Source organism: Alexandromys fortis, unplaced genomic scaffold, assembly GCF_014885135.2.
Source record: "Alexandromys fortis isolate MF-2015 unplaced genomic scaffold, M_Fortis_MF-2015_v1.1 scaffold_31, whole genome shotgun sequence".
In the NCBI taxonomy this organism is placed as follows: Eukaryota; Metazoa; Chordata; class Mammalia; order Rodentia; family Cricetidae; genus Alexandromys; species Alexandromys fortis.
The window spans coordinates 9014541-9126305 of NW_026067974.1; the positions used below are offsets into that span (position 1 = coordinate 9014541).

The following is a 111765-nucleotide window of genomic DNA, read 5'->3' on the forward strand; positions in this document are numbered from 1 at the left end:
CCCTCCTCCGTCGCCCCCCTCCCCCCCCCCCCCCCCCCGCCCGCCCCGCCCGCCGCTCTGGGTCCCTCTGCAGCCCGGCTCCTCATTACCGCCTTCTGCTTAGAGTAGTTTGTGGGAGGCAGCACCGGGAACTAGCCTGCGTTCTACCATCCTCTACCCACACCTACTGGTGCTTTTCCCCCAGGCGGCAGACAGACAGCAGCGGCAAGGAGTGGTGGGTGACCAACCATACATACTGGAGGCTGCGTGCTGAGCCAGGCTATGGGAACCTGGATGGGGCCGTGCTCTGGTAGCCCTGGCCTCGGGGCAGGAGACTCTGGGCCCTTACTCCTGCCCCCTCTTCCTACCATGGACATATGGGTGAGGTCAGGTTCGCTCTCACTGCCCTTGAGGGCAGAGGGGCAGCCAAGCCTCCAGCCCTTTCCCCCTCTGCTGGCCAGAGGGGCTGCATCTCAGCGCTCTCCCACTCCACCATCGGAGTGGAAGTGGAACCTGGGCTTCCCAGGCTTGTTACCCCAGCAGCTGGCATGTCAAACCCTTCTCGCTCAGCCATCCTCCTCTTCTGGGCGTGTTTTGGGGAGATGCCAGGTTCCCCAGATTTGCTCCCCATTTCAGTGCCTTCCTAGGACACAGGGGGCCCCCTTGATGCTACCCAGACTTTTCTGTGCCCAGGGCGCTGGCCGTGCTGCGAGGTTGGAATGGGTGGAGGAGAGGAGATGCCCTTTTCCCATCTGTCGTCTTTGCAGCCTCTTCGCTCTGCCCCGACCCATCCCTTGTCCTGCATCCCCTTCTCCCAAACTGCAAGGCACCTGCGGCTTCCAGCTCCTCCACCCCAGGGGCCACCAGTGGTCCCTTCAGGCTTTGCTTAGCAGATGCCCCAAGAGGTGGATGAGCCTTCTCCAAGAGGTGTGGAGCAGGCTGAGTTGCCTGGCCTCAGACTCACCCAGGAGGGAGTGAGCCAGTGTGAGTGTAAATTTGTGTAGGAGTGTGTGTGTGTGTGTGTGTGTGTGTGTGTGTGTGCGCGCGCGCGCGCGCCGTGTCCTGCTTGCCGGCGAGCAGGATTCCTAATGTAGCCAGGACACCCCCGCTGCTGGTGTCTGTCACCGCTGCTGCTCATTCTCAGTTTGCCTGAGTCAGGTGAATTGCTATAACATTCCAAGCTCCAATAAAGATTGTCCTAGACTTTGGCCTGTGACCGCTCATTGACAACTATAGGCTCTGGAGTTCTGGGGGGAAGGCTCGTAACCACTGCTGTGTGTTGACTCACGTCGCTCCAAAAGGTCTGTTTCCAGAGGAGTAGGGATGTAGATGGGGGGGGGGCGGTGCTTCCCTGGCATGCAGAAGGCCAGTCCTGGGTTCACTCCTCAGCACTGGCCAAGGAATGGGGGAAGAGCCTGACGAAAGTTAACTTACTTGGGCTAGCAAGATGGCCCAGGGAGTAAAGACGCTTTGCCTTGCAAATCTGCTGCCCTGAGTCAGATCCCTGGAGCTCCTGTAAAGGTGGAGAGAGCTGATTTAAAGTTGTCTGCTATCATACATGTGCCGTAGCATACACACACACACACACACACACAATATTCCTAGTTTCTGGAACTGTGGTCTTATTCTGAAGCAGGGACTTGGCAGATTCAACTGGTTCCTTGTGAGAACAACAAAAGTTGGACACAGGGAAGAGGAAAGAGCTTTGTGGCAAATGGGTTATCCGGGAGTGTGCCCCGTGGGAGGTGGGCGTACTGACTCCGGGCCTCCACAGCCAGGCAAGTCCAGAGTGAGGTAAGGCAGCAGAGCAGAGCGTGCTCTGAGCCCTGAGAAGGAGATGTCCTCCTGGCACACTGGCTGTCAGACCTCTGGCCTCAGCAGCTGTGGGCTTTTGCTTACCTGGTTGTTGTATGTGCACGTTTGTGTGCAGGAGTGTATCTATGTGGGCGTGGGGTGTGCATGTGTGTGTTTTCATGTGGAGATCAGAGGACAACCTCAAGTGTCCTTCCTCAGGCACCTTTTCCTTTGAGGTAGGGTCTCTCATGGACCTGGGATGTCACTAAGAAGGGTATGGGCTAGCTGACCAGGGATGTCTGTGACACTCCCTGTATCTCCCATCCCGTTGTCAGGGAGATGACAGCATGAACTTTCAGAGGGGTTCTGGGAATCCGAACTTGGGTTCTTGGCACTTGTGAGGTAATCAACTTAATTACTGAGCTCTCTCTGTCTCTGTCTGTCTGCCTGTCTGTCTCTGTAACTCTCTCTGTGGGTTTGGGTGTCTCCAGCTTGCTCTTTTGAGACAGTGTTTATACACTGTACCCAGGCTCCCTGGAACATCCTATGTAGTCCAGGCTGGCCTGAAACATTTAGAGTTCAGCAAGCCTTTTGTCTCAGCCCCCTGAGCACTGACGTTACCTGAGCCACCACACCCAGCTTCAGGGTGATATTTCAAAAATACTTTCCTGTTTTTAAAATGCCCCCATTGCCTCCTGGTGCCCAGAAGCAGGCATTTGGCCAAAGCAGAGGGTCTCAGTCCACGTTCAGACCCTTCCTTCTCTCACGGGGCTTCCTTGGTGTCTCAGAGGAAAATGCTGGAAAAGCAGATTGAGCTCTCATTTGATTTTTCCTCTCCTCCACCCCACTCCACTGTAACAACAGCCCCCAAGTCCCTGCTCTGTGTTGGTCAGCATCCCAAGAGGATCCTGGGGTCAAGCTCTGGAGACCCCGAAGTGGGCAGCTGAACCCAGGTCTCTCCTCCAGTCTCAGGAAGAGTGGGCTCCTCATTTCCACAAGCTTTTGTTGGAGCTGTTTAAAGAGATGTTGCCAAGGCTGGCCTGGAACTCATTGTGCAGCCCAGGCTAGCCCTCCTGCCTCAGCCTACCAAACACTGGCATCACAGGCAGAGCCGTTATGCCTGGCTTTGACCATGGTGGCCATTATCCACTCGGTTCTGTTTCGCTGTTGTCAGATTAGACAGTCCCGCTACGTGGCCTGGCCTTGAACTTGTGATCCTCCTGCCTCACGTCTCCAGTTTATTTATGGAGACTATTAACATGAGCACACTTGATATAGCACCACGTGCCAGAAATAACGTCAGCCCATCCCCCAAGCCGGCTGAAGCCTACATACATCAGGACCTTTTTATAACAGTGCGCACACCCTCCCCCTGCAGCAGACACCAGCAGACACCAGCCTGAGTTCACCCCCCACATCCTCAAAGAGCTGGAGTTTGAGATAGACCCAGTTCCAATGTTAAATTCCCCCCAGACCCAGGGACCAGGCGCTCTGTGACTTGTGCGCTCCCCATTCTGTGTCCACTCTCAGCCTGGCAGCTGGGCAGGTGCAGGTGGGGGCAGGGCAAGGAGGTGAGACTATGGTCATTTTTGCTGCTTCCACAAGGCCATTCCCTCCTCAAAGTCTCTTTCCTTTCTTTTCTATTTATTTATTTTTTTATCCAGAAGAGGGCGCCAGACCTCTTTACAGATGGTTGTGAGCCACCATATGGTTGCTGGGAATTGAACTTAGGACCTTTGGAAGAGCAGGCAATGCTCTTAACCACTGAGCCATCTCTCCAGCCCCCTCTTTCCTTTCTTTTCCAATCGCCTTTGGAGACTGTCGCTGTGTACCTCGGACTGAACTTCGGCTTTGGTCCCCTGGCCTTGGCACTGCTGCCCCGGGATTTACCTAGAGTGGGGCTTCCCCGCCCTTTTCTTTGAGACATAGCCCAGGCTGGCCTCATCTCACGCTCCCAAGTGCCAGGATAATAGGTGTGTGGAAATACACTGCCACGTCAAGCCAGGGTCTGCTGGGTTTGTGCTAGCGTGAGGAAACTTGACGGCTTGACTCTTGGAAAGCATCTGTGGACAGTGTCAAGGGCCGAGGGCAGCCATTCCCATGGAGGGTGTCGGTTCTTTACTCAAACAGAAAGGAACGATGGACTCCACACTCAGGCCCCCGTCAGTCTGGTCCTGGCAGTGCTCTTCACTGCTGGGCCTCGGCAGACCTAGAGATCTGACTGGCTGGAAGACAGGGCCAGCTGGGGCAAAGAGAAGCAATCTGGACTCAATGATCTACACTCTTGACTCAGCTTGAAGGAAAGTGGTGAGTGAAGCCAGGTCCCTCCCATGGATGGAGGAAGGAGGATGGGGCCTGACACAGGGAAGTGCCTGGGCAGTCCTAGGAGAGAGGGAGGAAGATGCGCATGGGGGGGGGTGTTACAGCCCTCACCCCAGCCACACAGCTCTAGCTGGAGATGTTTATCATTTTAGATTTTGTTACTGAAAAGATGTTGGAGGCACCTAAATCGCATTTAGGAAAAAAAAAAAAAGGCCAAAAATATCCTAAGTGGAAATGATGTTTTGCATAGGCAATTCCAAATCAGTGCCACCAAAGCCTTTTGGTGCCAGGGCAGGATCTGGTGCATGCTGGATTCTTAGTAAAAAGAGGTACCTCATACTGAAGACTGTCTCCAGGAAGAAAGGTGGGGGGAAGGGTATGGGTGGGAGAACAAACTGGAAGGGCCGGGACAGTAAAGGAAGGAGAAAAAACCCGAGAGGATAGCGTGTGCGTGTATACACACGCGGGCGCGCAAGCACACACACACACACACACACACACACACACACACACACACACACACACGTACTGCAATTCTCCAAGAATCCTCAAGAGGGCGCCTGGCACACACCCTCAAAGCACTCCGAGCTGAGACCAGCACGGCTAAGTGACAGAAACTACATATAGTCCATATCCCTATGAATGCCCAGTCAGCCCGGGCACAGCTCAGAGCACTCAAGTTCTTGAAGGCAGGGGTGACCTCAACCACATCTGGAAGTGGCTGGAGGGTAGTTAGGGCTTCTCACTGCCAAGAAACAGGACTCTGGCATGGCTGAGCCAGGACCCTCCACCCATGGAGCCCTCAGAAGAGGACATCTCTCCTGAGCCACAGAACCCATCACATACTGGGATTGAGACCCTAAATTTAACCTTATATCTTAATTTTGAACTTGCTTTTGGTAAGGCAGATAAAGCTGGACACGCTTCCACTCCAAGAGTGAGTGCTCCAAGTTAACTTTTAGGTCCCAGACTCTTGGCCCAGCAACCTCAACAGGCTGTGCTTGGCCCCTCATCCCAAAATACCAATGAAAGGGTGAACTTGGGGAAAAGAGAGAGATTTAATCAGTGAACACACTGAGAAAGGGAACAGACAATGCGATTCGGCGATCCTCACTCTCAACTTCACAAACTGACTGAGTTTTGGGTTAAAGCAGGAGAACTGGAGCATGAGCAAGACATGTGCACAGCTAAGGCTTCCTGGCCAAGGTGGCCTAGCTGGCCAGTTTCTGCTGTGTTTGTTTGTTTTTGGCTTTGGTATTTTTTTGAGACAGGGTTTCTCTGTGTAACAGCCCTGGCTGTCCTGAAACCACACTGTAGGCCAGGCTGGTCCCGAACTCACAGAGAACCATCTGCCTCTGCCTCCGGAGTACCACCACCACCCAGCTTCTGCTGTGTTTTTACAACCTGGTGAAGTCCTCATTGCCTGAGGGGACAATCAGATCTTCTAGAGCTAATTACTCTGAGTCCAGGTGCAGTGTCCCTGGGGTGTATATAATTGCTCTTCCTGGGGACCTCATGGGGTGGTAGTCTGTCCTTCAGGGCTCTACTGTTCCCAGAATCCCAGCTGCACTGCAGGTTTGGGAGGTGGTTGGAGACTTTTTGGCGCCTTTTGGGGTCTGGAACTAGAGTGTGAGATTCCTGGCCACCCTTATCTTTGTGCCTACAGCCTTAAGGAAGAACTAGGTTAGGTACCACCTGTTTCTAAGGGACAATTCCTGAGCGATAAAGAGGTCCCAAGGTGACCAGGTGAGCCTGAGTAAAGGTGAGGAGCAGACTCCAGCTCCCTTCCTTCCCCTCGCTGTCTGTGGACCCAAAGGAAGAGTCAGGCTCTTTTTTTTTTTCTTTCCAAAAGTGTTTTGAAGGTATCTGTACAAGGAGATAGAAAATTCCAGATGGCAAATATGGTAGTTGAAGCCGGACAGAAGTGGACCCCTGCACCACCAGCCTTCAGCCATCACACTCTGAGTTGGCTGTAACTGGAATTTGTGTGCCAGGTGTGTGCAAGTGTGCAAGCGCTGGGTGGAGACACCCCCTCTGGGAGCAGCCACCGCTTTGCCCTCTGTGAGGCTCAGCGGGGGGACCGCACCTCTATGGCTATGGTCTTTGTTTCTGGCTCAGTGCCTGCGTATGCAGCATTGACCCCCGAGTCCCCGGAGGTTACCGGTCTCTGGACATACAGGTATGTCCAGATGTAGAATGGAATCCACATGCATTAGCTCAGTTACCTGCTGGAAGGGACACTTCCTGGGATCCCAGAGGAAGGGCACCACAGGTCTGGGCTAGGACCATGGGAAAGCCGCTCCAGTAGGCCCTGGGCCCTGACCTATTTCCTTGCAGAGAGTAGGGGCACCCCAATCCCATGGGGATTTCTTCCAACCCTCAGAGGGAGTGGGGACTGGGGACTGAGAATGGCCATTTGGTAGAATGCGGCTCTCTTCTGAGGAAGCTTGTCATGTGGGAAGTTGAGTTCTTTTCTTTTCTCCTCTTCTTCTTCTCCTTCTTCTTCTAGACGAGGTCTCACTATGTAACCTTGGCTGACCTCAAACTCACAGAAGTCAGCATCTGCCTCCAGAGTGCTGGGATTAAAGGTGGGTACCACTGTGCCCAGCATCCTTTCTCCTTTTGAGACAAGACTGGCTTCACTATTTAGTGTGTGAGGGTGGCCTTGAACTCGTGATCCTCTGGTCTCAACCACCTCCTAAATACTGGGATTACAAGCCTGTGCCACGGTGGTGCCTTTCCCCATCTCTCCTCCCTGTTCTCTCTTAGTGCTAGAGCTCAGACCCAGGGCCTGCTGTATCGGGAGAGCCGGCCACCGCTGAGCTATATCCCCCCAGCCTCCTCTTTTGTTTATCTTGCCTTACTGACTGACTGGAGCCTCCAGCATTCGAATATGACTAAAAACACCATTCATCTTTTTTTTTGAGACAGGGTCTTGCTGTGTCACACCCTCCCCAACCTTGAGCTCACTATCTTCCTGTCTCCCCAGTACTGGGATACCAGGAGATATTTTTTTTTTTTACAAGATTTGAAATAAAAGCTACCTATTATGATTATCACTGGATGGCACTAGAGTGAGCCAAAAGCATACAAACATTTTATCCCAAACAAGCAAGAGATGTTGGTTAATCCCTTCATTTTCTGAGGGCATTTCCCTGTGTTGTTTTTTCTGGAATAGGTAGATGGGAGCTTTATGCCGTAAGCCCGGGAGTGGGTTTCTAGTTCTCAAACAGACATCGAGTTAGGAGCTGATGATCAGGCTTAGGGAGTGGAACGCTTACCTAGCACAGGCAAAACCCCGGGTTTGCTCCTCAGCACCGAATTGATCAGGAGTGGTGGCACAGGCTGGCAATCTCAGCATTAGAGAAGTAGAGGCAGGAGCATCAGAAGCGCAAGGTCAACTCCAGCAGTGGGTCTGAGGACATCCTATGCTACACAAGACCCTGTCTTGGACAAACAAAATAGCAACAAAAACAACAAAAGCTGCCAAATTAACTGAATTCACTGGCTCACGGCCTCCTCTAGCCCACAAATTCCTTGGGCTAAGAGGATGACAATATTTCTCTCATCTAAAATGACCTAGAATGGAGTGGAGAGATGCCTCAACCATTGAGAGCAGTGGCTGCTCTTCCAGAGGACCTGGGTTCGATTCTCAGCACCCACATGGCAGCTTGTAACCATCTATAACTCCAGTTCCAGGGGAATTCAACACCTTTATACAGACACACATGCAGGCAAAACAACAATGCACATAAATAAGAAAATTTTTAATGGCATCTAATACAGAATTTTTAATAGACATATTTTCTCAGGTTAGAATGTTCTTGGGACTGATAGCTGCTTAGAAGCTAAGAGCAGTTAAGAGTTCCATCCTCAGCAGCCACACCAGACAGCTCACAGCCAGCTGTACTCTGGCTCCAGGGATCCAGCATCCTCCCCTAGCTTCCATGGACACCCGTATGCATGTGCGCATAAGCACACACACATACATATAAATAGAAATGAAACAAATCTTTTTTAAAAAATGGAAGTTTTTTTATATACTCCACCAAGATGTTGTTCCTTTCCCCATTGTCTTTGCCACCTTTTGTCGTGCTGGATATCAAAGCAATCATGTCTATCAGAGTCATGGCCTACCCCATGGCAGTAAGACTAGGTAGGCACTTCCTCTTCCATTAAGGCTGGACAGGGCAACCCAGTAGGAGGCAAGGATCCCAAGAGCAGGCAACAGAGTCAGAGACACGGCCCCTGCTCCCTCTCTCAGGAGTTCTACAAGAAGACCAAGCTACACAACTACAACATTACATGCAGAGGACCTAGTTCTGTCTCACGCAAGTTCTCTGGTTGGTGGTTCAGTTTCCATGAGCCCCTGTGAGCCGAGGTTAGTTGATTCTGTGGGTTTTCCTTTTTGTTTGTTTTTGTTTGTTTTTTCGAGACAGGGTTTCTCTGTGTAACAGCCCTAGCTGTCCTGGAACTAGCTCTTGTAGACCAGGCTGGCCTTGATTCTGTGGGTTTTCTTGCGGTGTCCTCGATCTCTCTGGCTCCCATAATCCTTTCTCCCCATCTTCCGCAGGATACTCAGAGCTCTGGCTAATGTTTGTCTGTGGGTCTCTGCATCTGTGTCCATCAGTTGCTGGGTGAAGCCTCTCTGATGACAACTGGGCTGGGCAACAGTCTGTGAGGACAGCAGACTATCATTAGGAATTAGAACTCATTTCATTGACATTTTTTCCCTTTTTGCCCGTTTTCCAGTCATGTTTGGTTCTACCCTAGGTCTCGGGCTGTCCAGCTCTGGGCCCTGGTCCTCCGGGCAGTGTCAAGGGGGGTGCCCTCTCACTGTATGGGTCTCAAGCTGGACCGGTTGGCCACTCCCATAATTTCTGCGTCACCTTTGTCCCAGCGTGTCTTGTAGGCGGGAAAAGTATTGTTTCTTAAAAACACAACTTAACATTGAATTGAAAAATAGTCTTCTGCATCTATGGAGCTGGTCGTGATTTTACTCTGTTGGTCTGTTATTAGGAAGATGGATATTTGTAGCATTTTACCATTTCAAGTTCAATACTAAGTTTTTCAAAACTTCCACTCTGCTTCCTTCTTTGACCCATGGATGATTCAGAGGTGTTCTCATTTTCATATACATGGTGATTAATGTTTGTCTTCATTATTAAATTTTTAATATAATTGGATGGCGGTCAGAAAGAGAGATGAGTAGGATTCCTTCTCTTTGACGTCGCTGGCACCTTCTTCTTTGGCCTTCTGTGTAGTTGACTCACCTCCCCATTGAGCTCAGCCCAGTGTGTGACTCTCAGGATGCTGCGTCTTGGGGAGATGAAGTTTGTGTGGCGGGCTAGAAGATGAGTGTGTCCCCCCCCCCCTTGATGGTCGAGTCTCAGGGCATAGCCCTTGACTGGCCAGAACCATGGACAGCGGACCCGTCCCTCAACTCCGCAGTTCCTGCTCAGGTGTTCTCTTTGTTCCAGGCCCAGCATCTTTGCCAGTGACTTGGGACTTCCCAGGGATGGCCTGAGTAAAAGCCTCAGTGATGGCCCGACTTCTCTTTTCCTGGTGGCCCTCCATCTTTGTTTTTCCCCAAATAGATTCCAGGTTCTCAGACCCAGAATTCTCCAGAGCACGTGACGTGGGAAGCAGACGATTGGTGTTTAGAGGTGGGTGTGACGCCTTCTGGAAACAGCAGAGATAGCAGGAGTCTCTCCCTGCTGGACACCGATGTTCCTGGACAATCAGATCATGTGGGCTGTCCACCAGCCTCCACTTCTTGAGGGCAAGTGGAGTGTGTACCGTTAGGAGCTTTGAAAGCATAGTTTTGGGCCAGGAGGTCTACAAAGCAAGTTCCAAGACAGACAGGACTGTTACACAAAGAAACCCTTTCTCGAAACTACCCCACCCCAAAAAGAAAGAAAGAGTTTTGCTTAGGTTTTGCTGTGTTCCAGTAGGGACTGGGGCTTGAACCTAGGGCCTTGTGCTGGAGTTAAAAGCATGCACCACTATGCCTGGCAGGGTCTTAACACACGTGGATTCTCCTGTCTCAGCTTCTGTGTGCCAGAATTAGAATGGTGCATAGGTACACCTGGTCTGTCTGTCTGTCTGTCCGTCTGTCTGTCTGTCTGTGTTTAGATAGGGTCTTACTATTTAGCCCAAGCTGGCTGAAACTCTCCATGTGACCCTGGCTGGCTTGACTTGTGGCAATCCTCCTGCCTCAGTGTCAAATTTGGGGTTTATAGGTCTGCACCAATCCTGGATGAAGTTTTCTGTATTTTTTTTTTATTTGTGGGGGATCAGAACTTCAAAGTCATCCCAGCTACATAGTAAGTTTTGAAGCCACCCTGGGATACATGGCACTCTGTCTCAAAGGAAACTAACTAACAAACAGATGGCTTGATGGTTAAGAGCACTTGCTACTTTTTCAGAGGACCTGAGTTCTGTTGCTTGTACCCGTATCAGGTGGCTCACAACATTTGTGGCTCCAAGGGGTTGGCGCCTTCTGGCCTCTGATGGCACTTGTACCCACTTGCACATGCCTACATATGCACCTTTGTGTGCACACGCACACACCCCCTCCCAAACATTTGAGTGGAACAAAACATATGAACCCAAGTCTACATAGCCTACTAACAGATGAATATTTATTTATTTATCGGCACTAACTGATTCCTTGCTTGGTCGAGTTAGTGAAGTTTATTCAAGCCTCGCATTTCTTTTCTGTAAAGGGACCATATTCATCTGGAAAAGAAGTAATAAGAGCAGGGAATGGGTTCCTGGAGTATCGCAGGTCGCAGGTCATAGCTTCTGAGACAATGACAAACCAACCCCTCAAGCTCTGATTATACTCTAACTCCAGGGACCTAAGATGTGATAGCTGACCACTGAATTAGGAGTTGCACTGATGTCTGAGGCCGCTTGCCTTGACTGAGGGATTCCCTCTCCCTGGGGTTTCTGCTAACCCTGTGCCAGACTTCCTGTTATAGACGGTCATCTCTTTTTAGCAAAAAGTAGACACCAAGAGCCCTGCTGCCCAGGCCAATGCTCGTCCCAGCCCAGGATTCTGTGTGAGTGTGTACTCCAGGGAACACACAGGCTGAGTCCGGAGGGGTCTCTATAGGAGTTATTGATCATCATGCAGAAGAACGTTCAGCCATGGTCAAGCACTTGGGACCCGCATTGTTCCAGCTTTGGTGAAGACGCCCATGTAGAGCAAAGGAGATGGTATTCCATGAGTTCCATCATGCAGTGGGAGCGGTGGGGGGGGGGGGGGGGAGTAGAGTGCCCTCTTGTGGAAATATGAGGAATTTCACCATATTCTTTTGCCTCCCAAGTGGTTCCATAACTGTACTACACTTCCACGCCGTTGACAAACCCATAGTGGAGTCTTTTATTAAAAGGCCTACTTATTGAGCTTCAGCACGCAGAGCCCTACTGTTATATAGACAAGCAATTACAAAGCAGTTGCTGCGTGCTGTGTAAGTCTTGCATTTATTCCTCATAACCACCCCGGCAGGTAAGTGCCACTTTCAATCTGATTTTACAGATTGTGTCAGTGAAGGTGCATCAGAGACCGAGAGAAAACTAGCTGCCTAGGGCTACACAGCTACTGTAGAGTCCAGATGCTCTGCTGGTGAGCCCTCCTCTGCCCTGCCTGTCACTGGTGTGAGGAACCCTCATGCGGGCAGAATCATGCCATGTTTGCATGCGTGCAGCACAGTCTCCTTGGGCCTCTTCTCTGGCTGGCCGCTCTGACGCTCATCCTGCACCCCCAGCCCCTAGGACTTATCACGTGGATGAAAGACAGAGCCCTCCAATGGCTTTCTTTCTCATATAGTCTCTAGATCGCTTCTTGTGGGAAACCAGAGAAGTTTGAGACCCTCGGGGGTGTCCAGAGGGACATGTCACTAAGGACCCAGGAGCCAGTGTGCACAGTGACCACACTCCATTCCTCAAGAGTGTCCTGGCAAGTGTCACAAAGCTGGCCTCTTTTCTGAAACCTGAAACCTCGGGGTGTGAGGGGCCAAGAGGAGGAAATGAAGCCTCTTCCGGAGAGAGCTCCCTCTCATCACGTGCTTGCTGACAGGGTGCTGTGGGTGTACGGAGCCCCCGCTGCTAAGGTGGCTACGGAGCGGAGCTCGGCCTCATGGGACCCTGCCAGAAGAGGAAGGAGGATGAGTCAACGTGGCTGTGATTCAGCGCGGCTGTCTTAGGAGCAACGATAACGGCAGAAGAGATGGCCGGGCTCCTCCGGAGTGGGCGAGAAGGCTTTGTAAGGAGATGGGATCAGTCAGAGTGGGTGGGGATGAGCCCTTGGAGAGAAGGACGATGCAGGTGAGGTATATGCAGAGACCTGCAGACTGAACATAGGGAGATTTGGAGACGGTGCATCGCAGGCTGCTTGGGATCCGTGGTAACAGTAGGGTTTGGACGAGAACCATAGTGCAAGCAGAAGATGGACTCCCTTCTAAGCATGCAGAAATGCTTCCCCACACTCCGAGAGAACAGGACAGGCAGAAGGCCCAGGAGACGGCCCACCTCGTTTCTGAGCATCTTTGTTAAGCTTTTATGGCGTTCCCGCTCAGTCGGGGCTCTTGTAGCTGTAAGTGGCAGGGACCCAATGGGCCCAACTCACATTGAAAGAGAATGGGTTAGTTCCCATACCTGGGAGATGCTGTGAGAGTCCAACTGATGGGCTAGAAAGCACGGTTGCTGAGGATGTGGGTGGCTATAATCAACCCAGCTGGTCACGTGCCCAGTTTTGTAGAGGAAGCATTAGCAGGAGACCACCCAGTAGCTCTTTAAGACCATGTGAATAGCTCGGTATGCCTGTAATCCCAGCACCCAGAAGGCCGAGGCAGGAGGGTCGTGTTTCTGGAGGCTAAATCGGTGGAGAACAAGACCTTGCCTTGAAAAAAATAAAAACAGGCAAATAAAAAACCCCTCATGGAGCGCGAGGGGTCGCTAGAGAAAACGGGACATAATTATCGGGACGACTTAGAAATGGACTGGCCAGCGAGCAACGGAAGTTGCCTCAGATGGCGTCCAGTCCAGACAAGGCCGGAGTGTTGAAAGGGTCAGTGATGGTGAGGTACAGGGGCTGGGCAGGCACATGGAAACCCCAAGAGAAAGCCACCCAATCTAGGAGCCCAAAAGAAACCCGAATAGACTTTGTCTGAAATGTTCCACCGAGTTATGGGAAATTAGGGGGGATTTAGCTAAATAAAGAGATGGAGTTTAGAGACAGGTGATCACACACAGAAGCCATAGGCGTCTGGTTTGGGAAAGCGGGAAACGGTTGTATGGTTCTCAGAGAGGACTGCGGGGAGATGGGGAGAGGGAGCTGTAGAGTCCAGCAGGGCTGGGAGGTGGCTGGGAGTCCTTCAGGTTGAGACACCAGCAGGACTAGATTATGTTGGATCTTGAGGTTCAGGAAGAGACATTAGTCATGGGGATGAATTGGATGCACCCCAGTGATGGTAGCTAACAATGCGGGAGGAGGCCGGCACGGGGGAGGGGGCGGGGGGGGGGCAGAACTGCAGCACAGCCATGGTGTGCAGAGCAGGCGAACACGGCTGAGGCAGGGAGAGAGGATGGCACAGGTGAACGGTGACTCGCGCTGCCTGTGATTCTCACTGGAAAGCTTCTGAGCAAAGCAAAAGACTTCCTGCCACGGAATGAGAATCGATTGTGGGCGGCACGCGTTTCAGCTGCAGCACCGATGCAAGAAGTCAGAACAGAATGTGCACAGGGTGCGTCCAGATTACCGTTCGCAAAGTCCGTCTTCTGGTTCTTCAAGCAAAAGACTTTGAATTGGTAGTTGGGTGCAATGGCCATCAGGAAGCAAGCTCACCTTCTGCTTCTTTGCACCTACGCTTGTCATGTGACTCGGTCCCCACTGTCCCTCCCTTCTTTGCACCCCATCACATTGGTTTTGGTTGTTTGGTTGTTGTTCTTTTCGTTTTCTGTTTTTTGAGACAGGGTTTCTTTGTCTAGCCCTGACTGTCCTAGAAATAGCTCTATAAACCAGCCTGGCCTTGAATTCACAGAGATCTGCCTGCCTCTGCCTCCTGAGTACTGGGATTAAAGGCCTGTACCACCAATGCCCAGCACAGATAGACTAGAAAGCCTATCATCCTGGATTACGAGAACAGCGTGTTTCGTCTTTGCTTAAGTAAGTATCGTGTATGCATGCTTAATTCTCAAGGAGGTCAGAGGAGGATACCACATCCTGTGAAACTGGAGCTACCGAGGCTTGTGACCACCAGTGGGTGCTAGAAATAGAACCCGGGTCCTCCGCAGACGCAGCAGGTGCTCCTAATCACTGAGCTTCTCTCCAGCCCCTATTTTTAAATTTTGTTTTAAATTACATGTATGTGTATGACGTGAGTTTGTGCACATGTGTGCCGGTGCCTGCAGAGACCACTGGTGATGGAGCCCTGGGAGCCGGGGTTCCATCCAACGTGGATGGGTTCCATTGCGCATGGGTGCTGGGAACTGAACTCGGGTCCTCTTCAAGAGCCGTATTCACCCTTTCCTGATGAGCCATCTCTCCAGCCCACCTCCATCCCTAACTACTTTCCTGTTTGCCTGTGTTTTGTTTTGTTTTTGAGATAGGTGTTATGATTCTGCACCAGAGAGACCTTGGCTGGTGGGTGGAAGCCACGGTGGGTGAAGGACAGATAGAGCTCGTGTGGGGAGTTTTACTGGGGAAAGGGAAGGAAGTGGGGGAAGGGAAGCGAGAGGGGAGAGAGAGAAAGGGAGTGCAGAGTGGCCTCGTGGGGAAAGAGAGAGAGAGAGACAGAGAGAGAGGATGGAAGAGGAAGAGAAAGAGAAAGAAGAAGAGAAAGGAGTAGGCGGAGTTCCACTTTTTAGAGGGATGGGGTACTGCCTGCCAAGTGGGCAGAGGTGACAGATACTCTGCCAGGTCCCCAAGGAACGGGGCCAGGTGTGTCTGGATGCTATCAACAGTGTCTTACTGTGTGGCTCTGGCCGCTTGCCTGGAGTCTGCAATGTAGACCAAACTGGCCTCGAACTCATAGAGATCTATTTTCTGCTTCCTGAGTGCTGGGATTACAGATGTACACCACCACACCCAGCCACCCCATTTCTAACCGAAGAGCCACCTTCCAGGCTATGGGTGGACATGGTGGGGACAGCCTGGGAACAGAAGGTTATCTTCATAAGCATCTGTGATTTGGTTTCATGAAAAATGAATATTAATCATTAGTCCATTTTCTGTTATTATGCCAATATTTAAGACTAAGTAACTTACAAAGGGAAGTCTAATCTAACCTATGGTTCTGGAAGCTGGGACATCCAAGGACAAATCAGCACCATCTGGTCAGAGCACTGTTACATGACTGTGTTAGTTTGAAAGAAAATAGCCCAAAACGCATTATTATGGTGCAATCTTGTTGGAGGAAGTATGTCACTGTGGAGGCGGACTTTGAGATCTCATATATGCTCAAGACACCACCCAATGTTTTAGTTCACTTCCTATTACCTTTTGATCAAGATGTAGCCAGTACTGCGTCTGTCTGCCTGCCACCATGCTCCCCACCATGACAATGGACTAAGCCTCTGAGACTGTAAACTGTCAATTAAATGTTTTCCTTTATAAGAGCTGCTGGGTGTGGCAGGTTTTCTTTTGGGCCACCAAGCAACTCCTAAATCATGACATGGAGACCTATTATTAGTTATTAAAGCTCGGCCTTGGGAGCTGGAGAGATGGCTCAGAGGTTAAGAGCATAGCCTGCTCTTCCAAAGGTCCTGAGTTCAATTCCCAGCAACCACATGGTGGCTCACAACCATCTGTAAAGAGGTCTGGCGCCCTCTTCTGGCCTCTAGGCATGCACACAGAGTATTGTATACATAATAAATAAATGTTTAAAAAAAAAAGCTTGGCCTTATATGTGTCCCACTAGCTCTTAGAACTTAAACTAACCTGTTTCTCTTCATCTTGGGGCTTTTTACCTTTCATTCTGTATGTCCTACTTCCCGTTTGTCTGACTGAGCCTCTGTTTTTCTCCCTCATCCTCTCCTTTCTCCTCTCTCAAGCCTGGATTCCTCCTCCTACTCATTCTCTCTGCCTGCCAGCCCCACCCATCCCTCTACTGCCTAGCTATTGGCCAATCAGCTTTTTATTAGACCAATCAGGTGCCTCAGGCAGGCAGAGCAACACAGCTTTACCTTGTTAAACAAATGCAACATAAACAAGTGTAACACACCTTTACCTAGTTAAAGTAATCTCACAACAATGGTGTCTCTTCACAGCAACCGAAACCCTAAGCAGTGACAGGATGTGAAAGGGTGGGAGAGTAAATACAAAACAGAAAGCAAAAGGGACTGGGCTTGTTTCCTGAGGACCTGTTCCTACTGTGAGGAAGACATTCATCCTTCTTAACTGCTGCTAAAAGACCCCTCTTCCACCATGCTTGCAGTGACCTTCTGCAAAGGTGACAGCTACATGCAAACCATAACATATGTGTATGAGTGTTCGCATGTGCATGTCCGTGAACAGGTGCGTGTATGTGTATATCTGTAGAGGCACAAGGACAGCCTCGGGCTTTGTTCCTCCTCAGGCACTGCCCACTTCGAGCTCCTACTGGCCTTGGACTCCACCTGAGTAAGTTAGGCTGGCTGGTCCACAGTCCTCAGGAATCCACCTGTCTTCACCTCCCCAGTCCTGGGAGTGTAAGCACAAGCCACCTCACCATGCTTAGCTTTTCCAGTGAGTTCTGGGGGGGTCAAGCTCAGGTCTTTGTGTTCCCATGGTAAAAACTTCATCTACTAAGCCATTTCCCCAGTCCACACACACACACACACCCACACACACACACACACATGTATGTATGGCAGGTGTGCTGACGCACACCTTTAACTCAGCACTCCTGAGGCAGAGGCAGGCAGATTTCTGTGAGTTCCACACTGGCCTGGTCTACACAGTGAGTTCTAGGTCAGCCAGGGATACACAGCAAGGCCCCGTCTCAAGAGAAGTAATAAATACAAATAAGATAAAATATGTGTATATGATATGTATGTATGTATGTGTGAGTGTAGTCACATACGTACCATAGTGCAAGTGTGGAGGTCAGAGGACAATTTTCAAGAGTCAGTATTACTATGTGAATCCCAGGGATCAAACTCAGGTCATCATATTTGGTTGCAAATGCCTTTATTTGTTAGGCCATCTTGCCAGCCCTAATATATATATGTATGTGTGTGTGTGTGTGTATACACACATATGTACACACCTGGTTCCTTGCACATGGTATCCCCAGGAAATCAAAGAGCAGAGAGCCAAGTGGGATATATTTCAACCAGTGTCATCAGAGAAATCCCAAGCCTGGAAAAGAGGGGCCTCAGATACATATATGTTGTTTGTCTGTCTGTTTGTTTGAGACAGTATTTCTGTATAGCCCTGGCTGTTCTGGAACTTTTTATGTAGACCAGGATAGCCTAAAACTCAGAGATATGCCTGCCTCTACCTTAGGAGTGCTGGAATTAAAGGTGTGTGCTACCCTGTCTGACCTCAACATATTTTTAATATATAGTTTTTGGGTTGTTTTTAATTTTATGTGTAGGGGTGTTTTGCTTGGATGTCCCACCTGCATGCAGTGCTTGAAGAGTCCTGAAGAGGGCGTCAGATCTCCTGATGGTTGTGAGCCACTGCCAGGAGTGAGTTCTGGCAATGGAGCCCAGGTACTGTGGAAGAGCAGCCAGTGCAGCTTTTTTCTTTCTTTCTTTTTCTTCTCTCATAAGATACATCCGACTGCAGACTCTCCTCCCTCCACTCCCCCAACTCCGTCCCCCCGTACTTCCTCTTTCCCTCAGATCCACTCCTCCTCTGCTTCCCTTCAGGAAAGAGCAGGCCTCCTGAGGATATCACCCAAATACAGCATAACAAGATGCAATAAGACTAGGCGCAAGCCGGGTAGTCGTGACGACAGCAGTGCACACCTTTAATCTCAGCACTCGGGAGGCAGAGGCAGGTGGATCTCTGTGAGTTCGAGGCCAGCCTGGCTACAAGAGCTAGTTCCAGGATAGCTAGGGCTGTTACACCGAGAAACCCTGTCTCAAAAAACAAACAAACAATCCCAGCACTCGGGAGGCAGAGACAGGCGGATCTCTGTGAGTTCGAGACCAGCCTGGTCTACAGAGCTAGTTCCAGGACAGGCTCCAAAGCCACAGAGAAACCCTGTCTCGAAAAACCAAAAAAAAAAAAAAAAAAAAAAAAAGGCACGAATCTTATGTCAAAGCTGGATGAGGCAAGCGAGTAGAAAGAAAAGGGTCCCAAAAGCAGGCAAAATAGAGACGCCTCCACTCCCACAGACCTCCCAAGCTAAACAACCACAGCATGTATGCAGAGGACCTAGCTTGGACCCATGCAGTGTCTGAGGTTGCTGCTTTGGTCTCTGTGAGCCCCTCTGAGCCCTGCTTAGTTGATTCTGTGGGCCGTGTTCTCCTAGTGTCCTCTGACGTGGGATTCCCTTCTGTATGCTATGAATATATTTTATTACCATTGGTTACTAAAGAAGCTGCTTCGGCCTTCGCTGCCAGTGCTGAGTCAGGAAGACCTCTCTTAAAGGATGCCCCAATGTTACAGAAAAACTTTGGGTGACTGCCCAGGCAGTGAGAGATGTCTCTGTCAATTCTAGAGTTTTAGAAGTTGCTTACAGTGCACTTCCTGTTAACTTAGGTAATCCTTCTGGGTGTTTAATAGAGTTAAAAAAAATAGATAGTTATAGTTTTCCTTAGTTATGATAAAAGATAAAGTAGTTATAAATATTGTAACTGAAATTCTTGCTTGATACATATTTTGTTATATGTAATTTTACTATGTTAAAGTTAAAACCTTCCTTTTTATTTAGAAAGAAAAGGGGAGCTTATGTGGGATTCCCCTTTGTATGCTATGAATATGTTTTATTATCATTGGTTATTAAAGAAGCTGTTTTGGCCAATGGTAAAGCCAGGCAAAAAAATCTGAACAGAGATATAGAGAGAAAGTAGGCAGAGTCAGAGAGACTCCATGTAGCAGCTGCCGAAGGAGAAAGATGCCAGCCACCAGCCAGACCCTTACCACAACCTCGTGGTGATTCACAGATTAATAGAAATGGGTTAATTTAAGATATAAGAGTTAGCTAGAAATATGCATAAGCTATTGGCCAAACAGTGTTGTAATTAGTATAGTTTCTGTGTGACTATTCACGTCTGGGCAGCCGGATCTTTGTGAGTTCGAAGCCAGCCTGGTCTACAAGAGCTAGTTCCAGGACAGGCTCCAAAGCTACAGAGAAACCCTCCCTGTCTCGGAAAAAAAAAACAAAAAACAAAAAACAACAACAACAAAAATCTAGAAATGACAAAGCCACCCTTTTTCACGGGTCTGGAGTAATGTCCACAGAAGTAAAATGTGGACTCTGTCGCCACCCCACTCGCACTCCTGGGTAGTTGATATAACCGTGGCGAGAGCTAGGCAGCCCATAAAAGGAAGCGAGCCCATCACACCTTCACCCTCTTACTCACAGAGATGTGCCTTGCTTATCACGACAGGGAGAGGATTCTTCACTGACATGCTCTGAACACTCTCAGACTCCCGCTCCAAATCAAAGCGAAACTGCCATCAGTGTGTGGGAGATCGGGAGGCTCGGCAGGGCCTCAGAGGGAGCGCCCAGTGCCCTTGCCCTGGCTGTCACACTGTGTCAGCAGTGCCTATAGCTTTACATTTGACATAGGTTCTCACGCTGTACCCAGGCTTGCTTAGAGTTCATGGCGCCCTCCTGTCTCGGCTTCCAGGGCGATGGGTTAGAGATGCCTAGTCACTGGCTAAGTCATCTGGGAAGAGGGAACCTCAACTGAAGGATTGTCTCCATTAGACTGACCCTGTAGGCGAGTCCGTGGAGTGTTTTCTTGATTAATGATTGTTGTAGGACGGCCCAGCCCACTCCAGGGGGACAACACAGTCACACAGCCTCAGAGCGCCACCCAAACTGTTTCTTCATGTCACGAGCCCCTTCCAGGAAACTGTGCTAAGGTATGGGGTGGCGTAGGAGATGGGACACGGTCCCATCATATAAACCTGGCTCCTAGGAGAGAGTGGGGATAGAATTTTCCAAAGGACTCTGATCTAACTGATTATTTTGAGACATAGCCCATGTAGCCCATGCTGGCCTCTAACTTCCTAGGTGGCTGAGAGTGACTTGTGAACATGCTGCTACGCAAAACGGAGCTGAAGATTAAAACGCCTTGTAAAAGGACGAACAATAAGTGAACTAACTCATCCCCAAGGGAAGCACAGAGTCCCAGGCTCGGGACAGCCAGGGACAGTGGAAGGAGGGGTTGCAGCCCCTTCAGAGAACTGGTGGAGCATCCGAAGTCTGAATTCAGACGTGTCAAGATGCTCGAGTCTGCTTCTCACGCTCAGCGCCAGGAGCCATTTCACCACCACTCCCTTCTAGAAGTAGAGAATGTCCTTCTCTGAAGAGGAGAAGAGCTAACACAGGATTGGGAACACTAAAGACAGAAAGAGGGGAAATAAAAGGTGGAAAAAAAAAGAAAATCCAAGTCATGTTTGGCTGGAGCGATGACTCTCTGAGTAAAAGCACTTGCCGCCCGAGCGTGAGGACCTGAGTTCAAATCCCCAGAGCCCATGTGAACGCTTGACACGTAGTTCAAACACCTGTAATCCCTCCTTTCCCAGAAGATGGGAGAGGGAGCCTGGAGAATCCCCCAAAACTCTCAAGACAACAAATTACAAACACAGAAGGAAAACAATAGAATCCTTGTCTCAAACAAGGTGGAAGGGGTAGACGGATGCCCAAGGATGTCTCTTGACCTCCAAGTGCATGCCCCACTCCCAGAATGCTGCAGCTGCTGAGGGGTTTCCTCTGGAGAATGGATCACCTTGGGCAGGGTCTCAGTGCACTAACACTGCAGGGGATGCCAGCTCTCACTTGTGAGATAGGAAACAAGCTCTTTGGGAGAGAGCTTGTGTAGTACAGGTTGATTCCCACTGTGTAAATATTCCCACTGTGGACAGTGTCAGGCTACCAACCTGACGCTACTGGATGTTATTAGGGAAAGCTATGTCCGTTCTGTGTCAACTTAAAAGAGAATTCGCAGATTCACAGACAGGGAGTGAGGTCATCCTTCCCAGAAGCTTTCTTTGAGGGGGCCCTGAAAGGTGAGCGCAGCCTTCAGGTCTGAAGAGTGGCTTCACTAGGAGAGATACTCACCATGGAGGGAATGATGGGGGCACCCTGAAGGGACATAGGGACTTTTTAGTTCACCTAGCATCAGGAGAGACATGACATCACGGCTATAGATATAGCCACAGTGGGACCTTGAGGAGGGACAGAGAGAGACTTTCCTCCAGACCCAGCTTCTGACTCGTACAAGCGTCATACCCCATGGTCTAACCTGGCCTACCTGTCAAGGGGCGCGAAGCAAGCGCCAGGCAGGACCACAGACTGGAACTGTAAAACCAGAGTCTGCTAGTTCTTATCAACTCTGTGACCCAGAGAGAGAGTCGGGGGAGGGAGGGCAGAGCTGGGCTTGCTTTTGCCTCAGAGATCTAAGGACTCAACAGTCACAGCAGGCTTCTGTTAGTTCCTTGTCTTAAGGGACAGATTGCATGGGAGTGTGACCTGATTCCTGGGAGAGAGAGGCAGACAGAGGGTGTTTAAAAAAAAGACAGGGTCTCTACTACACCGTTCAGCTGTCCTGAAGCTCTATGTGGACCAGGCTGGCCTCGAACTCACAGAGATCTGCCTGCCTCCCGAGTGCTGGGATTAAAGGTGTGAGCCACCATGCCCGACACATCCAGGCCTTATAAACTGCTGAGTCAGTCCCAGGACCCCATTGTCAGCTCCTCTATGGGGTGGAGTTGGGGGGATCGCCCTTCCAGATTGCCCCTATGGGAAGCCCAGGGTTGATAACCACCTCTCCTGTTCAGGGGACTAGCAGAGCCTGGCTATTAGACGTGTCCTAACTGTTAAGGATCATCCAGTGTTTAAGACCCCAGGATGAAAGAGGGTCTAACGAGAGACTGAGATACCAGAAAAGCAGCTCTAGAGTAGAGTGCTTGCCTAGCATGCCTGAGGCCCTGGATTTGATCCTCATTAACACTGGCGCGTGTGTGCACGCACACACACCCCGTCACATGACTTCTGACCAAGCTATGTAACGTTCAATATTTAGAACTCCAAGGGTGAAGAGAGGACCAAAAATTATCATGAATGACTCGAAACGGCTTTTAGGAGCAATAGCATAAACTAAAATATAATGGAGAAATACCTTAAGAATTCACGCTCTAAGCTGGGCGATGGTGGCGCACGCCTTTAATCCCAGCACTCGGGAGGCAGAGGCAGGCGGATCTCTGTGAGTTCAAGACCAGCCTGGTCTACAGAGCTAGTTCCAGGACAGGCTCCAAAACCACAGAGAAACCCTGTCTCGAAAAACCAAAAAAAAAAAAGAAAAAAAAAAAAAAAGAAAAGAAACAGAGCTAGAAAGACAGGTGGCTGCTGTCATCCTAGCACTCGGACGGATGAGACAGGAGGATCACCATGAGCTTCAAAGTCACCCTGACTTACAATGTGAGAACCTGTCTAAATAAGTAAGTAAAATAAAAGGGGAAGAGAGAAGCTGGGTGACAGCGCACACCTTTAATCACAGCCCTTGGGAGGCAGAGGCAGGGGTGGGGGAGTGGAGGATGAGGGTGTCTGAGTTTAAGGCCAGACTGGTCTATAGAGTTCCAGGACAACTAGGAGTGTTATTCAGAGAAACCCTGTCCTGAACCCCCTCCAAAAGAAAAGAGGGAGAGGGAGAGGGAGAGAGAGAGAGAGAGAGAGAGAGAGAGAGAGAGAGAGAGAGAGAGAGAGAGATAGTGGGCGCTAGTTCTCCAATGACAGCTCTCCCGCTGAGGACCTTGTCAAACACTAATCTCAAACCCTTTCTCCACCCCTGGTTCCTATGAAATTGCTGATCCTGTGTGGCTGATCCTGACCCGCAAAGGGTGGCAGCGTCACACGGTTTCTGCTTATGCCTTCAACACTTGAACAAACCTAGAAACGGGAAGTGTTAAACGGCAAAGATAAATCAGGAGTCCTTTCTCTCCTGGGTCTGCCCTATCCAGCTCGGTCTTGACTTTGCTCTCACCTTGCTTTCCCCCCCAGCTAGGTGCTGAGCAGGCAACACAGACTGAGGGGCTTTCGGGTCACAGGATCAGCTGGAGTGCTGAGGAGAAGACATGCTGTAACTCAGTTTATCCCTAAGTGAGGTCACTTTAGGATCCTAACAGTTCACCCCCAAAACAAGAACCCAGGGACCAGCAAACCTCCCCCACCCCCCCCCCCCCCCCCAGCTCCCTCCTCCCCACACCGGCCACAGAAGCAGGACACACGCACCCGTTCCATGTTTATTTTCAGAAAGTGATGAAAGCAAAGAAACACATCCAGACACCACTCTCCCTACAATAAATAGCCTCCCCGTCCCAAAGAAACCAAAAAGAGAAAAGCGTGTGTACACACCAGTTCAGAGTGACCTCGCTTGCTGAAATGTGCGCCCCTCTGGCCCCTTTCTCTGCACCCACTCTCTTGTCTCCTCGCAGGTGGGCCCAGTCCACCCCAAATCACCCCTGAGTCCTCTCCCTATTCCTGTTTGGCTGGCTGTTATAAAAATCCACGGATCTTTCCTCTTGGGTCAAGAGATTAACACAGAGGAGAGACTAACAGTTCAAAGTTCCTCCGCAGGAGAAGGGCTATGTCTCCAGGCCTGGCCTCTCCCCTGCCCCTTCTGTCAGAAGCCATGAAGTCCCTCTGGGTCCCAAACTTTCTGGAGTCCATTCTCCACGGAACCATCGGTCAGAAGCAGCACCAGGTACATGACTGTGGTTGGGGCAGAGGAAAGGGCAAGGGACACTCCTGTCACTTTTCCTTGTGGGCCAGGAAGTAAGGAGTGAAGCCCAGAATCCTTCTTGCCCTTCTCCTTCCCCGACCAATCACTACACCGGGAAAGGACGATTCGGGGGCTTCTCTGTCCTGTGTCTGTTTTCTAAATTAGTTGGCGCCCTCCAACCCAGAGACATCTTCTCAGTTGGGAAAGTAGTTATAAAACTGGCCGTCGGTTTCCTTGTCAAAAGGAGAAGGGGCCCCAGCAGGAGAGGAGCTGTCGCCACTAGAAGGGTAAGGGGATATCCGCCTCCTCTTAGACTCTCCTTCGCCTAGTCCGGAGTCGCTGGGCTCCTGCCTGAGAGGGGTGACCTCAGTCCACAGCGAGGGGGAGCCCTGCTCCTCTGGTACCCGTCCCTCTGAGGATCCCAGGCTAGGGTCCATGGGCAGAGTTCGCATGGGGCGGAACCAGCCAGCTGGACTCATCTTGGGAGGGTACTGAGGGGCCACAGGCCAGCCAGCTCCGGGTGCCAGGACTTCTTGGCCACGGTAGTAGGGCACGGTGGGCCCAGAGGCAGAGGGCAGGAATGTGGGCTTCATGCTCACTGCTCGGAACTCGGCTTCATAACTGTGTTCCCGAGATGTCCCCAGCCAGTAAGGCTGTGAGACCATATCCTTGGGTTGGCCAGGAAGGTCGGGGTAGAAACGGGTGGGAACGGGATACTGGTTAGATAGAAGAGGCGAGTAGGGGTCTCCTCCGAGCAGTTGACAGTTGGGTCCGGGTGGGGAGGGAACACTGGTGTCAACAGATGCATACATGCTGAAAAACAAAGCAAAACAGAAAATGAGGAAAAAAAGACACAAGTATGTCTCTTCCTTCCTGTTTCTCCCTCCTTGGTCTGCTTAACCCCCTCCCCAGATCCCCAAAACAGAGACAGGACATGTTGACCACTGATCCACAGTCCCATCTCAGAGAGACCAAAGACGAGTTTCCGCCAGGGCGCTTACGACTCAAAGTTCTCCCGGAATCCTTTGGCGAAGGGGTTATTGTCGATTTTCAGCTGAGTGATCTGGAGAAAGGGGAATAGAGTTGCCTGAGTCTGAGGCTCAGGGACGCCAGCTCCCCAACCTCAACAAGAGGGCCTGTCCTGCCCCCTAGCACATGCCTGTCCTCAGGCCCCTTTGGCCCCAAGCCTCACCTCGGCATTCTGGTAAGCAGTCACCGCAATGAACTGGGTCTCTTGGAAAGTAAAGATGTGTGTATTAGAAGCATTGCAGCCGGCATCCGACTCCCCGTCATTCACCTCCACGATGTGCAGCCGGGGCTGGTACTTATGCAGAGACTGCAGGACAATCATCTGGAGAGGGAGCCAGGTGGTGGCGGGGTCACCGAGGAGCTGCAAGTTTCCTCCTGACCCCACTGTGGGCTCATCACTGCATCCGTTCCCCCACCAGTGACGACCTACTCGTGCCGTCACCATCCTGCCACCATGCAACTTCTCTTAAGCCTCGCGGCTTCTCTTTGGGGGCGCCTAGTGTTGCCTCTTATGAAATCTTGTGAAATCGTGTAGAATCCTCCCTGATCCTCCATGTCAGTGAGATCAAGGTGTTAGCATAGAGGTCATGTGTGCACGTGGGTGCCTGTGTGTTTGTGTGTGTGCCAGCTAGCTGGAGGCCAGGGAACAACCTCAGGCACCATCCACTTTTTTGAGACAGGGTCTCTTGCAGGCTTGGAACTCACCAAGAAGGTCAGTGAGTCCTAGGGACCCACCCATTTCTGCCTTTCCAGTGCTAAAATCACTGGGTCATACCATTATAGCCAGATTTTTTTTTTTTTTTTTTTTTTTTTTTTGTTTAACGTGGTTGGGTTCTTGGGATGAGACTCTGGTCCTTGTTTTTGCAAGGCAAATGCTTTACCAACTGAAGCCTCTCTCCAGCTAAGGTTTTAAAAATCAGGATTGGGGGGGCTGGAGAGATGGCTCACTGGTTAAGAGCATTGCCTGCTCTTCCAAAGGTCCTGAGTTCAATTCCCAGCAACCACATGGTGGCTCACACCCATCTGTAAAGAGGTCCGGCGCCCTCTTCTGGCCTTCAGGCATACACACAGACAGAATATTGTATACATAATAAATAAATAAATATTTTTAAAAAAAAATCAGGATTGGGTGTCGGGCAGTGGTGGTGCACTCAAGAGGCAGAGGCAGGCTGATCTCTGAGTTCAAGGCCAACCTGGTCTACAGAGTGAGTTCCAGGACAATCAGGGCTATTCACAGAAACCCTGTCTCGGGAAAAAAACAAAAACAAAACCTGAATTGGAGCTGTGGAGATGGCTTGGCAGGCAAAGGGTCTTGCTGCCAAGTTTGGTAACCTGAGTTTGATCCCTGGGATCCGTGTGATAGAAGAACAGAAGCAACTCCAGCCAAGTTGTCCTGCGACCACCACAAACACAACAGTGCATGTACACCCCCACAGCCAAATAAATGTGTTAAATGAAACAACCACAACAAAAAAACCTCAATTGTTCAATGTGAAGATATTTTGTACCCATTCCCTGGGATACTGGACCCTAACAAGGTTACACGACCTAGTGAAAAAGCCTCCAGGCTGGTTTGACCTGTGCTGGCTTGAGAGCAAGCCCTGCCCGCTCCATTGTCTTCTCCCACTTCATTGTCTTCTCAAGGTGGGCAGCAAAGAGTTCAGAGAGGAAATCAAGGGGCTGGGGCATAAAATAGCTCCATTAATAGGATGCTTGGTTAGCATGCAACCCCTCCCTGGGTGCAATATCCAGAACCACATAAACCAGGCATGGTGGTCAGTGACTGAAATCTCAGCACTCAGGAGCTGGGGCAGAAGGTCAAGGTCCTCCTTGGCTACGCAGGGAGGAGAGGGGAGGAGAGCAGAGCAGAGGGGAAGGGACTCCCACAGTGCAGAGGGGCTCTTAGGTAGTGTCAGTGGGAGAAGGTCTCAGACGCAGCAGGAGATGGGGCTGACGTCCTACCTGGGTCACATTGTTGGACGCCCCCTTGTTGTTGGTGAGTTTTAGTTTTCCAAATGAAACTTCCTGGCGCATCCAGTGGGCTCCGGTGTTGGGGGAGTCTGGGTGGACGTATAAACGGTTTCCTGTGGACAGTTAACCTTATTGCCATGTAGCCCTTGAACAGACCCTAGAGATGTGGGGTTTTGCCTATTCTGAGAGGAATGTAAGGAAGATGCAGGGGAGGGGACAGGCATGTTGGACGGGGCAAATGAGGAGAAAGGATTGAGCTGAGTGACCTCTGCAGAATTGGAGAAAAGGTGACAACCAAAGGGAGGTTGAGGTGGCGCATAGGACACAGAACTCAAACTTTCACATCGGGGCAAGAGCTTGAACAATCCACCAGGGGGCACCAATCTGGGAGGAAAAAGCATGCCCACCGCTCGGAAAGGGGGTCGTACCTGGCATGCTGCCTTCTGCCTTTCCACACTGCACCCACTTGCCACTCTGGTACCGCCAATGGTGCTGGTCTACCAAGACCACATCCACAAACATCCTGTAATGGCTTGTGGGCTCCAGTCCAGCCACAGTGAAAGAGAGGAATGGGAACATTCGCCTGCGAAGAACAGAGAAGCCGCAGGGTCCATTAGGGCAGTGGTCAGTCACCTGTGTGCTCGCCGTGTGCTGCAGCTAGCCTCCACCTGTTCACAAGAGCCACTGGCAAGTGTACCACAAGCTGGGTTGTAGACGTAACTGCAAATTAATTTGTAGGACTGGAGAAATGGCGCAGCAGGTAAGAGCACGCACTGCTATGCCTGAGAGTCCGAGTTCAGATCTCAGCATCCACATCAGGCGGCTTACAGTGGCCTTTAACTCCAGCCCCAAGGTGACCCAATGTCTCTGGCTTCCACAGATGCCTGCATGCACAGGCACACACTTAGACACACACAGAGGAGCACATGGAGACACACACAGGCTCACATACACACAGAGGCACGTGCAGGCTCTCTCACACACAGAAGTGCATACACAGACACACACACAGAGGCACATTCAGGTTCACACATACACACAGAGGAACACACACGGATTATTAAAAATAAATCTTTTTTTTTAAATAAATTGTGGGTGGCTGGAGAGATGGCTCAGTGGTTAAGAGCATTGCCTGCTCTTCCAAAGGTCATGAGTTCAATTCCCAGCAACCACATGGTGGCTCACAGCCATCTGTAATGAGGTTTGGTGCCCTCTTCTGGCCTGCAGACACACACAGACAGAATATTGTATACATAATAAATAATTTAAATAAATAAATAGTGCCAGCCGGGGATGGTGGCACACATCTTTAATCCCACCCAGTACTTGGGAGGCAGAGGCAGAAGAATCTCTGAGTTTGAGGTCAGCCTGGTCTACAGAGCAAGTTCCAGGACAGCCAGGGCTACACAAAGAAACCCTGTCTCGAAAATCAAAATAAAATAAAATTTAAAACAGTACAAATGTAACAATTAAATACATCCTACTAAGAGCCAAGGCATCCAGTACTCGAGAGTCTCTTTCCCTTGTTTTCCTCCGCTGTACTGTGGTCTGAGCTGGAGCCGATTTGGGGCTGTTGTGTGAGGTGGAACTGACAATGGCTACCGTGCATCTCCCCCAGCTCTTGTTCCGCCCCCATCGTGCTGGCAGCTCGGATACAGCGCAGTCCCAGTTACACCACGGGAATCAGCAGACGCTCAAATCAGTGCCTGTCTTTTGACAGGGCTAGTGATTCTTGATGCATGCCCGACAAGCACTCTGCCACTAAGCTACATCCCAGCCTGCAGACTTTTGAAAATGCTTTCCTCTCAGATCAGCTACTAGATATTTATCTGGAAACCACCATCTCTAACACTCGTGTGCTTCCTGTGTGGGCCAAAGGCACCAGGCAACCCTCCAAAGGTAGTTCCCAGAGGGGTTATGCCTCGGTCCCACCTGCTCCACAGTGACTCCTCCACTCTGCAGCGTGCTTCTGCTATGCTCCCTGAGCATCCCTCCCTGTCCTACAGCTCTACAGAATGGTCTGCCCCATGCCTGGCCCTTCAGAAGCTCAGCGAACACCCTAGGTGGCCAGAAGCATCTAATCATCCTCATGCTTAAAGTCTTGGGTCCTAGCAAAAGAAAAGTGAGTGGGTTGGATGCCGCACTATCCCCCACTGTTCTGGAGTGAGAGTCAGAAGAGGAAGCCCTCTCCTGCGACGGCCTTCCCACCACCTCCACCATCTCTGCCCCTATTATCACGATCACTACAGCCACCACCTCCATCCCACAGCCACATCGCTCTCTCACCGCTATCTCCACCATCACTGCAGCCACTGTCCTCTCCATTACAGGCCTCCAGCGCTGCTACAGTCCCCACCTCCACAGCCATCATCGCTACCATTGCCACCCCACGATTACAGCCACTGTCCCTCTGACCATCACCTGATCTCCACCATCAGCACAGCCACCACCTCCACCACCAACACACCACCACCTCCACCATCAGCACAGCCACCACCTCCACCATCAGCACAGCCACCACCTCCACCATCAACACACCACCACCAACAACAACAACACACCGCCACTTCCATCAACACACCGCCACCTCCACCACCAACACACCGCCACCTCCACCACCAACACACCGCCACCTCCACCATCAACACACCACCACCACCATCAGCACAGCCACCACCTCCACCATCAGTACAGCCACCACCTCCACCATCAACACACCACCACCACCACCAACAACACACCACCACCTCCACCACCAACACACCGCCACCACCACCAGCAACACACCGCCACCACCACCAGCAACACACCACCACCTCCACCATCAGTACAGCCACCACCTCCACCATCAACACACAACCACCACCTCCACCATCAACACACCACCACCTCCACCATCTCCATCACTCCAGCCGTCTCCACCATCACGATCCCCACCACACTCACTGGCTGTGCCACGGCTATGGCCACCGCCTTCTTGTCTGCCACCCCAAGACCTACTGCTTTCAGCCTCACCACCACTACCACTGGTCACCCATCACCACAACCAGCCTGTCTCCAACCGCTCCTACCGCCATCTCTCCCATGCATCTTAGCAGCCTTCAGGGTCACAACCACCACTAACAGCCTTAGAGCCATCACAAGTTCCCAAAACTGAGCTCTTTCTTCATAACCCGGCAGGGAGAGTGGCGTTGTAGGAATCGCAGAGGCAAATCCTCATTGGATGTCCCTTCCACTCCCACATCCCTCCTCCCAGGGGGGCCATGTAGGATAGGAAAGCACAGGTCTCTCAGGTAAGAAACCTATCTACCAGACTAGCCTTGAACTCACAGTATAGCTAAGGATGACTTTGAACTTCTGGTCTACCTGCTTCAGCTTCCAAAGTGCTGGGATTACAGGTGTGCACCATTATACCCAGTTTGGAATCCATCCAAGACAGTGAATTCTAGACAGCTTAGAATTCTATCAGCTTAGCTACATCCCTAGCTCAAGAAGTAAGTATTGAAAAACTGGGTGGGGAGAATGTTTAATATTTTCTTTTCTTTTTTTTTTTTTGGATTTTTTTTGTTGTTGCTTTTTTTGTTTGTTTTGTTTTGTTTTGTTTTGTTTTGTTTTTCGAGACAGGGTTTCTCTGTGGTTTTGGAGCCTGTCCTGGAACTAGCTCTTGTAGACCAGGCTGGTCTCGAACTCACAGAGATCCGCCTGCCTCTGCCTCCCGAGTGCTGGGATTAAAGGCGTGCGCCACCACCGCCCGGCTGGTTTTGATTTTTTGAGACAGGGTTTCTTTGTAGCTTTGTAGCCTGTCCTGGAACTCACTCTATAGACCAGGCTGATCTCAGACTCACAGAGATCCGCCTGCCTCTGCCTCCGGAGTACTGGGATTAAAGGGGTGCGCCGGGTCAGATCACAGTTTCTGAGCTGCAGAGATGGCTCGGGGTGGTGAAGAGCACTTCCTGCTCTTCCAGAGGATGCGTGTTTGGTTCCCAGCACCACATCGGGCAGCTCACAAGTGTTTGCCACTGCGGTTCCCAGGCGTTCAACAGCCCCGGTCTACCTACAAACGGTACATAAACTCCGGAAAGCTCACATACATGTAAATAAAGAGAAATGAGTTCGAGGCCAGCCTGGTCTACAGAATGAAGTCCAGGACAATTAGGACTACGCAGAGAAACCCTGTCTCAAAAAAATATTTAATTATTAAAAAAATAGGGAGCAGAGTGTGGTAGCACTTATCTTTATTTTACTGAAACAGGGTTTCTCTGTGTAGCTCTGGCTGTCCTAGAACTCACTCTGTAGACCGGGCTGGCCTCAGGCTCACAAATTCTACCTGTCATGCCCGGCTTGGCACTTGACTTTAATCTTAGCACTTGGAAGGCAAAGGCAGGTGCATGTCTGTGAGTCTGAGGCCAGTCTGGTCTACATATGGAGTGCCAAGACACCCAGCTCTATAATAGAAAGACCCTGTCTTTTTAAAAGGGGTAGGGAGCCTGGAGAAATGGTTCATCAGGTAAGAGCACTAGCTGCTTTTCTAGACAACCTGAATTTAATTTTCAGCACTCACATGATGGCCCACAACCAGTAAGACCAGTTTTAAGGGATCCAATACTCTCTTGTTGGCCTCAGCAGGCATTAGGCATGCATGAGGTACACATTCATACAGGCTAACGTAACAGCCATACACATAATATGTATAATTATATATATATATAGTTATATATATAATATATAGAAGAAGGGAAGGAGAGAGAGAGAGGATGATCAACACACATGTACACAGCTATACACGTAACTATACCACACACACACACACACACACACACACACACACACACGGCTAAGATTACCGGTAGAACCCCAAAATAACTCCCTGATTTACATGTCAATTTGCTGGGAAGAAAACAGTAGTGGAGATGGGCCTGGTACCACAATCCCCTCTGTGAAGCTACTTACCACACCCCTTTCAGAGGGGACAGAGTCATGACCCTATAACTCTGTGCTTCCCCGAGGGCTAACTCATCTAGGGATGATTTGAAGGGTCATGGGACATGCCTGGGGACATAGTGAGTGCCAGGCCAGTCAAGGCTACACAGTGAGACCCTGTTTCCAGAAACAAACGATGACCTGTTTCACACATCAACCGACTTTCTGGAGGGCTGACTGGCTGCGTCTTCCTTGACGCAGGTAACAGTCCTTTTTTTTTTTTAATAATCTGTTTTTATTTTAAGTGCATTGGTGTTTTGCCTGTGTATATTTCTGTGTGAGGGTGTCAGAGTCCCTGGCACTGGAGTTACAGACACAAGTGTGAGCTGCCATGTGGAGGCTGGGAATTGAACCCGGGTCTTCTGGAAGAAACAACTAGTACTCTTAACCGCTGAGCCACCTCTCTGGCCGCCAGCTCTGCACTTCTGTGTAGCCATCTGCAAGTGATCCCGTGAATCCTAGTCCACGAGTCCAGACATGGGAGGAGGAGGAAGAGGCCAAGATGCCTGAGAGCATTGTGCATTCTGTAAGTATAAGACATTGCCAAAATATTTCCTGAGGTGACGTCAGGAATTGTGTTGGGGAGAACAGTTTTCCAAGAGCTGCCTCAGCATTGGAAGGTAGAAATATTGTTTAACTTATTTATTGGAGAGGGCTTGGCACACTGGGGAGAATGGCTTGTGGGCGCTGGTTCTCTCTCTCTACCATTTGTGGGTTTCAGGTATTGAACTCGGGTCCTCAGCCTTGGTAGCAAGCAGCTTTATCCACTGAGTCATCTCGCTAGCTTGATATCATCCATTTTGTGAACATTTTGTTATAACGGCAAACTATTCTGTTTATTTTTTTGAGAAAGGGTCTTAGTATGTAGCCCAGGGTAGCTTTGAACTTATGATCTTCCTGTGTCTGAGTGCTGTGACTGCAGGATCACGTATTTGCACCATGGGCATGCCCAGATCTTAAAATAAGTGTTTAGTTTTGTTTTAAGATCTGAAAAGTTGATCTGGAATGTGACTTAGTATAAGAGTATCTGCCTAGCATTCATGGGTTCAATATAGCACCACCAAGAACAAAAACTCAGGGCCTGGAGAAATGACTCAGCAGTTGCAAGCATTTGGTCTTGCAGAAGAGCTGGGTTCAATTCCTAGCACCCACACGATGGCTCACAACTATCTGTAACTCCAATTTCAACATCCTCTCCTAATCTTTGAGGGTACCAGCCACGCACATGGTGCATAGACATACATACATGTGAGGAAAACACTCTCGCACATACATAAAATAAATCTAAATGACAAAAAGAATCTACAAGGTTAGTGGGCTGTAATGGCCCATGCCTACAATGCCAGCACTTAGGAGGCCGAGGAAGGCAGTGTACATTTTCAAGGGCCAGGCAGCCTTGACACAGACAGCTCCAGGCTAACGACAGAGTGAGCCCCTCTCTCAAAAATAAAATAAAGCCAGGTGGTGATGGTGCACACAGGAGGCAGAGGTAGGCGGTCTGTGAGTTTGATGCCAGCCTGGTCCATAGAGTGAGTTCCAGAACAGTCAAAGTTGTTACACAGAGAAACCCTGTCTCAAAAACCAAATAAATAAATAATAATAGAAGTAAAAGTTTGGAGAGATGGCTCAGGGGTTAAGGATATTTTCTGCTTTTACGGGGTACCAGGGTACCTGCAATGAGCTCATAACGGCCTGTAATTCCAGTTCCAGGAGCTCTGACTGCCGACCTCCATAGGTTCCTCACACACACAGTCTACAGACACACACACAAACACACATTAAAAATTAAAATAAATATTTAAAAAGTAAAATAATAAGCAAAAACATCCATTAAAAGTTGTGAGAGTTGTGAGGACGAGAAAGGAAAATAATGGTGGCCGCGGCACTACCTCACACGAAGCCAAAATTGCTTTCGCCGCCACCCTAGCTTCACAGAAGCACATGTACTTACCAACCGAGCTACTTAACAGCTCTCCCCAGTGATCTTAATTATAATAATCAACCAATCATACTCAGAAAGTGGGGATTACCAGCAATTAATATCCACCCACACACCCACGGAGACCCGGCCTCTCCTCCCTGCGGAGGCTATCTGCCGTCTGCCGCTATTTGTGTTTACCATCCATTCACAGCACACTCTGCACACAGGAACTCTGGCACGGCCGGGACGCGGCACTCCCAGGTTGCCCCATCTCCAAAATACACAAACGGGGACCCCAGAGTCTCTTGTTTGTTTATTTATTTATTTATTTTGGTTGAGACAGGGTTTCGCTGTAGTTTTTTAGAGCCTGTCCTGGAACTAGCTCTTGTAGACCAGGCTGGCCTTGAACTCACAGAGATCCACCTGCCTCTGCCTCCCGAGTGCTGGGATTAAAGGTGTGCATCACCACCGCCAGGCTTATTTTTTATTTTTAAATATTACAGTTAGCAGTGGTAGCACACGGGCTCTGAGTTCAAGCCAGCCTGGTCTACAACAGCTAGTTCCAGGACAGCTAGGGCTGTTACACAGAGAAACCCTGTCTTGAAAAACTAGAAAGAAAGAAAGAAAGAAAGAAAGAAAGAAAGAAAGAAAGAAAGAAGAAAGAAAGAAAGAAAGAAAGAAAGAAAGAAAGAAAGAAAGAAAGAAAGAAAGAAAGAAAGAAAAGAAGACGCATGGGCACATAGAGGTCAGAGGAAAACTTGCAGGAGTCAGTGCTCTCCTTCCGTGTGGGTTCAGGGATTTGAACTCAGGGCCTCAGGATTGACGGGAAGCTCCACTACCCCTGAGCTATCTCTCTGCCCACTCCAGACACTTCTTATTCTTGGTTTCCCTCTCTGAGCCCCGCCGGAGTCGCCTTCCTCAGTCACCGCACTCAAAAGCCTCACTGCTACTGATCCACAGCGGTAGGTGGGGTCTAGGGTGGGTGGGAGAGGAAGGACCAAGGACAGACTGAGTCAGCCCAGCCAGGACGAAGGGCTGAGGGGCTGTGGGCAGGTCTGAGATGGAAGAATTTTTCAAAAAGAAAGAAGGTCTGTGGGTGCTAGGGTAGTGACTTGCAGGTCACTGGAACCCACAGAGGGACAGGCCAGCCTGCCAAAGGGGGAGGATAGAAAGGAAGCTGCTCTGGGCCCCAAACTCAACAGCAAGAGGAAACAGCCCTGGAGCTTCCAGATCACCAGAGCTCAAGCTGAGAAGACACAGAGGCCTTGGCGTTTGGCAGGGCTGAGTTTTGACAGTGGTGTCTCCTGTCTCCTTCCCCGGATGGAGCCCCTGGGTCCTGACTCAAGAGAGAACATCAGAGGAAATGATGAGAAGCCACTGCTCCCATCCCACAGGGATTCCATGTCATGCAATGTGGCCTTAGGAGATGCAAGCAGACTCTTAGGAAACGCTCAAAGGCATTTAGGGATTTCTTTTTCAGGTTTGCTGATGGTATTTTTTTTTTGTTTGTGTATGTGTGTATGCACATGTATGTGTATATGTGCATGTCCGTGTAGAAGTCAGAGGACAATCTAAGGTGGCGTTCTTCAGGCCCTGACATTCAATCATTTATTTTTCTTTTTGTTGTTGTTGTTTTGTTTTGTTTTTCTTTTCAAGACAGGGTTTCTCTGTGTAGCCCTGGCTGTCCTGGAACTTGATTTGTAGAGCAGGCTAGGCTAGAACTCACAGAATTGTAGCACAAATAATAAAAACCCAGAGACAGATATTAGGGTTCAAACTGAAGGATCAGAGAAGCAAAGCAGGCAACCACTAGAGAGCTCTTGCCTCTATGTCTGAAAAAAGAGCAAATTTCTGTTTCATCCTGCATTAAATTCCTCTCTGTTGGTGAGATTAAAGGTGTGCACCACCACCACCCGGGCTCTATGGTTTGTAGACCCGGCTGGCCTCGAACTCACAGAGATCAGCCTGCCTGTGCCTCTAGAATGCCGGGATTAAAGACATGCACCACCATGCCTGGCTCCTTCCTATTTATTTCAATACAGGGTTTTTCACTGCCCTAAACCTCTCTGATTAGTCTAGGCTGACTGGCCAGCAAGCCCCAGGGATTACAAACACCACCACACTTGGCTAACTGGCTAGGTTTTTTTGGGAGGTGGTGGTGTTTGTTTGTCTGGTTTTTGTTTTTTGTTTTTTTTTCATAACAGGGAGGGCTTCTTTGTGTACCTGTGGTTGTCCTGGAACTCACTCTGTAGACCAGCCTAGCCTCGAGCTCACAGAGATCTGCCTGCCTCTGCCTCAAAAGTGCTGGGATTAAAGGCGTGCACTGCCACCACCACCTGGCTGATTGGCTAATTTTATTTTCTTTTTTGTTATTATTTCTGTTTCTTGAGACAGGATTTCTCCGGGTAGCCTTGGCTGACCTAGAACTTACTATGTAGACCTGGCTTCAAAATCAGAGATCCACCCGCCTGCCTCTGCCTCCCAAGTGTCTAGATTACAGGCGTGTGCCACAACGCCTAGCTAACGTTTTTAGCATGGGTTCTGGGGCTCAAACTTGGGTCCTCATGCTTCACCAGCACTTCACGCTTTAAACCGTCTCTCCAGTCCTGTTCTCTCTCTCTCCTTCTCTTTTTGCAGATGGTGGTGGTGGTGGACAGTACCCATGTGCCACGCTACATGTCTGGAGATCAGCTGACAATTTGCGTGAGAAAGTTCTCTCCTTCAATCATGTGGGTTCTGGGAATCAAACTGGGCACCTAGTGTCTTTTCCCATTAAGGCATTTTGGCAACCATTTTTTAAGTTCCATTTTCTCTTTCTTTCTTTCTTTCTTTCTTTCTTTCTTTCTTTCTTTCTTTCTTTCTCTTCCTTCCTTCCTTCCTTCCTTTTTTTCTTTTTTCTTTTTTCAAGACAGGGTTCCTCTATGTAGGTTTGGAGCCTGGAACTCGCTCTGTAGACCAGGCTGGCCTCAAACTCACAGAGATCCACCTGCCTCTTCCTCCCGAGTGCTGGGATTAAAGGCATGCACCACCACCACCGGCTTAAATTCCATTTTCAAACCAAGCATGGTTTCAGTGCACACTTGTAATCCCAACATTTGAGAAGCTGAATCTGATGGGTTGAGAATTCCAGGCCAATGTGGGTTACATAAGTAAGACATTGTCTCAACCAATCAACAAAAATCCGCTTTTAGAGGAACATAAAGATTTGAAGCAGGAAGATCACCAATTTCAGGCTAATTTTGATTGCATGGCAAGATCCTAGCTCAAAATAACCACAACATGGCGCACGCCGTTAATGGCAACAGTTCTAGGCCAGCCTGGTCTACGGAATGAGTCCAGGTCAGCTGAGCCAATATAGTGAGACCTCTCAAAATCCAATCAAACAAACAAATCACAGCAACAAAGAAAAAGACCAGCCCAATACTGAAGATTTTTGAAGCTAAGCCTGCTATATATAATTTTTAATTTAATTTTTTAAAATTTTGTTTTGTTTTTGAGATAGGTTTTCTCAGTGTAACAGTACTGCCTTTCCTGGAACTTGATTTGTAGACCATTCTGGTCTCGAACTCACAGAGTTCACAGAATTCAGGGATTAAAGGCGTGTGCCACCACGCCCAGCTTTCTACTTTTATATAGTAAGATCTGTCATGAGAAGCAGTTGGTTGTGCCTCAGTGGTGAACTGTGCTGCAGAACATACACAAGTCCCTGGGTTAAACTTTCAGCACTAAAAGAAAAGTAAATTAATTTTGGTTCTTTGAGACAGCCTGTCAACCAGACAGGGTGGCACACACCCATAATACCAGCACTGGAGAGGCAGAGGTAAAAAGATCTGGAGTTCAAAGAAAGCCTTTGCTACACAGCAGAGAGGAAGAAAGAAATTAAAAAACAAACAAACAAAACCCCTCACTGTGTAGCACAGACTAGTTTCCAAGTATGGGTATCACCATATATGCAGACCACAGCCGTCCTAAGACATGTGTCTAGCGAACTCTAGGCCCCGGGTTCCAGTTGCAGCACTAAAACAGAAAGGGGGAGAAAAAAGGAGACATCCAAAAGGGAGGTAACGAAAGTGGTCAAGTGAAAATTCTGCAGTAGGAACACACAGGAGAGGAGGCCGTGGGAGTCCAGTGTTTCCGTTGGAGTGTACCCCTCCAAACGCCTCCCCTAACAGCCCACAGACAGACAGGCCCCAGCCCAGCCATCACTGATCTTCTGGCTGATGCCGACGGCCCCGTCCCATCAGACTGGAGGAGCTGAGGCCTGGCATCACATGAAAAGACCTGACCAGGCCGCAGGATGAGAGGCCTCCTCCTGCTCCTGGCACACTACAAAGCACAGAGTTAGAGGCCCCACCTAGACCGTTATTGACAGAGTGTAAGCCTCTGGTTATCCCCACGACTCGGTGTGCGTGAATATGAAACGGAGAGAATGCCTGGCCTACCTAACCCACTGTGAAATAATAGAAGTGAAAGCACCCAGGGAGCCACCACGAAAGGCCCTCAGACAGTGTAGGTGGCTGTGGAGAGTGGAGAAAGAGTAGACAGGTACCGTCTGAGCCCTAGCCCAGCTCTGCCGGCTGTGGTACCTCGGAAGAGTCCCTGGCAGTCTCTGTGCAGTACAACACAGGAGTGTCAAGTTCTAGAAACCTGGCCAGTACCTGGAGCCATCCAGAGAGAGGCTGGAGGGAGCAGAGACTCCTCAGAAGGCTTTGGAGATGAGGGGTGGGCCATAAACAAACACATAAGGTTTATCCTCAGCTCATCCCAGTGGGGAAGAATGATTCAGCAGCTCAAAACCAGTTGGAGTTGGCAGCTAGGTCCCTCCATCCGCCACAGACATCATCTGGGGGGAAGATCCTCTAGTAATGCCACCTTGGGACCCAGCAAGGGTTTCTGTCTCCCCTCATAGAACCCCCGCCTTTGCAATCTCTCCTTTACTTCCCGAGTCTCCATCCTAACTCAAAATCCGGAGTCCTGGCCGCTCCCCATTGAGAAGGGCAGGTGCCTCTTCTCCTAAAACACAAGGGGATTCACTGGGGGTGGGGGGTGTTGCATACTAAATGACCCCTCACAAACTGCAAGTTTCTCTTTCTTTCTTCAGCAAAGAGACTCCATCCTTCATCCGGAAGCAGCAGGCTGAGCTGCAAACCCTACCACTAATGCAACAGCCCAGGGGAGTCCTCCATCTTCTAGCAGGCTGGACTGGTGACTAGCTGGGTAAGGAAGTGGGCACATTTTTAGGGACCAGCCTCAAAGGCACAGTTCTGGACTGGACACCAGCTGGGACTGATTCTGAGCTTGGCCTGTTCAGGCACTGGGCATTTTTATCTTCATTAGTTTTACTGTCCCTCACCTCTACACAGCACACACACACACACACACACACTCATCTCTCCCTCTCTCTCTCTCCCCCCAGACATATGATATCAAAGTAAGACCGGAAAAGAAACTTGGCGACCGCTTCTCCATGTCACCAAATCCCAGTCTGTCCTGCCACCCCCATACACCAAAGCTACCCTGAGCGTGGCAACAGTAAAGGCAGGGACGCTGCGATCCCAAAAGATTCTGCCCCAACACTTCAGTTTCCCATACACAGGGACTGAGAGAGGGCCAGCTTCTGTCAGGCCCAGAGTATACACTAACCCGGCTCTGACCCCAGACTGAGGCAAGGAGCAAGGCTGGGACCCTCCGGCCAACTCTAGGTGAAGCGAGAGTCACCCTTTCCTCTGCACCAAAGTAACTTTTAACTGCGCCCACACCATCGTCTCTGTCCTTTTTTGATCTCTGACTGTTGCAGTGTGACATAGACTAGGCATCCGCGGCTCTACAGAGCTTGCGGTGTCCTCCCTGCTGTCCTGCTTCCCCGGCTCCTAAGACTGAAGCTCAGACTGCAGCACGAAGACAAGACTCAGCAACGTGCAGCTTCAGAATTAGAAAGAAAGAAAGAAAGAAAGAAAGAAAGAAAGAAAGAAAGAAAGAAAGAAAGAAAGAAAGAAAGAAAGAAGAAAGAAAGAAGAACGAAAGAAAGAAAGAAAGAAAGAAAGAAAGAAAGAAAGAAAGAAAGAAAGAAAGAAAGAAAGAAAGAAAGAAAGAGGAAAGTCCTCGTTCCGGCGGGCCACCGAGGCCAGACCCTCGCCGGCTCCGCCCTGCGAGCTCGCAGCGCTCGGCGCGCGCCACACTCACCGCCCTTGCTTAGTGATGATCATCTCTGTCTGGTGCTGGTTGAACTTGGACCACAACAGGTGGTTGCTGAGCGCGACTCTCAGCTTTCCCGACACTTCCAGCCCCGCGGGCAATGCATAGTCCTCGCGCGGCCCTGGGTAGAGCCCGGCGCGCGGATCCGGGGCAGCGTAGCCATCCCCTGGCGGGTAGCCCTCGGCACCCGCGGGCGGCGGGAAGGGCTCGCTCGGCCCGGGGAAGCCGGCCGCCTGGGCCCGGGGCGGGTAGGCGTAGGAGCCGAGGAAGCGGCCCGGCGTGGCAGGCACCAGGGCGCCCCCAGAGTAGGGCGTCCCTAGGCTGCCACCTGCGCGGCGATCGGTCAGGTCCTGTGTGCCCGGCTCCGGATAGAAGAAGCGATGCTGCTGGTCCACTCCGGGCCCCCGGCCCTCGTCACTCGGCATCGGCTCGGTGCCGGTCAGCATGTCTCCGCAGCCCGGCTCCACGATGCCCATCCGCAGCGGGCTGGGCGCCTTCCCGCAGCCGTCGAGGAGGCCCGCGGGTCGTGGGGGGCAGGGGAGACGGGGGCGGGGTCCGGGGAAGAGTGGAACACTACCCGAGCTGGGGTTGGGACGTCTGGCCCCTGAGCGCGCGTTGGGGGGGCGCGCAGCTGCTCCGGGGCTCTCTCTCCAGCGGGCCGCTGTCACTAGCGGCGCGGCGGCCTTTGCTGTGGCTTTATGAAGCTCCTTGGGTCCCCTCACCCCGCCACTTCGGCCCCGCCCCGCCTCGCCCCGCCCCCTCGTGGCTAATACAGCGTGAATTCGCTTTTGGTGAGGACTGAAGCCCCCCCCCAACGTAGTAGGGACAAGTAAGTCTCCGGGCACCCCGAATCTGGGAGAGTCAACCTGCCACCTGAAACTCAAGACGTTTCTCTCCCCCAGGAAATTCCGCCCATCCTGGAAGGCACGAAAAGGCCCTTTCCCCAGATGGGACCATCTGAGCATTCTCACGGCTCTGGCAGGCTCGGAGCTACTTAGACTATACATATTCAACAGATATTTGTTGATTCCTCTTGTATGCCCAGGCTCTGTGACTCTTTGCACGAAATGTTTGTCTGCCTTCTCTTGGCTAGAGCCCCCCCCCCCCCATCGCCGCCGCCACCCCGGCCGGGGGATGATGTTTGTCCCTCTAGCCCAGGAGCTGATTTGAAAGCTGTTGGACAACAGGCTCCCAAAAGCATTGCGCCCAAAGCAGCCCTCCCTGGGCTGGGTCGGCTGAAATGCTCCCACAAAAGCTCGTTCACGTGGCAAAGCAACCAGTCAAAGACACGGGAAGTAGCACTTGGCTGTCAGTGTTCAGAGTCCCAGAGCTGACTCTGTGATTCTGGTATATGGGACCTGGGTAAGTCACTTCCTTTGCCTGAAAGTCAGTCCCTCAGGCCTGATGGGGTAGGCTGGGGGAAATAAACATTCGTATCGGGGTGGGGGGCTGTGACCCTTACATCAGCGGCTGCATTTTCCATTCTGTTATAGAGGAAACAAGGTGGCTAGCAGGCACTCAGAGCTGGGTAATAGCCCAGCGCATGCTCCGACGGAGGAGTGTCCTTCCTCCACTGTTCTGTTCTGCTAAGGAAAGTCACACATATTGAAAAGTATCCCTCTTCTCCCAGTTGAAAATGAACCATTGGGAGTTTTCTTACAAAAGGAAAAACGTTCTCGGGTCTGAGAATACAGTTCATGGGGTGCTTGCCTAGCTTACACCGAGCTCTGATTCCATTCCCAGCATTATACAGATGGGGCATGGTGGCAAACCACTGTAACCCCAGCACAAGAAAGGAGGTAAAGACTCAAAAGCTACAGAGAAACCCTGTCTCGAAAACCTCCCCCCCCCCAAAAAAAAAAAGCTTAAGGTCTTCTTCATCTACAAGTTGGGCCAGCCTAGGTTACATGGGATCATATCTCAGAAATACATAAATAAAAATGAAAGCATCATTGGAAAGCTATCTACTTACTGTGTGTATGTGTAGGCATGTGTGCCATGGTGCATGTTTGGGGTTCAAAGGACAACAGTGTGGAGTCTGCTCTCCTTCCATCTTTATGGGGGTTCTGGGGCTCAAGCTCAGGTCATGAGGCTTGGACAGCAAGTGCCTTTACCTGCTGAGCCATCTTGCTGGCCCCAATACTAAAACATCTTTGTATAGAAAAGTCTAGCAGTGCAGAAAAGCAAGGTCATATAAATTACACCTAGTTTTAGCTCCTCAAAGCAAACAGTATTGACATTTTTGAAGAACATCCTTCCCTCCTGTATACCTTCTCTCTGTGTCTCTGTCTTTTGCACACACACACACACACACACACAAATGTGTGATTTTATATAAACATCACAGTCTGTTTTGTCATGTGAATTTTTTTCAATCAACAAGGTTTAATGGATTTTTTGCATATTAAATATATAAAAATTTACATTTTAAAGAATGTTCCAAAAACATACCTCCACACAGTTTTATTCAGTTAAAAGGGCGACGTCTCTCCTCACCTCTGCCCCACCCCACTTCTCTCGGGGAGAGGGGGTAACCTCATCACTACATTTCTGTCCCAGCCCAATAGGGCTTCACCCACAGGGGCCCAGAGGGACACTCTCCTCTCAACTAGAGCTGAACCAAGAGGCAGGCTGGCAGGGGAAGGTGAAGCTAGGGACCCCAGGGGACAGACATGACCCAGGGAGGGTGGGGCAGAGACAATCAGTGCATCTCTTGAGAAAGGGGCCTGGATACACGGATAGCACCAGAAATTGAGGTCTCCTCACCCCCTTTTCCCCTAATCCCCCATGCCTTAGGGGGTGGAAGCTTGGAAGGGAGTTACCCTGGGATCCTTGGCTACCTGTTGTGAAAAAATTGATTTCAAGATTCATCAGAGTGACTAATTTCCCCAGGAGGGGAAGATTTTGAACCCTGAGAACTCCTTGTGGGAACATTTTTGCTAAGTGTCCCTTTGTGAAAAGCCAAATGTAGTCTTGTTCTTCAGCCTTTCCCTCTCTCCTCTTCCATGTTGACCCTCAGGTCAAGTGATCCATCCCCCTGCTTCGAAACAGAATCTTCTAAGCTCCCAAAAATCTGTGCAGAGAAGGAACTATGCTTGTCATAGCTGGATGGTACCAGGAACACGTTGCTGGAAGAAAGGGCGGGGGGCGGGGGAGGGCTGAGTGTGGTCTCCCTCTAATCTGGTGGGTTCATAGAACCTGCCTTATTAACCTTAGATTCCTCACACACACACCCTCACCCCCATTCCCTCTAATTTCTTCTACCCAAAAAAGAAAGTGCTTGTGAAAAAAAGCGGGGGCTGAGTGGCCCTGGTGTCACCACTGCCAGTCCCGCCCCTATGCCAGCTTGGGTGAGAAGAAGAGCCCTGGCAGTGACACCTCCTCTTCCTGCTACCTCACCCTCCTTCCCAGTCCCCAGGGCTGGAGAGGTGGGAAGAGTGGATGGAAGCGAGGAGGCCCCTTGGGATCCCCTCTCTTCCCTGTGGCTGCTGCTCCCAGCCCCTCTCTCATACAGCCAGCACATCCTACCCACAGGCTGGCCCTGATGAGGAAGGAGCAAAGAAACACAGGGTAGGCACCCAGGATGGAGTCAGCCAGCACCCCATTGCAAAATCAGTCTGGATGGGTAACACGGGAGACAGAATGCTTCAAAAGTCACACATCCTCTTTGCCACGGAGCTAGGGCTGAGGGTCTCTTGTCGACTCCCCAGGCTAGTGTTCTTCCTAGAAGTCGGGTAAGTAAAAACCAGCCGAGGGCTGGGGTGTGGCTTGGTAGCCAAGCACCTACCTGACTATAAAACCCTCAGTTCTGTCCCTGGCATCACAAAAAAGTAAGTCTGATAGTCCTCTAAAAAAGATCTGAAAATTGGGGAGCAGGGAGAGATTGCAGCTAAACCCTCCTCCAACTTGACACATTGGTTCTCCTTACCCTGTGGTGTTCTACAAGTGTGCAAGACTTCTTTCCAGTCTAAGACGTAGAATTCCAGGGGCTCGTGCAAGGCCACACAGTCCCATCTCCCTCTAGGCCACTGCCTAGCCCAGCAAACAGTCACGTGGGTTTCTGGGACTAGTTCCCAGACATGCCGATTCTGGGGCCTGACAGACTTCAGTGTCTTGGGTTGAGGTGACAATGGCCTTTGGGGTGTCTCACACCCCACTTCCAGGCCCCTTCTTCTTCCTCTCTGCTATCTCCAAGCCAGGTGTGCCAGAAATTTGCAGTGCCAGGGTCTAGGGGATGGAGGCCATGGGAAGCCTTACTGCAGGCATTACAGTGTCCTGGTGGGGGGGGGGGGGCATAGGGCCAATAGCTCAGAGCTCAGGCACCAGGGGCCAAGTCTCTGCCTTTGGAACCACAAGCTAGAGCAGTGGAGGAGGCCTGTGCACCGGGCTCAGGATACACTCATGAGAGAGCCAGAGGCAAGAAACCGTGAAGTCAGATACTTAACTGTGACTCAGTGAGAAAGTGTCAGGCCCCAGAGGGGGGAAGCAAGGGAGAGATGTCCCCGAGATCAGAGAGCAAAGACCTCAGGGGCTAAAAGGCTTTGGGGTGCCAAAGCCCCAAGAGAGGGAAATGGCATCTTCCACAGGTGACTTGGTGGGAACCCCCCCAATTCCAGCCCTCACTAGCTGGGTAACCTATTGAAATGTCATGACATCGTTGGCTTCCTAGTCAGAGAAAGAGACTCACTTGGACCATAAAGGCAGAGAGCCTTGGCCTAAGACAGGAGCAGAATGGAGGCCCAGGCTGTTCGCCTCTCTTTTGTTTCTAGCTGCCTGCTTCTTCCCTCTCCTCTCTCTAGCTTAGTGTGGCTGCTCAACAAAAGCCCCCTCATAGTCATCCCAGTCCCTTAGGTCCTTGAGACAGAAGAGAACTCCTCATTCAGAAGACTGGTCTCAGAAAGGAGGGGTAGGCTTGCCTTCCTCCGGACCCCATACAACATTCCCCGACCCCGGACTGTGATACTCTTGGGGACTCAATTCAGGATTAGTCCCCTGACCCCAAAGAGCTCCTAGCCAGGTAGGCGACCATGGGCCCCAGACTTCCCCGCACTGCAGCCCACTTCATCCCCCAGAGGCAACCCAACAGCGTGTGCAAGCATGGGACATGCCAAACATGTAACCCTGCAAGCCAGGCCCTCAGCCCCTCCTCCAACTCTGCTCCCACATCCACCCAGTTTACCAGGGTTCTCTGGGCATCTCACCCAGTCATCCATTCCCCTGAAGCCCTCCCTGCTCCGAGTCCAGAGAGCACCGATATGGCCGGAACCGTCGGCTTAGCAGAGAGGGGGCAGGGCACTGACGAGCACCTGGAGAACACACCCCACCCCCAACAGTGACAGCTGCAGGAGGTTGGAATCCCCAGCACCCAGTACCCAGGGCTTACTCCAAGGTCAAGGGCTCCAGGCTCTCATTCCTGGGTGGGAGTCGCTCTGCACACTTCTCGAGATGGGTAACTTTCACCCTCTGGTCCTAGACGCCACCGCAGCCCCACGTTGAGCTCTCCTGACTTTCTCATTCCTTTCCACCAGCACCCCATCCCTAGGGATGAGGGTCCCCTTAACCCTTAAGGTAATCACCTGGAGCAACTCTCTAATCACAGGGATTGTCAGGGTACTGAGGGCAAACACAAGCTTTAGGAAGGCCCTGGGGGAGACAGTGCCTCTTCCCCCCAGGGAATCTGGCAGGCAGGCCTTAATCTCAGCAGGAAGCAGGGTCTGGTTACCAGAGGTGGGGGTGGGGGAATGCCAGGGCCTTGGGTAAAGGGAGATGAGCCGGGGAGGGAGAGAGGAGCCTGGGCAAGACTGGCGAGGTGGCCTTAACTCCTGTGTAGCTGGGCTCCTCTGTCCCCCCACATTCCATCTTCCACATAGCTTCCAGAACAGTCTGGCCATGCCAGCCTGTGCTTCCCATGGGCTAACCACAGGGCTCTGGCCACAGATATCTCCTGCTTGGGCCCTCATTTCTCCCAGATCCTTAAGCTTCCCTAGTAGCTGTGTCTGTATTTTTCTGTCTCCTTCCTTCCTTCCTTCCTTCCTTCCTTCCTTCCTTCCTTCCTTCCTTCCTTTCTTTCTTCTTTTCTTGAGACAAGGTCTCACTAGGAAGTACTGGCTTAGAACTAGGTAGACCATGCTGGCCTCGAACTCACAGAGATCTGCCTGCTCATTGAGTGCTGGGATTAAAGGTTGTGTGCCACTATGTCTGAAGCTTTTGGTGCTTCTCTGCCTTGTTGTTTGGAGACTGTACATGTCTCTAGGTCCTTGTGTCCTAGCATGTCTTGGCCATATCTACCTCTATTTCTGGATCTCTGAGAGGTAGAGGAAGGATGCTAAGGAAGCCAAAGTTAGCCTCAACTACATATCAAGTTGAAGGCCAGTCTGGGCTACATGATACCCTATCTGAAAAATAACTAAAATCAAAACAACGGATGTACTGGCTGGCATCCTGAACATGGGGTCTCTATCTGTCTCCTGCTATCCCTGGCTCCATGAACCTACTGTAGTCGCTATCATGGGTTCCTGTCTGTCTGTCCCTGCATCTCCAGCTCTGTCAGAGTCTCAAGGTCAGTCCAGCTCTTGGGACCCTACTGAACATCTTTATATCTGGGATGGTGCCTCCTTTTGGACCCTTGGCTTTGCTTTTCTTGCTAATGTGACAGGATAAGGTGATACGGGGCAGTTTGGTGACCTGCTAGGGAAGGAGGGACGAGGGGACAGCAGGTCCATGTTGGGTGAGAGATCAAGGTGTTCAATCAGTTTCTAATGGGGTGTGGAGCAAGCTGAGCAGCCCCAGACCTGAGGATGGAGCTCACAGGGACACAGGGTGGTGCCCTTGCCCAGGGGGTAGGGACTGAGTTACACAGAGACGAAGCTGGAGGTGTGGGGTCATGTGCCTGGATGCCAGTACTCAGGAGGCTAAGCTAGGACGAGCCTGAGCTCCAGGCTAGCCTGGGCTACACAGGGAGACCCTGTTTTAGAAAACAAGAACAGAAAACAAAAAACCAAAACAACGAAAAACTGGCTGTTGGGGTGGCTTGGTTAATAAATGCTTGGTTCACAGAATGAGGACCTGAGTAAGTCTCCCGTACTCCCACTGTGCCAAACACAGTATCACACATTCGTGATCCCAGCTCTGGGGAGGAGACAGGAAGGAGGGTTCCTGGGACCCAATGATCAGGCCCTCTAGCCAACTCCAGATTCAGTGAAAGACCCTGTCTCCAAAAATAAAGGAGGAGGGTGGTGGTGGTCTGGAGACATGGCTCAGCATTTAAGAGCACTGGCTGCTCTTGCAAAGAACCCAAGTTTAGTTCTCAGCACCAGCAGGGCAGCTCACAACCGGTGGTCGGTGACTCCAGTTCCAGGGGATTTGACATCCCCTTTCGGCATCCAAAGGCATCAGGCACTCCCGTGATGCACACATATACACACAGGCTAACACTGGCACACGCCACAAAAAAAAAAATCTTTAAATGAATATATACGGAGACACAGTTGAGGAAGACACCTAACAAGGACCTGTGTACTGATACGCATGCACGCGCACACACATACACAAACACAGACACACACAGAGACACGGAGCAGGGAGAAACTGAAACAGACTAGAGTGAAGGAGGCTCAGAAACAGACAGAAAGACAGACAGGAAGCTCTGGGTTCTGATCCTAGCTACCCCCGCCAGCCCTACATGACCTTGGACCTGTCCCTTTCTTTCCCTGCACCTCAGTTTTCTGCTCTGTAAAATGAGACCACCATCTACAATTCAGAGAGAGCCAGAGTGACAACTCTAGATTCAGGTCAGAAGGCTGATACCTTTACTGTCCCCAGAGGAGATGCCCCCAAAGTCCCCTCTCCTCTAGACCATCAGTCCTTGCGTCTGCCATTCAGCACCACTAGGGGCAGGACAGAGGAAAGAATGAAGGGTAGACAGCAGGAAGGACTTCCTGCCCTGCAAAGGGAGGGTAAGGAGGTCCCAGCTTCTCCTAGCAGCAGACCTCCAGAGCCCCCTCTGTTGGGGCTGAGGGTAGAGTGGCAGGGGTGGGGGGCACTCAGAAGCTGGGTGATTAGCCTTCGCTCTCAGGCCCCGAGGGGAGGGGCTGCTGGACTAAGAAAGCAACGCAAAGTGACAGGGGTGGTTTTGACACGCGGTGGAGCTGACGGGCCCAGGGGGCCAGGGTTTGGGTTGGGGGGGGGATTCTTATCAAATGATTAAAAAATAGGTCAGAAGGAAGAAGCCACAGCCGGCACTGGGTCCGTGGTGAGAAGGCCACACAGCTTCCCCAGGGCTGTGGGCTTTCATAAGGTGGGGGTGCCGAGGAGGGCTTCCAGGGGTGGGTGGAGGGAACAAGAAGACTGCTGGGCCAGCAGCTGGCCTCTGCCTCTCCAGCTCCGTTCATGGGTCGGTTGGAATTCTACTTTCAGGCCCCTCTGGCTACTTCTTCCTTCATCCACGGCTCTAGCCACATCACACTCCCTGTGGGCCAGCACCAGAGACCCCGTGGCGTGGAAGTCCTTCTCACCCGCTAGCCTCCGGTTAGCTGCTGCAAAGACAGCCAGCTCACCCTGCTCTTGCCTCTCCAGATGCCTCTCCGCTATCATCTTACCAACTCCACGGACTATGTGGGGTCCACTTTGGCCCTCCAGCTTATTCTTAGCGCTTCTATGAGCCCCTCCCTTCCTGTAAACAGTGTAACAGTAGCGGCCTGGAAAAGGCAGAGCATGGGGTGGTCCTGGGACCACGGGGCACGTTGATGATCTCCAGGAGCAAAGCAAACAGGGACCGAGTACCCGGTAGTTTAAGTCTCTACCCTTCTACCCTTGGGCATCCTTTGAGCCATCTTCCCATAAGCCTTCACTCTCAATCCCTTTTCTTTTCTGAGCTCCCTGCAAGGGAGAACAGTAAAGACTATCCAGGGTCCTTGGAACTCCAGGCACTGGCCTAGAAGTAATGACGGATAGTGGAGATAGAGCCCCATGGTGTCGTCTCTAGTCAAGGGGACACCTGAGTCTCAGCTGCCCCCATGCAGGACACCCAGGGCCACGTTGGCGTGAAAATGGATTGGCTAGATCTGACCTTGAGATTAACCCCACTTACCACCGCAGATGTAGATCTGTTCTGACACACAGGTCTGGATCTCCCTGGGGCCTGAGGTCTACTCTCCACCCCTCTCGGCCACCCAGTAAGTGTCACAAAGAGTCCCACCAGGGCCATGGGCAGCTGGCACTCTGTGCAGGACCTAGAAATGGCCCGGACAGCGTCTCTAGTTGCAGGGGGAAACTGACTTGGAGGTCCATCAGTGCCTCCTCTTCTTGCCTGCCTCCCTCCCCCGCTGCCCAACTGTTTCTTCCCTGTCACTGGCACCAGAGTCTGACACCGTGGACCAGGGAGGGGAGGTTAGTGAGGGTCAGGCAAGTCCTTAGCAACTGAAGCAGCGACTGGAAGTGGAAATATCAGCCCATTTCCTCACTGCATTTCCTGCGGGGCATGCGTACACTGACCCAGGCGCTGGGATGCCTTGTGCCCAGAACACCTGCTGCTCTGGATATATGGCCACACCTGGCTTCTGCTTCCTCTCATCTCTGTGAATTGGGAAACAAAACCCCAGTTCTGTTTGCCCCCTCTGCTGCTGGGCAGCTGGGATGGATGAGAAGGAAGCAGAGAGGACAGCCACAGGCAACTCACACCCCTTGCTTATATTTGAATTGGCAGGGACCATTCTGCCTAACTCACAGGTGGGGGAAAGGAAGCAGAGGCACAGAGAAGTTAGCGGATTCTCAAGGCCACATAGTGGGTAACACGGTGATGCACCTCCCTGGGACTCTGAACTCTTGGGGACATTGAAGGGGACACTGGACATTGAGAATGGCACCATGCCCTCAGACTCGGTTGTCTGTTTCTTAGATTCCTTTCCGGGTGTCTTTTCCAGTTCACTCTTGGCTCGGAGTCCTTCTGCAGAAAAAAGAGCCTCCAAACCCTTCTTAGGTGCCTGGTACTCCTCCACCCGTCCTGACGTCCTTGACTGCCTGTAGACCCCATGGAACTGGACCCCATTACTCAGTAACCCCATCACTTTTATGAACTGAGAGATGGCAAGGGTCATAGATGGACCCAGTCACACAGCTGAGAGCAGGCTGGGCAGGGTGAGAAGGCAGGAAGATAGGTCCAGACGGGAAACGCCCTGGAGTCCTGGCTTCTTGGAGCAGGAGTGGGAAGCAGGGATGCTCCTGGTCCCTCTGAGATGTCTGTTGACGGCTGTTGAGCCCATTCCTGGACATCTGGGCAGGCATGTGCTCCCACTCGAGTGGGCAGGTCCTGGGCAGGCATGTGCTTGCACTAGAGTGGGCAGCCCTATGGGTGGCGCTGCACTCTCTAAGGCTGGGACACCTTACTCTGCCCTGCTGGCCAACCCTTCTTCCTCTTGTTTTTCACCCTGAGACCTGTGAGCCTAGGATCAAGAAATGGGAAGCAGAACCAGCCGCCAGCTGCTCAGTCCCTCTCCGTGCCAAAGGACTGGCTGCCATTCTGGGGGACCTGAATGTCCTCCTTGATGCTGCAGAAGTTGCCTGGGGACAGACTGGAATTTAAGAATTATTGTTAGGGCTGGGGGTGAGGAGGGGGCTTGACAACATATGGGGAAGTCAGGGGCCCACCCTCTGGCTCCAGATACTTTTCAAGATCTGCACCCTTAACAACAAGACTTCGAGAAAGAGCCTCTGAGACCGAGTCCTTTCCCTGCCCACGGAGCACAGGTTCTTCCTCGAGTCTTAATCCCTTAGAGAGGGGTGGAAGAGGACAGAGATGAATCGCAGTTTCTTATAAACCTGGTGGCTTCTTGTTCTCCGACGACAGTACAGTGAAGGAGCCCTGTGGTTCTGGCTTTGAGTCAGCCCCCTACTCCGGGCGTCCCCAGTGCCATCTCTCTCCGCCCCGCCCAAACTGGAAAATCAGGCTCACGCCTGTGCCCGAGACTCAGTGCTTCCCCACACCATCTCGCTTTCCGCTAAAAGGAGGTGTTTCCTCGAAGCTGGGAAAGTCAACCACGGGGAGGCGGGACTCGGGGGGCACGGGCACTGGCGGGGGCGGGCCTACCTGCCTTCCTGTTCCTCTCCTGCCCCCTCCTCAGCGCAGCTCCCCACCCCCTGCTAAGAGCCCAGTGCCTTTGCGTCGAGAACGCGTGTTTGGCTGGGGGGGAGGGGCTCCCGTAGGGCGGGCGGAGCGAAAGAGGGAGCTATCACTCTTCTAGTGTTGCTGAATGACGGAAGCCCAGTGTCCGTACATAAGTTCCTGGCCCCTTCCTATGTCCATAAGTTCCTTTGTATGAGGGAGTTAAATGTCCCCCCACCGCCTGCAGAGGAGAAGCCCATTCATTTCGGAGGAAGGCACTCAGGTGTTTTGTTTGTTGAGATAAATCTCTTTGCAGCCCAAGCGGGCCTCGAACTTGCTGTGTAGCAGAGGCTGGCATTGAACGCCTCGTTCTCCTGCCTCCCGGGTGCCAGGCTTCACGTTTTTTTTTTTTTTTTTTTTTGGTTTTTCGAGACAGGTTGAGACAGGTTTTCCCTGTGTAACAGTCCTAGCTGGCCTAGCTCTTGTAGACCAGGCTGGCCTCGAACTCACAGGGATTCAGCTGCCACTGCCTACTGAGTGCTGGGATTAAAGGCCTGCGCCACCACGACCCGGCCAACGGGTGGGTGCCTTCCATATCAGAATTCTTCTTTCCCACGGGGGGGGGCACCAGTGCTTAATTGGAAGGCTACTAGTCACAGGCCATGTCCTGCGGGCCCTCCTCCTTCTCGCTGTTCCAAGGGTCCAGACAACACCCCGAGTCAACAGAAGCGGACCTCGGGCCCTGGATGAGGGCACAAGAGTCTGGAGGGTCCCACGCCTAAGGGAAGCAGGGTCTTCAGAGAGAGTGGCTAGGGAGGCCTGAGGTTTAGAGTGAGGAGGCTGAGAGAAAGAGAGATGGAGAGAGAATGAAAACAGGAAAGAGGAGTGAAAGAGGGAAACTGAGACTGGTGGACAGTCAGAAAGAGAGCAGCACCGGGGCACTGGAGGGGACTGCGGAGTTAGGTCCCAGGGAAAGGCAGGGCCGACGTTCGGCTCCTCTCCTCCCTTAGCAGGACAGTTCAGCGCGGACAGGGTCCAAGCCTTTCATATCGAGAAGGGTACGTAGAGCGTTTAATGAGAACTAGGCTGCCTCAGAGTCACCAGAAGACCCGGGAGTCTGGGTAGAGCCCACTTCCAGAGGGCGCTTCTGGCGGGAATCAATTGCTGCAGGGGGCCTCCGCCGGGACGGGGCAAGCAGGCATTGTGTGGGCGGGGCCTGCAGAGCAGGCTCCCTATCCCGACTGGGGTCCGGACTAGCCTTCCGGGTGTGTTGCTTGGCCAGTGTATAAATCTTGCTGTGGGACGGCACTTAGCAATGGACACGGCAGACTTGCTGAAAAGATGCATTTACGGAATACTAAGGGAAATGCTACTTCCTCCCTCCGTGTGCCCATCATTGCACCACAAGGAGGTCTGAAAAGAGGCCAAGGGTCCCAGAAGGAAAAGGAAAGCGTGTCTCTCTCTCTCTCTCTCTCTCTCTCTCTCTCTCTCTCTCTCTCTCTCTCTCTCTCTCTCTCTCTCTCTCTCTCTTTCTCTCTCTCTCCCCACCTCCCCTGAACTCAGTATCACCTGAGTTTCCAGGCAACGCTGGGAAACCAGAGCTTAGGACCTCTCATAGGCCTCCAACCAGGGCAGCGCCACTCCTTCCCTGAAAGATCAGCAGCAGAACTTACTGAGAGGGAGGAAAAAGCCTATCCAGGTCACACAGCCGCCTACCTAGGGGGAATTCCATCCTAAGGGTCGGGTCCTTAGCTCCAGCACGAGCCCAGGAGCTTGACTGGTACTTAGGCCCCATGGCAGAGAATCCAAGTTCCCAGCCAGCGCTACTTTCCTCAGGGATGATCCTTGAGAAATGGAGCAGGGTGAGCCAGAGGGAGATCAGCTCTTCCAGGGACCCTGCTACCTCCTGCCCGGCCCCTCCCTCCTCTAAGCCGCAGGATAAGGACTCTAGGAAAGTTACAGCCAACAGCTAGGTGGTATTGGACTCTCAGGCACTAGCAAATGCTCCCAGAGGAAACTGGAGTATGTGGGGGTCTAATGTGAGGGGTTCTTAACCCCTTTAGTCATTTTAGGAAGCCAAACTGAATAACGTTGACTGATATGCACCCAACCACAAGCCAATTTTGTGGTTTCAGTTTTCAGAAGGCAGAGAGAGCTTTGGCCCTAGGCAGAGGAGTGGTCTGTGTCCCAGACCAGGCCACCTGCAGGCAACTGAGGCACAGTAACTGAGTCTCCGACCCAAGATCACACAGCCAGGATGGCTGCAATAGCTAGCCAAGCTTCTCCCCTCCACACCCCCATCTCGCTGGCATGCTTTCTGAACACTGGGACAGCCCTTTGCCAATGCCCTTGCCTATCCTTTCTCCCCTTCCTTTCCAATTTCCTTTCCCCTTCCTCCTGACATTTCCCCTTTGCCTTCCTCTCCTTCCTTTTCCTTTCCTCTTTCCCCTTCCTCCTTTTGTCTTCTTTTCTTCTGAATCGATTCATCTTCACTTTCTTTTCTTTCTCCTTTATTCTCCTCTCCTGTTACCTTGTCAGGGATGATCAGTTTTCCCAAACCACCCTCGCTACCTCCTCATGACCTGGAGGGGAAGTAATGGAGGTGAGCTCTAAGAAAACATCTCACTGAGTAGCGTTTAGAAGAATTTAGAAATACAGAATGCCTATAAGTCAGCTCCAGAAAAAGAGATTGAAATGACCTAGTCCAGTTTCTTCCTAGCTTCATGCTAGGAGTGGTCACTGAGAAGTGACCCAGGCTTCCAGAATGCAGAGCCTCGCCTGCAACTGCAGACCATTCTGCAAAATGCAGCTCCTCTCCCCTTCCCTATGCGCCCAGGGCAGACCACACATTTGGCCTCATGACCTAGACAAAGTGACAAGGGAGGAGGTGCTGAAGAGGCAGATGCAGTCCAGGCATGGAGTTTTAGCAACGAGCAGCATGCCCGTGCCTTTCTCTCCGGAAGCCACCCTGTGTTCACTGGTGGCCTGGGCCACAAGGAGGCCTTGTGAGAATGTCACATCCCTCACAGCCCAAGGGACGCAGGAGGAGAAGAGAAAGGGTAGCAGAGTGAGGTGTCTAGGAGTAGGGGAGGAGGAAAGCTTGGGAAGGGGGTACCCCCAACTCCAAGGAAAAGCTGACCTCATGAGTTACTGCTGCCCAGCTTCAGCATCCCAGGGGCTCCCATCTCCCTGAGCCTTGCCATCTCTACTAAGGATTTTACAGTGGTGGCTGCAGCCGGCTCTCACACAGAGCAAGAAGGTGTATGTGTGACTCTTCCCACTGTCTGATCCACTGAGCAAACAGAGGAAAGTTGATGCTAAATGTTTACCAGCACACCGCTGGGTGGTGGGGTTGGCCTCAAACCCAGGAGTGCCATGGATGTGTTGGTGTGCACTATTTCTGATGTCCCTGTGACACTGTGACCCGACTGGGTGACAGTGAGTGTATGCACGCGCACCAGAGGAAATGTGTCTTACATGTGTTTGTCCTGGAAGGCTGGTAGGTAGGAAGGAGTGTGCATGTGTGTGTGTTTGTGCTTGTGTGTGCATGCGCGCATGCATGTGTGTGTGTGTAACTGGGTCTGTTCAGGGTACTTCCAGGTGAAGTGTGACAGATGAGTCCAGAGCATCTAGCTGGCCATCAAGGGGAGGAGACCCCTTTGTTTCCACCATGAGGGACAAGAACTGAGCTGACGTAACAGACTTTTTAAGCTCCAAGAACCTCCGGGGTGCTGCGCGCACCAGGGGGGTCTCTGCACCCAGGAGGCAGTGAGGTACTGAGGCAGGCAAGGGGTGCTCTAACTGGGAAGACACACCTTGCCACAAAGACCAGGACAGGGGGCGCTGTTCTCCCCCTTGCCCCTCACCCATGCTGGGGAAAGCTATCTCCTTCACACCATCTCCTCCTCCTCCCCCTCACCTCCCATCCACAGTTGCTATCTGTGGGGGAAGGAGAGATGGCTTCTATCACACCCACGGGTCAAGGGCTCCAGGAAGGGGGAGGAGAGTGGGGTTAGAGCAAGAGCCTTGGCAAATGACCCCTTCGGCTCCTCTCCTAGGCCACTGGGCTCCATCATCAGTTCCTGCCTTGAGGCATCCTTCTTGCTGCTAAGCAATCCTGCGGATGACCTCTGGTGCAAGAGGTGCTTCAAGCACTCCCAGGAACCACTGTCTCTTCCACCCCCCACCCCCACCCCCGCTGCACCACCCCTCCCCATTGCTTTCTGCCCCACACTTCTTAGTATGTGAAGCCAAGCCGGAAGAGAAAAGGCCTGAAGACAAGAACCCAGCAAGGGAAGACTTGAGATGGCGGGAGGTCTTCTGGTCCGATGGCCTTCTAACTCAAGCCTCTTACTTGTGCTATGACTTGAGGGACGTCCCTGTTCAGATACCTGGACCCACCGTCATCCCTCCTGTCTAAAGCCTTCAGACAGCCTGCCCAACTCACTGTGCCCAACTCAACTCTTTCTGTCCCTCATTGTACTGGGGCCAGATCTATCTCCCCAGCCTCAGAGGGAGGAAGGGAGCCACTGTGGACCATGCAGGGTTAGCATCCTTCTGGTTGCCGTATGCCTTTGTCTTTCCTAAAGTTCCTTCCACTGCAACCGTGCTGAGTTAGGAGGTGGCCTTTCTTCCCACCCCAGCCAATCTTCTTCAGATGAATCCATACCTTTGGGGGAGACAGATGACCAAGCTCCAAAAATGAAAACAAAAGTCTCCACACTCATCTCCAGCCACTCTCTATCTACTCGCCTTTTCCTCCTTTGGCCCCAAGCTGCCACAGAAACCTACAGGGCATTAGAGCTTTCATCCCAAAATGAGTCAGGGCCCTTGAGAGCTGAGCTGGGGTGCAAGAATTTCCCCCTTGTGCCAAGCAGTGGCTCTGCTTGAAGGCACCCTCCATCTAGCCCCCTGGAGGCCAAGGAGCAAGCTTAGCTTCCTCAGGCAGGCTTGTGGCTTTCTAGACACAGGCCTCCCTCAACACCCACCCGAGGCCTCTCTTTGATGCTAAGAGGGAATCGGGGTCCAAAGGGCCTAAGGAAGGCTTTAGCGAGCCCTGAGTGCTCAGCTCCCATCCCACAGTACCCTCTACATTTTCAACCATGGATTCAATGATCACAGAAATGTTTCCCTCTCTGAGGCCACAGGGACCTTCCAGGGAGGTGCTCAGAGGTCAGCTCCTTCCTTCCCTTCTCACTCAGGAACCAACAGACTTCTCCAGGGGAGAAAATGGTCCTAGGAGGTGCTGAGGCCAAGGAAGATGGTGGGGGGAGGAAAAGCAGCAAGCAGCTGGCTGACCCCTGGGGAAGCTGGCAGCCTCCCCCACTGCCCCTGCACTGCATTCATTCTCTCCCCTCAAAATAGCATCTCTTGGCGGAGGGGGGTGAGGGGAGTTCTCAGTCATTGTTCACCCCTTCGCACGGTGCCTTCACAGCTCTCCTGCTGTCTCTCGCGACCTGGTTTCCCTGCCCAGCCCTTCTGCACTGCCTGCACCCTCGCCTTTTCACCCTCCCGGGTCCTAGGACCTAGGAAGAGAGCCCACTGACCTCGGCCCACCCTACCTACTGTCCCCTGCGCCCCCACCCTCTGCTGTAGCTGCCCCTTGGGGGAAGAAGTGGATTTAATGTACACAATTTGAACATCAAAGGTGTTGGTGAGGGTTTAAGCCACAACATTGGCTGGAATGGCAGCTCAGTGGTAGACTTCTTCCTACCATGTACAAGGCCAACAGGAGTGGTCCCAATTCTTCCCTCTGCCTCATGAAGGCAAGGCTCAACATGTGGAGACTTCACTCAAGTAAAGATGCTCTCCATTGGAACTGGGAGCCTGGGAGGAAGGGTTTTTCTGAGCTCTGACTTCACACTGGGCTCTGATTTATCTCCCGCCATAGACTCTAGCCCTACGCGCTGCTGATATTGGCTGGACTGTGTCCTGTGTGGAGTGTCCTCTTGAGTTGCTCATGGACAAATGGGAGAGCCAGGCTCAGGACCTGGGAAGGGTTCCATCTGATGGGGAAGACAGACCACAGACTGGGGAACATGGACAGGGGCCCCTTCTCAGCTGGGAGGACTTGACAGTATCAAGAGGGACTTTAGAGACGGGGCTCACAGGGTAGGGATGTGGAGTGCTGGAGCCCTGTGGGGTTGAGAGCAGCGAGAGGCTGGGATGGGGTGTCTGCTAGTCTAAGGCTGAATGAGCAACAGTGGGTGCACTTCCTCTCCCCCAGACCAGCTGTGAAGCTGACCTCCTGTCCCTAGCACCGTGGGAGAGTTGGAGGCAGGGAAAGAGCCCCCTCAAAGTCACTCCCCAAGGGAACCACTTTCCCCCCTTGTTATTTCTGGCTCCATTTTTTTTTTTTTTGGTCAAGAAGGGTGTCAGTGGCAATGCAAATGAGGAGGTGCTGGAGGTGCTGGTGACACCCATCCTGTCCTCGGCTCCTCCCTGTCTTCCCCTATGCCCACACTAACACAGCGGCCTGGAACATCTATGAAAAGCGGCTAGTAGCTCTGCCCTTGGCCACAGTGGCAGGGGGAGCAGCCAAAGCTGCAGGCTGAGGCGTAATCCTCAGAGGGCTGGGCAGACACAGAGTGGGTCTCCGAGGAGTCCTTCAGTGCACCTGCCCCTCCTGCCCTCAGTCCACCAAGTCTCAGGCCCTGAACGTAAGAGTTGTGTCTTAGCAACTGCAGGGATTCTGGTGAGTGCCACGGACCAGGGCCTCAAGCCATAGCTTCCCTCCCAAGGCTGTTCTGGGCAGGGCCAGCAACTTTGTAATACTGGGCTCAGAACCCCCTGTGGATGGAACTAGATCTCATGGGAACCTGTGGAGGATAGGAGTTGGCGAGGGGAGTTCTCTGGACCTCTGAGACTCTCTCAAGTCACAGGAGTGGGAGTAGAGGAAGGGCAGAAAGGAGAGAACAGCGCCAGCGGGTTTCATACCTCGCTGCTCTCTGTCCTTGGCTAGTCACCCCGTGCCACTTCTCCCATTGAAGACCCCCCCGCCCCGCCCTCCTTTAAAGCTTCATTCTCTCTCATGTCTCGGTTCTCCCTGAGGTGGCCAAAGCCGCTCTGTTTAGACTCTCGCTGAAGGAGAGGTGGCCCGCTCCCCCACCTTATAAAGTTGGCACCCGGTGAAAACTCCACCCCCCCCACCACCCGTCTTCATCAGCCCTAATCAGCTGGGTGAGGTGTTTCTCATTAACGTGACTCACTCATCCACGCACCCCCTTTTTATTATCGATGGGCTCCTTTCAAGAGAAGCCACAGGTTTTACATAGAGCTGTCACCCCCTCAGCAGATCACCTGATCGCCTACCCATGGACCTGGGACCTCCAGTTGGAGAAACCCTGGGGGGGGGGCAGGGTAGAACTGGAGAGAATGGTGGACGGAGGGAGATATGCCCTGGCTGACTTGGTTCCTGCTGAGTCTTCACCCTCACCCGTACAGACACATGGTCATGGTCTTCGGGTCTGGGCTGGGGAGAGCAAGTGGAGCCCCAGGAATCTCTTCTAGCCTCTCAGGGGCCTCCCCTCTACCTCGCTCAGGTGACAGTGGTCCCAGTCTTCCACCTTGTTTTCAGGAGCCTAGAAACGTTAACCTTTTGGTCCCCGTCCTGTCGCCCTCTGGGCTGCAGAGAAGAATTGATAGTAAAAGTGCTGTCCTGCTGGAAGGTGGGAGGGACGAGGGTGGCAGGGTCACCAGCCCTCTCCCCTCAGTGGCAATGGAAGTCTGTGGCTGTGGAGGGGACCTAGGTGGGGACACACTGCTTTTTTCCTCCCCTGCCTTCTCTTCCAGCCCCCAGCAACATTCTGCTCTGTACCCGAGCCTTTCCCGAGTCCCTAGAAATCAGGGAGACAAGCTGCCAGAGTCTGCTCCCTGTGTCCCCATGCTCTCTTCACCCTGATGACAGGGGAAGGTCCAATAGGATACCTGGGTGTCCTCCCACCTTAGTCACAGACTCAAGGTCGGCCTGTGACCGCGTGCCAGCTCTTTCTTATGCCTTTCTTCGCCACTTTTCTCAAGGCTCAGTGTTTCCCTTGCCTTCTGTGTTCCCAGAACATCTCCAGTCTCTGTGGCACACGAGCCAGCACTTCCAGAGCCATAGTGCTCACTAGGCACTCGTATACCAGATGTCCTAGAATCTTCTTTGTCGGGGACATCTGCAAGGTGGTCTACCTTTCCTCACACTCAGTGAGGTCTTGGCTGCAGACAGTAGTTGAAATGGGGAGGCTGGCCCTTGCTGCATGTGGTGGGACGGCTGCCATGTTGTAGAGCTGAACTCAGCCACCGGTCAGCAAAGGCCTCCATGTCCTCTCTCTTTCTCTTTCTTTTTTGAGAAAGGGTTTCTCTTGTAGTCCTGTCCTGGAGCTCACTCTGTAGACCAGCCTGGCCTCGAACTCAGCGATCTGCCTGTCTCTGCCTCCTGGTTGTTGGGATTAAAGGCCACCAAGCCCTACTTCTGTATTTTCTTTCCAGTACCAGGGATTCAAACCAGGGCCTTTGTGCAGGCTGGACAAGAGTCCTACCACTAAGCCACACCCCCAGTCCTTCCCTGTGCTGCTTTTAAGTGACCACGCGACTTAAAAAGAGGTCTCGTGGGAATGAAAGACAGAGTCAATGAATGAACAACTCAGACTTGTTTTTTTTTTCTGTTTTTCTCAGAGAGCACAGCTAAGCCTGTGGCAAAAGTCATGAGTTCATGACCCAGCTCTGGCCTCCCATGTGTCTGAGGTCTTTGAGGAAACAGTTGCGCCTGAAGCCTAGCTCCATCCTAGTCTTAGACCCACGAGGACATGGAATATAGATTTCCTTCTTTACGTTGTCCCAGCCTTGTTCCTGGCATTCTGAACTATCTGAGAAAGCTATCAGAAAAATAAGGGCTACCGATCAATGAAAACGCCCCAGAACTTCTGCAGGCCAGGTGTGCTGATGGGAAGAATTCAAGAGCCTCTGTACCTACAGGGGTAGGTGACTGCTTCAAACCTGTTCTAAATGAAAACATAAGCCACGTGTAACCAGCAGCCAGTATCATCAACAGAATCATGGAATGTGGGCCACCCACACTTGCTAGTGCCAGCTCCGCAGTGTCTATGGTTCCCAAGACATTTCTAAGACCTCCCAAGTGAGGTTCAAGGCCCCTCCTGACCCATGGAAGCACGGGCTGAGAGCAGATGGAACAGGTAAGTTTTATTTGGACTTTCAACTTGTTCAGAGAGCACAGGGCCCTCTCTCCCCACTACAGGCCCCCTTCCCCATGTCCCCTCCCTGGGGAACACTCAGGGTACAATGATGCATCTCTGGAGTCCTTGGCCCCTTCCCTGCTGACATACCCCTCGCCCCTGCACAGAGGAAGGAGGGGTGTGGGGAGAGGGCCCGGAAGATTTGGATCAGAATGGCACAAGTGATGGACAGTGGTTTTCACTGCCACCAGCTGGCCAAGGCCCCAGGGAGGCTCAAAGTGAGGGGTGGATTCATAGTGGGCAGCTGGCTCCCTCAGGAGGCTCCCACCTCAGCCTGGGGCCCCAGCCTCCCGCTCCCCTGTCTTTCTGAGGGGACGGCTCTGAGGTAGATTTCACAGAGGGAATTTAGGGGTGGGTGGGTGGGTGTGGAAAGGGGATTAGCTCTTTTGAAGTTGATCTCCACAGCACCCTGGGCCCATTCTCGGGTTCTGGCCTGGGAGGGAGGAGCTGATGACACCCACCCAGCAACACCTGGGCTCCAGGGCATCATGGTGTCAGGAGCTGCAGTGGGGGAGCATGGAGGCATCTGCCTTGATGATCTTCTCCTTAGTGCCAGGGACTCTGGAAGGGCCCAGGCCTGTGAGGCTGGCAGACCGGCCGTCCCCTGGATTGAGCGGGTAATGGCCCAGGAGTCCCAGCCTCAAGGCAGCCCCTTTGGGCTAGATCATCCAAGGCCTGCAGGGTCCTCCCACACCTCTGCCGCGTTCCCTGTTCCCTAGGGTGGGCAGAGGGGGAGAACAGAGCTAGCCTGCAGAGAGTAATGAGAAACAAGATGCCTCCTTCCCCAATACTACGAGTCCAAGGCTGGTCGGGCATGAGACAGAGGGCTGGCATCGGTGTGCAGGGCAGGCTCTGAGACCCTCTCAAGAGGTCCTCCCCGGGAGAACACTGCCCAGGGATGATGGACATTTGGGAAGGGGCTCCAAGAGCTCTTGACCCTTCCTCCGCTCTCCCCCCCCCCCCCAAGCACTAGACTTCTGCTTGGCTTCAACCTTGTTGAAAACCAGAAAAGCAGAGAGAGAGAGAGGTGGAAGGTATGTCCTCCCCATTCCAGACTAGACCCCCACTCCCCAGAGGAAACCAGGAAGGTGGAGAGAGCCTTGGTCAACCTCCTGGAAAGAGCCAGAGCTGAGTGGTGCCTGGACCAGGGAAGACGGCACACACATTGACTCGGTAGCTAGTGGAGGTATCTGGGGACCGCAAGGGGCAGGGGCCCCCCACGAGATTCATGCAGCATTCAAAGTGAGTGTTTGGGGGGAGATAAGAGAGCAGAGAAACAGCCAGCCGGGGTAGAGGCGCCCTAGATCTTGCTGTTCTCCAGATGGGAGTCAATGTGTTTGATGAGGGCGTCATCCGGGTACCCGACAGGGAAACCCAGCTGGCAGAGGGGGCAGCTGCGGATGTCAGAGCCCACCGTCTCCATCAGTAGCTGCAGGGGAGAATGAAAGCACTTAGAGCTGCCTCACACCCCAGCCTGCTCCTTCCTAGGATCCGCACTAGGGCGGGCTGCAGCATGCACAGGGGTCCGGCTATCCTTTCTCCAGCACTGTCCTCAACATTCCCGACACTCACTAACCCAACACCTCCTTCTTTCCCAGGGCACTGGTGTATGAGAGTCACTGTTCAAGTTAGCTAGGGCACACCAGTAATGAGGGAATCCAGGACTTTGATATGCCTCCAGAGTGACTCAGATACAGCTAACTTAAAGCACTGGACAACTGCAAACCATGTACAACCCCAAAATAATTTCTGGTCACACTCAAGAACAGGACAGACAGAAAAGAGTACAGGATCTGAGGCGTGGAGTATGGAACCTGATAGGCAGGCCGGTCCCTGTGTGGGGCCATGTTCTGCCCCTTTTAGTATCCCTGTCCTTCGGCACCAACATAATAGTACACCTGAGCCACACATCTGAGAACTGCTTTAGGATCACTGCCTCCTAAAAACCCACTAAGGTAATAGTGGCATCGCCCTCATTTTGCTGATGAGGAAATTGATAGAATTTGAATGAGGTCCTTAAGACACTACACAGTGGAGTCGAATTCAAAGCTAAGACTTTGAGGACCATACTTCTAATAGTTGAGAGCTTGTTCCTACCAACTGGAAACCGAGGGAGAGGAAGAGGAAGGTCTATTAAGCTAGGGTGTGTTTGCGGGGTCGCCCCTGCCTACCATGTGTGAGAAAAAGGGACAGGGTGGGACTCCAGAGGGAGAGCAGGCTCTTTCCTGGCACCTCATGGTACCCAGGTTAAGGGAAGCAGTACACAACTCACATTGATGGATGGCCAGGACTGTGCGTGCTCAGCGTGGGCATAGGCTGTGGCTGCAGGTGACTCTGGGATGGGGAAACCCGCACAGAATGAGGCGCAGCGGATGGTGCCCGCTTCGGGGCTGGGTGGGCTGGCCGGCATGGCCCACTCCTCTTCCTCTGATGGCTGCTTCTCAAAGCGCAGGCGGATGCCCTCAAAGGCGCGGCGAGGGCTGAGCGGCCTGCCGGGGCCATAGAGCTCGCCGCCGTAGGCGCGGGGCTTGGGGAGCGTGGCAGCCTCGGCCTGCAGCCAGGCGGGGGAGGCACTGGCATAGGCTGCGCCCTCTGCCAGCTCCGAGTAGCTGCGGCGGCCCTGGAAGCCAGCCTTGGCGTGGTGGCTAGGCGGCTTGGCGTAGGCGCGCTCGGCCAGCGTCCTCTCCCCGGGCGGCGGTGGAGGCCGGGGCTGCGGGGCCGGACAGCTGGGTGGCACCGGCGAGCGGCGCTGCGGGCTGGGTGACTGGCACGGTGGCGGCACCGGCGAGCGGCGCTGTGGGACGGGCGACGAGCAGGAGGGCGAGGCGGGCGAGCGGCGCTGCTGGGGCGAAGGGCATGGGGGCACGGGCGAGCGGCGCTGTGCAGCCGGGGACTGGCACGGGGCACAGGGCTGCGGTCGGGCAGGTGGGGAGGGCGAGGGGCACGCGGGGGCCGGGGAGTGGCGCTGCGATAGTGGCGAGTGCCTTTGGCCTGGGAAAGAGAAAGCCAGGTGGAGAGGCAAGTCAAGTGGCTCGCGTGGACAGTGCTCACCCAGGGAGTGGGAGGTGGCTTCTGGGCCCAGCACCCCTGCTCCCCACACTGGGGGCCTGTCCGTCTCTGGTAGTCTCACCTGCATTCCGGGCCTGCTCCTGCAGCAAAGTTCTCAAGATCCTCCCCTGCAGGGAACTCAACTCCCGAAGCCGACCCAGCTCCTCCGTGAGTTCTGTGTAGGCCAGCGCCAAGTTCACCCTGAGGTCAGAGGGCAAGGGGTGGGAAAGAAAAGGGATGTGGTTCTTCTGCCCCAGCCATAGTAGAAAAGAACCTGCTCTGCCTTGCATCTTTCGCACCTACCCCAGCTGCAAGAATCCTCTCTGCCTGTAAGGTCCACCACAACAGCCACCTCTTCTGGGGAGCCTGCCTCTGCTTCCAGAGATCGTCCCCCACACTGGAGCAGAGGTTCCCCGCCTAGGGCAAGGATGTGGAATAGAGAGATTCCAAGGGGGTCCCTGAATTCCACTTGGGGGCTGATTCCTAAGAAAGCCACATACTGAGTTTACAGCGCACATGTTCCAGGCGCGCTGTCCAGCACACGGAAGCTGACGCAGAAGCTGAAGCCTGACTGCCTGGGACACAGAACAGGTTCAGGGCGAGCCTGGTGAGGTCCCGCCCCAAGACAAAAAGCACAATGTAACTCTATGGTAGAACATTTGCCTAGCAAGTATGCGGTCCTGGGTTCAATACTGGCCACAATCCCAAAACTGTAAACTATAAACAAACGATCTGCGTGCTGGGGGAGGGGGCTCATAATTGGGAGGCTGAGGCAGGCGGATCTCTGTGAGTTCGAGACCAGCCTGGTCTACAAGAGCTAGTTCCAGGACAGGCTCCAAAACCACAGAGAAACCCTGTCTCGAGAAAAAAAAAAAAAAAAAAAAAAAAAACACATCCTCAACCTTGAAAACACTGGGGACCACTTCTGCACAGGCAGTGACAAAGGAAGCCATTCCTTAGGAAGCACTCCACTCCTGGAAGGTAGAGGTTGATTCGCTCCCCTCCAAGCTGGCCCCATTCCCGGCCCACTGCTCTTGGCCCTGCCTAAAGGGCGCCTGTGTGCTCCGAGCCTCCTCAGGACCTCTCTGAACACATCTGTCCTGCCCTTGCCATTCATTTCTGTCTAAGCAGCTGCTGGGCACTGCCCGCCTGCAGGGCGTGCCACCAGACTCGGCATTTCTGAAAGGCTGCCTTGCTGTGGACTTTTATTGAGAATTGTTCCATTGTATTTCTCTTCCCAGCTCTTTGTTCAGGGCTTGTTACTCAGTACAGGTTCAGAAATGGCTCCCATCCAGTTCTTTCCTGTTCACATCCTGCAAATTAGGCCTCTTTAACACTCGCTCTCATGGAGCTGGGGAACACTCATGCCTAAGTTTAGCAAAGGACCCTTTTTTCCCTCTGGGTCACCCCAAACACACACAATGAAAATTATCACTCCAGTGCTGCCCCTCTTTCTTCCCATGAGCTGCTTCCCGGCCCCAGGAGCAATTGATCTCTGCCATGGCTTTCAGAACTGCCTGCATCTGCGCTTCTGGGCTCGGATGGGTCTGAGTGCTCTCTGAAGGTAAGGGTTTGGCTTTTCCTTGGCTCTCCCACCTCTACAGTTCCAGAAGGAACCCTGGAACTTCAGCAGCTGGCGATGTAGGGAAGTAACGGGTGCTGTTGAGGGTCAGTCTCCTCCTAGGGTGAGAGGGTGCACGCAGAGGGACAAGAAAGGGCGGTGGCTGGGGATATGTGAGGCAGGGAGCCTATCAGGAGAGCAGAGGCATCCAGGCTGGGGCTGCAGACAACAGGGAATGACTGACTGTGCGCCCCTCTCTGGTTCAGGGGCTGGCACTCTTACCGACTCAGGGTCACAGTGTAATGCTACTTTTAATTCAATTACAATAAGGCTTCTGGGAGCTAAGCCCACTCTTTAGGGAAAATCAGGCCTCACCAACCATCTTCCAAGACAGGAGTAGTCCAGGGAGCCCTGACTTGGGCCATGGCCACCAACCCACCATATCTCAGGCCTTATGTCTATGAAAACACCCTTTGCTCCACCACCCCCATCCCACAAGTCTGTGGGAAGAAATGGCATCTTCTTCTGAGCCTGTCCACATGTCCCACACCAAACTCGGGGTTCTCCACGGAAGCTTTTAGACTGAAAGCCATTTGAGTGCAGGAGCTGTGTGTTCCTAGTCAGGACAGGATCATGCTGTCCACTCAGTGGTGGAAGCCAGGGGGAACTCTGGACAGGGCAGGGATGGAGTGTTACCTCTGTCCGCAGAGCATGGTTGCTCTCCCCATCCACTTTCCCCGCTCTATCTCAGGTGACAGATACAGGTCGTCTCTTTCACACTCTGCCTGGGAGATCTCACCTGTCACATTCAGTTCCCCAGGCCCCTTTCTCCCCTGCTGGGCTCCCTTGGTGTCAGGAGTCACCCTAGTTTCCACAGCCCAGTGCCTGGCACTCTCCTTGAAGTGAAAAACATGGAGCTTCAAGAAATGAAGGAAGAAGCCCCTACCACAGTGTGCACAGCTCTTTCCAGGCTGACACAGTCCTCCAAAAGCCTCAGGCCACCCTCACAAAGACCCTGGACAGAGTGAGGAGCTCTGACCTCCTCCTGACACCTCACAGTCCTGTGGGACATGCCTTTTTTTTCTCTGGGCATCTCTCTCCTCACACACTAGTGGCTGAATATGCTAAGCACCAGAATGACTCATTGAAAACACTGCCAATTCAGTGGAAAAAAAATCTCAACTTGACAAACACAACGCAGAGCCTCACAGGTGCATCTAAACACATACCCTGCTTCCTGACTTCCTGGCCACACCTGAGAGATTTTTCCACCATCATGACTTGAGGAAGAACAGGTCATGTAAGCCACAGCACAGGTTTCCCTGGGTCTATACGAGTGCTGATCATGGGCTAGGAACTTCATTTGTCTTTACGACTACCCTATGCCCACCTATCTACGTCACAGGTAAGAAGATGGGTCCACAGAGGTAAAGTCACTCGGCCACGTCCTAAGGCTGGGAGAAGAGCACCAACCTCCAAGATTCCAAAGACTCAGCTGCTAAGCGTTATACAAACACCTCCCAAACCTCAGGGAAGTGGGAGGATGCACAGTGGGAACGCAGAAGAGAAAAAGGAGGAGGAAGAGGCTGGGGACCTCAGAGGCAGCCCAGGTGTTCAGAGAACCACTCCTGCCTTGGAAGAGTGATGAGAGCGACAGACTACAAGGGAGTGGAAGGTCAGCGTGGCTAAGAGCTAGTAGGAGGCCGTGGAGCAGTGGCGGCAGAGTGGTGAGTCAAACACTTGCTCTCAGCACCTCAGCCCACTCGGTTGGCATCTTTGGAGAAGCTGGAGTACAAACGGTGGAGCTGGCAGGAGAGAGGGCTACTCTTCCCTGACTTAACCTTTCATTCATCCTTCCCACTAGTAATCCAGGGATCTCAAAGTCCCTCCTGGAAGGAGTTGTCTCCACTGTCACTAATAAAGCAACTGCAATCCAGGAAAGTCAAAGACCTGAGCATCCTCTCCAAAGCTTCTTTCTGCCTCAAAGGAGTCTGGGAGCCACACAGACCACCCCCACCCCACCAGGCCCCACAGTGTAGGGAGAAGTCAGGACTCAGACCGGCCCTGAGGGATGGGGTGAGACTTGGAGACTGGCTTCAAGTCAGGATGAAAGCGGGGATCAGGGTCCAGCTAGATACACGGCTGGCAGTTCTTCTGTGGCCATGATTATGGACACATTTGGGGGTCAGGACTAGGGATAGCGGTAAAGTTAGGTCCTCTTCAGGGGAGGCAATAGGACGATAGTTGTCCTGTGGTCAGAACCCTCATCTGATGCAGACCCGGAAGAAAACCAGAAACCTGGCATTCCCAGCCCTTCCATCCTTACCCTGGTTGCCCCCTAGCTGCCCCAGGCACCCTACCCAGCAGGGGAATTTAGGGGCCAAACTTTCCACCCACCCACAGGCACACCCAGCATCAGTCTTCCCGCCTGCCAGACCCTCAGGGAGGGGACCACAGGCACCAGGCCGTGGAGCGGACTTGAGGTTGCGGGCTGGTGGAGGAGGAAGTTGCTTGCAACAAGCCAGTGCTCCACCACTTCCTTTCCGGAGCCTTGAGCCCTTCATGCTCCTCGACTAGCTATGACTTGTGGTCCCCAGACCTGAGCTCTTATGGCAGCCTCCACCAGGCAGAAGCAGATGGCTATGGGTCCAGAAGCTTCCCTAGACACAGCGGGACTGAGCAACCCACACTTGGACAGGGACCAGGGACTCATTTGCCCTGGCCTGTCCCTGCTCACACTAGTTGCATAATTAATAGTGTCCCCTTTCACTTTCAAAAGTGATGCAATTTCGTCAACAAATCACATGGTCACCTTCTTATAAAAGGCCTCCTACCTGCAGAACCACCTGAGCAGGCAACCGTGAACCTCTTCACCCTGCCTGCTAGGACCTGTCTGGACCACCCTTCCCTGGTTCCTGAACTCTTTCTTAATGCTATGAGAGTGATGTGGACATGAGAAAGCCCATTTTGGGATTTGGGCTTTTTGTTTGTTTGTTTGCTTAAAGATACTGGCTTAAGATTTGTTAAGTGTGTTGGATGTGGTGGCTCATGCCTATAATTCTAGCACTTGGGAAGAAGAGCCAGGAAGGCAAACTAGGGCTATTTAGCACTAAGGAGGCAGAGGCAGGTGGACCTCTGGGAGTTCTAATCCAGCCTGGTCTACATAGTGAGTTCCACGACAATCAGGGATACATAGTGTTTCCCTGTCTTGGAAAAACAAAACAAAACAAGCAAGCAAGCAAACAAACAAACAAAAAAAACAGTTGAGGTTGGGCGGTGGTGGTTTACACCTTTAATCCCAGCACTCGGGAGGTAGAGGCAGGTGGATCTCTGTGAGTCTGAGCCCAGCCTGGTCTACACAGCAAGTTCCAGGACAGGCTCCAAAGCCACAGAGAAACCCTGTCTTGAAAAACAAACAAACAGACAAAACAAAAACAAAAGTTGGTAGTAGTGCTGTAACGCCTGCACAAGGGAGGCAGAGGAGGAGAAAAGGGATCATCCTCGGCTACATAGCAAGTTCACAGCAGCCTGGGCTATGCACTCTGTCTTAAAACCCAAAAACCAAACCAAAACTCAAACAAAGAACAATAAAAACCACTTGGCGATGAGAGAGGGGAGAATGCACTTGGCTTCTACGGGGAGAAAGACAAGAGCAGCTCCGGTTCTGGGCCCAGCTGGCAGGCACAAGACTGGAAATGCCTTCAAAACCCGGTTCCTCTGGCCAGCAGACCCTCCTGCCCACCCTCAGGATGCCCCACAGCTGCAAGGGCTCAGGGGTTAATTCTCTGTGTTCTGGGTATCGGTTGAAGGAGACTTAAAGCAAAGGAAGTAGGGAGGGTGAGAAGCCTAAAGGAGGAGGCCCTGGGCCTGCTGGTTCTGGGGGCAGGAGGCTAGGTTCAGGGTACATGGGGGTCTCCGACTTCCGTCCTGACCCACCCCACACTGCCCTTGACCTCTGTGCAGAGTTTCCATCCTCTCTCTTCTGAGTTCACACTTCCCCACCACTAACCACAGCCCACGCAGAGGCTTGTGGGTGGAGAGAAGGGGTGGGAGGGGTGGGCGGAAAAGGACCCAGGTTGCAACCCTGAGCCCCCCACACTAGGAAAAAAAGACCTATAATTTATGGTTTCCCCCTCTTTTCACTGGGCCCCCTCACCAATAAGACTCCATCTACCTTCCAGAGCTGCTATCTGCTTGGCGCCCTCTCTCCCTCAAGCAGTGACTGTAAGATTTCTCTGGCCCCCAGCACTGGCCATACTTTCAAACAGTCCCACCCAGGAATCCACAGGCCAGGGGAGGGGACTATAGGGTTCCTGCACAGGTCACCTTGACAAGGACCTTCCTGGGTCCTTACCTCCCCGAACATCCTCACAAGATCCCACCCACAGGTCAGACCTGGGGAATGGCAGCCTGGTCCCTGTGGCCTGGTGCCTGGCGTCAGTCCCCTGGCTGTGAAGCACTGGTGGTCAGAGTCTGTGGGCCAAGAGCTGAGAACAAGGGTCTGCAGCTTCCAAAGCCAGCTCCTAGGCACAGAGAGCACCAGGATGGGTTCAGACAGGCAAGACTGCTGTAGGGGAGATGTTTTAGTGGAGGGTTCCTGAGATCAATCTGGCTGCCCCAGCGAACAAATGAGACTGAAGGCACCTTTCAAGATGAGAGGATTAATTCCACGAGGCAGGCTGGGTTCAGGAACTGCCCTCTTCCCCCAGATAATGTAGAGCCAGCATTTCATTCCCTGGGAAAGTCCATCAATAAAATTTCCCCTTGACTGGGTGGTGGTGGCGCCTTTAATCCCAGCACTCAGGAGGCAGAGGTGGGTGAATCTCTGTGAGTTCAAAGTCAGCCTGATCTACAGAGCAATTCCAGGATAGTCAAAGCTACATAGAGACCCTGTCTCGGAAAAACAAACAAACAAATAAATAAAATCCCCACTGGATATGTAGTCAGCAGAAGTAGATAGAAGAGGTGACTGATGATCCCGGGAGCTGAAAAGAGGTGACTGAGCCATCCTGAGGTGGGGGGATGGGAGGAAGCCCCAGGGAATTGCCTATTACCAAAAAGACCGAGTTTATAAGAAAATAAAACTAGCAGGGGAGTGAGGACTTCCTCTGAGAATTGATCCTGCCACATTGGGGCTGTCCAGAAGCATTTATGCTAACAGAGAGGAAAGGGCAGGTCAGGCCTGCTGGGCTGACAGAGATCCAGGAGGCCTGTGGAAGCCACAGACAGGTCTAGGAGGAGCCTGCTGCACCTTGGGAGAATTTCCTCGGCCAGTTCTCTTGGGTTGGCAAGGAAGGGGTTAGTTTGGCCAGAACAAGCAATATGGATGATGCAGCCTCCCAAACACCTTCTGAGATGGTTTATCTGTCACTTGGTTCTTGCAGTCCTAGCCCTGAAGGATCCGCCACTCTCTTTGCCCCTTCCCATCTTTACCTCACCTTCCTCTCACATCCTGCAGCAATGGCTGACTTCTGAGCCCAGGAGGAGAAGCCAGGGTCTGGAGGGGCAAAGGGAAAGTCTAGAATGCACGGCCTTTTCCCAGCCCAGGAAGAGTTCTGGGATCCAGCCCTGCCAAAGTCTCCACTAAGTGCAAGAATTTTCACTGTAAGAAGGGGTTGGACTCACTGACCCCTAAGGAGACCTTCGGGGTTCAGCAAGGATCTACTCTACGTATGTGTGCTTTCCAGGTTTAAATACATGGACTACCATGGTCCCAGAGCCCCAGCCACAAGCTAGGGTGGACCCTTTCCGCAAAGCTCCCTCCCATCCCCCACAGAAGCCTAGCTGAGGGAGGGGTCTCCCCCTCATCAGTCCCACAAGCTAGGTTCTCACCCTTTCGGCTGTCACAGCTCCACCCAGGCCCTCACCCCTGGGTGGGGAAGGAAGCAAGGGGTATCTCTCGCTGGCCAGAAACGGGAAGGATGAGGAGAAAACCTGTTGAGAGGGAGGACCCCTGGAATCCTGGGAACTGGGTATGCCACCGAGGGAAAGTTAATTCCTTCCTGCCCCGTTCGGGCCTCAGTGTTCTCTGGTAAGGAATGGATGAAGCCTGTACCTGGTACCGTTAGCCTCATCTCACCAGAGAGCACTAAGCACTGTTTCTCAGAAGTGGGAGAGGCTAAGTGCCGGGCAGCTATGAACGATGCCAGCTGCACTGCTGCTGCTCACCACCCTTGCTGCCCAGCACGTCCCAAGACCCCTGTCATGTACCCCCACACTCAGCTTCCTCCCATTTTCTAGGCCTCTCCTCTGGGACTCTACTCTCTTCCTATCTCAAGGACTCTTCCCTTTAAATAAAGAGACGCAGCAGGCTGAATCCTAAACCAGGGAGGCCGTCTCCCTCCTCACGAGTGAGAGTGGATGTACTCTCACCCTCTAAGTTTTGTTTCTGGTATAGAAAACTCACCGGGGAGCACAGAACAGGGTGGCAGAGCCACTGAGTGCATCCCCAGCCCAAGCCCTGAAAAGAGACGGGCCTGGTCCCAGAACCTGACCGTTCCAGAGCCCTCCCTGCTTCCTGAAACAGGGGCAGAGTGTAAGCAACCCAGACATCACACCCCTAGACCTAGGAAAGGAGGTCACTCAAATGTGGACAGATGGAAAGCAAACGGTGGAGACCTGAGGTAGTCTCCTAGCATATGGGGTTGAGAGGGCAAGGGTTACAGATGTGACTTACTGATCATCCCCAACTCTCTTTACCCAAGCCATGTCACATTCCGACTGGTTGGAGGCCAGATCCTGAGGAGAAAAGTAGAGGTCAGAGCCCAGCCTCCCCTCTGTCTTCACCCCTTCTCTGCTGATCTATGCTCTGTACATCTAAGGGCAGCTCCAAAGTCACTGTTACCTGGGCCCGGCTCTCCTGCAGCTGCTTCAGCTCTCCTTGTAGCCTCTCGCATTCTGCCTGCAGTTGCTCTTCCCGCAGCTGAGCCCCCCGAGCCTCCCCCTGCGCAGCCTCCAGGGCCTCTTCCAGCTGTCTTCGCTCCAGCTCGCTCACACTTACGCTAGCAGGGCCAGGCCAGCCTGCCGTCGGGAGACAAGACAAGGTGAGGTAGGCTCTAGCTGCCACACAAAGCCCAACAGGAACACAGTCCGCCAAACACCCAGGGATGAGAGGTACTATTGCAAGGGAAACTAGGATGGGCTAGATGGAGATTCAATCCTGCTGTATAGGCCAGGGGTGGGGGGAGATAAGATGGCCTCTGGAAGGTGTCTCAGGCTAGAACCTGAAGTCTGGAGCATCCTCGGGGGACTCTGAGTGGGCCGCCCTCTGCTGGCATACCCAAGAATTTGATGATCTGAATAGCAGAGGTATGGCAGTGGGAGAATTTGTCAAAGGGTGGCTGAGGTGAAAGAACAGTTGGAGAGGAGAATGGAATAATTTTGAACAAATTTAAGATACTGGAAAGGAGCCAGGTGCGGTGTCACGTGATTGTAATCCCAGCGTCAGGGAAGCAGAAGAAGGCGTTAGCATCCAAATTCAAGGATATCGCCTGGTGTACATAGTAAATTCCAGACCAAAGAGGGCTATATAGTAAGACCCCAAATAAATAAATAAATAGAATAATGAATAAATGAAAGAAATGTATGGAGACTTTAGGCAAGTCGGAGGCGCCCAGTGGTATTGAAAAGGGAGTTACGATTGGAGATTTGGAGATCAGGAAGGCAGAGGTCATTGAAGTCTTACCATGACCCAAGGCAGGTCCCCCTCTCAAAGCCAGATAGTGCAGGTCCAGGTCAGGACAGGGTGTGGCAGGAGCAGGTGGGGGGCTCAGGCTGGGGAAGGCTGCATCCCGGAGGCCTTGCTGCTGCTGCAGCTGTTGCTCCAAGGCACAGATCTGCTGCAAGTGAGTCTCTACCAGGGCCCGCTGCAGGGAAAGGCAGAGGGCTCAGGGTCTGGACAGGGCCAGGGAGCTCCATGGACTCCCAGACCCAAGAGTCCCCAAGGCCGGATAGTCATCACTGCCCAGACTGGAGCAGAGGTTGCTAATGTGTCCCACACTCACACTCCAAGTGGCCACAGGTGCGAGGCCTCCCCTCCTGGCACCAGCAATGCAGATGTCACTGGCTACTGTGGCTGGCAAGGTCAGAGCCAATCCTCTTCCCTGTCATTATCGCACAGGGGCATTTATACAAAGATTCGGCTCTGGGTCCAGCCTCCCCACCCCCTCAGGAGTGTAGCTTCCACTTCTGAGCTTTGTCTGCCTCCGGGATAAGATGGGGATAGCAGTGCCACGCCTACCTCTTCTGATTGTTGTGAGAGCTAAAATGAGTAAGTGTGCGTAGAGGGCTGAGAACAGAGCCTGCCATGCAGCAAGAGCCTCACACACGTCTCTGACTATGAGAGGGAAACGGTCTTACCCAAATGTCCCTTTACCCTCACAGTCGCTCAGTGAGGTGGTTACCATGTACCCTGCTTTTCAGGAGGGATGGAAGCTAAATAACTGGAACAAGGCCACAGTGAAGAGCTGACAGAGACCATGTCTCCTGATCCTGCCACCTGCCCACACACTCGCACAAATGGCCACACGCTAACTCTCATCACACCCATGGCAAGAGCTATCTCTAGAGTTCTGGGTACCTCTCCTGTCACCCGCACCCTCGCTCGGGCACAGTGCTATGGGTACAGCTTTGATGCAGTGTGAGATATATACATATATAATTATACACATATATGGATATGTGTATATGAAATATAATATGTATCTATCTCTATATATATACATACACAATTGNACCATCGTGTGACAGACACTGGAGTGACACAACACACGCACACACATACAAACACACACACACATACACACACACACACATATCCTACAGGGTCACTGCATAGCCAAGGGGACAGAGTCACCCATGACCTGGGTGACACTGTCTCCCTCACAAGGCAACGCAGGCAATCACGGATAGACACACAGGGACACAGGTGCTATGCACACAAACAGGGTGTGTGTGGCACATGGGGCTCATACAGAATCACACAGTACCAGGTACATGAATACCTCAACCCCCACTCTCTGAGCCTCACCATCTCCCCCAGCTCTGTCTCCAAGTCGTTTTTCTCCACACAGAGTTTCTCGTAAGCCTGGATCATCTCCCCGAGCTGTTCTTCCTGCTCCTTATTCTTCTGCAACTGGGGAGGCCCGGAGAGGTGCGCCAGGGTCAGGGATGTCCTTGACAAGGAGCAGAGGGGCTCCACGAACCTCCCCAACCCCATTCCCAATAGAACAGGGAGAGCTGAAGCTGGTTTGGGGGGGCAGTGGCCACCTCTAATCAAAGGCCATGGTGGGGATGAGGCAAGGCGATTGGCATCGGAAACAGATTGGAAGCAGGAAGCTTAAGGAGTTGGGCTGGCCAGGGGCTTACCTCATGTTGGAACTGGTTGAGCCGCTGCTGCAGACTGACCTTCTCTACCTCCAGTAGGGAGCCATCCTTGATTTCATACAGGGGGAAGCCGTGCTCCTCTCCAAAATCAGTGATCAGTGGGTACTGTGGGAGGGCGGTCCTCAGAGAAGTCTGGCCCCTACCCAGTGACCACTCTGTGCCCCAACCCTACTGCTTCAGAGACTTCTATTCCTGCCCTCTCCAACGGGACCTACCACTCCAAAGCTGAGCGCCACCCCCGGCCCCGGCCCCCCACTTAGCTACAGGTGCAGCGAAGCTCACACACCAGAGCGGCCACTTCTTCAAGGATGAGCCTCCAGTTCTGATGACTTCTTCCATCTTGAACTCACGGGCACCCTCCCACCCTTGCTACATTCCTACCCAACTTCCCATCCCATCCAGGTTCTGACCTTGATCTCATAGACTTTGAGGCGCCGGCGGAGGGTGGCGTTCTCTCTCTCCAGGCCCCCTAGGCGCTCTTTGATATCTCCATAGGCTGTGATGAGAGCGAAGTGGGAGGCAGAACACATGTCGCCTCCGAGGGAGGAGTCTCCAGGACCATCCAGCCACACCTCACTGGGCCCCAAAGCTTCTTGGGTCAGGATGCTGATGTCATCTTCAAACATGGACTCCATTGTAAGGGCTTCAGCCCACACTGGGCCTCCTGAGAGAGCAAGAATAGCAGAGTGAAGAGGACCACTTGGTGCTTGTCCCAACTCCCCCATCTTGGTCTGAGGACCCTGTAGTAGCTGTAGAGTTTCAGCTGGGTGACCAGATCCCACAACACTCTCTCCCTCAGAAGGTTATGTCTATCCTGTCTATCCTCCGCTGTCACAGATCGTAGAGGAAGGAGATGGAACCAGATGGACCTCATGAGTGGAGTCGGGGGGACAACTGATAAACAGGGTCAAGGAAGCCACAGTGACAGGGAAGGGCTCTTTCCAGAACCAAGAGAGACCTGTGGATGGGAGACCTACTGTCCCAGCACTGGCACAGCCCAGAATCTGCCTGGTCTCCTCCCCCAGATCTCCATTTTCCCAAATACCTCGACAGCCGCCGAGATCCCCATCCCAGGCCTCCGTCGCCGCTACTAAGAAAAGCCAGTGCTTCTGGAGGGCCAGTCCTACCAGTCAGCCTGGCCTCTGCGGCCCCCGCCCAACTTCCTCCTGCAGGATCCCAGAGTTCAGGAAAAGGAAGCGCCTCCCTTAACTGCACCGGGGCTGTGGCAACCGTCCAGGCTCAGCCAGCCCCTGACCTGGGACCTACAGGAAGTCCTTGGCTGAGTGTCAGAGGCAGCAAACTGGGCAAGGGGGCCTAAGGGGTACGAGGCCCACTAAGGGAGCCTCGAGCCTGTCCCATTGTGCCTGTACTCAGGGGAATGGGGAGCCCTGCGAGGGGGCAGGAATGACTCAGGGCTCCCAAACGAGTAGGCAGCGAGGGGGTGCGTGTGTACTTCTCCCGGCCCTGTTTATGAATGTGTGGCTGTGGCTGGCATGTGGGGGGAGTGTGTGTCTGTGAATGAGTGTAGGTGTGCCGCCGTCAATGAGCGCCTTTGCGGGGCGGAGGACGGGGGTCAGCGCGGAGTTCGGAAGCGGCCAGAGGTTGTGTGCGCGCGTGTGAGAGCACGCGTGCGTGAGCGTGTGGGCAGGGTGGGCACGTTCGGGCCGAGTGTCACGTGAGGCACTATGGGAATGTCCGAGGTGTGTGCGCGCGCTGGAGCGTGTGTGCGCCTCAGCCAGGGGGCTCGGCCCGAAGGCGCGAGTTCCGACCATGCAGGCCCCAGCCCCCTCCCCCAGCCTCGGCTAAGTGCCGGAGGGACGCGTGTGACAGGTCTGAGTAAGGAGCGTGTGCGCGTGTTTGTAGGGCTGGCCCCACCTTTAACCCTCTCTTGCCCACGCCACCCCCTACCCCTACCCCGCTGGCCGGCGCTCATCACACACCCCCCTCGGCCCCTGCCCACGATCTCGGGCCACCCCCCACTCGAGGACTCCGTGTCCCCACACACCCCTGCCGTGAGACCCGAGCTGCCTTCCTCCGCATCCTGGGGCCGCGCGCGGCGGCAGGCGACTGGGGAGGGGGCGCCGGTACCGGCTAGGCCCCTCCCGCGGTCCCTTAAAGAGCCGTTCTTGAAACCCCCTCGGGATCGGCAGACAGAAATTGTCGCCCCTCCCCTCTCGGGGGCCGAGACCGCGCAGCCCCCTCCCCCACCGCGGCCGGGCCCGGGGCGGGCTACTGAGCAGCGGCGCTTGGGCTGGCCGTAGGCTGCGGGCAGCGGCACAGGACCCTTCCCTACTCTACTCCTGGGCGAAGCGCCCGCCCACCTGCGCCCCGCGCCCCCAGCCTCCCGCGCCCCCGGTCGCCCCGCGCCCGCCGCGCCCCTCCCCCTCCCCCGGCCCGGCCCGCACTCACGGCTGCCGCGGGCTTCTGCTCGCAGTCGCAGAGCACCCCTCCGCCGGCTCCCTCCCCTGACCAGCCCCGGCGCCCCCACCCCCTGGCACCGCGCGCCGCTCCGCGCCCTGCCGCCGCCGCCGGGTCTCTCCCCACCCCCTCCCCTCCCCTCCCGGCCCCCTCCCTCCCGCTCGCCCGCCCCGCTCCTCCTCCGCCGCCGCCGTCTCCTCCGCCTCCTCCTCCCCGGCTGCTCCGGGTCTCTCCAGCTGGGCCGGCGCCCGGGACCCCGAGGCTGCCACCACCACGTGGCGAGGGGCGGCGGCCCCCGCGGTGCGGCCGGGCGGAGGCTGGCAGCGCGCCTGGCGCCCACCCGCTCCCCGCCGCGCGGCCTCCCCTCCCCGCCGACCGGCGCAGTGTCTGCGGACTGTGTGCTGGGGCGCCGCGGGCTGGACTTGGGGCTGCACATTTTGCGAAGAAGTAGAGCTGTTTATTTGGGGAAAATATTTTTGTTTTTTTATTTATTGGTCTTTGGAGAAGATCACCTGCTTGACTACGCTTTGCTCTCGGAGGAGGGGGCGTCGATCTGATCTCTCCGCTTGAACACAGAGACATTAGAGTTAAATCTAACTTTGAAAGTGAGAGTGAACTAAGGAGATGAAATGTTCGTTTGGGAAGACGGACAGTCCTCCCACCCTCATTACAGACGCTCCCAGAGGCCAGAGAAGTAGAAACATCTCACCCTTTTCACAAAGATTTGAGCATCTGCCAAACTGCCAGGCAGAAGATGAGTCTTTTTGCCACATTCCCACTGTGTGACCTTGGGCAAGTTACTTCACCTCTGACTTACACTGGAGATCATTCCCGACAGGCCACCCTAATGGGGAAAGAATAGGGATCAGACGCCAAGGTGCCCTGAGAACGCCTGGGAGATGTTAATGAGTCATTTTCGTTCCCTGGTGGATTAAGAACCGTGGACAGAGGCAAAGCCAGCCTAACAGCTGCGGGGAGACCAAGGGAAAGCTGAGGGCTTCTGAGCGAGGTAGATGCAAACTCTCCAAGCAGGGCAAAGGCGAGAGAAGGGGTTCTTGTAGGGGTCAATATTTATCTGGGAAGACTCTCTGGAACCCGATCCCAGCTTTTTGGCTTTCTAGAAGTGCTTCTGAGAAGGGAGGGATGAAAGAAAAAAGGTCTCTTATTCTGCAATAGCTTTGAGAAACAAGGGCAGTTGTCATTTTCTCCACTGTAGAGAAAATGCTAGGCTAGCTAGCTAGGGTCAGTCGCTCCTCCCAGGATGGCCAGCCCCGGTCTTGGACACGCTTCAAAGATGGGATTCTCACTGGCTTGGCCTCCTCCTGCTGGCCCGCTCCCTTTTATAGTTCAGAACACAAAGGCCCCTCAGCTACTTGCTGGCCAAGCAAGCACTAACTTTCTCTGAGCCATGTAGGATGACCCACCTATCCTGTAGATATGAAGGCAAGCTGACCAGAACATAGGTTATGCCACTCACTAGACCCAAGGGCAAGGTAGGTGTCCTTTTCCTTCAGGCTTCCACAATTTCTCTTGTGTAGAAGCCGTTAAGATTGGAGGCCAGGTTTAGGGTTGCTGTCTCCACAATCCTCCGTGAGCTGTGAGCAGAGCTGGCCATAGCCGGCCCTCCCTTGCTGGAAAAGACAGTGGGTCGAGGTACCTACCCTCGGAGTACACTCTCCAGGGTGAGTCAGCCCTGCAGCTGCTGGCTGCTCACAGTGCAGGCCTAAGTGAGTCACCTGGTGCCCTAGAGCCAGGTGCTTCTATCCTGGGCTCTATGTGGCTGGTGGCAAAAGCCCAGCAGACTTAGATGCCTGAAAACCTGCCCCTAAGTTTGGCCCTGATTTCAGTACATTCTATTTCTAGCTCATGTTCATGTTAGACAATGCTAAGGACAAGAATGCCCCTCAGCCCATGGCCACTACATTTATTTAATAAAAATACTCAAAAATTTTTCAGGGAAGTGTTTTGAGACACTTTGTGGCATCAAACTCAAAGCCCACCTGTCTCAGCCCACCTCTTCATGGGGAGGATGGCAGGAATGAACCACATACCTGACTTTTTACAAAAATTTCTCCAACGCCCATGATGCACTGGATGCTGAGGATACAGTAAGAAGTCTGCCTTTCCCTCCTCATGGAATTTACATTCTGGTAGAAGAGTCAGAAAAATAAAAGTATTACTCAGTAATTAAAAAAAAATGTTGGAAGCCGGGCATAATAATGCCTGCTTTTAGTCCCAGCACTTGGGAAGCAGAAGCAGCCAGATTAAGTTGGGCATGGTGGCCTCCATCTGTAAATTCAACACTTGGGAGACAGTGGGAGAACTGGGACTTGCAGACCATCATGGGCTATGTTGTGAAGTCTCAGAAATCCTCCAATCTTTCATGGCTCCTACTTCACAGGAGAAACTGTGGAGCCTGAAGGAAAGGGGCACTAGCAGGCCTATGTTCAAGTCCGCTTGCCTTCCTATCTACGCAAGAGGTGGGAGTGTTTAAGTCAGTGACAGATCTCTTGCCATGTATGTGAAAGTAAAGTGCTGGGCTTGTTCCAGTCCTGGGGCTCGGGGTAAGAGGAACCAGTAGTAGCAGCCAGGGAAGGAAGGAAGGTGTAGCTTCAGGGATGTCTAGGAAGAGCAACAGTCGACACAGCATTGTGATAAATCCTGGATGATCAGAAGGCATGTTCTGAATTGTTAATAAAGGAATGAAACCCTGTGACTTGAACTTGTGTGACTGAGAAAGCTGGGCTTGGTCTAAGTTTCTTCTGAGAGCCCTGAAACCACCCAGGCTCCTATCATGGAGGGATAGAGGGAAACCCAGGGGACCCATTTTGGGAGGGAAGTGGGGAGCTGAGATAGAAGAGGGAGATGTGTTGGGCACTGGTCAGACGGTGGAACTTTCCTAACTGACCTTCCCAGGTGTGGGGAGAGAGGCCCTACTGTCCTCACATAAAGTGCTAGATAGAGCTGAGCCCTGGACACCATCAGGAGAGCCTGTCTCCCACTCCCAGGACTCTTGCTCTGCAGAGAGACTTTGCCTTTCCTGTTCCATTCTTGCCTGAAAGAGAGTAGGAGGAAGTGGCATTAGGCTGAATCAAAACCATGACTCAAATAGCTGGCGGGCAAAACTGATTAGATACAAGTGACAGCACAGGATCCAGCCACCGTGCTCCACTCCAGACCTCAGGAAGGTGGGATCACTGTGGAACCATCGTGGGCTATCGGAGGCAGCTGTTGGTCTCCTCTGTGGACAGAGGTGAAGGCAGTGAAGGTAAAGCCATTCCTGCACTAATTTCCCATTCTTTCAGGGCTCATGGGGCACCTCAGAGAAACCAGGACCTCCTGGAGCAGGGCTTGGGGAGATGGGATATGTTATGGCATTATTTTACAGTTGTTTCACTTTCTCAAAAAGGATGTTTATTTTTATCCAAAGTCAAAATTATTTATGTAGGTGGTGCTGGGACAAACCTGGGCTTTGTTCATGCTAGGCAACTGCTTGACCACGGAGCACATCCCCAGCTGCCAAACAAAATTACAAAATGACACTGACCCAGTCCCAGTGTTATGTGCTGCTAATCACAGCTAACTGGGAGGTCAAGACCGGAGGATTATGAATTCAAGCCCAGCCTGGGCAACGTAGACATGTTACCTAAGAACAGCAAAAATTTACTCTTGGCGTATTGGCTTCTACCTATAAACCAGCACTCAGGAGGCAAGAACAGAGTTTAAAACCTGCCTGGCTTACATGGCAAGTTTCAAGAGTCTAAGCTTATTAAATAAAATAATAATAATAAATAATGGCAAAGATAGGGATTGGAAGATGGCTCATGCAATAAGAGTACTGGCTGGTCTTGCAGAGGACCAGGCACCATTTTCTACACCCACATGGTGGCTTACACCCACCTCTAACTCCAGTTCAGGGAATCCAACACCCTATTCTGGCTTCTTCCAGCACCAGCCATGTATATGGTACACAAAAATGAAAACACAAAATAAAAAAAATAAATCTTTAAAATAAAAAGTGGGGCCAGAGAAAGAGATGGATCAGCAGTTAAGAGCACTTGTTGCTCTTCCATAGGTTTGATTTGTATTTGCAGCACCCACCCAGTGGTTCACAACCATCTCTAACTCCAGTTCAGGGAATCAGATGCTCCCTTGGGTACCAGGAAAAGATGTGGTGCAGATACAACAAGAACACAGGTAAGATAAAAATACTTTAAGTTTTTAGAAAGCTTTAAAGTTAGGTGGTGGTAGCTCACACCTTTTATCCCAGCACTTGGGAGGCAGAGGCAGGTATATCTGAGTTCAAGGCCGGCTTGGTTTAGAGTAAGTTCCAGAAAAGGCAAGGCTACACAAAGAAACCCTCTCAGGAAAGCAGGGGAAAAAAGTTTTATTAGTTATTGAATACCTTGTATTCATCACCCATGAATAAGAGCCCCACAGGAAATGGGTTTGGGGTGTTTAGATCAGCTTACTGTATCTCCAGTATCTGGTAGTTGCCAGTTCATTAACTGGCTAATTTATGTCCAAAGCCTTGTATTATGAAACTCCTATGCCTTATCTTTCACTGGGATTCATTTTACAAATGAGGAAAGTGAGGATTAAAAAGGGTTGATTGACTGTATCGCTGCAGGGTGGTACTCAGTAAAGAACAGGGACTGTCATTGCTATGGAGGACTTACCCAGAGACCTTCCATGATGGTCTCACCCTCAGGATAGTAACAGGCTACCTCCTGCATCCAGACCCCAGACCTGCAGGGAAAGCTAAAATCATTTTCACTCTGAAGACAGCTCAGCTGCTGGGATCTTGGGGCCAAGGGGCACCAGAAGGTAACCCATGCCTCACAGGTTTCCTGCCTGGGCTGAATCAGCAGGTAGGGTGGGGTAGTTAAGATGTGCCGCTTACTCAGCAACCCTGGGGCCTTTCTGCCTACCAGGCACTACAGACTATTTCAAGAAGCTTCTGGCTCAGGGGGGAAATGGAGCAGAAGTAGAGATGGTTTGGCTCACACTTCAGCTAGAAGAAAGTCGACCTTTGGTAAGGCAGCAAAGATAGACACAAACACACACAGAGCCCCCATCCCATCCCCACCCAGTGAATTGAGTTTGGCAGTTAGATTGGGTATAGTAGCTCATGCCCATAATCCCACTTGGGTTGAACATTATGAAGGCCACAAGTCCCAGGCCAATATGGACCAGGCACCCCCAAGATAGTTTGGACTAGAAAGATAGCTCAATGGCTAAGAACACTCAATGCTCTTGCAGAGGACCCAGATTCAGTTCCCAGCATCCACACCCGGTGGCTCATAACCATCTGAAACTGCACTTGCAGGGTATCTGATGTTCTCTAACTTTCAAAAGTATCTATCTGCATGCATATTTGCACATAAATTCATGCAGCCTCACATTCAAGGAATAAATCTTGTTTTTTTTTTAAATTTTTATGGTTTATTTATTTTTTTATGTGCATTGGTGTGAAGGTGTCAGATCCCCTGCAACTGGATCTTCACAGTTGTGAGCTGCCATGTGGGTGATGGGAATTGAACCCGGATCCTCTGGAAGAGCAGTCAGTACTCTTAACCACTGAGCCATCTCTCTAGCCCCAATCTTCTTGTTTTTTTGAGACAGCTTCTCTGATAGTCACTCTGGCTGGTCTAACTATTTGACCAGATAGAAGTCTCTCTGCCTTTTGCCTCCTGGGTTCTGGAATTAAAGGTATGTACTTAGCAAATGCAGCAATATAATAAATCTTTAACTCAGTTTTTAAATGTATGAGTGTTCTGTCTGTATGCCTGCACACTAATGTGTGGTCCCACAGAGGGCTTGTGAGCCACTATGAATTTTCAGGAATTGAACCCAGGTGCTCTGGAAAAACCAACCAGTACTCTTCACTGCAGAGCCCTCTCTCCAGCCCCAATAAATAAATCTTTAAAAAGCATACACCTGTAACCATAGCACTCCAGAAGCCAAGATCTCAAGTTTGAGACCAACCAAGCCATACAGAGATCCTGTTATAACAGCATTAACACTGAAAAATTTTTTATTGTGTGTTACTATGGACACACAACATGTCAGAGTGTGTGTGAAGGCAGAGAACAACTCTTCCCATTCTACCTGGTCACCAAGGAACTGAACTCAGGCTGTGAGGTTTGACAGTGCCTTTATCCCTCTGAGGCATCTGATTGTTCTCCAGTCTTCACAAAAAGCTCAGCAGGTGTCAAAGGTTTACAATGAATCTTATTACAGAATTAAGACAAATGGCCTTGGGACTGAATTTCAAAAATACCAACTGATACTAAGTATTACACAGCCTCTGGGGACCACTGGGAAGCTGGCAACATTCTTAGTTCCTGTGTCCCAGTCCTTATCTGTAAAATGGGACTAAAATCCCAGCACTTGGGAGAGGCAGGTGGATGGATCTGAGCTTGAGGCCCCATCTACAAAACCAAAAAAAAACCCAAATAGGTAGTCATGCATTAGCAAGCCTTCGTGGCAGTGGGAAAAGCCCGCAAGTAAACAAGTGTAAAATACATTTAGCTGGTGACTGGAAACAGTTGACATAGGTAAACCCGGGCACATCTGGCTCTGTGACCTTGGTCTGGCAACCTTTCTGCTTCTCACTCCCATTGAAAAAAAGAGTAACAGAGTAGTTCTGACCATTAAGAAGATACAGTGAAACATAAACACCTGCTATTATTCCTCACTCCGGGTTGATTAAACAGACAGCGAGGGGCATTCGTGAACCATCACATTGTAGCTACCTGCAGTACTGAAGAGATATCAACAACTTTCTGGTCAGCAGCCTCAACTGGAAACACACCTGTTCTTGGCCAATTGCTATGGCTCACGATCTAACAGTTTTGCGGCAGACAAGTCACTCTCATACAGTCATCTTCACAATAAGACAGAAGACACAACAGTTTCTCCCTCATACAATCACTTCAATTGCTACTCTTGCACGTACAACATATGGAGACAGCAGCACATATCGCTTAGGTATAGGCTAGGTGTCGAGCTTCCTTATGGAGTATGCAGTAAGGAAAGTGGGAGGTTCACGTGTATGTCATTGTAAGCCAGTGGTGCCACTGGGTCAGTCAACAGGAGGAAGGAAAGTACCCATTTTAAACAAGATTCAGGGAAGAGATGGAAAAAGAAAATTCATTGTTGCAGGAGAGATAAACAGGAACTTTGGGTGGTCCACCTCCAAGGGTCTTGTCCTGGAAGCTTGCAGGAGACAGAAAACCACCTCCCCACTTCCTCAGTCTTCCCAGGTCTCCTGCAGGGTACCTACCTTTGTGCCTCAAAGGGCAATTCTTAAATTCTATTTCACATGCATGCTGCTTAGTCCATTTGTACACACACACACACACACACACACACACACACACACCTCTTCCAAACCAGTCACTCCACAGTGACAACATCTGAAACAAAGAACGAAGCAGCAAGATGTTGAAAATAAAAATAAAGCGGACTTTATTCAGAAGATAAAGGTGGTGGTATCAGTTTTGGTTAATAAAGTTGGGCTCAAGTGTTTTAACAGGTCTTTAATGCCATCACAGACTGGCATGCCAGCGGCATTCTGAATGCCAATTACAGATTGATGCTATCAAAGCTGATGGAATTTGGACTTCTTCTAAAGTCAAGACTACACACATCTTAAAATAGCAAGAGTAAGGAGACTGCTTGGTTCTGAATGTTAGAACACCATACTGAGCAAGTCCCTCCACTTCTCCACAGACCCTAGGGCTGCCTCTGACAGCTAAAACTTCAACATTTCAACAGAGAGGGAGGACTGGGAGAACTGAGAAAAACAAAAAGCAAAGTTAACCAATATAATTGGTGCAGGCAGCTGCCACTCGTGGCAAACGCAAGTCTAGTCCGAGCCCGCTTTCCTCACATTTGCACTGACATCTTCCCAAGCAGACGGTAACTACATTCTTGAAGGAATGTGCCAAGACTCAGGGTGGAGAAGACCCAGACAATGAGTGGACAGAAAGCATTGAGTTCATTTGCCTTAAGTGGTACCAACTGATTAAGGACAAACACCCAAACCGTAGAAAACAGTAGCTGAAAGTAACTAAAAGAGGGTAAAAATGCATAACCAGTGCAGAATAGCAAGGCACCAAGACCACAATCCAACCAGCCCATTTCCTCCTCTCCAGCATTGAATGCATCTGGGAGAAAGCATTAGTAACAGCACTTGTCAACTGCTTCCCTGGAACAAAACATGACAAAACACACGGAAGGTTTTGTTTTCATCATGGTTCTCGGTGTACTTTATTCCCCTGCTGTTGCGCTAAGCAGCCCACACAGGACAGAAATGGGTAGCACTGAGGAATGATCAGATTGTTTTTTCCTTTCCCCCCAATATTTCTGCCCCCTCCTTAAGCCCTGCCCCAACCCTATCTAGTATCAGGAATGGTTAGTAAATCTGAAAAAACAGCTAAGATGGAAACAAGGCATTCAGAGGCCTGGGCCTCTCTTCTCACTAAGGATCAAGCCCTAGTGATTGCTCTGCTCACGATGGAGCGTCTCTCCTTCAAATACTTTTTTGTACACCGGTTCACAGATCAGATCGGCACTTTGACTCTGAACCTGGCACCAAAAGGCACAATATCTGATACCCTGTAAAGAGCGACCACAGATGCTGCGTATGGACAGGCAAAGGGAGCCAGTCCCACTTAGGAACCGGCCTAGGCAGGGGAGATGAAAGGAGCAGGAGAAAACCTAAGCCAGTATCACTTACTACAATGGAAATGAAGTAGGAATGAGGGTCTTATGTTTAAATCTTCCAACTACCAGGAAGCCAAAAAAACCTCCCTTGGTTTCTATTATTATTTCTTTAAAGCAGCATATTTAAAACGCCAGCAAATCTCCTAATGTCTGCACGAGCCAAGAGGGCCAGCTCACAGAAATCATTTCTTATTGCTGAAAGACTAAAATTCAGGGTGCCTTGTTCCCTTGTAAAAGGGAAAATAATTCTGATTTATGGTAATCACAGCACATCACACTTTAAAAAAATACTAAAGCGTGTGAGCAGGGGAATGTTTGACACCATTTTATTCATCTTAACATCAGTGGAAAAATATAACCTTCTCCTAGTGCCATTTTCATCACAACAGTTGTAGTTAGTGTGTGTGTATACATATATATACACACACACACACTTGTCTTATTGGTTAGTTGGTTTTGAAGTACAGCAAGAGACCAATACCGCATTGCAGTCAATCAAAGAAAAGAACAGAAGGCCAAGCAGTTTCCAAATGGTTATTTTATCAGATCGTTCAACATTAAATTTTTGTCATTTGCAATTCAAAATAGTTACCTGAAGTTTGCGGTTTTGAGTGTGTATTTACTTTTGTTGTACATTTGTACTCTAAACTCTTTGGCACAGTTTTCTGGGGGCATTCAGACTGCCACAATGTAAGTCAGGAGACAGCTTGTTTGTGATGCCAATTTTCGAGTATTTAAATTTGGTTTGGGTTGTGGCTTTTTCTGTCTTTGAAGTCTGCATTTTATTTATAACAACTGTACTTTTATTTTTCTATATCCTCTAACTCCGGAGTTTTCTTTTTCCCCCCTCCCCCCACAGCTACATTCACAGCTGAACCACAGTATCAGGAAAGGCGCCTTGATGAAAAGATCAGGACAGGAGCTCTGACCATTCGTCAGTGTTTTCCCTAGAATAATTAAAAATGAAACCAAACCAAACCTAAAAAGAGCGTCTTTCCTCATTTGTTGTTTAAACATGTCTCTTGTGCTGCGTCAGTAGCCAGAACTTCAGTTAGTTTATGAAATGCAACATCAAACCCCTGTGTTTTCTGGGAAAAGAAACTGCAATGACTTGAAGTTGAGAATGTGGATACCGCCTCACTCACACACACTCATTCTCAGACTGTGAAATCCCCCACGCGCCTTCTAACGGGCACATGTGCAGTACCAAGTGCAACGGTACAGTGAAGGTGGGCTCAAGACCCGGGCTCCATCTTTCTCCTCAGTAGCAAAGGCCAGGCTGCCTTTTACAATACAGCCCCACAGCTGAACCCAGGTCCTCCTCTCCCAAACCTGTCATCCCATTCGGCACCGCCAAGACAGGAAAGCTAGTTCTAGCCTCCCCTGGGAAGAGACAGCTTTTTTGTTTTTAATAAGTAAGTAAATCCATTGTTTCTCTGTTCCAAGATGGCTGATGTTATGTTTGTCTACAAAGTCAGTGCTTACTTAGCTCACTAACAGCGCTGCTGTTGTCGGCTGTGGCAGGATTTTCAATGTGGTGTTTTCAAGCCTCACTCACTCATCCTCTCATTCCCAAACATTCAGCATCCGTGCACACTCCTCACTTCCGGGTTTTTTCAAAAGATTGGAGATTTCCAATGGGGGTCTCAGGTCATCATCCCAATGGTACCAGATCTAAAAACAAATGGATGAAGAGGTCAATCCTGTGGTCACATACACCCCTAACTCCTACAACTAACTGCCCCTAAGTCTGAATGGGACTTGCCAACTCTCAAAGACTGGTAACTTTCTTGTCTTCCTTTGTACCATCTACCTGCTTCCATAAGTAAGCATCAACTACAGCTAGTGAAAAGTGCTTCCTTGCATGTGAAGTCCTAAATTCAATTCCAGGCAACCCAAGCAATCAATAAATGAACAAAGAGGCACACACCTTTAATCCCACTACATGGGAGGCAGAGCCAAGATCTAGGGGCTAGCCAGGCTACATACAGAAACCCCGAGCCCCCACGCTTGATTCCTAGTACAAGGGAAGGGACACGGAGAAGAAAAAAAAAAGGGGGGGGGTTTTATTAGGTCTCAAAATATTTTTAGTATAGAAAAGATCTCCTGATTAAAGGCCATGCTCGAAAGCAGGTACAGAAAAGTGTTAATAAAATAACCAATAGGCAGCTAATACCAAAATAAAGTCCTTAAAGAAAATGTACCTTCCCTAAGATCCAAAGGATCCAAAGGAGCGAAGTTAAGATCTTACCAAGCTTGGTTCTTCAGCTTCCTCAGTTCCTTTGTTGCCCACGTAGCAAGGGTCTTTGCTTTGTTAGTCTTCGATCTCCGTCCTTCAGTTAATAATTCATGGATCATTGGCCTAGCTTCTACTAATTTCAGTACATCCTTCCCAAATGCTGTACATAAGTCCCTGTGCAAAACAAACACCTGAGAATGACTTCCTGGTCACACCTGTACCATGGTTGATGCTGCCAAACCAGGCAGAGCCAACGATGCGTTTCTTAGTCGTCATTCAGCTCTTCTCTTTTCTGGTTTTTCAAGATAGGGTTGTCTCTGTGTAGCCCTGGCTGGCAGCAAATTCACAAAGATCTGTCTGCATCTGTCTCCCAAGTAAAGGAATTAAAGACACGTGCCACCACCACCACCTAGCTCATTCACTTCTTAAAATTCTAAGAGACTTCTGGAATAAATTAAGTTGCAAGTGTCAGAAGGACTCAGCCAATGTTAATAGCTGAGTGTGGCGGCACAATCCCATCAAGTCAGTAACGAAGAAGAAGCTGACAATTTTCATCAGCATGGGCCACACATCAAGACCTTCACAAAAGAAGTAAGAGGAAAAAGGAAGTAGAATAAGGCCTATGAGCTGTGACACTATGTCCCAACATGGACTCAATCTCGGAAGAGGCTGGTGAGGAGGCTCAGTAGGTAAAGCTGCCTGCTGTCAAATCCTCAAGACCCACATGGTTTAGGAGAGAACTGAATCCCTCAAGCTTCCTCTGACCTCCATGCACATACATGCATACAAGATAAGTAATACTTTTAAAGGGTTATATAGCGTGAAGCCTTGGGTTTCATCACCAGCCTTGCAAAAGAGCAAAACAAAACCAATTTTCTCTGTACACACTTCTGGTTCTGTGGAAGAAGGCATGACTTACCCTATCAGTCCAGCAGCACACGCTACGACTCCATCTGTATGATCCTCGTCTCCAGCAATGTGATCAATAAAAGACAAAATAAATTCTACTCTGGGTTGTACCAGCATTACATCCGCTATAAAGGAAAGAGGAGGTCTGATTAAACTGTCCCAGGTTAGACAGGACTCAGCCTCTTTTCAATATGGCCACTGCTAGTCTACCCCAATAGTAGGGTTCCAGCTGGATAACCAGCTATACAGAGGATACCAAAAATTTATTCTTCAGTTTAGAAGGATATCCTTCAAATTCACAGAGGGGGATAAATTTTCCTTCTGTAATCACATGGAACAGAATTTCTGTGTACTGAAGAATAGAACAAGGCATTACACAGTGGAAAGTGCCCCCATACCACTGAGTTATGTGCCACAAGTGGAGCACAAAAGGCGCAACCTCCACTGTGGGCTTGAGCTGCCTGTGCCAGTAAAGAGCACCGGAACCTCTGCACTTTCCAGATAGCCTCATTAGACTCCTAAAAAAGGCAAAGCTAGGTGTAGTTCAGTGGCAGAGCTTAGCTACCATGTCATGCAGCCCTGGCTTTGTCTGCACTCCACCACCCCTACCACGGGGAAAACACCAATGACTATCTATTGCCTCCCCCAAACCCTCTGTTCACTAGAGCACCACTTCTGTTTTTGTTCCTCCTGGATGTAGCAGGTGCTCATTCACCAGTGAGCTACAAAGGTAAGATGCACCCTGGCCAATGGATTTCGGGAACTGGGCTATATACTCAACGGTGTACGTTTTCCTGATCTCCCTTCAATCCTTGGACAATTCCTGTATAAGCTTCCAAGCAGCTTTCTCTTAGTTCATTCAGATAATCCACCATGTCGAAGTCTGACTGGAAGAGACAAAGAATAAAACCTCTGTCGCAGCGGCCACCTTAAGAGGTACACCATAAGCAGTTCTGCTCTGTTAGAGCTGTCTTAGAAGACCATCAAGATGGTCCACTCTTACCTTGTCCACCTGAGCTTGGGAGGCCTGCTGCAGAGTATTCAATACAACCTCTAGGTATTTTTTAAACTCTCCACCAATAGCAAGAGCAATATCACCAAACACAGACAGAATCTGTGGCTTCACAGACCTGTGGACATTTTCATTCTAACAAGAAAAAGAGAAAAGGGGAACTTATAAACATGAATCTTGTCTGATTTGAAGACCCAAGAAACTTGAAACACAAAAACTGAGTTACTCTGGATAAAGCTTACAGTGTTCTAGGAACCTACAGCTCCTCATCATAGACCTTGAGATGTAAATCTTTCTAACTGATAACTTCTTCAAAGATTGGCCAATTAGCCTGAGAAATGCTCACCCCCAAGTTCTCCAGGAGCAGCTGCATGACCTCGTCACAGAAAGGTAAGATGTTGGACTGCAGGGCTCGGCACAAATCTCCCACTAAGCCAACAGCTGCCAAACACACCTGCAAAGAACCAAGGAAACGATTTCCCAAACAGAAAAGGTTTCCAGCAGAGTACGGCATTACTTTACCTAGTCAATGGTCCCTCATTACTTGATCCACAATCAGAGAACACAACCTTCCCTTGTGGAGCTTGTAGAATTTTAACCAGATTCAGCAAGAGAACTAAACTAGGGCTGCCTGAGTTATCAGTAGGAAAAAGTGGAGGTGGCAGAGCACAGAAAACAGTGCAGTGGTGACATAACTTGGCAGCTGCCCTATAATTAGGACTGTTCAGGCAGTCATCTTGTGATCTCTATCTGGCAGATCCAATATCCTGCTTTTCACAGACTACCTCCAATGCAGAGGCTAAGGATACAAATAATGCAAAAGGGGAAACCACTTTGGCTTCAGAACCCTAATTTTGTCTGGACTACTCTACGCCACATTAGTGAGTATATGATTTTGAGGGCTGGGATGTAGTTTAAGAAACTTGCCCAGCATTAGCACAGACAGGCTCCAAGTCTGATTTTCAACAATGTGAAAACAAACAAACAAAGACAGTTTTGAAAAGCAGATCCTACCTGGTACTCAGCATAGTTTTTCAATCCAATACCCAAGAATGGTTTAAAGGCCTCCATGTACTTGAGGAATTCACCACCCAACACTGTTAATGGAACAAACAATTAGCTAATAATCACAGCAACAAAGGATATGTGAGTCAAGTAACCCAGGACATATTCACTGTTCAACATGTTGGCAGAATGTGATTTACTAATCATTTCCTATCATGAAGATATTCAAGCTTTCTAACTGTTGGAAGGGCCAAATTCCCACAACTTAGAATGTCAATGCTCATCAGAATGAGATTTTATTATAGCTAAAATAACAAAATAGCATGGACTCAAGGAAAGAATAACTTTTCATCGACCGAGTCAGCTATGTTGCTTTATTCCCCCTCCTCCATGGGAAGCCAGCTTCAAAATAAAGTCAGTCACAGCAAGAACTAAACAAGCCAATCAGGAAAAGAAACAGAAAGGCAGGAGTGTAGCTCAGTGGTAGAGCACTTGGCTAAGATGGTCGAGGTCCTAGGTTCAATCCACAGCACAAAGAGAGAACGGAAAAAGGCAGGGCAGATAGTTGCAGACTACAGCACCTGGAATGGTTCTTACCCATCCCACTCCCATCATTCTAATGGTTAAAATTTTTATTTTCTTATTTAATCAATTTTACTTATTTATGTCTTAAGTCTGTGTGTGTGCATAGAAGCCACAAGAAGCTATAGGTGTTTGTAAGTCATGTCACATGCATGCTAGGATTCAAACTCTAGTTCTTTGCAAGAGCAATAAGCACTTTTAACTAATGAGGAACCTTTCTAGGCACCGTCTTTGTTTTCTTGAGAAAAGGTCACATTCTGTAGCTAAGGTGTCTCCAGAGGATTACAGGTGTGTGCTCAGCTTTCTCCCCGACCCCAGCAAGATTCATGCATCCCAGGCAGGCCTTGAATTACTATGTAGCCCAGTGTGACAGTGGGAGATATTAAGTTCCTGATCCTCCTGCCAACACTACCTGAGAGCTAGGGGAACAGGTGTGTATCCCTATACAGTTTAGGTTGTTTTGGGGGCACCCCAGGGATTTCTGCTCCTTAAATACTCTGCCAACAGATCTATATCCTCAGCATATTTTTGGTCTTTCCCCAGAAGGGACTCACTATGTATAGATGTCTTTTTTTTTTTTTTTTTTTTTTTTTGGCTTTTCGAGACAGGGTTTCTCTGTGGCTTTGGAGCCTGTCCTGGAACTAGCTCTGTAGACCAGAGCTGGTCTCGAACTCACAGAGATCTCTGCAGTGCTGGGACTAAAGGTGTGCGCCACCATCGCCCAGCTCTCACTATGTATAATATACTGGGACGAACTCACAATTCTGCCTCTGCCTTGAGAGGGTATGACTATAGGCATGTACTATCACACCTGTTTTGAACATAGACTATTTATTCCAGAAATAGGACTGGTCCTCAGAATAGCAGACTTTAAATAATGGCCTTAGCAGTATACTTAAAGTTCACCTCTGATGAAGCATTCCAGAGTTCCAATGTACTCTTTAATGTTTTGAATACCCTTAAAAAAAAAAAAAAAGTCTGAAGTGTTCCCTAAAGCAATTTTGTAGTTAGATATATAACTACAAAAGTCAATCAACTCCTAAGACTCAGGTAATAGTTTATTCCATACCACACTAAGTCCTATAATTTATTCAAGCCCAAAGCATTATAATCCAGACCCAAAGGTACCAAAGGCAGAAATGAAACCAGAATCTTTCTTCTGTTTCCCCTACCATCAACAACAGAAAACCTAAATAAAGCATGTTGGCTTTCTTCTTTTGAGACAGTGTTTTCTCTCTGTGTAGCTTTGCAGCCTATCCTGGAACTCACCCTGTAGACCAGGCTGGCCTTGAACTCAGAGATCCATGTGCCTCTGCCTGCCAAGTGCTGGGATTAAAGGCTGCCATTGCCCAGCTACAAGTTTACTTTCAAGGGAAGAAGAAAACTGATGAACCCTTTGATGGGCACTAACTGCCCCTAAAAGGCTGCCAATCTGACAAAGATGCTAAACTAGCTGGCCTTTACTTTGAGGCTGGCAAGGAAGGCAGTGATATATAATTTATACAAGTCAATTTAACCATCACCTTTCCCCCGCACTCTGTGGATACAGTCCCTGTCTTCTGCTGCTCACTAACCTTCCACCAGTGTGCTAACTGCCATCAGGGCATCTTCTTGCACTCCCCCAGACCCTGCTGTGCTTTGGAACATCCTTAAGAGGGAGGCCATGACCACATCAGAGATCTGCAAAGCGTCTTGATGTTGCACTTTCCGGAGCACATTCTGTGAAATGAATAACAATTCAGGACCTATTAATTCCAAAGCCCCAAATCAGGACACTATGCTTTTTCTTTAAAAAATAAAATGTAAAACATCATTTCCTCTGCCTGTCAAACAGAACCGTCATTACCCTCTATACCCCAGTCTTACTAGAATGACACATTATTTCAGTTTACAAAAAGGGTATGTCTTGGAGGTGCTATTACACAAATCAAAAACCTATGGCTTAAATTTTGAAGAATCAGTCCCGATAAAATTACCATAACAACTCCTTCTAATTCCACACGCTGTTCTCAAACTGTTCTCTTCACTCCTGTATGTGTTCCATCTAAAGCCACTGGATCACTGTGTTTGATGAGAAGGTTCTATCACTAACCCTTAAAATACGAGATCTGAATAGAGTTCACAGGTGAGACAACCAAGTGTGCCTGAATACCAAAACCCAGTGTCTACTTATGCTTCAGAAGTTCCAGAGCTTTCCTTTTGTCCTGATAGGAAAAGGATAAGTAGACACTGACATTTTATTTCAGTTTTCACAGCCCATCTTTGAAAAGAAAAAAAGCACTATAAATGCCATATCAGGTAATGTTTCAAAGATAGCCGCCAAGTGTAAGCCATTTATTTTGCCAATACAGGGATTGAGCCTAGGGCCCTGCATATGCCAGTGACTGGCCTGAGTTAGGACTCTAGTCCCAGGGCCATACTGTTTTAACTAAGTGAACCACACCTGACCAAGATGGGTTTGGACAAAAACCAAGAGTAAAAGCTGTCAACACATGACAGATATACAGCTGGGAGGGACCATTAAGCTGAGACACTTCCCATCATCACAAAGACAAATTAGATCTTTCAGGACAGACACAAAAGTGAGAATTACTCTTTCAGTCACAGATCAAAGCCCTCTGATTACAACTCCCGGGACAGAATTATCACGATATTTCAGGTCTGTGTGCCCATCAATCTGTCGTAACAATAAAATGGCTGTCTTTTTTAAGGTATTAAGTAAGGTCAGGGATTCAAAAGAAGGCTCAGTTGCCAACAGCACTGGCTGGTATTCCACAAGAAATGGTTTTCATTCCAAGTACCCACATGATAATTTACACCACCATCTCCAACTCCCGTGTGAAAAGCGCCAACATCCTTTTCGGTCCTCTTAGGCACTTCACACACATGGTGAAGACACGCATGCAGGTCAAACACCCGTTAAGAAAAGAGAATGAGTGAGAAATGGCATCATCATACCTGAAGAGTTGCACACAGTAGAGACTGAAGGTCATTGAACTGAATTCTGTCTGATGTGCTCTGAATATGGGACTGAAGAAAAGAAAAAAATCAGGTTCTCATGGAAACCTTCCCCTTGCAGCAATATCCAGGACCATCAGCTAAGCCTCTGAAATGTTAACAGTGAGCAGCACTAGCAGAAGCAGGGGCAAGCAAAGCAGGCAGTAAGCTGCAAGTCTCTTGGCTATTGATGCTGGTGACTGAACCTAAGGCTATGCCAAGGGCTGCAACACTTCTGTATAAGTCAGAAGTACCCCCCCCACACACCTTCCCCAGGACACAACACTCCCTGGTCTCACCTCCATCTGAAGCACCTGCTGCAGTCGTTCCATAATGACCAGGGTGGTCTTCTGCACCGCAGGGTAACAATCCTTGGCACTATTTTTTACAATTTCCATTAGAGATTCATATGCAGAACTTCTCAGGTTGTTCTGGTGTCCATCAGGTCTATAAGGATACAAAATAAAAAGGCCTCACTTGAGAACAGAAAAGGAATTCATAAAGCAGACATATTTCCTCAACAACAGGAAACCAGAGGTTGGGGATGTTATTCAGAAGTAAAGACATTGCACAGACAAAGCCATGGATTCAATCTCTAGTACTGTAAAATAAGAAGCCAAAAATGATAGCAAACCAGTTTTGAACTTGGCAAAAAGATACCAATGAACCGTAGGTGTGATCACACACCTAAAACCCTGGTACTCAGAGACCTTGCTTAGACCATCATAGGCTAAAGAGTGGAGACCTGGTTTGTTTCTTTGTTTTTAAAGTAGACAAGTGGATGGTATGTACAAACTAAAGGAGCTGACTCAGCAGATAAATACACTTGTCAACAAGGCTAATGCCAGACCTCAGTCCTCATACCCCAGATGGTAAAGAAAATTGACTTGGTAAGATACCTCCAGTCTCCATATGTGCACCATTCACACACAAAGTAGTTTTTAGCCGGACCTTGGTGGCACACACCAGCACTTGGACATCTGAGTTTAAGGTCAGCCTTATCTACACAGTGAGTTCCAGGACAGAGTTATGCTAAAAGACCCTTTTTCCCTTTTTGTTTTTGAGACAGAATTTTTTTGTGTATCTTTAGCTGTCCTGAAACTCTCTCTGCAGACCAGGCTGGCCTCAAACTCAAGAGATCTGATTGCCTCTGCCTCCCAAGTGCTAGGATTAAAGGCGGGTACCACCACCACCTGGCTTTAAAAAAAAAAAAGCATTTTTTAAAAAAATCAAAAGTCCTTTGAGCCAATGGTGCACTCATGTTCTCTAGACATGGCTACAATCTATAATGAGAGCTAGTGAGATAGCTCCATAGCCTCAAGTGAAAAGACAGCAGCTCTGCACAAGTTGCCCCCCCCACCTTCAAGCATGCACCATGGCACACTGCCTACTCTCTCACACATACACACTCTAACAATAACCAAAAAACATAGAATGGAAGAGAGTTTTTATAAGCCATCAGGCTAAAATTGAAGAGCCAAATAATGGCCTGAGGTAGAACCGAACAAATAACGGTTAAGTCAAAAAACTGTCTGAGCAGTCACAAAGGAAACATGAGAGACAGTGACTGACTTGAGTGTGATGTGCCCACTACTCTAGACTTCTCTCTCATCAATTACTCTCTAAAAAAAATTTATTTATTTTTTTTTTGGGTTTGGGGTGTTCTGAGGCAGTGTCCCCATACAGTTGGCTTTGAGATTCTCCTGCCTCCGCCTTTCCAGATGTGCAATATCAACTGTAATCTCATCAGTTCTAAAAGGAGCAGTCTTTGTTTCTTTATCTCTTTTAAATACTTAACGTACTATAGGACACCTTAAACTTCTCCTGAGAAGGTACTGTGCTGTGTCACGTCCCAGTTTTTACGCTCTAGAAAACAGGCATTAGCTTCCAGGATTACTGGTTACCTGTCTGTGGTCTCCAACAGCTTCTGAACTATCAGCTCAAATGAAGAAGACAAACAATAGGTAGCCGGTTCTTCTTGATCATCGGCTACATCTGCAGCTTCATAAGCAGCTTCAGCCAGACTGGAAAAAGCCTGGAATGCAGAGAGACTTAAGATCAGTCCCGAGGGAACCCCACTATAGGGTTCTCTCATCCCTCCCATCCCGATACCTTGAACAGTGTTCTCTAACCTACAGTTTATGGCTGTTAAAGAGCCAACTTTTCCTGTCAAGGTCATCAAGAAAAACTCATTACTCAGCACCCACATCAGGTGATTCACACTGCTTCTACCTCCAGCTCCAGGGGACTCCCTCTTTTGGAGGGAGCACACTCACTTCTCTCAACAGGAAAAACATTAAAGACTCTACAAATGAGAATTCATTAGTGACTGGTGATATAAGCACCCTTTGCTTAGGAGTATTCAAATTCCATGGGGGGAGAAGGGGTGGAAAGATGGCTCAGTCGTTAAGTGCACTAGCTCTTCTCCTAGAGGGACTGAATTCATCTCCCAGAACCCCCATGGCAAATCTGTAACTCCAGTTCTAGGATATCTGACACCCAAGCGCACACTCATAATTTAAAAAAGAAAAAAAAAAAATCTCCTTTAAGCAAGAAGGACCAGATGAGATGTGTTGGTGCACATCTTTAATCCCAACACTCAGGAGTCAGAGGCAGGCAGATCTCTCTGAGTTTGAGGTCAGCCTGGGTTGCATATCTTATCTTCAAAGTATGGGTGAGGACTGGCTGTTTTTCAGGATAAAGGTTCAACTCCCAGTACTCACAAAGTGGCTCACAACTCCAGTTTCAGGAAATCTGCTTTTTTTTTGGACCTCTGCAGGCACCAGGCCCATAAATGCACACAGACAAAACTCAATACAGAAAATAAAATGATCAAAAAAAATTTTTTTAAAGAAAAAACACTGTATGTGCAGCCTAGTAATCTGCCCAATGCCCTAAGTGCAGAGTCCTTTCAGCAATCCCCTTCTGTCTGCTCACTCAGGGACCTACAGTGACTCAGCAGTCTGACCACCTCTTTTTGCTTCCATCCCTCTTTTCTTTCTGTAGCAAAAACTCCGTTTTAATCAGAACTTCTTGTCTAAAAGCAATGGAAGGAGAAACGCCAAGTACAGAGAATCTCCTGCCTCATGCTTTAAGTGCTTTGGGACCAATCAATGTCAGTCACCAGCTACACTGGCCTCTGCAACTGCCATCTGCCTAGATCCTAACTGAAGATATTAGAAGACAAGATTGAAAACAGGTCTTCCAGTGAGGTTGGTCCCTTTCTCTAACATCTCCTTCTGATTGGCTCAGGACAAGCGTCTGTCTTCACCAGGAAGAAAATCTTACCCAGCACACATTTGAAGCCACTCTGGGTTCAGCACTGAGGCCTTCAATCAGACATTGCAGCAGGGGAGCCAAGTAGACATCATTGATGGCAGCTTCAGGGAGCAGCTCACAGATCCTGCCCACAGTCCAAGCTGTTGTGTCTCGAACAACTACACTGGGGTCTTTCATTAATTCTATTAGGGTGGGCATAGCCTGTAAATGCAATAAAGCAAAACAAATTGAAATTAGAGCTGACTACTATTCAAAAGAAATACTACTGGTCTGTGGGGCACATGCCTATAATTTCAGCATTTAGAAAATGAAGGCAGGAGGATAGAAAATTCAAGCCATCGACGGCCATTATACGTAACAAATTTGATGCCAGACCTCATCTGAAATAAAAACACATCTTTCCCCATATAGTGACAAATTTTAATGTAATATGATGAAGATATCCTGAAAATAGATGTTTCTAAAACAAAACAGTAACAGTAACCAAAAAAAAGATTGTAAAATGCTCTCTTCCCACAGGGTGGTGGTGGCACACGCCTTTAATCCCAGCAGAGACAGGTGGATCTATGAGTTTGAAGTCAGCCTGGTCTACAAGATTGAGTTCCAGGACAGCCAGGACTACACAGAGAAAAACCAAGAGAAGGAGGTAGGAAAGAGTTCTACTACCTTCCTTGGCTCCCAAAATATAGGATTTTATTAAAGAGTTTGCAGTAGATTCTTTCAGTCAATTAGAATTATTTTATTCAGGTAGTGACCCCAAGAAGCAATCACAAAGGCACCAGCTTCTTATCTGGAAAGACTCAGTTCTTTATGCAAAAATTTCAATTACAATAAGGTCTTCTATCATTTGTACCAGCAAAATAAACACATTTCCACAAGGAAACTATCACTACATAAATGTCAATTTTGCTCAAAGACTAGAATAATAATACTATCACAAAGACTATGGGAATGGTCCTGTATACCCCAACATTTGGGTAGCAGAGGCAGGAAGATCTGCAGCAAAGAGCCAGCCTCAGCCACATAGTTAATTTGGGGCATACATGAGACCCTGAATAATAATTAAAAAGAAAAACCCAGTAAGAAAAATCATAGGGTGCCGGGTGATGGTGGCGCACGCCTTTAATCCCAGCACTCGGGAGTCAGAGGCAGGCGGATCTCTGTGAGTTCGAGACCAGCCTGGTCTACAGAGCTAGTTCCAGGACAGGCTCCAAAGCCACAGCGAAACCCTATCTGGGGGGGGGGGGGGAAGCCATAGGGTAACTGGATACAGTATTCCACACTGCAATTCTCATTTACTTGGAAGGCTGAGTGAAATATGAAGATGTTATTTATGAGTGCTGGAGTTTGAGCTTGCTGTGTCTAGAGGCTTATGCTTATAACTCCAGCACTCACAAGCGATGCAGTAGTCACCAGTTCAAGGCTAACCCTGGCATATAGGTTATGACTGTCCCAAAAGTCCAAAATCAACAGGAAAATCTTAAAAAAAGTTTGTAAGGCAATCTTCATAGTGATAACTCCAACCTGTTGTCCAAAGAGCACAGAAAACAAAGTTACAATGTCTTGAGGTAAGAGTGTTATTGGATAAGAACATATTAAAGTTGGCCCTTTTCTTGGTCTTCATTTTTCAAGTTTCTGGGTCATGACTTAATTTTAAGTTAAACATATTTTACCCTTAAGAAGATAGGCAACAATAGTGAGACAGAGAGAGTGCCACACAGCATAGGCTGGTTTCATTACTATCTAGCTAAGGCTGGTGGCCTTGGCCTCCTGACCTATTTATTAGTCTCTATAAGAAGGTAGGTTTTAAGCCTGTACTATCTACCAGTTATTTGGAAATAGCCTTTGAGGGTGATTACATACAGTTTAAATTTACATGCAATGCACACAGATACACACTTACACCATTCCATTTTCCAGTCTTAAGCTTCCCTAGGCCTTACCTGTATAACTAATGGTTTGAGCTGATTAGGTTCTGGTCCTTCCAAGATACTGCCAAAAGCCATCACTGCTGCATCCCGGTATCGCCAGTCAGGGTTCTTGATATGTTCTTTAATGAAGGGAAGGACATGTGGCACAATGTCATCTTCACAGCAGGTAGACAGAAGCATGAGGCACACCCCAGCTGCTTTACAAGGGTTCCAGTCATCGTCGTCATCGTTTTCATCCTGGTCAAAGAATGTGATATTAGGTAAGCTTTCTTGTTCCATGAAGTCACTCAAATAGGCTCTCTACACACTCCCAAGCATCATTAGTTTAATGTTCATGGATCAAATAAAATAAAACGTTTTATTTTTTTTTTTATTTTTCTCCAAGCTTCACAATATAGCTTATGTCAACCTAAGAAGCAATCAGATGAAGACTCTCCAGTTACATACAAGAAGGATTAACTGGTCAGCCTGGTGGGGTACACTAACACTTAAGGGCCGAAGAACGAAGACTGTCATGAGTTTGAGACTAACCAGGTGTACAAAGATCCTGTGTCTCAAAACAACAGGAGTTGGAAATATAGCTTAGTTGGTAGACTGCTTACAAAGACCTGGGACTGGCTGTCAATATATAAAGCAGACAAGTTAATACATGCCTGCTATCCCTAACCCAACCTCTACACCTGCAGTTTCCTTCTCTGAGGCAGAGGGGAGCAGCTCTTGCCTATGCCAGGCATGCTCCTACTACTACTGACTACGTCTCATTATTACTATAGCACTCAGGAAAGCAGAGCGTGTGTGATTTGTTCACAACCAAAGCATAGAGGATGCTTAGGCATACTCTCTTCACAGACAACTCTGCCTCAGTTCCTGAGTCATCTTCAATAGAACATTGATGGTTGCCAATGTCCTCCATGGAAACCGTTTCACATGGAACCAACCCACCCTAAATAAGATTTCTCAAACCAATCAAGAGGCTCACCTGTTTAGTTAGTGTCTGTGTGAGGATGGGAACCAGGTACTGTAGTGCTCCCTTGGCATAAAACTTGCTGGTATGCTCGGGGGGACGTCCTTGTTCTGCTGCCTAACAAGAAACACAAAGTAAGCTGGCTGCAATGAACACTATAGGGACACAGTGAGAACTGAAACATATATAAGGCCAATGGCAACATTAACTGTGACATTTGGAGATGCTGCTTACACTTATCAACCTCAGTGAGATTTACATAGCATAACTATGCATTTATCTATGTATTATATACATGTTTATTAAAGACCAAGTCAGCCTGATTTATGCAGTTCAGGATTAAGCCAGTGTTTATCTAGGATGCACAAAGCCCCTGGCTTAATCCTGAACTGCATAAATCAGGCATCACAGTAATAATATGGACTAGAATCCCAGCACTTAGAGATGGGGAAGAGAGGATTAGAAGTTCAGGGTCATAGCCAAGGCTATACAAAGAAACCCAGAAAGGGGTCAGGGGGTCAGATCATTCCTTAACAGATTTAAAAACTTTAATTCACATTAATAATCTGATATCTAGGAATGGGAAGATTAAGTTGGTAAAATGTTTGACTTAGGGTTAGAGAGTTCCAGCTCCAGAACCCACATTAAAAACAAAACAAAACAAAAAATCTGGGTGTGCTGAGTCTAGTGGTGCATGCTTTAATTACAGGGCTTGGGAGGCAAAGACAAGGGGATACCTATGAGTTCCAGGACAGAAAGAACTACTACATAGCAAGACCCTGTTCCGAAAACAAAAACAAAACAAAATAACAAAAATCCCAACAAAGTATGACTTGCAAACTTATAATCATAGCACCGCAGTGCAGAGATAAGTAAATTCTGGTCTCACTGGTCACCAGCATTATCAGCAAGTCCCAAGTCCTATGAAATAATCTCTCAAAATTCCAAACACAAGGTGGAAAGCACCTGAGATTGTTCTCTGGTGACTATATACACAGCAATGCACATTAAAAAAAAAAATAACAAGTTCTATAAAATCAGGACATAGGGAAGACTGCTGGGACACACTGGCAGTATGGAAGCAGAGCTTCAGTGTCAAGATCCCAAGTCAAAGATAGCCTTTCCGCATATCGGACTCCTTCTTCAGAGTCAGTAAGTTATCAAGTACACATCTTAGCCGTGCATTAAGATTTCAAAAAGGAAAAAAACTTCACATCAGCTGCCACCTCAATAGGCTGACAACCTGCTGCCCCCTTGTGTTCACAGCAGAATTATCAACATGAATACCTGAGACTGTTTTGTTTGTCTCAGTACTCAGGGGATCTGACTAGCAGAAAAACCATTACCCTGTCAGAATGGAAGGCTTCCAGAAGAATGATACCCACAAACGAAATGTGTAAGATCTCGGCAGAACAGCAGCTCTTCTCAAAGAGGCTCACCCCAGGCTCACCTCTGAAGCCTCAATGGCCAAATCCATTTCCTCATCACAGACGTTGGACCAAAATTCTATTCCTTGCAGGGCCACCTCATCAATGTCACTTTTCATTGCTTCAATTGTGATCTTAAAGAAAAATAAAAAATATACCCCAGATCACAAGTATTCAAGTTAGAAATCCTTTTAATAAGACATTCAAGACTTAAATAGATATATAAATAAAATTATGAAATTTAGTCTGAAGTAAACAGCAACAAAAAGAAAAGACTTGCAAAATAAACTTCTTTTAAACAATATTTTCTTACACCACTGGTAAATTTGCCATTTATGGCAGGGCTCACAGCTGTGATCCCAGCCCTTTAAGGTTTGCTCAGTTTGTGGCTATCTTGAACTACATAGCGAATTACAGACCAACTGGAATTACAGTGTGAAACAATGTCTCACAAAAATAAATAACAAGCCCTAACACCCACACTCAAGTAATTTTCTTGACTTCATAATACCAAGTTTTAAAAAACCCACAGAATTACAAAATAGCAATTAAAAATGAGCCCTGCAACTAGTTACAAGTTCAAATTACATAAAATACTTACTGCAAAAAGGGCAGGACCCATATATGTCTCCATGTACTGGTAATACAATGACATTATCTTCACTAGATTCTGTAAAGCAGCCACTCGTACCTTTTAGGGACAGATTAAATAGTTACTAAGTAACTAGTAGTTTGCACAAGTAGACTTAATGAACTAAGGGTACCTCAACAATGTTGTCATTTGGCCCCAATCAATCTGTTCCCTCCCTCTGCTGTTCACTACCTCTTCTCATCCTGCACCCAACATGTTTTTTACCAATGCCTGGAAAAGTCACAGCAGGGTTAACCTCGCTAGTGCTACCTAGACTGAAGATGCCCTTTCACTAAGGTCAGGGGATTACAGAATCAGCAATGCCATTACAATGTCTACAATGAAAATAGTCACAGGAACAACTCATGGTACTGTTTCAGCAAAGGTGATCAAAACCTCCTTCTCACTGGGCAGTGGAGGGCGGTGCATGCATTTAACCCCAGAGTTCAAGGCCACCCTAGTCCAGAGTGAGTTCCAGGTTAGTCAGGACTGTTAAACAGAGAAACACTATCTCGAAAACCCAAAACCAAACCAAACCAAAAAATCCTTCTCAATCTTTAAGATGGTAAGTCTCCACTGTAGAAAAACTTTCATTACTAAGATTAGTCAAACCTTGTTTTAAGTCATTGATTCCCTAAATTTCAAACTGGATGACAAAGCCAGTATTTCCTAGCAATACAGGAAAAGACAATTTTCATAAAGTGACAAACTTACCCTTGTATCTGGACATTGTGTGGCTTCACAGACCACTTGCATGATAAAGTGCCGTTCGGACTGCAGAAGGGTAAAGAGCGTTAGGAATGCATTAAACGCATGCAGGAAGGCTTCAAGACTCTACAAAGAAAACCTGTCACTATGTCAAGGCCCTACAACACCTCTGGTACAACTAGCACTCTTCCCTGAAGCAGTTTTCCTCTGGTGTCTTCAGTATGATCCTTCCCTATAAGGAGGTCTTTAATCTTTTAATTCCCAAGGTGACCTCCCCAAACATGGTATCAGAAAGTCAGACAGAAAGATGTAGGTCACAAGGTTTAAACAACAGCTAGTGGAGGGAGGGAGAAAGGAAGGAGGGGGAGGGGGAGGAGGGAGGGAGGGAGGAAGAGAGAGAGAGAGAGAGAGAGAGAGAGAGAGAGAGAGAGAGAGAGAGAGAGAGAGAAAACACCCAATGTAGAAAACCACATTCTTCATGGGTAAATTTTAAGATTAGAAGGACATAGTATTACATGCATATAGGCAGAGGCCAGGGGGATCTCTATGAGTTTGAGGTTAGCATGTTCTATAATGAGTTGTAGGTCACCTAGGCTATATAAGGAGACCCTGTTCCCCAAAATAAAAAAATTTAAGAATATTCAGAACATTTGATTTTGGAAACAAAATTTGTTTTCTGTGAATTGACAAATTCACATCAAATGTGGTAAAGGAAAAACGAAAGTGTGAACTTCATTGTTATCCTTCCTAAGTCACCTGTGATCTAAAAGGAAACTCCACTTCTGAACCAATTAAAATTAGTCTGCTCTGCACACCTTTAACCCCAGCACTAGGGAGAAAGGTGGCTCTATGAGTTCCAGGACAGTCAGGCCTACACAGTGAAACCCTGTCTCAAATAAAACAAATAAATAAACCACACACACAAATTAGTTTGCTGTGGCATCCCAGATCTTACTCTACTCAAAGGCTAAGAAATGGGGGGAAAAATAACTGAGCGAAGGTGTCAACAAATAAAACTCCAAAAATAGTTTCAGAACATATGGTTCAGTAATTCCACTTCTGACTATAAGCTAAAAAGAACTGAAATCAGCTCTCAAAAACATCCACACACACATGTTCACAGTACCCAAAAGGTGGAAGCAGCCCAAAACGGATGGCTTAGTATGCAAAATGTAGAACATTCATACGAAGGTAGTCTTACCCAGACTTAAAAAGAAAATTGTCATGCATGATGAGTCTTGAAGATACTATGCTAAGTTTAAAAACAAATAAAGAGCAAACAAGCAAAGAAAAACCCTAGCTACAAAAAGGCATGTCTAGGCTGGTCCAAGTCTGCTGACCAGAGTTCAACCCCCTGGAACCCATCCTTGTAAAGGTGAAAGGAGGAAACGGATTCTAAAGTTGTCCTTTGCCTGATTCACTGTGTGCCACTCCCACATGGGCAAATGCAGTCTGATTCCATTCAATGCTTAATCACTAGGCAGGCAGATATAGTTAGTTCTGTCAGGTGAAACACTGTGAAGAATGCTTCTACAGCGACTGAGTAACTAACTGACCTCACACTGAAAATTGGTCACCATGATGAATCTGGCCTCATCAAGTCGTAGATTTCATGGAGATACTTTACAAGAAACCTCAACTAGACTGGAGTAAATGCTTCTAAGAAAGGTAGGGCTTTCTAATCTTAAAAATAAAACCAACGCTCCATTCCTCACCCTCTGATAGGTTATTTATCATGTGTTGGAGAAACATACCTCTTTGTCAAAGTTTGCTTTGGTGAACTCCAGGGAGTTCAGGAGTGCATTAGTAGCCGCTAACTTCACATTGTTACTAGGCTCCTCTTTTCTCATCCCTTGTATTATGGCAGTCAGAATCTCATTAGATTTATCTTGTAGCTGCTCTGGGTCCTAAAACAAGCAGAGAAATACAATGATCATAATAACACGCTGGTGGCTGATCACCAATCTTTTTAACTATAAAATCTACCTAAGGAAGTTCCATGACTTTGACCCTTTCTCAAGCATTTCCATCTGGGACAGTTCTGCAAATTACCCACAAAATACTCCTGAATGGCACAAAACTAAACTGAAACAAATCAAACCCATCAGCCCCGACTTCTTAACATGTCTCTGGACACAGGAAACATTGGCTTTTTCCCTTTCTGTATACACAGAGATAGTAGCATCTTGTGGCTTTTCCTGCCTGTGACAAAGTTTTAGTACATTTAAAACATCTATAAAGATGTCTAAGTTCAGGTCAAATGTTATGAACCATGTAATAAGCCAATGCTCAACAGATACCAAGAGAAGTAAACCTCACCAGCAACAGTCCAGGGAGGGCTCCATCTAAGACTTCTGTGGATATAGTGACTGAACCAACTACACCAAGTGAGGAAACTGGCTTCCGGACAGTAATTAAAAAGGCAACTGCAACAGTCACAGTACTCGGAACCCTAAGCCAGCATTTGAGAAATGGAGACAACAGCCTGGACTATAAGAGATGTCTCAAAACAAAGTATTTCATGTGGATTTCCACTCTCCATTTGTTCTTTTTATTTTTGTGCTGGAGATTATACCTAAGGGTCTCATGAATGGGAGGCTATAACCCAACAGTCCCATTCAGAGTTCATGACCCTCAAGTTCCTTACTTCAGAGCATAACTAGTAATTTGAGAATACAGGTCCAAAGTAAGTATCGCCATAAGCACTACAGCAGGTTGGTGTTTCCATCTGATAGATTCCCAGTGCCACTCCTGTAACAGGTAAAAGATTCAAAGTCTATAAATCAGAAGCAGTAGGCAAATACTTACTATGTCTTGGCAGATGTAACCAATAGCTTCCAATGTGGACTCCTTCATGTGCTCTGTGCTGTTGGGGTTTGTAACATTGGCTACCAGCTGAGGAATGAGTTCTGGCCATTGGTTTACTGGGATCTCTGCACAAGCAATACCAGCTACACATTGCGAAGCAGAACTAGGCCGGTAAGTTTCTGTGCCCAAAGTCTGTAAAACCTGGAACGGGGGAACAACAGAATATCAACTTGTAACATTCTCTGAGCACATTTTATACACCATCATGTGCCTAATTTTTGTTCACCTTGCCCCACAAAGACTCTCAAAACCAGTCTCCAGCCAAATGAACTTCTGATCTCACACCTCACTTCAAAAAACCTGTCTGAAACTCAAGAGTGAGAAGCAGCACTGCAAAGTAAGGCGGGTGCAATGAGGACAGAATGCATTTTCTGGGCACTTGGTGGTAAAGACAAAGTGTTTCACTGACAGGAAGGTGGAGTCACGGAATGTGTAGCTGTGGAGCACCAGGGGAATTTAATTCCCGGTACACTAAGCTAATCTCAAGAAAGTGAGTGATTTTCTCACCAATGACATGAACAAACCAAACCTCTTTTCTGGTCACTGACAACCCAGTACTGACTTATACAAAAAGGCTTAGGGTTGAATGACACCATCATTTAAATGTCACCAAAATCTAAAATTCAACTATTACATAACTTGCACTCTCAGAGTTCTAAGAGTTCTGTACACCTAAGAAACAAAATACTGTTCTTAGCTATCACCAAGTAGTTGGTGATACCAAATGGAGATCCACTTGTCACTAAACATGTCTCATTGGAAATGGCAGCCACACAACATTTATACAGGGTAATGGCATAGGCTCAGATTAAGAATAAAGTCACAATTTGTACACAGTTAACCATTATTACCTGATCAGCTAACTCAGACCATAAACTCAGTAAGAACCATCAGCCCACTCAAAAGCAAACAGTTAACTGTTCCTGGCATGAACAGGACAAAGAAGAGCTGCCAGATATTCAGGCCAGCTCTGCTCACTGGGTCAGGTCATTTAGTGCTCGCTGCGTAGCTATTAGGTAGTATGAACTCTATTTCTCTTACATGCGTATTATCTTTGTCAACCTCCACCCGATAACAAATAATTCTGATTTTTTTTTTTTTTGGTTTTTCGAGACAGGGTTTCTCTGTGGTTTTGGAGCCTGTCCTGGAACTAGCTCTTGTAGACTAGGCTGGTCTCGAACTCACAGAGATCCGCCTGCCTCTGACTCCCGAGTGCTGGGATTAAAGGTGTGCGCCACTACCACCCGGCAAGAATTCTGATCTTAAATGAAAGTTTTGCTCTCTAGGAACAGTAGAGGTGGAATTAATGTCAATAAAAATTGTACCTCAAAGACATAAAGTGGTGGACAGCCAATTCACATCAATAATCTTAGCACTTAGATATTAGATAGCTGAGGCAGGAGAACAATGTGAGTACAAGGCCAGCCTGGGGTACACAGAGAGATCCTTTCTCAAAATCACAAAAACAAAATAAAACAAATAAAAGTGAGGTAAACTATCAGGACAGAATGGGAATAACTGAATCTGATTGAAGTCCCAGCCCAAAGTGTAGATGCCCAACACTAGGGAGAGGAAGGACTACCATGTATGTGGCAGAAGCCAGTCTAGAAACACAGTGACAGTCCCAATTCCAAAAGCACATGCCTTTAATCCTAGCACTTGGGAGGCAGAGGCAGGAAGGAGGATCTCTGTAAGTTCGAGGCCAGCCTGGTCTACAGAGCTAGTTCCAGAACTTTTAGAGAAACCAACTTAAAATCAAAAACTAACAAGAGATTTTTCAATCATAAAATATTTCATTTATGGGGGCTGAAGAGATGGCTCAGTGGTTAAGAGTTATCACCCATTCTTCCAGAGGTCCTGAGTTTAATTCTCAGCAACCACATGATGGCTCCCAACCATCTCTAGTAGGATCTGATGTTCCATCTGGCATAAAGTTAGGCATGCCAATAGAGCACTCATGCATAAAATAAATTTTTTAAAAAAATATTTCATTTATGTCCAACAGCTAAGAGAAAGAGGGGATTAAAATATTATACATGGCTAGAAAGATGGCCATTAAGAGTGCACACATCACTTGCAGAGGACTCAAGCTTGGCTCCTACATTGAGCAGCTCACCAGGACCTATAATTCCAATGGGATCCAACACATTTGTCCTTCATAGGCACCTGTGGGTTTGAGGCATGCCCGGTCTACCTAGTAAGTAAGGCCTGCTAAGTAAGGCTAAACAGTGAGACCCTGCCTAAATACAGCACTTTGGAAATATGTCATTTCTAAGAACAAACAATTTGGACAGAAACATCATTATACACTCCAAGAGAGAGTCAAAATAAGTTACTTTCCTACCTTGTGGGTCAAGTAACAGGTACTACTAGAAAGCCTGACTGGAGAAGGAATAAGGGTCACTACTGGGGAAGCATCGGACTCAAAGGATATTAATTTGCCTAAAGCTGGCATCTAAATCCAGCAATTATAATGCCCATAATCTCAACCTATATTAAGTATACAAAGATTTCTCTTATATCCATCTTAAATGCCCAGAACAAATTATGGCTTCACAGCTGTTTAGCAAGCCCAACCACAACAACAGCAAAACTCACAAAAATACCATGATGCACAATAGCAAAGAACACTGTATTTTCATTAAAATTCAACATCTCAACCACAGTGTTGAGATCTCAAGGAAGTTTCTCCTAATTTGGAACACACCTGAGATCTAAGCAATCGGGAAGCAGAGGGAGGTAGATTATGAGTTTGGGGTTGGCCTAGTGTACTGAGACCCAGACCCAAAATAAACAAACAAATAAGTAAATAGATAAATAAATGCATCATTAATGCCATAATCCCATTTGCAACTCTTTCCATTTAATGCTCTGAACTAGCTACCAAAGCTCAACAGGAGCTATCTGATTGTACTGGAGAGATAGCTCAACAATCAACACTTCCTGCTCTGCCAAAGGACCTGAGAGTTCAGTTCCCAGCACCCTTGTCTGATGGCTAACAAAGGCAGCTAACTCCAGTTCCAGGGGATAAGACACCCTCTTTTACTGTCCAAAGGCACCCAAACATAAATAAAGACACATAAGTAAAAATGAAGACATTTAAAAATATCTCTGAAAATCCAAGCATGGTGGAATACATCTATACCCCAGCATTCAGGATAAAAGTAAAAAGACAGGGAAGACCAGGAATTTGATTGATGCTAGCCTGAGCAACAGGAGACTTATGGAAAGAATTCCCAACTTCATTCCAGAGATTCCAAACACTTACTGTTTTCTTGTGTGATGCTAAAGAGAGCACCTGAGGCTTTATAGATCCTAGAAGCCTTTATCGCGATATTTAGAAATTTCAGTATTAGTGAAATTTCTTAGAGGGCAGTGATTTGCAACACCAAAACCTGTGTTTCTTCAACACTAATAAGATCCCAAACTGCTGCAGGTCACCTTAGTCAGCTAACCCAACCTACTGGCAGACACCTTTGTCACAGTGACAGGTTTTAAACGAAGCAAAAAGAGACAGCACTGTCAAGTTCTACGCCATGCAATGACCAAGACGTTCCTTAGGCCACACGACAATTACTCACATAGTTCTTGACTTCCCGTCGAGCATTAGCATCAATAGCAAGCCACCTCTGCTGGTACTGTGCCTTGATATCTGGATCTTTCGAAGTCAAAGAGTTCTTGATTTGTAGTCCAGCTGCAACTCTGGCAACTTGACTGTTTCCTGGATTTGCTAGCACTCTGGACAGTTCCACGAGAAACGTGGGCTGTTAAGAACAGATGAATTTGTCAGTCTCAGAAATCTCAACTTCCCTGTACAGCATTAAACTACTGAGACACACACACACACACACACACACACACACACACACACACACACACAAATTTAGATCAAATCAAAATCTCTCAGGAAACTGGGAAATCTAGATTTAACACTCAAGGTTCCCAAACAAACTAAGCAATGTAAAAAGACCCTGCTTTAGCGTAAGTCCTGTAAAAACATTACTTACTATACAAAAATGGCGTCTTCCAACCAAGATTGCACATAAATCTTCTGATAGCTCCCCAGAATTAAAGCAATTTTGACAACCTGATAGTGGGTTATCCTAGGTACAAGTTCCCCCATGTACCTGTAAGAATGCCCAGTACTACAAATTTGCTAGAAGACAGGACATGGGAGAGAGAAAATTGGTGTATACTTTAAAATATTAAAATCTAGAGCAAAAATAATACTCAGGACAGTTTTCTCTCCTGTACAAGTGACCTTAGTAACAGAAATAGATGTTAGGGCCTAGTCCTCTGCAGTCTGATTCTGACTGTTCAGAAAAATGGATTTAAGTAATAAATAATATTCAGAAACAGGAAAAAAAATGAAGATAAAAATGACAAGACAGGTTGCCAAGAAAAAACATTTTCTATTTGTATGTATTTCTACATACAAAAAGCCCTCTCGTGTTTTGTACTAACAGTGAATCCTCCAAATACTTTTTAAGATACAGACCAAAAAGCAACTAAGAAAATCAGCAAAAGAATATACCACAACAAGGAATGTTGGGGGGGGGGAGGGAGTAAGTTAAAAGATAAAAGGTTAATATGAAGTCCCTTACCTAAATACCAAAAAGAAAAGTGGTTTGTATAAACCGGTCTTGTCACATTAAGGATGCTACTATTTTAACCAAACTATCACAAAGGTCCACATTTGGTAGGTGATTTTTGAATCACCAACTTGAAAAGACTTTTAATACCAGCTCCCCTTCCCTCTGTCACCCATCCACAAGGAGAGGGATAGCAAAGAGAATACTTAAATCATTTCCCATTTTCCTACAAAAGGTCAGTCTTTTTTTTTTAATGTTTTTTTTTTTTTTGGTTTTTTCGAGACAGGGTTTCTCTGTGGCTTTGGAGCCTGTCCTGGAACTAGCTCTGTAGACCAGGCTGGTCTCGAACTCACAGAGATCCGCCCGCCTCTGCCTCCCGAGTGCAGGGATTAAAGGCGTATGCCACCATCGCCCGGCTTTAATGTACTTCTTAAACAGGGTTACACCTCTGTGATTTCTTCAGATAAGGTCAAATCTCAGGAATGAACATTAGATTCTGGTCAGGCTACAGATCCCTAAGGATGAAATCCCTAATGATCCGAGTCCAAACCATAAGATACACGCACGAGTAGCTCAGGAAAGGGATAACCGCGCCAAAGGGGAAAAATAGTGGTAGTGGGTTCGGAGGTGGTCGGGTGCCAGGCGTGGCCATGAGCACAGCCCAAGGGAGCTGGGAAAGGGTAGGGCTCTGAGAAGTAGGTGCAGGCGGCCGCAAGAGCCACGGGACAGGAAGGAAAAGCCGGCTCCGGCCAGTAGAAGGCAGGCAGCAGGGCGCAGAGCTTCCACATGGCCCCTAGGCCCGGCTCCCCAACCCCCACCCTTGCTGAACACGCAGCGCCGTGCAACCTAACTTCCCTTCCCTCCCTCTTTCTCCCTCCCGCTGCACCGCCGCCCTCAGGCCGCGCGGCGATTGGCCAGCGCTCACCCCAGCGCGCCTCGCCATTGGCCAGACGCAGGGCCCGGGGCGGGACACACCCACCGGCTTCCCGATGGCGGGGTTAGGTTGGACCGGGTTGGGGGGGGGGGGGGGGGGGGGGGGGGGGGGGGGGGGGGGGGGGG

The 111765-nt window shown here is 49.8% G+C and overlaps 4 protein-coding genes across 6 annotated transcripts in view; 1 reads left to right on the forward strand and 3 right to left on the reverse strand.

Moving 5' to 3' along the window:
• The window catches only part of Osbpl7 (oxysterol binding protein like 7), a 17439-nt gene extending 16252 nt beyond the window's left edge, over positions 1 to 1187 (forward strand). For both annotated transcript variants that reach the window (XM_050156685.1, XM_050156686.1), the window contains one exon: positions 185 to 1187. In XM_050156685.1, the coding sequence (XP_050012642.1) occupies positions 185 to 293 (109 nt within the window). In that variant the 3' untranslated portion in view covers positions 294 to 1187. The remainder of the gene's footprint in view (positions 1 to 184) is intronic.
• Positions 1188 to 23496: 22309 nt separating this feature from the next.
• Positions 23497 to 40720, reverse strand: Tbx21 (T-box transcription factor 21). The gene is made up of 6 exons (XM_050157122.1): positions 40073 to 40720; positions 27417 to 27571; positions 26980 to 27101; positions 25181 to 25339; positions 24990 to 25051; positions 23497 to 24801 (listed from the first exon to the last, which is right to left on the reverse strand). The coding sequence occupies exons 1-6, from the start codon at positions 40558 to 40560 to the stop codon at positions 24183 to 24185; spliced, it is 1605 nt and encodes a 534-aa protein (XP_050013079.1). The 5' UTR covers positions 40561 to 40720; the 3' UTR covers positions 23497 to 24182.
• Positions 40721 to 60357: 19637 nt separating this feature from the next.
• Tbkbp1 (TBK1 binding protein 1) lies at positions 60358 to 76945 on the reverse strand. Of its 2 annotated transcripts, none has more exons than XM_050156969.1 (10): positions 76821 to 76945; positions 74822 to 75075; positions 74394 to 74516; positions 74056 to 74160; positions 72712 to 72892; positions 71872 to 72047; positions 71704 to 71765; positions 63549 to 63667; positions 62691 to 63409; positions 60358 to 61847 (listed from the first exon to the last, which is right to left on the reverse strand). In XM_050156969.1, exons 2-10 carry the CDS (start codon positions 75044 to 75046, stop codon positions 61719 to 61721), a joined length of 1839 nt encoding a protein of 612 aa, XP_050012926.1. In that variant the 5' UTR covers positions 75047 to 75075; positions 76821 to 76945; the 3' UTR covers positions 60358 to 61718. The 2 variants fall into 2 exon arrangements, with proteins under 2 accessions (XP_050012926.1, XP_050012925.1); XM_050156968.1 differs by lacking the exon at positions 76821 to 76945 and adding an exon at positions 75457 to 75599.
• Positions 76946 to 84278: 7333 nt separating this feature from the next.
• Kpnb1 (karyopherin subunit beta 1) lies at positions 84279 to 109877 on the reverse strand. Its single transcript, XM_050156738.1, has 20 exons — positions 109696 to 109877; positions 106055 to 106255; positions 105001 to 105153; positions 103253 to 103312; positions 102509 to 102598; positions 101931 to 102041; positions 100496 to 100597; positions 99529 to 99753; positions 97595 to 97786; positions 96211 to 96341; positions 94606 to 94753; positions 94268 to 94339; positions 92884 to 93028; positions 90737 to 90819; positions 90069 to 90176; positions 89714 to 89857; positions 89492 to 89597; positions 88721 to 88835; positions 87814 to 87975; positions 84279 to 87236 (listed from the first exon to the last, which is right to left on the reverse strand). Coding segments are annotated over exons 2-20 (2196 nt in total). The 5' UTR covers positions 106103 to 106255; positions 109696 to 109877; the 3' UTR covers positions 84279 to 87235.
• Positions 109878 to 111765: the final 1888 nt, after the last annotated feature.

Coding starts and splice junctions, on each gene's coding strand:
- Kpnb1 (XM_050156738.1), bottom strand. CDS start 106,102: ATGAAGGAGTCCACATTGGAAGCTATTGGTTACATCTGCCAAGACATA. Junction 100,598..101,930: donor TGGCCATTGAGGCTTCAGAG/GTGAGCCTGGGG, acceptor GTTTCTTGTTAG/GCAGCAGAACAAGGACGTCC. Junction 97,787..99,528: donor TCAAACCATTAGTTATACAG/GTAAGGCCTAGG, acceptor TTGCATTTACAG/GCTATGCCCACCCTAATAGA.
- Tbx21 (XM_050157122.1), bottom strand. CDS start 40,560: ATGGGCATCGTGGAGCCGGGCTGCGGAGACATGCTGACCGGCACCGAG. Junction 25,052..25,180: donor CTGCTTACCAGAATGCCGAG/GTGAGGCTTGGG, acceptor CCCTTTCTCCAG/ATCACTCAGCTGAAAATCGA. Junction 24,802..24,989: donor TTCCGGGAGAACTTTGAGTC/GTAAGCGCCCTG, acceptor TTTGTTTTTCAG/CATGTATGCATCTGTTGACA.
- Tbkbp1 (XM_050156969.1), bottom strand. CDS start 75,046: ATGGAGTCCATGTTTGAAGATGACATCAGCATCCTGACCCAAGAAGCT. Junction 72,893..74,055: donor AGACAGAGCTGGGGGAGATG/GTGAGGCTCAGA, acceptor CTTTCCCTGCAG/CGGGCCCTGGTAGAGACTCA. Junction 61,848..62,690: donor AGTCCTGGCCATCCATCAAT/GTGAGTTGTGTA, acceptor TCTCCCCTGCAG/CTACTGATGGAGACGGTGGG.